The 136,720-nt window shown below is 31.9% G+C and overlaps 9 protein-coding genes and 1 long non-coding RNA gene across 16 annotated transcripts; 6 read left to right on the forward strand and 4 right to left on the reverse strand.

Annotated features, from left to right (window-relative positions):
• Positions 1 to 3,774: 3,774 nt before the first annotated feature.
• On the forward strand, positions 3,775 to 7,447 carry LOC111002853 (pupal cuticle protein 20-like). Its single transcript, XM_022273117.2, has 4 exons — positions 3,775 to 3,845; positions 4,260 to 4,417; positions 4,799 to 5,041; positions 7,327 to 7,447. The coding sequence occupies exons 1-4, from the start codon at positions 3,834 to 3,836 to the stop codon at positions 7,349 to 7,351; spliced, it is 438 nt and encodes a 145-aa protein (XP_022128809.1). The 5' UTR covers positions 3,775 to 3,833; the 3' UTR covers positions 7,352 to 7,447.
• Positions 7,448 to 10,280: 2,833 nt separating this feature from the next.
• Positions 10,281 to 13,975, reverse strand: LOC111002827 (pupal cuticle protein 20-like). 2 transcript variants are annotated; one of them, XM_045629318.1, is made up of 5 exons: positions 13,873 to 13,975; positions 12,261 to 12,459; positions 11,924 to 12,047; positions 10,779 to 11,024; positions 10,281 to 10,646 (listed from the first exon to the last, which is right to left on the reverse strand). In XM_045629318.1, the coding sequence occupies exons 1-5, from the start codon at positions 13,879 to 13,881 to the stop codon at positions 10,376 to 10,378; spliced, it is 849 nt and encodes a 282-aa protein (XP_045485274.1). In that variant the 5' UTR covers positions 13,882 to 13,975; the 3' UTR covers positions 10,281 to 10,375. The 2 variants fall into 2 exon arrangements, with proteins under 2 accessions (XP_045485274.1, XP_045485273.1); XM_045629317.1 differs by lacking the exon at positions 13,873 to 13,975 and having other exon boundaries at positions 12,261 to 12,480.
• Positions 13,976 to 23,065: 9,090 nt separating this feature from the next.
• On the forward strand, positions 23,066 to 24,529 carry LOC111002841. Its single transcript, XM_022273099.2, has 4 exons — positions 23,066 to 23,151; positions 23,280 to 23,403; positions 23,844 to 24,098; positions 24,391 to 24,529. The coding sequence occupies exons 1-3, from the start codon at positions 23,113 to 23,115 to the stop codon at positions 24,095 to 24,097; spliced, it is 417 nt and encodes a 138-aa protein (XP_022128791.1). The 5' UTR covers positions 23,066 to 23,112; the 3' UTR covers position 24,098; positions 24,391 to 24,529.
• Positions 24,530 to 28,118: 3,589 nt separating this feature from the next.
• LOC111002840 lies at positions 28,119 to 35,607 on the forward strand. The gene is made up of 4 exons (XM_022273098.2): positions 28,119 to 28,267; positions 32,737 to 32,857; positions 33,954 to 34,053; positions 34,755 to 35,607. The coding sequence occupies exons 1-4, from the start codon at positions 28,226 to 28,228 to the stop codon at positions 34,870 to 34,872; spliced, it is 381 nt and encodes a 126-aa protein (XP_022128790.1). The 5' UTR covers positions 28,119 to 28,225; the 3' UTR covers positions 34,873 to 35,607.
• A 575-nt stretch (positions 35,608 to 36,182) lies between these two features.
• On the forward strand, positions 36,183 to 40,184 carry LOC111002808. The gene is made up of 2 exons (XM_022273046.2): positions 36,183 to 37,677; positions 39,982 to 40,184. Exons 1-2 carry the CDS (start codon positions 36,183 to 36,185, stop codon positions 40,182 to 40,184), a joined length of 1,698 nt encoding a protein of 565 aa, XP_022128738.2.
• Positions 40,185 to 44,726: 4,542 nt separating this feature from the next.
• On the reverse strand, positions 44,727 to 91,759 carry LOC111002809 (extracellular serine/threonine protein CG31145). Of its 2 annotated transcripts, XM_022273048.2 has the most exons (12): positions 91,633 to 91,759; positions 88,568 to 88,600; positions 68,311 to 68,652; positions 61,163 to 61,405; positions 57,373 to 57,497; positions 55,475 to 55,553; positions 50,226 to 50,318; positions 48,650 to 48,893; positions 47,878 to 47,958; positions 47,121 to 47,233; positions 46,462 to 46,602; positions 44,727 to 46,149 (listed from the first exon to the last, which is right to left on the reverse strand). In XM_022273048.2, the coding sequence occupies exons 1-12, from the start codon at positions 91,686 to 91,688 to the stop codon at positions 45,960 to 45,962; spliced, it is 1,740 nt and encodes a 579-aa protein (XP_022128740.2). In that variant the 5' UTR covers positions 91,689 to 91,759; the 3' UTR covers positions 44,727 to 45,959. The 2 variants fall into 2 exon arrangements, with proteins under 2 accessions (XP_022128740.2, XP_022128741.1); XM_022273049.2 differs by lacking the exon at positions 88,568 to 88,600 and having other exon boundaries at positions 91,633 to 91,756.
• A 13,245-nt stretch (positions 91,760 to 105,004) lies between these two features.
• LOC111002800 (zinc finger protein 569) lies at positions 105,005 to 119,050 on the forward strand. 5 transcript variants are annotated; one of them, XM_022273035.2, is made up of 21 exons: positions 105,005 to 105,394; positions 105,475 to 105,684; positions 105,857 to 106,007; positions 106,315 to 106,430; positions 106,944 to 107,012; positions 107,983 to 108,141; positions 108,477 to 108,683; positions 109,005 to 109,202; positions 109,375 to 109,511; positions 109,899 to 109,996; positions 110,390 to 110,525; positions 112,142 to 112,293; positions 113,209 to 113,376; positions 113,603 to 113,830; positions 113,914 to 114,094; positions 114,634 to 114,801; positions 115,269 to 115,436; positions 115,947 to 116,104; positions 116,529 to 116,667; positions 116,850 to 116,928; positions 117,618 to 119,050. In XM_022273035.2, the coding sequence occupies exons 1-21, from the start codon at positions 105,335 to 105,337 to the stop codon at positions 117,726 to 117,728; spliced, it is 3,093 nt and encodes a 1,030-aa protein (XP_022128727.2). In that variant the 5' UTR covers positions 105,005 to 105,334; the 3' UTR covers positions 117,729 to 119,050. The 5 variants fall into 5 exon arrangements, with proteins under 5 accessions (XP_022128727.2, XP_045485074.1, XP_022128728.2 ...); XM_045629118.1 differs by having other exon boundaries at positions 117,622 to 119,050; XM_022273036.2 differs by having other exon boundaries at positions 109,378 to 109,511.
• A 1,279-nt stretch (positions 119,051 to 120,329) lies between these two features.
• Positions 120,330 to 121,493, reverse strand: LOC111002850 (charged multivesicular body protein 6-A). Its single transcript, XM_022273109.2, has 2 exons — positions 121,027 to 121,493; positions 120,330 to 120,726 (listed from the first exon to the last, which is right to left on the reverse strand). Exons 1-2 carry the CDS (start codon positions 121,327 to 121,329, stop codon positions 120,415 to 120,417), a joined length of 615 nt encoding a protein of 204 aa, XP_022128801.1. The 5' UTR covers positions 121,330 to 121,493; the 3' UTR covers positions 120,330 to 120,414.
• Positions 121,494 to 123,407: 1,914 nt separating this feature from the next.
• On the reverse strand, positions 123,408 to 129,443 carry LOC111002825 (luc7-like protein 3). Its single transcript, XM_022273076.2, has 9 exons — positions 129,119 to 129,443; positions 128,679 to 128,874; positions 128,511 to 128,608; positions 127,897 to 128,048; positions 127,466 to 127,603; positions 125,691 to 125,921; positions 125,196 to 125,413; positions 124,571 to 124,650; positions 123,408 to 123,766 (listed from the first exon to the last, which is right to left on the reverse strand). The coding sequence occupies exons 1-8, from the start codon at positions 129,221 to 129,223 to the stop codon at positions 124,604 to 124,606; spliced, it is 1,185 nt and encodes a 394-aa protein (XP_022128768.2). The 5' UTR covers positions 129,224 to 129,443; the 3' UTR covers positions 123,408 to 123,766; positions 124,571 to 124,603.
• Positions 129,444 to 129,564: 121 nt separating this feature from the next.
• Positions 129,565 to 131,073, forward strand: LOC123689424. Its single transcript, XR_006750398.1, has 2 exons — positions 129,565 to 129,884; positions 129,987 to 131,073. It is a non-coding gene; the product is annotated as an uncharacterized LOC123689424 (long non-coding RNA).
• Positions 131,074 to 136,720: the final 5,647 nt, after the last annotated feature.

Here is a 136,720-nt window from a genome sequence, read left to right on the forward strand (position 1 = left end):
ACATAATTACTGTTATTTATAAACATTTAAAAAGTATTATATAAAAAATATGAATCCGAACGGCCGAATAAAGGTATAAACCGCCAGTAAGTAAATAATTGGGCTACGACTTTGGTATAGTTGGAATCAATCTCAATAGATCAAATGTAAACGTAAGAGAAGGGTTGACGCCATAGACTCACAAATTAAGATGAAAATGTATTCAGTTTATTTCTAATAAAATACTTAACAAAGTATCAAAGAGTACTGCGCCATAATAATAGATAATATTTACTTAATTAATTTTTCTCCGCAGCTTAAACAAAGTTGAATGTTTTGTAAATAACTTGAAAAGTTTTAATTAGACATTCTTAAAAAGATAATAATAACTTAGCCCCTTCACTACGACTTCAATTCTGAGAGCCAGAAATATTGAAATAAATAATACTATTAAAGTCAAGCCTTTCTTGTTTAGTTACCTACACTTGCAGATTCCCGAATATAAAATTTAAACAAAATCTATTCATATTCGTATCACACATGTACTTATAATTACAGCAGGTTTCATGAAAAATATTTTGTTTTCTTTGAAACAAGCATGGCTTGCATATCAAGAGCTTTTTAAGCCCACATGTCCATAGATATTCCTGAGATGAAAACAATTTGGCAGTGGCATGTAACATCCAATTGCATAACAGTAAAATGTAAACAATGCAGAGATTCCGCTCTACAGGTTTAACATTCCTGTGATTCTCTAAATACGTTGTTGGCACGGTTATCACATATTATGAATTACATATTCAAGTCTCGTAACCACGGAAATATTTTACTTAAGTCTAGAAAATATTTTTGAATTACCTTATAATAATGAAATTCTAAATTTAAAAAAATGTACTGAGCATATGCTAATGCATGAATTATAGATCAAAATTTAAATTTGTATTCTATATACTATTCGAAATTTAAAAAGAAATCTGAATTTATAGTCAATTGGCGCGAATATTCGTATTTAATTTGATATTTCATGTAATGGCCGAGTGGCTTGTTCCTGGGATTAGCATTTGCTGAATAATTTTGTAGCATGTTGTTGACAATAAGGATTTATTCTCTAGTTTGGAGAGGACTGAAAAATATATTTTACTAGCAGACTCGGCCAAGCGTTGCTGTGGCTAAAGTTTTTGTTATATTACGTAGTAGTAAACTATTCAAGGGAAACGGTAGGAGAACATATATGAAATGTTGGTACTCTTAACACAGCGCCATCTGTTAGAATTGTATCAAATAATAAACAAATAATTTGCAATAAAATAAAATTGCGACTATAATTAAGAATCTTAGCTATACTATCTCTTAAGTTGGACCAGACTGCTCACGGTGTGCCAATTTAATTTAAAATCGGTTAAATAGTTTAGGAGTCCATCGCGGACAAACATCGTGACAGGAGATTTATATTAAGATTGACGTTACTAGTTCCACACTTAGTACTAAGCGAATTAATAAAAAATGTGTGTACATATTTTATCGACTTGAAAAGTCCTTTGACCATTAAATTATTACAACGCATTCAATGTGGTATCAATACAAAATTAGCATTATGTTCAATGAGTACATCGCGTGTATTGCTATCAAATAAATCTCAGGTCGATCGCATACGTCGGTGGTCCGTTATTACTGGTAACTCGTAAGAATCGTTTTATTTACTGAAATGCCAACCTCTTACAGCGAACTGTCTGTCTGTTAATATATTGTCGGTTCGCTGTATAACTCAAGTGATCTTTAGGACGTTGTAATAAACATGTAAGACACTAATGAAGATGTTTTAGTAAATCAGTTAACAAGATTTGTTTATCACAGTTCAATTTGTTAATCACTTGTGAATGTCAATTATTATTAATATGGTAATGATACAAGATGTAGAAAATATTAACGATCTTGAATCTTTAAGGGTAAGGTGATAACGATAATCAGGAATTTTATGATTTGAAATTTGTTCAATGTGAAGTAGGCACTAATGATATAAAAGATATATGTTTACATATGAAAAGCGTAAAATATTCTAATTAAGCTTACAAACAAATTTAATTGTATGTTTTACGTGAAACGATGACTGCCTTACCATGATAAACGTTACAAACATTTTGTAAAAAAAAACAAAAAACGTGAGATTTAAGAGTGACGGAGAGTTGAGTTCGATTAAAGAATTGGCAATATGTGTTATCTACATAAATAAATGATATTTTGATTTAACATCAAGGAGAAGACAGAGCCAACGTGAAGTAGGCGGGTCTAACCTTATCCTAAACATAATAGTGTTCTAACCTTTAGAATTATTAAATGGAACAATAGTGCACTTTAGTATTGGCTAAAATCAATTTATTTACATCTGTAATTGCATCCAATTTTGTTACAACAAGGTTAAATGTACAAATGCGATAGTTTTACAAGTAATACAAAATGTGGCACTTCTTCTTTTTTATAACCAAGGTGCAAATGTCCAAAAGTTAAAGCAGTAGGATTGTGTGGGTCTTTACAAAAATCCAGGCACTCTGGCTACTCAGAGAATTATTAGAACTACTACTAAAACCACCTTATATCAACTCGACTGGATGAACTATACTCTTAGACGTCACTTTCGAACTCTACCGGGACCTCAACGTATATACTACTATACTATATATACTCAACGTACGAGTCGACAAAGTGTGGATTATATAGGTGATAGGAGACGGGGAGAGAGAGAGATAGAGACGAGAGAACCGAACCGTTCTCTTTCTCTCACATCATGCACTTTATTCTAGAAACACAGAAAATTGAGTGTCTTTAAAAATTCATTTGACCACATTAGTATATATTTGCCAGTAAAATTTAACAACTTAAGTGGTATTTTTTTAGTTTGAGATCATAAACAGTGGCTTGGTGCAGAGTGATAGTTTTTATTCATTGTTACAAACAGATCCTATTTTATACTTTATCTTTAAAAAAAAATTGCACATAATGTTAGTATAGTGACCTTAGTTTGTTGAAAATATTCATAGTATTATAGAGTACATAAACCCGAGGCGATAATTATGAAGTGTGTCCAACCGTCATGTCACCTTGTATAGCTTCGGGCGGTTCTTAGGCGGGGTATGAACTGAATGCATCCCGTGAGAAAATAATGTCCAAGTTATAAGCTGGCGGAGTAATATCATTGTATAAGATTATGATATCACAATGAATATACAGTATACATGCACCTGGTGGACTTCTCCTAGTGGCATATGACTATTATTAGTCTTTTTTCTCTCTTCCTACGGGGCCATTAGGACACCCTCGGCCCTCACGTTATGCGTGGTCCATATTCCAGGCCTGGGTGACAGATTTCTGTACCGGTTTCGCGATGATTTTCTAAAAGGCAAAGACTAATGTATAATTCACATAAAAAGTTTAAAAAAACATATAAAGAGTTAAACTTTCGTTTAAATAATCTTTATGACATTTGGTACAAAATACGTCAAACGTTACATTAATAAATATATTGTACAGGTACACAATCATCAAATTAATCATTGTTCGCAGAACTGAAATTTATAAAAAAAAATGGTCATCAACCAAGATGGTGTTCCTTACAACCACGTCTCTAAAATAATTAGAAAAAGAAATATCGAGACCGGATATCATAGATGATAGCTGTGATGTCCTCCTGTCACTTATACCAGCAGATTCCTAAGCAGATCAACAATGCACGCAAGGTGAGGCAACGCGCGGAAAGGGCAAATTCGACAGATATAAGACCCGAACATCCCTCTTGTCTGTATTCCACGCCGCGACTTACGATAAATCAGTATTAAATTATCGACACGATAAAATACATCATGTCAAAATTGGTGAGAATCGAACATTGAACATTTGTTTTTTTTAATAATTTTGGGTTTTACTTTTTATACTGACTGTTAAAATCGCAGATATGTAAGGAAATAGGAATAATATATTTATCACCTAGTAAAAGGCTTACTATAAAGTTAGCGATTATCTAGTTGATAAAAGGGCCTGGGACTAGTGCTGGGCAGGCTACTTCTAATTAATTTATCATATTTGTTTTAAAATGAGCATTGTTTGATGATTTGCTTTTTAAAAGCGTACCGACAGTTTTTTACGCCGGCTTCTTCTCTCGGCCTACACCCTCTGTCTTCTTTGCCGATGAGTAGGGATGCCAGAGGTTCAAATTTAATGACGTGCAATAAGTGATACCTTGACGATCTTATGTTGCAAAATAAACGTATTTTATTTTTACATTTCAGGTCTGCTTAATAATGTTAGTGGCTTTGGCATCGGCTGCTCGTCTCGACCACTTGTTGCCAGGGTACAGTTACAGTGGTGGCAATTATAACAGTGGCAATAATGCGGCCCCCTTCAACTTTGAAAATATTAATAATGGTGACGGCACCTACAGATTCAGGTAAGAAAACAAGACACTACTGAAAAGAGTTCGAAATATTTTAATAAAATTCTTTTGTTTTTTAAATAGAACAGGGACAAAAGGGGCAGGAGGCTCATCTGATGTTAAGTGATACCGCCGCCCATGGACACTCTCAATGCCTGAGGGCTCGCGAGTGCGTTGCCAGCCTTTTAAAAATTAGTACGCTCTTTTCTTGAAGAACTGATTTGATCAATCTACAACAAAAAAAATAAACTTAGTGTGAGAGATATGTGCAAGGCGCGATTAAATTTCTTGAAATAAATAATGTTTCATGTATATTATTTATTATGCTTGAGGTTTAAGGTCTATCTCTCGCAATACAAATTGCATGCCATTTGGCTAATAGCAGTCACGTTCCAGTTATGATACGCCGACGGGCATCTCGGCGCACGAGAGTGGGGCTCCCCGTGCTCCGGGCCCCGAGGGACCTGCTGTAACCGCCGAAGGAGGGTTCTCCTATCGGGCCCCAGATGGACAGCAGATCTCACTTACATACACCGCCGATGAGAACGGTTTCCACCCAGTGGGGTCACACCTTCCTACGCCACCGCCGATTCCTGCTGCTATTCAGCGCTCCTTGGAATACAATAGGCAAAACCCTTCGTAAGTATTTTTATATTGACGGATTTTTTCGTGGGGAATTATTTTACATAGTGGTGAAAAAAGTATGGCGAAATTGGTTTATGATTTAAAGAAAATTTAAACAGTGATTTTGACCTATCAGCTTTATAATTAAAAGCCATATTTTTTATAAATAAAGATTTCGGTGCCATTATCTAAATTAATAAATACATCGTTCTAAAGTACTAGAACAGAACAGTAGTCTAGTATAAGTAGGTAATAACAATTTCTGAAACTTTTGTATAATTGAAGTTAACTAACAATCGAGCATGATTTTATTTTAAGTACCTGATTTATATTTTATTTTTTTCTATAATTTAGTAAGTTTTTTAAGTATAAAAATCTTTTCACGGAATTCAAAACAACAATAATTGAATGACAACAAAACCCAAACTTTTGGCACAGATTATCAAAAACTAGAATTAGTAATACGTTAAAAGAGTTTTAAAATATGCAACCTCCATTTTAATATATACTAAAACATTGCACATTTTTTTATACAATACTATGAATTACAATAGAAGTTAACAATTCGAATGCAGTGTAGGTATAGATTTGATACATACGCCTGTAGATATGACGTAGCAAATACAACCGCCTTGCTGATTTAAGGTAAATGCTAATAGCGTCAGGCGAGTAAAATCCCTCATTAATTTAAAGAATACCGTTAGTTTAGCAACGTAATAACATAACGGTAATGGTTACAAAAAATAATTATTGAATTCGTGCATCTAAAACAGAAAACTGTGTGAATTATGTATAAATAATACAAAAATGAATTTATGGGTACCCGAATACTGGCATCAATATTTTTAATGTATTTATTTTATACATGAATTAATATTTAGTAACAAAAAAAATGCTTTTTATAATTTGGACATACAATTTAATACTAGTTTTGTATTTTTTTCAATACTACTTTTGAGTATCTTATACCTATAAATCAAGCAGTATTATTTTAATATTTTTAATTCCTATTTAATTTGATACTAATATCGTTAAAATTAGAATGTAGTCGATTTAACTAAATACCTAATTATTACAGAGATTATCAAAAACTAGAACCTTACAAGAGCTATTTTTAGAATAAAAACGGTTAATATTTGTTAAATAAATTATTAACTATGAGCGCTTTCCTACTCTAGGTAATAGAGAAAAATTATTCATCGCGAAAATTATTTTAATTATGTATGCTATTTAATCTTGTTAAGGCTATAAAGAAGGATTAGCTAATGTTTTAACAAGTGAATGCGGCTACGATTAATTCATTCTACTTTTCATGTGACAGATGAACTTTGCTTGAGTTATTTTATAGGAGCTTCTTGTGTCACTGCAATAAAATTAAATAACATTTATATCCCAGTGCTGCATATTTTCTTAGTAAATCAATTTAACCGTCGAAGTTATTTACGCAATTTTATAAGCGTGGCTATTATGTCTTAGTGTAATTAAATATAAAATTGAAAATCCAAGGTCATTTATGTAACACGTTGTACATTTTTGAACGTCATAAAACTAATACATATTAAATGCAAAATGCTTTTAAGTTTACAATTACTGCCAGTTCTCAAAAAAAGGGCGTAGAACGGATACATTAAACATATAACACACAACTCGCTTTATTATATGTTTTTATTTAATCAATGAAAAATAATTCTATTTTCAAGAAAATATTATAGAAAGAAATATCTATTTAAAATTGCGACTCCATACGAGTTTTTATTAATGAATGTTGAAGGAACAAAATTTCCTATTGGATGTATTGTTACTAAATCTATTTTTCGAGGCTTTAAAGGACTTTACAGCTCGATTCGGGCTGTTTTGGCTAGCGTAGCTCGGCCTGAATTGGTGATTTTCCCGCGGCTAGCGCAAGGGCGTCTCCTGTGAGACTCGAACCTCGGCTTTGGCCGTCACGGGGTGGTCAATTGCCTGATGACCTAACCTATGATGGGACCTAACCTAACCCAATGGCTCCTTAGCCTTATATTTAAATAAAAAGGCGTGAGAGTGGTGTTGGTATGTAAGGGTACAATGCACAATCAAAACATGATTAATGACAAAAATAAGTTTTTTGACATACATGAGTCTTAGGACTAAATCTGGACACTTAAAGTTCATCACTTAATAAAAAAAACACTAAAATATTAAAGCACTAAACCGCAAACGATTCACATAAGATTCTCACGACCTTTGTATTAAATGTCAGCCCTTTCTATGAACCTTGGAATTATGCTGTTTAAAATTGTTTCATTCTCTGTTTTTTTCAGAAACGGTGGCCGCAATTATTACTAAGACCGGACGTACCTCAACAAGCAAGGACTGTGATACGCAATGATATTTTAATTATTTTTTAATTTGTATACAAGCAATAAAGTAACTGAGATCTTCTTGCTGTCTTTTATTCAATAAAGTTTGATAAACAGTTATGTGTACGAGCCAAGGCTGTACATTTTGATCACTTTTACTTAAACTGATTTTCTTAGTTTTATAAGCGTGGCTATTATTTAAATCGTCAAAGCTACTACGCACCGAGAGTTCACCAAGACTAGTACAACAAGTACACCTGCGTGTCAATCTCTTAAAGGGCTCTTTGACTGGCCAGTTTTCACGAAAATGTATAGCTGCAAGGGTGTGGCTGGTAGCTTCAGCCCGCATTTGACTGCGCTCTGAGTATGATCGGGATATATTTCCAAATATTTTTGTATGACCGCTTAATGTTTAGTGTCCCAGTGTTTAGGGTCGGAACGATACCTTTGCAATCGAAAATACTGCAATATTTCTCAGATATTTGGCTTAGCTTTAACCTAAGTACGTCCGACATGCTAAAAATCGAGTTATAACTAATCTTGTAAAAGCTGGTATAGCTTTTCTCATGTTAGGATCTTCTCTTTCTATAATGGGTCCAATCTTGTGAATGATGTGATCAAACTCTTTGACATTCGTGTAAACTTTTTAATTAATTCTTCGTGTGTTATTTTAAGACTTCAAATATCTTTAAAAAAACAATATAAGCTGCTGCAACGCGTATGAGTTCGTCCGCCATTGGAGCCATAGGTTCTAGACAAGCCGTGTATGTAGATGGCGTAAAAACAAAATAATAAGCCTTAGCATTTTTCAGCCAAGTGCTGCAATCAAATGTTTCGTATTTTCGGGCTTTAATCGACAATGATGGCGATTACCCCTTTTTGCACGGTAATAATTTCATTACGTAGAATTTATGACGTAATTTGAGCATAGCATCAAATAATCTGTCTATTTTAGTTAAATATTCCCTAATAAAAGTAACCCACTGTAACCGTACATGATTGTAGCATAATATTAAAATTATTGGTCTTAAAATGATTGACATCAGTTCCAATGCATTCCCCTGGATTATTATGAACATACGACGCATAGGTAATGTTTCAGATTAAAGGAACGCGTTTCCAAGGAGTGCCTCCTAATCCTACCTGATTCAACGAGTCTTAGCGCAAACTATGAGTCCTATATGACACGTTTTTGAATCCTGTATTTACGTTCGAAAACGTTTTCTACATACGGAAAACATACTAAGGGCTACGTCTTGACTTTGATTCTCAATCATAATTATCAATACGAAAATAATTAGCGTCTTATTTGCGGTTAATGTGTATTTGTTATGTCGTAGTAATGTCGCCGTAAAAAATACTAAATAAGATACTGTTAGTGCCTTGTGTTTAAATGTATAGATTAAGATTGGAATATAATAGGGATTTTATTGTTCATGAATAATTTCATTTCAAGGTGACAATACAAAGTTTTATTTATAGTAACAATGATAATTAGCCGAACAAGTAAGTTTTACTTGGAAAATTCAATTTAAGGTTATTTACAACAAATAAGCCACAAAGGAATACTTTCTAATAAGATTAGCATTAATTATTTAATTAAATCTATAGTAAATCTTCTGTCTTGTCGGTGACAATTAATTTATGTAAATTAAATTTCATACATCTTTATTGTGGCATAGAAATATCTATGGTCGCTATTTGTAGCTGTTTTAAAATCACAACTAGAAATTGCTGTGTTTTCATGCAAATTACTGGGTTAAAAGAACCTTGGGAGATTTGGAAAATGATTTTTCAAGATTATTAAATTAAGGTTATTAAGCTAAAGCTAGTTACAAAAATGATAAGGTTCTTGAATCAATTCATCGTCAATCAAGAGTCATTGTTTATTTACTTATGGCAGGATCAACAAAATCACACGTAAAAGAAAACATAAGAAAAGAAAAATGTTATACAAATTATAACAAAATGTAGAGATGAAGATGTAAGATGGCGTGCACAACCATAATGCTTATGATTAGTTTGCAATGGTAAATAGTAGAAAATAATTACCAAAGTGGATCTGAAATTACAAAATACAGCTAAGGTACCTAACATAATCATAACATATTTCTCTTCCAGTAACCAGATGGGCGAACAAAAAAAGTATAATTGTTCTTCAAAAAGTAAATGTTACATTAAATTTTTTAAACAATATATTATTTAAATTGTGTAAGCTATTTTCTCCTAGGGTACACAATGCTTAGGACTGACAAGAAGTTAGATAAATTTCGCGATTGGTACAATCACGATCACGAAAAAAAAATACATCGAGGGAAAAAGATGGCGTGGACGTTCGCCAACGGATGGACTGATCAAGTCAGACCTGATCTTATCACATCTGACCACGACACACAGATATAAGCTATCGAGGTAACTTATATCTGAGAGAGAGAGAGAGAGAGAGAGTTATATTTTTAAATGAATTGTAGTAAGAAAATAAAATGCAATATTCTCATACAGCCGTTTATTTATACTTGATATTTACATAACACCATCATTATTATACGTATTAACTTAATGTGTAATGCGTTATCGTGGTATCACAGTCCTAGGTTCAATGACGTCAGAGTCTTAGATCCTAATCTTAGGTCCTAGGCAAGATACATGTCAAGCTGAGCTAAATAAAGAACATAATAAAGAATAAAACTAACATAAATAAGCAATTTCAAATTAAAAACGGTTCAGAGTCCTGCTAAGATAAACTTACTAAATGATAATTATAGCTAACTACTAGCCAGGGGCTAAAATCTAATTGAAATCTTAATAAACACATTCTATTTTCAAAATTGTTGCAAAGTTAGGTTCTTTAACATAATAATAAAAGTAAAAATCTGAAAATAGTATGAAGATAAAAACAAATTGTATTCCTATGGAAAGTTTTAAAATAAAACATTTCAAATAGCACCACAAACAATACGCAAAAATAACTTTGTCATCGTTTCTCTTAGTAGAACTCCTTGGTGAGAGATCAATAGTGGTAGCCACCACCGGCGCCACCTCCACCGGAACCGGAACCTGAACCGCCGAAACCACCGCTTCCAGAGCCAAAACCGCCTCCACCAGATCCCTTGAATCCTCCTGTTCCGGAACCACCGAATCCGCCGGAACCTCCAGAACCACTGCCAGATCCGCCAAATCCTCCAGAACCACTGCCAGATCCGCCAAATCCTCCAGAACCACTGCCAGAGCCTCCGAAGCCGCCGGAGCCGCTTCCAGATCCGCCGTTATACGCGCCTTCCCTGTAAAATGATATTTTAAGTTTCTTTGAGTACCGAACCAAAAGACATTGAATGTTGACATGATTATTTGTTTGTAAACAAAATCACATTTACTTTATTAATTAATTCGTAAAACAAATAACTGAAACTTACGAAGATGGGTTGCGCTTGTTGAATTCAATAGATTGAAGGATGGCTTCAGGGATAGGAGGAGGAGTAGGCAGGTGGTCACCGACTGGATGGAAGCCGTTCTCATCGGCTGTGTAACTAAGAGAGATCTGCTGCCCTTCAGGAGTGCGGAACGAGAATCCCCCTTCGGCTGTCACAGCTGGTCCTTCTGGGCCTTGGGCCCTTGGTGAACCAGTCTCTTGAGCTTGGATGCCGTTACCAGTTTCATAACTGTAAAATTTAAACATACTTATAAAATGAAATAATAATGACGGTGATATAAGGTATATATATAGGATATAAGGTAATAATGGCAATTTCAACACCTAATTTAGAAGTAACTCCGCTCTGTTCTGTGGTAAAGTTCAGAATGTAGCCAATCATTTTATTACTTAGAAACTTACACGAAGCTTCGGTCAAAATTATATATTGATGCGTTACACAAGTTCCATTGAAACTGCAACCTTATTAAATTCACTTCAAATAATATGACAAATAAGCCTAGTCATCTAGCTGGTGCTGACATTTACGTCACAGGCAAGCACTCACTTTCCTAATTACGATAACTGCCAATTGATCCAAATAGACAAATTCAGGTGTTTTCTACGAGTATGTTGCATTATTCATTTGAAGGATATAAACGAAATGTGCACGAAATTTTAATTTCTATCAAATTTTCTTTATATCCCAAATTGTTTGTTTTTAAACTTTCATGAAGTGGGAAAATAGAGCTTTTATTATACTTATGCAACTATGAGTTGCTAATTATTAGTTTAACAACTTATGCAAGAGAAAACCAACAGTTAGGTAACTCAGTCACAATTCATATTACTTTGAATTAGTTTGCTTAGAAATTAGTGCAGTTAATTAGTTTATTAAACATAATAACGCGTATATTAACTTTTGAATAGTATTATGTATATTGTAAATACAATTTTATAATACAATACGTTATAAAATTATAAATATAACATTGTTAATGATCAACATTTGTTGATATTACACTATTTCTTGAATATTAGGTACTGAGAAATTAATGCAAATATTACATTGTGTTTTGAATTAATAAAGTTAAAAAAGAATTACTAAGAGCGTGTATACGTTAAAATGTGTACGTTATCGATGCTTACCTAAAACGATAATTTCCGTCGCCATTGTTCACGTTTTCGTACTTTACTATCGGAATGTTGGCACCGCCGGAACCACCAAAATTTCCGCTTCCGCCCGAACCTCCGCCGAATCCGCCGCCCAAGCCTGCAATTTTTATTCTTTTGTTAAAAAATTAAATCGAACAATGTTTTACAAAAGCTTTTATTAATTCACATAATACTTTGTTTTTCAGCTTTTACTTATCTAGACAGATTCATTTCTATATTATAATTTAAGAGGTTTTAAAGTTAGCTAAATTTTTTATCTGTTTGTTATAGTAAATAACTATACAACTTTTTAAAAGTCCATAATACAAACCTGCATTTCCCCCTCCGGAACCGCCCCCAAAGCCGCCGCCGGATCCACCCCCGAAACCGCCTCCGAGCCCGGCGTTGCCTGCTCCACCAGATCCTGCCCCAGCACCACCACCAAACCCAGAACCAGGCCGGGGTGGAAGGTATTGAGGTTCAAGTCTCCCACATGATACGATCGCTATCACCGCTGATAAGAGTAATGTCTGAAACAAGATAGAAATCATCAGCCTTCTTTTGTGTGTAGGTGAAAAAAGTAAACATTACTTTTGCCTTCTTAAAACTATCAACTAGCAGCATTCGCCTAAAAAGGTACAAGAGAATCTCTGAGGTCGTAAGTTAGAACCCCCCGAAAAATTATTGGACTGTCTGTCTATGCATGTAATGTTCGCTCGTACGGTAAAAGAAAACGTCGTGAGGAAACCAGCATGTTCTGGACCCCAAAAGTTTATGGTCGACCTATTAAAAAAACAAATGAACACGAATTTCTTTAAATATGTAAAAGCTATGTTATTAAAAGACTAATACTACACGTAATAGATATAGAAATTTTCATTGATATGTACTAGACTCATATCATATATTATATAATCTGGGGTAAGCATAGTCTGCCAATGAAAAAATCATGCATTATCAAGTTTCGCATCCTTCATAAAATCAATGTAACATAAGCTTCAATATATGAATGACCTTTTGACTTTTCACTGTTCTGCTCACATCGAGACTGCAATAAATAATTAATAAGTTCACCTTACGCGATCCTTATGACACCGTTAATCGTGAGAAGCTATTCCGATGATTCTACACAAATAATATAAAGTATGGAGCCAATTTGTTTGTACTAAAATTCTAGGTTTTTAGTTGCTACATTCGAATCGAATACATACTGGAGTTTGATAATTTCCAAAATAATTATTAATACTAAATGTAAAAGCTCTTTTACGTAGCTTTTACATTTACATTTAATAAAAAAGCATAATTATCGGAACAAAATTTGTAATTAGGTAACGTTAAATGTCTATAATAGATCAAGTTCTGTGCCAGATTTATTGTTCTAATACGAGCGATTAGTGATTTATATTTACAAATCTCTGAAAAATATTACATGAATATAGTAGATAATTACTTACAACAAATTTTTAAAATAATTAAGTTCTCTTAGCCTGCACTAATTAATAAAAAACATCAATTGCCGCGGTTAGACGATATTGTCGCAGAAGTCGGTAGTAAAATCACATATATTCATGGATAAGCCATAAAGAAACTTCAAGCCTCACAAGTCGTGATATGCCGTAATGAAGTAAATAAATGTTTATAACTTTAAAACCTTATACTTAGCTTCTTCATAAAACCGCGTAAACTTTCTCGTTGAAGAACAAAATTTTGCGAGAAGGTGAAAAGGAAATGGCGGCAAACTCAATTAGGTAAAGTTGACAAAAATGGTGGAGACACCATTTCTAAAAATCACTGTTTATACTTACAAATATTGCAGTTATATTTAGTCGTTGTTAAAGAAAATAATGAATTGAATGAACATGTTTTTAATTTACATATTTATTCACGAAAAAAGTTGTCAAAAAAGAATTCTCTTAGCGAATATTTTCAGAAAACTAACTTACCGTATACATTATCCTATATTGTAGAAGGCAGGCACTCTTAGATCCGTCGTAAGCAGAATACTGTAAGATAGGATGTGCCCCGTTTTATATGACTCGATTTTGCCCTTTCGCGGTTGCTTCACCTTGTGCGTGCTGAAGCTATCGGAGGATCCGTGCTTTGGTCTCCGCCTTAGGACTATCTAGACCGTTTAGTGCTTGACAATGCGGATGACAATTGAAAAATATAAATTGTGTTACACCTTCATCTTTTAGAATATTTAATATAGGAAGAGTAATTCAAAAATTTAGACGCAAGATTAGATTTCGTAAGATTTCGATTTCGTACTTTTGTAAATATAAAAATTGCACACGGAATGTGCCGACGTTTCATACAAATCTATATCCAACCATTTCTAATTTACATGTCTTATTATTTTTTTTATAGAACAAGGAGGCAGGAGGCTCACCTGATGTTAAGTGATACCGCCGCCCGTGGACACTTTCGATGCTACAGGGCTCGCGAGTGCGTTGCCGACTTTTAAGAATAATTACGCTCTTTTCTTGAAGGACCCTAAGTCGAAAAGTAATTTCCACATACCCTAGTTAAATAAACTGATTTCGTGGCCTTCCCACATTAGTGAGATACCATTCTTAAAGTTTAGTTTGTAACCTATTACTGTCGCCGCAAATATCATCTTAATAGCTTTGTCGGGATTTGGATGTCTTTTAGTGATCACCGTTAGCGTTAAATATAACGTTGTATTAGTTTTAAAGTAAGATAAAATGTCCAAAGAGCCCATAAAAAATTCAGCGCTTGGGCGTGCATGATTAAGATAACACTGGGTTTTGGATAAAATACGTGTGTATTTTAAATATGAAATATATTATCTGGAGCAACACAATATATTTTCCTAACGGATTTTGTTAAAAAAATCTGAAATTATATATTAGTAATCGACGTATAACTATGATGTATAACTATGTTTTGTGTAAAGTATTTTATTTATTTGTTCATACTTTATTTCACGTACAAGAATTGCAAAAATAAGTAAATAGGCTACTGTGCGATGTCTTACAGCAAATCCCAAGTTAATTAAATTTTAAATAGACACGTGCCTTTATTTTTCCATGTAATGTTCATTTATAGAACATACGAATTCACTTTTAAAACGTTTTAAAAAATATATGAATATGAATTAGCTATTGTTAACTATTACCTATATATTTAAAGTTACGCACTTTGCCAAAATATGTAAAAAATACCCTGTGATAATGGTGAATTAATTATTATTTTTAAAAGAGAAATTTTGCATTTAATTATGTCCATCACACTTTAACCATAGTTTTGATACGTTTTTTTTCTGTCAGCGTCCAGTCTCTCAATTTGTACCATTCCCTCATATCATACTCCACCAAATTTCAAAATATTTACGCATTTTTTGCTTGCTTGCGTTGGCCATTATTTCATTAAAGAGCGGTTCCCATTATAAGTAAGCGGGGAGTGACATTATAAGTTAGTTAATCGGGTGAGGTGATAGCAATATAATTGGTATAGTAGATTATATCGAAATAGGGTTTACATAATGTATTCAAAAGCGTTTTGTGATGTCACTTTTGCCAGGGTAAAAATAGTACAGTATTAAAGTTTACGCTGGACATTATTAGCTTCGTCTAAGCCCATTAACAAAATATAATGGCGAAAATAAAATCAAGTAAAGTGTGACAACTGGGCCAGCCTTTTCTGGAGGTATAAAAACATTTTATAGGTATATTATGTATATTGTACTTTGCAGATTCAAATTACAATAAAAAATAGTTGTAAATGTTATATTAATATGTTATGTGATCCTAAATTATTTGCATATTACGTATAGACAGCTTTTTATCGGAAAAAAATATTATTAATTCGCCGGGAATTGCATTCTTATGCCGTACCACCTCCTATTAATATGTAGAAGCGATGGACGAATAGTATACCAAAATAAACAATGTAAGTGAAATAACTATGTAATCAGTATTAAGTCATTCGAATCTATTGTATGCAATTCAACCGTTTAGCTTCGGCAAAGGTGTTTATTTCCATCTCACCTTTCATGAACATCGTTTAGGTGTCTACACGATCGTCAATCATTCGGCTACCGATTACGTTTGGTTAAACAATTGCAATATATTTATTCATATAGGTAACATAATGTACACTTATGAACGTCAAATGAAAGAAATATACATTAAATATGCTATCTATGCGAAATATGCTTCTAATTTTTCATTTACTGCCAGCTCTCAAATCAAGTGCGTAGAACGGAAGAGAAGAACTGGCCATAAACTCTCCGCCACTCTTTTTAATCGCTAAGTTTTTTCTTTTACTTTTACGAACAGTTAACCAGATTATTATGTCATTATATTTATTTTTTGAAACGGTTTCGACCTTTTTGTAAGACTATACTCAAACGTATAGGCAGTAGGCTGATAAGTAACCCACCGTTCACACAATGACGGAAGGACTCTCAAAGTTCTTTAAACTCAAGCCTGAAGTTGTCAAATATAGATCGTATCAAGAATCGAGAGGAAAGGGTGTGAATTTAAAACTTCTATAGTAAGATATATATCACGCCTAGTAAGTTTATATTGGTTTTATTCAAAAGGTTTTTGATTCGATACCTTAAAACTTCTATATTTGCCCCATAATCGACCTAAACCCATACAAATCTTTATATACACCGTACCATAAGATATTAAAACACTTCCGTTTAGATATTTTTTTATGAAATCATCATATAATCGTATGCAAAAATATGTTTGTGTACATGTTCATTTATTGAATTTTAATGTGTTCGTGAGATGCTGTAAAGATATTAAAAACATCATTTGTAAGGTTAAATGTTTAATTGTTAATGTATTCATTTTCAATTAAATTTAAGTAACCTAATTAAAAATTGTGCAAAATACTTATACATATTGATCTTAAAAATAACACTTAGTAGAACGAGTAGTAGGAACTCCCGTATGCATAATATTAAAATGGTGTTGAAAATTTGAAGAGTAGTTATGGCTTAGTGGCTTCAGCGTGCGATTCTCATCGCTGAGGTCGTAGGTTCGATCCCCGGCTGTGCACCAATGGACTTTCTTTCTATGCGCGCATTTAAAACTCACGGTATGGTGAGTAAAACATTGTGATGAAACCGGCTTGTCGTAGAACCAAAAAAGGTTGTGGCTCCACTGATTTTTTTTAGTTAATTTTACATTTATACTACCTACTTGAAGTTATGGTTTTAATAATATTTATAAACAATGGTAGAATATATTACAAGGATTAACTCTTAAGTGTAAGCAAAATTTTATAAAACATATGTTAGATTTTTTCTTAGAGCCATGCCATGTTGACTGAGGTTGTTAGTTCGATTCCCAGCTATGCACCAACTGTTAAGCGAATTTAACATTCGCTGGTACTGTGATAAAACCGGCATATCTTCTAAGGCAAACAAATATTTCAATAGTAATATAATTTTTATATTTTCATAGGAATGTGATCGTTACTAAGGAATGTACTCGTTATAAATCGTACATGTATATACGTAATTATTGTAAAGACGAGTGATGTCAATATGCGCGTGCGCATGAAGGTATCAGATCTCCAAAATGTCACATAGCTGAAGATCGCGTCCGTGATCGAGGCGACCCCATGGTATAATAATATAAGGTTTGCATCGTACTGTATTGTAAATACATTTTTATGTCTATTTTTACGACTATATCTGGAGAGCGACCCACACCAGAATCCCTGCTTCAGAGATTGGGCGGGCAAAATCCACCACTTCAAGTTGTTCCTACTAAGCCATCTAGGCTCAAGGGTCGTTTTCGGATGATAGCGAGGGTTACCTAAAGTACCCCAGTAGATATCCACATTGCCCACTAAGCTACCACTAACCACCTAAGGTCGGTTACGCACTTACATACTTTCTGGTATTGCACGTGCCTATAAAAGAAGTTATAAAAAATAATGCATTTAGTGACATGAAGGAGGCTAACACAAACTAAATAAAAACAATTGTAGATATTTTATAGTTTTCATCAAATTAAACTATTGAGACACATGTGTACCTGATCTTATTGAACCATTGGTGACCCCTAAAATACCATAATTGAAAACAGTCTGGTTTCCGACCGCATTAACACGCGAATCGCTTTTATTCGTGAAGGATAATTATCAAAGTGTCAATGAGATTTTAATTTTTCTCATTACATTCACTTATAAATGTAAATATAAGAGGTCTTTTAATTTAATTTAAGTACCTTTATAACGCTTTCAACCAATATATATATTATGGTTGGAATATTAACATTGAATTAATTGTTGCATTCTTTAGATATTTTACATGAAAAATATGAATAGCTTTTCAATAATCGATGGCCTGTCCTAACATATGGATCTCAAAAACGCAGCATACAAAGCTACAGGTGTGTCAAAGATTGATGGAACGATGGGGAAGAAAACAATAGATAAAATAAAGAAAGCATTATTGAGAATTACAACTAAGGTAGCGGATGAATGTTTATGTCAAATATAGGATGAATAAATAAACTTACTTAAATGTCCACTTAGGTTTATTAAAACAATAGGAATAGGAAAGGGGAGCGAGAAAGTACTAAACTAGTGCCCAAGTTACAATATCCGCAAAAGTGAAAGACAATTTAAAATGTGTACTAATGTAAGGATGCAACAACAATACGTAAAAGACTGAAATGGCAAATGGTAAAAGAGTACACCAGGGATGGAAATACTAGCAAGTGAAGGAAGGCGTTTGGGGAATGACTAAGATGTTAAGGGGTATACGGAGTAGCGAAGCAGAAGAAGATCATGGCGTAATTTTGACACCTCCGAATAACCTTCGTTACCTATCAGTGGTAGATTAAGTAAAGTAAAAAAGGCTTATTTTATTTGTATGTAGCTATATAAACGGAAGCAGTTTCTTTAAAAAAAAATATTTTACCTATTCCAAATGAAACAAATATTGCAGGAATCAGTATTTTGCTTTGCTAACTATAATAAATCGCTTATCGTCTAGAGACAGCATTATTTAGGGTTTTCTTGTAGACTATTTCGAATAATAAATTTATACAACTATAATGTCGTTTTAACGTGGTTGTACACAAATTGATGTTTCTTTGTATATACGAATAACATTTGTACAAATAAGCAAACTTTGCAAATAAACCAGCAAGTCTTGACTTAAAAATAGTAAGTAATGAGTCTGAGGCGAAACTCTAAAACTCTTACAGATTACATGTTTAGTACATATATAAATACTAAGTGAAGAATGTTCATTTCACTGCCACTCCCCGTGATGGAACTATATTCAATCGGCCTCGATCCGACGTCGTTTCGTCATGAAACTAATATTTCACGAATATCCTCATCACGAGCGCATTATCACAATAGGGTCTAAATACAGTCCTATATAGCAACAAATTCAAGATAATTAGTAATACTTTGATAAGGTTTTTAATTAGCTAAATCTATGCCATTAGTATGGATCATGTCTACGAAAGGTTTTTGGAACGATATAGTATCGTTTTTCCGTCAAGAGCTGATATTGCCAGCGAATTGTTTTTCAAAAAACATTAACTTATTGGCAGTTTAGTTCGAAGGTAGTTAACTTAGAAGCATTCAAATATTGAAAAGTCATTTAATAAGAATAGGCAAATCTGTACCAAAATACTTAAGTAACGAAGGCTGTTATGGTCGCTGAAGGCGTATTATTATAATTCTATTAATTTAACACTTTTAATAATGGCAATAGTGTAAAATAAATGAAATATGAGGGCACTTGTGATGAATAGTTCGTCAAACTTGTGTTCGCAGAATTATTATTTACGACATATGTTTGTTACATTGTATAAATTCTAATAACTTGAAGGTGTTAATATCATCGTTTAGATAAAAGATATGATTAGTTGTGTTCTTTATAGAGAAACAATCATCCAAATATATTTTTTCGTTTTGTTGCCACTTTGCTTTCAAACTAGATTCCAATATTTTTTACAAAAGATTTCACTTATTTCTACGAGTCAGTAAAGTTCAATTATTTTCCATTCCCACGAGACCACACTGGCCCCTTATGTAAATAAGACCCAAAAAAGGAATATTTTTCAGAAACTAAGCCTTTCGACTTCTACACAAGTGACCTTTCCGACTACCTCTCATATTTTTCTGGATTGGATTTGGTATTACACTCTGAATCATTGGACCGATAAAAAGTTATCAGCCCGAAGTCATTCTTAACTTACTATAAATATTATAAAGGGGATTTAAATTAAAAAAAAATATAATAAAAGACTAAACACAAAAAGTAAGGCATTATGTTACATACATTGGTAAGTCGTTCAATTATATTATTGAATTGTTAGAATTTTAAATATAAATATATATATATATTATTAAATTAAATATATATTTATGTTTATCTCGCTAGAATTCGGGAATGGTCTAAGGTCTTGAAATATTTATGGATTTTCATGGAAGGTAAAAGGTAAAATAAATACCTAATAAGTAAATAAAAATACAGGGCAACAAGCTGGGAAATGTTTTATAAATAAAAAACAATGTTATTTGGTAGTTATACTATATTTAAAAATATATGGCAACATAGAAACCTGCGAAAACTTGTGTTTCATAGTTGTAGTATGAGATCCGGTCTCTTGGGTCTGTTTTAAAAATTATTTTATATTTCGGTAGTAAGTTTATCGGGCCATATAGTATTTTATATATATTTAAAATAGCTAGCTAACGAAGTAACTAATAGATGAGCACACGCCGCTATTAGCGTCAAAGTTTTGCAACTAATACCAACTGGGTTAGGTTTTTTGTTTATTATGGAAAGCTCGACAAAGCCATTATACACAACCGCAATATGAGGTACATTATTGAAATCGTGAGAACCGAAATGATTATAATGCACTTGATACATAGGATTAGTCTGTGGGCTTATGTTTTTCTAAATTCATTAGTGATGCAATCTCGCTACTCGTCAACTGCTTACCTTATAAAACAATTTTTTTTATTAAAATTTATGTTTTTGCAATAAAAATTTATAAAACGTTACAATAATATTATAATAAACAATAAAATCAAAAACTAAATATTGAAAATCCAAACTAGGCATAATAATTGGAAGATTTGTTGAAAATCTGGACCGCCATCATCGTCCCGCGTCATCCTACATACAAATTACTATACCATACCACATGACGCGTTGCGCCGCCGCGCTGCGTCGCACCGCAAGCGCGCCGGACTTGTCACCTGTGAGTTGTGAATTGCGGTGCCGCAACGCACCGTTACCGCACCGTGTGGCCGCGCTCAAATAGTAGGTTACCGTGCGGGCTCTTTGTTATATCCAAAGTGCAGCTGAAGGAATCTTTTATTGACGACCAAGTGACGAGGAGTTAAAATTTTGTGTTACTACTAAAATAAACCATAATTAGATAGACTCTATATCACTTCATAACAGAGTCGATTCTAAAGTCCAGTGAGGATCCCGAAATAATGAAGACATTTCCGTGTCATTGACTTATTTTTGCGCTTTGTATAAAATCTAGAACCTCCGAGCGAAGTGGTTAAGGCACGTGACGTCAATTGGTGTATTTTTAAACAAAATTTTCGTGTTCAATTTGCACATGAGATCTTGTCTAGTAATTAGTATCAAAACATTTATTATATATTATACATGTCTTATGAAACGGTTTATTTATTAATTGTAGTGTAATCACATACATTTTTGGTTTTAATTAGTGTAATCAGTACACAAACCTCAGTGGATTGAAAACGTTCTTTGATGATGGATTTACACCAAACCACATCGCCGCGCAATTAACGTTGTACATCGGAGGCATAGAATAAAATTTAAAACGTTCTAATTAATATTGTCATAGCATGGTTATTGTTTTAAATAAAAGTGTCGTCGCAAATAGCACTATTTGTATTATTTATACTAAAAGGTACATATATACGTAGTATATATATTTAGTATTTAGGCACAAAGCCCATAGGTTTAATAATGCATTTAGGTTGAATAAACAGGTGATTTAGGCACATGTTTGAAGAGCGGGCAACGTGTTTAATATGCAATGAGTATTAAATTAGACGAGTCGCTAATTACATGCATGCGATACCGTGATAGAAAAAGTTAGGCTAGGTTACTAAATAAGGTACGATATTTTACAATATATAATCGGAAGTAACGACAATATAGCTTGTTCAAACATGAAGTTAATTTTCATTGCATTAAAAGTTCGTAAGAGAGATCTTGATTTCGCTAGTGAAAATAGAATTTGGTTGTGGATATGCACGTGCAGACGTAGAGAATGTGCATTCGAGGTAGTTTTGCCATGCAAACACATTATTTTATTTATTCAAATATGGAAATACATTATTAGTATTTCCATATTTGAATTTTTGTTTAAAAAAAAAAAGAAAATTTTTGAATTTGTTTAAAAAAAAATATTCGATGTGCATTTTAGAATTATTACATCACAACTTCTTTCAGCCAGTCACTTACCAGCATCGAACATTTGCTATGATGCACCTATTACTTTTTGAGATCAATGAATGAAGTTTTAATCGGTACATTGAGTATGTATTGATTAAAACTTCATTCATTGAACCACGAGGGTCGAGGGTATGTAGACTCGACTAAAACAAGGCTACTGATACTCGGAGTCGGGTGAAAAATACCCATTAACTATGAGTAATACCGCGGATTCAGAGATTCCAGATCCATGCAGTGAACTTGTTCCCTACCACTAGTATATTGAGTTTCGTGAATTGCGTTCTATAGAGAAATAAAATTAGTGAACCACAGAATGCCTTGAACTTTATGCAGTCACGAAATCGTCTGCTCTTCAAGCATGTATCGTACAAAAGCTGAAGAATTGCTTACTGTCGATACTGACTTTACCTTATATATTCTAGGCTTTAACAGGTCTTACATTCAATGAATACAGTGATGTACATAATTCTAAGTAACTTAAAGGCCTGCACCATTGTTTGTTGTCTTCTTGCATGTTTAAAATTTTCTTCCGTAATTAAAATTATGTTTCCAAAGTTTTACTGTCGTTTTATATGCATATTTTTCTTTAATTATAAATATTCAAAAACAGTGGATATGAATTATGTCTGTGGTCATAACAATGAACGACGCATGTCAAAAGATTTATGTGACAAATCACATCAGTAAATTATTGTTTTAGAGAACTATCTACAAAATGTTAATACCAACATGTTTAATAAAATTCCTAGAATTGGTAAGTTGATTTTTTTAAGTTAATAAATAATTACTTATGACTTTTTGTTATTACAATTTATGTTTCGCGTCTTTTGACTGCACGATGTTAATAATTGTATGCCTTTTTATTTTTGTCTTACATTTCAGAGTCTTACTATAGCCTGTCTAACATTACATCACTACAGTTATGACCTCACGGACATTCCTACACTAATGCTTTGCTCTGGAACCTACGTGGGCTACATTGTAGTACTATCAGGGGAAATTGTAGGTATGTATTAATATTCAGTATCACATCATTTCACGTTGTCACGCCAACATTGAATAGTGGATTTTCGGGACGTTTCGTATGTATGTAATTACTAAAACTAATTTCGTATTTACTAGCCTTCTGGCATCGATATGAAAGATTTTATTTAACGACGGGAAATAATAAATTTTAAAATACGCATTGAACTGTTAACCTCCTCGGGAAGTTTAATAAAACACACAATGGCTAAAAAATTAGAAAAAAATATTTATTTCACATCACACCACGCATACTAGATACTTTTACATGAATTTTCACGAAGAAGATTAAGTAGTAAACGTTATTAAAACATTGCTGATAATATATAAATTATAACATAATGCCTAATAGTATATAATATATTAATTATACGAAGTCGCGAGAAAAGCTCTATGGCGATTGTAACCGATCACATTTTCTAGGAGAAATACTCTTAGCACCTTTGGACTTAGTACAAGATATGTACTTCTGTATGGTTGGCATGGGTCTCTTTGGCGTGAGTGGAGGGCTCGTGTTGTCGGCCAGGACAAAAGGATCCCCCTACCCTAGAACAGGAGATCACAACGCGGCACTCATAGCTGGTTCTTTGGCTGTATTAACGGCACTTGTTATGCTTTTCGATCTCAGTCTGGCATATTTGGATTCGGAGCAATATGACGACGAAGCGAGCGTATAAGGTGATTTTAGATTTCAGTGAATACGTACCCTGTTTTAAGGTCTACTAAAGTCGAATAATTAGTAGCAGACTCTCAAGGATAATGTACTCAGAATAATTGTAAATATTTAAGTAGAGAATGGTCCTAAGAAGCATGGAATCGCGTTATAATAATTAAAAATATTCTATATTCATTGTTCTCGCGACTTCGCATTAATATACATTTCATTTAACACATGGAATTCTACTTAGTAAGAGTTTCTTAGAGAAAGAAATAATAAGTAATACATTTGTTCCATTATTATACTTTACAGCTGAAGCCGTGTCAGCAACTGCAGATGCGTATATCGACGCCTGGTGGTCAGCAATCGGCGGCGTACTATTCGGAGCATGTGGCGCCCTCACACTGCACGGATGGCGCGATGTTCCCTTCTGTCAGAGAAAGAACTATGCTCAAACTTACGCTGTGTGTTCATTGGCCGTCGCTGCTTTGATGACCATAGATGCCCTAATTGCGCTCTGCTCTGCCCATAAAGACGATGTAAGCACTCGTTCGAAGTCTACTCGACGTGCCGCGTGAAATTGTATTGTGTAAATAAATTGTATCAATTTTTATTGTCTTTCAATAGTATAATATACGTTAGTCAACTATATTAATATAAATATTGGGTAAAATTTACAATTCAGTACCTCGATTTTGAGGTCAGAGGGGGAGGGGAGAGGGGGGGGAGGGAGGGTGGAGGGTCTACTTATCACCCCCAACCAATTTCAAGCACCAGAAACAGTTATTTCAATAAAAAAATAAAAAAAACCAAAACATATATACCTAACATTAACCGGACCCATCGTCCTCAAAGTCATCCACATAAGCCGGTCGTTTACCAAGCATAGTTCACCAAGTTTCAAAAAAATGCAAATAAAATAACGCACATTCACAAAAAAACAAAAGAAATGTAAAAAGTAGCGGATTTTTAACGGCTAATCCGTACTGTAACACTAACACACTCTTCTGGCAAAATCCAAATTCGAAATGGCCGATTGCGTTTAAAAAATGAATAGGGATGTAAAAAATATCGATTTTTAAAAAGTCGAATTTAGAGCGCGATTTAAATATTCGATGAAAATCTTCCACTTTCCATTATTATTTAAATTAAATATTAATATACTAACTTAACCTAACTGAACCAGATAATAATTCATTTTTTGAACAGTTATTTAAATTAAATATTAATATACTAACTTAACCTAACTGAACCAGATAATAATTCATTTTTTGAACAGTTATTTAAATTAAATATTAATATACTAACTTAACTTAATTGTACTAGATAATAATTGGTTTTTTGAACAGTTATTTAAATTAAATATTAATATACCAACCTAACCTAGCCGAACTATATAACAATTCGGCTTTTGAACGGCTCCGGCGCGAAGGAAGAGCAGCCCCCACCCGCTGTACCAAAGAACAGGCATTTCATGCCTGTCCTTTGGCACGTAGCGGGTGGGGGCTGCTCTTCCTTCGCGCCGGAGCCGTTCAAAAGCCGACAGACAAGACCGGACCACGTGGATAGTGGGGTGCTCTGATTTTTGAATATAAAATTTAGAAAATAAAGTAAACACTTTATTGTAGTAAAAATTAGCTTTATAAGCTGTAGGAATAAAAAATTAATTCTTTATTATCATCGATTTTTAGTAAGAATTAGCTTTATTGTAGTAGGAATAAAAAAAAACAATTCTTTATTATCATCGATTTTTCATACTAAAAACAATCGATTAATTTTATGCAAAATGTCACATCTCTAGTAAATCTCTAGTAACCAATAGAAAAGTATTAATTGGATAACCAATAGAAAAGTTCGAAAGTTAAAATGGCGGATTGTTTACAAATTTGTACTGTTGCACAAAACATCAAAAAGTGTTTTTAAATATTTAATTAGTGTAAATTACAACTCAGATACCATAAATGACTCCAAATGTCACGGAAGTGTTCAAATCAAGGCCCCCGAGACCCTATCTAGGGGTCTGAATAAGCAAATTCAAGGTAAATAGAAAAGTTTACAATGGCGGATTGTTTACAAATTTCTAATATTGCACAAAATTTCGAAAAAATTTTTAAATATTTAATTTATTTTAAACTACAACTTAAGCAGCAAAAATTACTCCAAATCTCACGGAGGTTTTCGAATCAAGGTCCCCCGAGACTCCTACACACTCAGTTTAATCACAATCAAGGTATTGAATATAAGATCCAACCCTAAATATTACCTAATAATTTATAATAGTAGTTAGTATCTGTAATTTTTATGACTTATAGGTATCCCTGTTACCTTGAATGAAATATTATTCTGATTAAATTTAAAAAACTGCATAAAGCGACATCTAGTGGAACATGGCTAAGCTACGTTAAATGATGGAACAAAAATGTGATATAATATCGCGGTAACAAAATATTTCAGTAACGTTTCATGGAACTAATAGATAGCGTCCAATTAAAAACCTTTACATTAAAAAAATCCTTTTTATTTTTCCCGAGATTTAATTGTTTTTTTTAACATAGTGTGGAAGTATTATGAGTTTTAGTGAGATAATTTAATGGTGTTGAGTAATATTTACTGAGTTTATTTCTTAAGTTTGTTTCGTAAGTAGGCGTGTAAGATTATTTCATCAGAATCATAACGGACGTTGTTTTAGTTAATTATCGCATCAATTAGTTGCTTACTAATTAGTTGACGTCTTCTTTAAGTGGAGATCTAGAACATTTGATAGAGGTCGCGAAGGACGAATCATTTTACATAAAATGATTGTTAATTTTACACGAAAAAAATTGTTTATGTTATTCTGTAGAGGGAGGAACTTTTGCTTTTCTTCCAGCCTCATGGAGGCCTTCGAAAATTCTAACCATTGACTAGCCGACCTGAAGGCCCCACCGCCCCGGTTCCTCATATCGAGAGGTGGAAATTTTTACGTGCCAAACATTTTTAAGGTATGTATTATGTTATCAGCATATGGTTTACTTTACGAAATTTTGGTTAGACTACTTTTCTATAAAAAGGGTGCAGTTGTTTGGGTCCCTTCTAGTGACGTCACCTTAATATGTCCATGATTTAGTCCTATCGTAGATTATATCTTAGCTTTTTTTTATTCAATTTATTTGCATTTGTTTATTAAATATATTAACCGACTATTTGGTGAACTCTTGTATTCTTTAAATATTCTGATGTTATAAGTAAATAATGTTTTAAAAACATAAAGTTAAAATACAGTTTGGGTGAACCAAGCATAAGTGTTTATTATACAACTTAAAATATATTTCTCTACAACGAACACGAAATGTTAAAGAAAAATCATCAAATTTATGTCATCTAGGTGACAAAGTATCTGAAATACGTAAAACATAAAACAATGTAATGCAGTCTTCGGGTTAAACAAAACGTCTTTACAAAATGATATACAAATACAACAAATTTGTGGTTCGCCATTTACAACCGCTGAATAAATTTGTATGATGTTTGTATTCCTGGATTTGTCATTATCTGGAATAGGATATGTATTAATTTATGATCATGATCAATAATCATCAAGCATTTATTTGTTATAAATGGTATATGGCTCAAGTAATGTTGTCGGTGTTTTCCTGTAAAGTTAAATGGTGAATGTGTTTATAATGCTTCCCCGATAAAGAAATTTAAAAAAAGAAAGTGCGTGCGTACATAGTACACATATTATCAGAAGTGAAACTTCTTTGCAAATTCATTAATTAAACCAATAGCGTGTATTTTTATAGATCTCTCTTTCTCACTCCCTCTCAACCGGTCTCAATCGCTCTCTCCCTTTTCTTTGACAAAAACGCTGCACATCTTCGTGACGTTCCGTAAAAAAATTACCCTCATGCGCCTAAAGAAGTTACACCATTAAAAAAATATTTAAAAGATATTATAAAGAATAAATCTGGTCATTCATCGACTGTTCGGGGGAGGTCAGCTAGTATCGAAAAAATATTATCTTTTTTATTATTAAAACTTAGTCATCCAACTATGATCTCACCGTATCGTCATTGAGTCGACCGATCGCGATTCGCGGCGTAGCGTCTGGTCCTTGCTAGTACTCAGTTGTAACCTCGCGTAAATTGTAACCAGACGTATAGTGAAAATGGCTGTCAGCAGATTATCTATCATTAAATTCTTGGAGTTGGTGCGTAATATTTTCTAATAACATTTAAACTAGGCGTGACCAAAAACTGTGTAGTTTATTAGATATGTAAAGCGTCATACTAATATAGGCTTAAAAATACTTAGTTGGCTGCTTCAAAGTAGTCAGATAATATTACAAAATAGATAGCTACTAGGATTATAATTTCTATCGGTATCGTCCCCGTTTAGACGCAAAAGGCCCATCCACTTTCAAAACTGGATTTTGTATGCTCCTTCCGGTGAATGAGTCGTAACTGCGTAAATAGGTACCTGTTTGTGCACTTGTTAGTAAATATTTAAGTAAATGCAGCGTTTTAACGATTTCACTTTCAACATTTTTATATAGTTGAAAGAGGTTTTATGCAATTTTTTAAAATCATAATTTGAGGTTAAGAAAAAAAAATTTTAGCTATGGCCAGATTTAGTCTACATAAGCATGTTTTATATCTACATCTGTACAAATACGATTAAATTATAGGGGTTTTGAAGCGTAGCACGTATTGAATAAAAAAAAATTCGGTTTGTTTTGAAATTAGTAGGTACCTATAACTATTACTTTAAGTTATGAAATAAATAAATTATATCATAAAAATAATGAAACTCAAATCTAGTTAAATGTTTTTTTGTGAAGTTTGACATATTTGGTAGCACTCACGACTTGAAATATTTTTTTTGAAAGGGAAGGTGTTTTTATAGCGTGAACGAATATCTAGATTATAAGTTTGACATAGATTATAAGTTTAAATGCCTAACTTAACTTGCCTATTATTGATTAATGAGAAGACATACATGCCTATTTATATGTGGCGGATTTTTGTAATTTATGTGACAAATTGTACCAGTATTCTAGCAAATAAACGATTTGATTTGCATAAAATACCGACCCAATTCGAATAAGTGGTGATAAAATAAAGAGACTAAAACAAAATATCTTTAGCAATGGGAGGTCAATATACCGGACAGACAGAGTTACTATTTACAACATTGATTTGTTTTTATTCTTACGATAATATTGCTTTATTGTTTTAAATCACGTTTCTTAAGGACGTTGACTTAAAAATTACTCCATTAATTATGTTGTGGACTTGTTTACTACATTTTAATGGGCTTGATAATAATCATTCAACAAATAACAGAAACTTCAACGATTTAGTAATACCAATCGAGTTTTATATACCTACAGCAAATGACAAAATTATATATAAAAATGTATGTTATATTTACTTCCAAATGTTGAACTAAAAGCATAGTATGTAACCCGTTAATCTGTGGATGTGCGATGCCCCAGTCAACTGTCATAATATGATCAATTTACAGATGATGTCATACTTGCCTTTGAAGATGTATTCCTGAAAGCTTAGAATAAGATATCTTCTTTTTCGTTTGCAGTAACATCATTAATCAATGGGTTGGATAAACAATACTAATCTTAATATGTATAAATCTCCTGTCACGATGTTTGTCCGCGATGGACTCCGTGTGTAGTTTGATCTAAAAGATAGGATAGCTTTCATTTCAATTTATACAGCAATATTATTTTATTGCAAATATTTGTTTATTATATTTTGATACAATTCTAACAGGTGGTGCTGTGTTAAAAGTCCCAACGTTTCATATAAGTACCCCTATCGTTTCCTTTGAATTGTTTACTACTATGTAATATAACAAAAACCTTAGCCACAGCAACGCTTGGCCGAGTTTGCTAATTTCTTAATATTTTTTTACATGCGTACATAATGTGATCAAAATTCTGATCCCACTTAAAAAACTTATTTTGTCAGGAATCTAACATAGAGCCTCTACTTAATACACCATGTGCGATGCTATTCTTTAATTAATTTACAGTACATTTCCACTTATCGCTGCAATAAATCTTTATCTGTTTATGGTTCGACTCAATGTCTTTCGAAATATACCTATTTATAGGAAGTACATCGTACTGGATTGAGGCCATGGTCACGTGGATTTTAATTTGTAAGCTAAAATCAGAAGATAACATAAATTGTAGTAATATTTAGGAATAAGATGACAATTTGACATATATTATACTTAACCGTTTCTTTTTTAAATATGATATGAATAAGGAATTTAAACTTGGATTACTAAAATTTTTGAGCCAACCGCATGTTTTTTATTGTATTTTTGTAATATTATCATTTAAAGATAAATAACATTTACATCCTGTCATCCTTTTCATTAGTTTTTGAAATAACTTTTATTAAAAGAAACTTAAAATTAAAAATAACCTTTATTTTGGAGGGTTACAACTACAAAGTTTGTGTTGACAATGACAAACTTATAGATTGTTATGGGAATTTTTATTTTTATTTCAAATAACAATTTACGGCTTTAGTTTTATTTATGGAAAATTTACATATAATCTATGGCAAGTAAAATTACATACTCGATTTATCTTAAATTTCGTTAAGAAGTACATAAATTGACAGTAGAATTTTAACCCGAGAAACTTAAAACGCGTGTTTATCACAAATCCCACGCACGCAATCGATTGTTAAATCTCGGGGTCAACCTTGAGTTTACTTTAGTGGCCGTAATGCTGGATAAAAATACATCATGATGTAGTTTCCTTGTTATCATCAACGTTACTGGATTTACGTGGGTTTTTAGAAGACCTCTACATTAATATCCTTCAATACTTCGGGATAGCAATGAATATATGTATTTATAATTACAATAGTTAGTTATTACGTTGTAACATTGAATTACCAAGAGTAATAGTATGAGTAGACTGATAAAAGAATATCTAAACTTGTCGACACTCTACACTAAAATCTTAAATAATATAAACTTAAATTTTTTGAGAAGTGTAAGCCTTCGCGTGCGACTGTAAGCCATGGAATCTTAATGTGCATGATATAATATGTACATTGACCTACGACTTTAAAGTAATGCTACAAGGTTTAAGTTTCTACGTATAGTCATGATCTATATAGCTTACGTTTAATTACATGATTCACTTTATGCAATCGTGTTCTCTAAATCTGTATACAAATTAAAATAAATATAAAATTATGATTATCATTGTATAATTCAATATAACATCACTAGAATTAACACATTAACAACATATCCTTATAATTGATTCACGTCCTCTATTAGTTTACAATGGACAAACAATTATCTTGTAAACTGACGAAATGAATGAAATCATCGCTACAACTATGAAATATGTAGGTCTTATCTTTTCTAGTTATCTATAAATGCGTTACTCATCTAGTTATTTTTTTAATTTGAAATTTTGAATAGGATAAATAATAGTGTATGTGGAGTAAAATTTATATGACAATAAAGTTTTTATCCGAGATGCCCTGATTGAAGAAATGTTTTCTTTATTTGTGGCAAGCAACCTATCGCATGCGCGCCGCTTATAGAATTCATAGATTTTGGCGCCAAGTTTTCGCTTTAGACTAGATACGTAACATCTTATTAGCTTAATAATGTCTCATGGTGAATGAGAAGAAAAAATAATTTTGTCTAATATTTTTGTGCCGGCCGGCGAGAGGATTTTGTATTGAGACAATTAGGGTTACGAAAAACCTATGGAGTTTGTGTGTGAAATCAGTCATAATCAATTTTTTAATATCAAATAAAGTAGGGCTAACAACTACACATACCTACTAAGCTTGGTATAATATAAGTGGATTCTAATATACAGACAAATCAATTCATAAAATGTTTCCGTTATTTTCAGACATGTATAAACAGATAATGTAAACATTAATAAAAATATCTGTAATGTTCTATTTGTAAAACGTTTATTTTTTATAAAAACGGAAGTCAGTAATAAAAAAAACCTTTAAAATTCGCGTACAAGAATATAAAAGCCGTATCATAAGCAATTAAATCTAGTACCTTGTTCTGGCTATTTATTCGAGGTCTAAACAGCCTCGTGACCCGCATTAAGTAATCACTATATGACATCATCTTTCCTTACCCGATTGGACCTTCGCGGTTGTACTCATTGAGAACATATATAGCACATTACGTAATTGTTTTGAGTCACTAACTCGGGAAGGTTGACGAACTATCAATTACATTATTATTTTTCATCAAAGCATTATAGGCGTGTAAAAAGGTGTGTTTAGTATATACAATATTTTTTATTTTTTTATTTTTGACTTGAACATTTATAACTTAAGGAATCCGCCAAAACGCTAGATGGCATTGCACCTTTGTTGTACCATGCTTGTAAACACGTAAACAAAAGTGTGCAAAAGTTACGTGTTTACATTTAATTGTGATTGACAATTAAATAATTAAAATTACACATACTAGGTATATGTTATTCAAAGTGTCCAATTAAATTAAATACAGTATTCATGCTGCTGTCATGTTCGTATATAATTATTGTCGTCTTGTATCCTGATAAATAAATAAATAATATAATTTCCAAAAAAAATTTTTTTTAGAGGTACATAGTTCTATTTAATTCGTATTCAACAATTTCAGGCGTTGACGTGCGCATGCGTCGCGCTACACTATCACAGCTACAATGGCGATGCCGACATCGGTATGCTGGTCACCGGTACCTTCATCGGATACCTTATCATCTTTGCTGGTGCTGCTGCAGGTAATTAAAAACAACACCTGCATAAATTATTTACCTGGAACTTTGTTCAATATTTATTTATTTATTAACACTACGTTACATTACAATATACAAATTGAACATACTTAAATGAAAAGGGGAGCAATGGGCAAGTAATATATTGTTGAAACAAATCAGTGCGTGCGTTTCAAAAATCCTGAGATTAATAATTTAACATTTTTTGGCACGGTAAAGGAATACGTTTTGAGGAAACTGCCAAGCCACAAATCGACACTGTGTGTCACTGACAAATGGCTGATCAACATAAGAAAAGATTCAAAAGCAGATGCATAAATCTGACGCTAAACTAAAGACGACTCGTTTAAAAACTAATATTGCATTTTATCATTTTTGTGCATCACATGGACGCTGCAAAGGCTTACAGAATCCTGGAATTCAAATTGCAAATAGGTTGTGGCATCGTGAATATCAGTGCAATCAAAACTTTATATACGTTAAATGCGTTAGTCAGAAGTCGCTGGCAATGTAAATGGTGTCAGCTCTATATGAAGCTAAGTCCGTTTTATGCTAGAATGAATGCAAAATAAACTCACCTGTTCCTACTACTCACCTCTACAAGAGACTATCTTTCATATCCGCTTATTTACCAAATCCTGTTTGTTCTGGGTATGGTAGGTTATGACCAGCCACATGTCAGAAGGGAGCGTACTTATTCACGAAAGTTACGGGTCAAAACCATAAATTATATCCATTTTTTATATATCCACATTGGATATAATGGAGGCTGGAGTTCCAAGCGAAAACCTGAGGCGGAAATCATAACTTTTTTATGTAATAGAAGGCAAATGGGCAGGAGCATCACATGATGATACCGCCGCCCATGGACACACACATCACATTGCCAGAAGGCTCGCTAGTGCGATGCCGGCCTTCAAGAATTGGTACGCTCTTTTCTTGAAGGACCCTAAGTCCTAGGTAGCTAGATGCACATAGTCGTGGTGCGCGGCAAAAAATGTCTTAAAAACAGCTTCGTTGTGGAACGACGGACGTCGAGATTCGGATGGTATTTTGTATTTTGCCTTGACGTCCGATAGTAATAAATATAATATAATTTCAGGATACATAATGCAAACACCGAGTCATAAACGCATTGACATCTTTTACTCACTCGTCGGCGTGTGTTTGTTTGTGGCGAGTGGAGCCCTTATCATTGACAGGTAATAATTTAATTTAAATAAATATTTGGCAAAATTATTTACGTCATGAAAAACGTAAATTTCACAATCACTACTTAAGGCATAATTTTACAGTATTTGCATTTAAACAAAGAGTTCCAAAAAATGCATGCGTTTTGCACGTTTTAAATAAAGAATTGTTTTTTACAGCCAGTATTCGTTATCAAACAATGGTAGAACTCTTTGGTGCATGAAACATTATATTTATCCACATTCCAAATTCAAATCTCTTTTCAATGAAATTTCTGTTAAATCTGAGAGATCTCCTCTGAAAATCGTTTTATAACTTCTATAAAAAAATATTTTTGTGTATTTTACACAAATTTTTGATAAAACACTAAATTTAGTGATAGCAAATTTATTGTTAGCATTCTGTACGAACCCCGGCTGTAAAACAATACATTTTTCTATGTGTGCTATTAACACTTGGTCATTTTAATGATTAATATTAATGGTATTCTCCTGTTTGCCGTGTGTTTGTAAAAATAATTGAACCTCATGATTGATGATAATACAAAAAATTATAGGCTATTTTTAAACGTAATTATACAATACGTTTCTGGATGCCTTAAACGACGGACGCATGTATTTTAAATTTATATAATCAGTTTAAATCTTGATATAAAGATCATATAAAATGCCTAAAATTGCTCACACTAAACCTCCATACTTAATACTTTCAGATATCAGCATTATGGGAGAAGTGAACTGAAAGACAAAAATCTTGCGAAGGCTTCGCTAGCAATCATCAACGGCGCGCTTTTGCTAGTAGACGCCGTGTTGACACAGCGAGGTGGATAGATGGCGCTTTAATAAAAAAATATTATTATAACATAATATTTATAAGTTATTGAGCTAACGACTTATAACCCTTTTATATAAGTAGTAGTAGAGTAATAAGGATTAACGTAAATCCTTAAATGTAAAGGTTTAAAATTTAAAAATCAGTATAATTTGTATAGACTTTCCTCACTGTCTACGAGAAACAGTAAGATTTAAAAAAATACAAACGAATATCTATATTTTTTCTATCGTTAAAACATTAAGTATGCATAGAAATTTGAGATCGTTTTGTGGACCTAGTCGTGTCAAAGTACATTCCACATCTAAAATTTAAAAATAAAATATTTATGAATATCAGAATTCGACGCATTTACCAAAGTAAATTCAAAAATTTAAATGTTTTGAAAACAACTCTCAAACTATTGCCATACAAAAAACAATTCTCATCTACAATGTAATTAAAGTTCATAATTCCCTTTATACCTCAGCTGACACTAATACAAGTAGTGAATGCACGCAAAGATAAAAATTATACTCTCTAAAAATTATATGGCAACATCACTTTTGAGACCTAAGAAAATATATTTCTTTCCCTTTACGGGAATTTTTATTACGAAATACATTTTAAAACCCACCTGCACTATTATTTGTGAATAAAACGTTTTATACTAATTGTTCTTGTCATATTTTTATCAATTTACACTATTTAAATGGCTATGTCCATATTTTTAATAAATGTTTTTGCTATTCCAATGTTTATTATTTTAATAACATACATGAAGCCCATTTAGAATATAGATTTAACATAAATAATATTTTTAAGTAACTAATTTTATTTTGTATTTAAACTTAAGTTATATCTTGAATTAGGTGTGATAACTAAAAATTAAATTAGATAACTAAAATAAAAATTAGTAATGCTACCAAAAAGTACAAAGATTGTTTTTAAAATTCAAAATTTGTATAATATACAAAACTCAAAAAAAAAAACAATATGGATATTTCTAGGTATGACCAAAGAGATTGAATGCGTAGTCGATCAATCTCTCAATTCTAATATTATTTTATTTATTCACACATTACTGACCACTATTACTAGTCACATTATATTTCATCAATCAAGTATGCATTAGAATATAACACTATATTTACATGTTGGTCTATGTGAAAGCTTTTTAATCCTATACTAGTTTCAGTTACGCAAACAATACTCAATATACAGTAAAGTCAGTCTATCGTCAACAGAATTATGTGATAGATGTATAACTCGTGTTGGTAAATTGTCTAAGTTCAGATTCGACTAGTTTCAGGGTTGTGATATTTTCATGATGTTACTTTTACTCGCCTTAATAATTGTTATCAAACATTCTACAAGTGCTGACGTTCATAACACAGCAGCTTTCATAGCCAATAAAGAGTTTTCATCTAATTATCCAACAACAGTTGTATGGTGGGAAACTGCTCCAGAAAATATACATCATTTTACCACAGTATATAAAGGTCTTGTAGTTACACTTTCATTTAAGTATAAAAATGTAAATGAAACAGTGTCAACCAGAGAATTCGTCTATGACCAAACAGTCATATATGTCAAACATGTTGAAGAATTCAGCTTAATTTTAAAAATGTTAAAACTTTCTTTGGAACCCATTCAACTTATTTTGGTGTTAATTGAAGTAAATCACAGTAAGATTACTGAACTTATACAGGTTGCTTGGAAAAATGAGGTCGCTCAAATAATAATTGTTACAACCAATAGAAAAAAAGAAATAAATTTGTACACATTTAATCCATATACACCAGGAGATTGTGGTAACATTACACCTGTCGAAGTTCCAGTACATGTTCCAAGATTCTTTATCAGAAAATTTCTCAACTTCAACAAATGCCCTTTCACACTGTCGGCTCATACGTCGTTGCCGTATATAAAGGTAATTAAAGAAAATGACAAAATAATACTCAGTGGTTTTGAATCAGATGTTATAAATCTAATCGTTGAAAGACTTAATGCTACGTTAATAGTGATATCTAATGAAGAGCAAGAACGAGACAACATCGCAAACGACAGTTTAAAAGTTGGTTTCAGTGATTTAATAAGCAAAGTTGCAGACGTCATGTTACCAGCAGTATTTGTCAATGAAAAACGGTATTCAGTTGCTTTAACTACATACACATATAACGATCTTACTATAGTTTGGATTGCTCCAAAACAACGCGTAATTTATGCTTGGGCGAAATTAATACTTCCATTCATATCAAGAATTACGCCATTAATTATTCTTACCTTCATATCCTTTATAGCCGTTGTTAGACTCATTCTAAGATTTGGTAGATATCACGAGTTAAAAGAAAAAACCGTAATATTTCAAAGTTTTACAATAGGATTGCAAACGAAATTTGAAACCAAATGTTGGCTAAGAAATACTGTATACGTTTTGTGGGTATGGTATTGTTTTCTGATACGTATTGCTTATCAGGGTGATCTAATAAATGGTTTGCACAAAGTTATTCTGGAACCTCCTATTCGGACTGTTAACGATGGCTTGCAAAACCTAAATGAAGTGGTCGCTTCTGCAGCAATACAAGAGCTATATAAGAATACATCACTAGAAGAACAATTTAATGTGTTAGCCAAGCCTAGTGATTCAGAGGTATACCTTAAAAAAATAGTTGATGGGGCAAGAATTTTACTAGCTGAAGATTTTGTTACTGTAAAGAGCCATGGTTATTTGGATAAGGTGCAGTTTTTAGAAGAAAGCGTGATTAGATTACCGGCTTGTTTCTTTGTAAGAGCCCGATGGCCTGGTGTCGATGAATTTCGTCGTAAAATAATAGAATTTCACCAACATGGTTTTTTTGGATATTATTATTATCAATATAAAGCCAGGCACTACAGACGATATGAAAGAAATCATGGATCACATATAAAAGAACAGAGCACAGAACCACTCACCATTGCTTCATTGAGTTCATTGTTTTATGGAATTTTGATGGCGTATTTTGTATGTTTTATTGTATTTTGCATGGAAATTATCTGGTTTAAGACAAAAGCACGAGATAACCTAATTGTAAAAAGACAAAACTTACAAGTAACTTTTATAGAGGAGTGAAATGAGTGAAAGGAATGAAATTATTACACAGGTCTACGTTGAAAACGTTTTTTTAACAATTGTGGGTCAAACACCTTTTATTAGTTGACTTAGATTGTTACAAGCTTTTTTTTATTGTAAATCGACACATTTTCAGGTGCATTCATTAAGATATATTATATAGTCTTAGCTTAAATGTTATAATATATGTACATCTAAAATTTTAACCTATGTTTCCTTTTCACAAGAAATTAGATGACCTGATAAGAAAATAAAAAAGCTAATAATTGAAGTATTCCACAATTTAAAATACGCACATAACATTATATAACGTGATAAAGCATTTTAATATCTATTATCAGCTTCTAATTATGCAACAATGTTTTGATGGGCGCAATTTAAGAATAATGATTGTATGTTATATATATTATATCATTCAGTCTTAGTGTATAAGTTTTAAATTTGTGCGACGTTTTGTTAAACAGAAATATTAAATCCAGTTTATATTTAATAATACAAATGTTGTGATTTTATTATGTGGTTTATATTTTTATAATGTACCCCTAACGAGTCTACGGAGAGAGGCTCAAAGAATACAGGCCGTGCATGGGCACCGTGTGCGCTACCGGCCTTTGAGAATAGGCTGTCCATTTTGTAAAGTTTGGGGATCGTATCTCCCAAAAAAGCCCTCGACAGGAAGTCTATTCCATTCTTACATAATAGGTTTACACGGCTTATTTCTCTTTTCATTTGTTTAATAGAATTCTTATAAAAATGAGCGATGATTCACCGGCTTTATTCATACGTTGTAAAAAACATAAAAAAAACATTTCATAAATTTTAATAATTTGTGTCGGAAATACGTAATTGTTTTTTTTTGTACACCTTTCATCTATTGGGTCTTAGACATAATGTAATAAATATATCAAAATATATAAACATCTTGTAGTACATTAACCTAAAAGCTGTTAGATCTGATCCTTATATTTCTCTTAGTGTACAGCCGGGGTTCGAACGTAAGACATCAGGGATGAGGCCACTAGACCAACACTGCTCCTACCATGTGTAAACTCTAATAAAAAAGGGAAGAAAGAAAATCCATCATATCAGTTATGTAGTAGCATACGCAGAAATCTAATAACTCAACCAGGACACATTTCCATTCAAATGAATTTTGTACCGGTGCCTACTATCTCTGTTACATATCTTTAATAACCATAAATCTACAAATGGAATTTGAAAGCCATGAGTTTCTTTTTCAATTGGAAATAGGTATGACATCTATTTCCAAAATGTTCGTGGTACCAGGTTTATACAACTTGGGCTTCACAATATATTTGAAATATTGTACAGATGGCTATTTTATTATAATTTTTTATTTTTTATTTTATAATATTTTTTTTCAATTTGTCATGTAGCATTGGTTAATAGTTCCGTACAGTTTTCTTGTAAACCAAAATTTGGCCATTAAAAAGAGAAGCGAAGGTTTCTTGCCAGTTCCTATCGCCTTTGTTTTGGGAACTGGTACGCGGGTAACACTGAAAATGTTTAGAACAGGCAATGTTTCTAACATTGCTAATGAAAACTTTTTTGAATTTAAATTTGAGAACTCTTTGGTCACCTAATGTAAATAGCATTCATTTGTCATTTGTATTAGTGAATTGGCGGCTAATCTCAAACTCTTGTTACACGTGAAAATGAACCTAACGCAAGAAAATTTTCGGTCAATGATTTATTATAAGTTTTGTTGTGGGCTTACTCAAGAACAATGCTATGTATGGCTGCGATCAACATTTCTTAATGAAGTCCCATCTCGTGCCACTATTTACAATTGGCTTAACGAGTTTATGCGTGAACGTAGCAATCTCGATGATGATCCGCATGAGAGACATCTTTTAACAGACTACTGAAGATAACATCAGTGCTGTGCGACGCATGATAGAGGAAGATAAGAGAGTGACTTATCAGCAGATACGGGCAAGTCTAGGCATTGGTAAGACTCATGTTCAAAAATATTACACTAACATTTTGGCGTCAGGAAGCTTTAGATGGATTCCCCATACTTTAACCGACGACCAGAAACATTTTCGCATGGGCTGGTATCGCCAAATGTTAGATAAGTTCAACGGCGGTGACTTAAGTCAGGGAAAAAAGATGATATCTTCATCCTCATTCTTGATCAGAAAGGTCAAGGGTGTGCTAGAAAATGGACAGTTACAGACTGTTTGCCAGTTGTCTTGAAAAAAATTCGACAGTAGCGCCACGAAGCAGGATCCTCCTTCACCACGACAATGCTTCGGCGCACTCTGCCAACGGACTGTTGAATATTTGACTGTGGCAGGTGTCGAGATAATGAATCATCCGCCATACAATCCTGACCTGGCACCATGCCTGGTGCCCGGTGGCTTTCATTTATTCCCAAGAACTAGAGATGAAATTCAAAAAGAGCCTTCAAAATGCGGTGAAAGCGTACGAAAATGCCATAGAAGAATGCGCCCACTGCTTTTCTCCGTGGTTCCATCGAATGCGACGATATGTAGGAGAAACGGATATTTAGAAAAACAATAAAAGTATTTGCAATTTCATTTTCTAAACATTTTCAGTGTTACCTAGCCAGTGTATGAATTTTAATGCTTATTTTTTTAATTGACAACAAAAGTGTACGTATACAACAATTACCTACATATGTTTTGATTTGATTTATTTTTTAACACTTCGTTACATTACAATATAAAAATTGAACAACAAATGAAAAGGAGGGCAACTGGCGGCCTTATCGCTTTCAAGCGATTTCTTCCAGGCAACCACTATAACTAAACACGGTAAATTAAATAAACAAAACCTATTAAACCATCTAATCTATTATATAAGCCGTCTTCTAAATATTGATTAATATTATTAAATAAAGCACATTATTAAGAGCTCGCTGCAGCACTGCATACATTCTTGCGTAGTTACAATTAACAATCACAATTAGCGTAGATAAATGTAAGCCGATAACCTGATAGGATCAAAGTTCCCACGGGACGCCCCAAGCATTTTAATTGCCGATCCCCTTGGCTTGACACTGAATGGATTCAGCCATTTACACGAATAGGCTGCACTTTAGGATTCGGTGCATCTGATTATGTTACCGTTAGCTTAATTAAAGTTAAATAATTTATTTATTTATAGCCTTATATCAGAATACAAGATATATTACATTACAACTAGTGTTTTTGTTAATCTACGATAACTGATTCTGTGTGCCCATGGGCAAAGGCCTCCCCCATTTTTCTCCATTTTTCCTTATTGTATATCAATGTCGTCCAGGTCGTTCCAGCCATTTCAACCATTTTGTAGGCCTAAATTGCCTACCTCGTTTTCTTTTATGGCCTCTTGGTTGCCATGCCAATTTTGCTCCATGTATCTGCTCCTCTTATGTATGTTATGTGTGTTAAATAATTTACCACTATTTAAATAAAATTATAATAAATATGTGTAAGTGGTATAACTGATTTTCTGGTAATCTAAAGATAATTGAAGAAAAAATATAGATAGACCGCTTAATTTTAACATTAATGATTTGTTAATTATAGAACGCTCAAAAAAAGGGCGATGAATTATTCATATGTTGTATAAAACAAAAGAACATCAAACAAATAAATAATTAAAATCTTTCATATTTATGTGATAAATAATGAAAATACCTCATTTGTTAGCGCTTAGGCTAAACAATACCATCAAAGGCCGAGCATTCAAGTGAATTGCGCGAGACTCCAATATGGTAATAAATTGTACAGAACAATGGTGGCTGTGAGACCAGTCGGTGTAAATCACACATATAGACAACAGGCAATGTAAAGTGTGGATGTGATGTCTAATCGTTCAGAAACATGCGTGTATTATTCAAAGCTTTGATCACATATAAAGAAATATTTTTTAGGTTCATCATTGCTTATTGTTCAACAAGTTGAACATTCTCTAGAGTATGGATACTTAATGTAAAATTTAATAAAACTAGAATAAAACTAGAATTTAACTAATTAAATATCAAAAGCTTTTAGTTATGCCAACCTGAATATTTCCGAACCAATTCGACTTAGAGTCCTTCAAGAAAGAGCGTACCAATTCTTAAAAGGCCGGCAACGCACTCGCGAGCCCTCTGGCATTGAGTGTCCATGGGTGGCGGAATCACTTAAAATCAGGTGAGTCTCCTGCCCGTTTGCCCCCAGTTCTATAAAAAAAACCTCTGCAACCAAATAATGAAGGTTTCACCATTTCTGAAATGACATCAAAAAACCTAAGTAGTGATAATTAAGATATACTTATTTAATTAATTCCTACGGTTAAAGATTTCAAAGAAATAAGTTTATTAAGCGTGTCTAACAGTCATTTCAAGCAATTTACGAACAAATGTCGTCGGATTTCATGATAATTCCCTTTGCGAGTTGGCACCCTTCAATTATTAAAATATTCCATTTAATATAAGCTTTCCGTATAATTCAAAGAACTTAAAACGGTAATGTTTGTTCTTAATGAGAAAATAAAGTGAGGAAGGATTTATTAAAATATAAATAACACAAGTGACTTTGGCAGCTGAATGATAATGAAAAAATAAATCAATATGTTTTAATATTTCCTTTGTTAAGTAAAGCAAGGTGTAAATGTTGCAGTTCCTTACAGTTTCCTGGTATATCAACACCCAAACCCAATAATCTATCACAGTCTATTTTTGACCATCTGAGACAGACTTAATCTAAATATTGATAAAAGTGTGCCAACAAACAAATATACGGATTGAAATAGCCATCTGTCGATACAAGCTATCCATGGTTTGGTTTATATTGATTATCAAATATGAGTTTAAAGAGCGAAGAGATTGCATTTTATCCGTTGCCAAAAGTAGATTGTCTTCGTAGGGTTTGTTCATTGCGAGGCAGATAGGATATCGTCGACTCTCACGGTCTTATCTCCGATTGTTTTCAATCAGAGATTGTGGATTATTTAATTGGGTTCGGGCGTTAACGATTAAAATAGTGACGGAGAGTTTAAGAGAAAAACTAACTTTGTTTCTTAATATAATGTAATATTACAGCGAAAAATAGGACAACAAACAGTAATACATACCTGTGTTTATTAGTACTACTTACCCCGTGTTAAACATAAACAGAAAAATAAGCATAACTCAAAACAATTTGTGTATATACATAGTTTCTTTTGAATTTGAAAAATCTATCTCGTATTGTATCGTGTTCCAATTTCAAATTTATGTAAAGTGAAAATCTTCTTATTTTTCACATGATATTGTATGCTGCGTGATTGGTATTGTTCATACGAAATAGATGTCGGCTTGTACATTACATTCACGTATGCCTACGAATATAAAATGTGGTGAACTAAATTTATGATTGTGAAACTGAAAATAACGCAAAATTTATTATATTTGTGTCCCTTCCGATGTAGTAATACACTTTTTAAAAGCTATCGTATATATATAGAAGGATAACGAATTTTTAATTTAATTATAATTATTACATAAACCTCAACAAAAGTTTATACAACCATTCAATAATAGTTTGTACGAGAGTGATACGGATTAATTTAAGTATATATCTGAAGCACGCAAATAAAAAAAAATATATAAATTAAATATATATAAAGAGATTATAGAAATATAGCGAATTGCATCTATAGCTATAGAAAATAAGTAACCTTAAAACTTTTTCACGCGAACATAAAATATAAAAAGCTGCAATATATAAGCTAAAATATATACAACTAATATATGTATACGTAAATAACCCTATATATTTTATAACAAACAAGATAAATGCCGTAAAACAATAAAATGTTACGATAAATATTCATATTTGCTTTTACTGCCAGCGGTTGTATGTGTGCTTTATGTGGCAACCTTTGTTACAGGACATAGACACTTGATTCTACAACAATTTGTATTCAGTAAACCTGCAGTTTGTCAATAGCCTTTGAGTTTTAGGAATAAAATAAAAATATAAACAATATTGATACTATTAATGAGCGAAATATTTAAATCGTTGTCCATATATTTGTGTTTATAGAACTTCGTATATTAACTGTAATCTCTGGTAATGATGGTTTAAATTTGAGTAAGAGTTCGAGGATTTTGCTACCTACCTTATGTACAAGGACTTTGTAAAAGGGAAATATTGTCGGTGTCCTTAACAAGGCATTAACAATAGCTGAGAGTAACATTGCATAACTTTTAGGTATAGTAAAAAACATAATGGCCATAGTTAAAACATAAAATAAATACATCAGTGGCGCTACAAACTTTTTTGGTCTTAGGCTCAGATTCCTGTATCTGTTTTATGATCATTTGTTAATATAATAGGCAAGTAGCTGATCGCTTATGAGTCTAACGGTTTGCTAACCGGCTGCCGTTTGGTTTGTTTCCCTTCACCATTCGATCCAATGTTAAATGCGCACATAGATAGAAAGTCCGTTATAGCACAGCCGGGGTTCGAACCTACGACCTCAGGGATGAGAGTCGCACGCTGAAGCCACTATGCCAACACTACTCCATATCCAATAAAAGATCGAAAATTGTGGTCTGGGTCAGCTTTCAGTAAGATTTCCGACGACTTCTCGAGTTTAAGCCATGTCAGTTTCCTCACGATATTTTTCTTCAGCGTATGTGCGAGTGTTTTATGCGAACAAATTTAGACAGTAAGTGCATTGGTGCACAGCCTGGGGTCGAACCAGATCGGATCGGATGAGAGTCAAAATAAAAACAAAGGACAGGAAAATAAAAATTATCCATACTTTATCTTAAAATTTATTAACAACCAACATAAACACGCATCTATTCGAGTCATACAACATTAAAAAATCATTCATAGGTATATCTTTGGCAAGTCAACTTTTATAATTAAAAAGCCTCATACGATGAAACATAAATTAAGTAGGAGTCTTATATAGCCTATCCTGACTTTAATTACGGGAAAGGATTTTTTTATATTCCCTGGTAGATCAAAGAGTACTGATATATCACAATAAGTTCAGAAATATATAATATAAACTCATATAATATTGATAACACAACTTACTACTCAAGTAGGTAACAGAATTTTTCCCTCGTGAGATCAAACCGAGACAAATGCATATTAAAATCTGAAAAATTAACAATAAACAATTGAATACGTCCCAAAAATAACCAAAACCAGAAATAAAACTCTTATAAAAAGATATCACATAGTCCTGTATACAATGATATGTCGCTATGAGCTTTGAGCCGTGGTAACAGAAATGAAAGTAGCAAATAAACTAATCTAAAATTGCATTTCACTATTATGTACATTTTTCACTTATATTACGAGTCTTCAGACCTATAAATAGCTGGTGTGCAACATACAATTGGGATTGATAATATTCTTTTCAAAGTTCCCAAGAAGTATCAAAATTGTTTAAGCCGTACAAAACTCACTTATCAATAGATATATTTATTAATTTCATTGTATTATCCGTAAGTCCATGTTATTTTGGAGAAACTTTGGCACTAAAATATTAAACCAAAGAATTGCATTAACAAGGTTTTAGATATGATAAAGATTCCATTGGTACATTTTTACTTAAATAGTAAATGGTTATAAAAAACCCCTTACAGAGACTAGTTAGTAGAATCTACGGCATTTCAGTATAAAAATTAATATTACAGGAACTCATGTTAAACTTACACTCAAACTATTCGCTTTAAATATACCAAATTGTACATTGCAAGTAATAGAGTTGTAAATAGCGATTAATTCTTCTAGCATAAATTGTATTGGAAAATCGTGAGCAATTTTCTTTTATTTTCACAGTTCGTTCGTAAGCTAATGTTTGCTTCCAACACCCTTCAAACTCTTTACAGGCTTGAAGCTAGCGAGTATCGTATGCCAACACAAATTGTCTATAATACTCGACTGATAGTCCTCAACAATGCCAATTACTGGCTAAACACTCAAATTGCACATAGTTCCCGACTCTGAACATCATATCACGGCACATATTTCATCATACAATGTCATTAAGTTCATTTTGTAAAGGATTTTCAGCTTTTTCAACACATTTTCTGATAGCGTCAAGAACGGTGACCAGACGTCGGTCTAAAGCAGCTAAGTGAGGCTCCCACAAGATTGGGGAGACCGGATCGACCCTCATTGACTCCCGGAGTACCGAAGATAGTGGTACACCGTTGTGGTATCTTAAAAAAAAAACATTCTTAATAATCATATTGTGCTGTCAAATAGCTGAAAGATTTAAGGCGTATTCCACCCACGTAGTAAGAGGTAATCCAAACCAAAATTTGTAGACATTCTTAGGATAATAAATAATAAAATTCAAGCCCAAATTGGCCACGAATGAAAATAAAAACAAACGTCGTATCGTCGTTTCATGTACAAACAGAAAGCTTGTAAAGTATGGTATATACAAAAACATAGGTATTTCTAAATTTAAGACAGTTGTCAAAGATAAGTTAAAATCTTAGTAGGAGCTATTACTAAAGAAAACTCACTTTAGTAGTACAGCGAGTGTAGTATGCCGTACGAGGCAGCATTGCAGCAACGGCGCCAAAATGCTGAGTTCATCGTGAAGAGCCTTTCCAAACGCCCTACCCTGATCCAAATGCAGGGTAAATGTTTCGTTGCCAAACATTCTGGAAGAATTCAAATGAAATGTGAAGAATCACCTTACTAACTTCAACAACTTAAATACGAATAGTGAACAGAGTTTCTATTGAGGTGGACCTATTTGTTTGTACGCTGGCTGAGTTCACAAGAGTTGCTTGCTATATTGTTAGTTATGGATAGATAGATTTAGGAATATACGTTTAATTTTTTAATGTTTTTATCTAGAATAATTGGTGTGGGAGTTATTTGGAATTCTATCGTATTAGTAATTACTGTTAAGATAGAAAAATGTAGTGAAATAAATAAAATAAAATAAAAATAAATTATTGAAAGATATAATTTTGATGTTTTAAACGCTTTAAAATGTTTTAGTAAAGAGGTTTTTATGGGATTATTTGTAACTGGAAATTACAAAAACTTTATTCGTTTAAAAAATTCTTACACTTTTAACAATTATGTAGGCTGTATAAAGAAATTCCTCAAAAAATAACGTGTTAGAAAAGATTTTTAATAATTCCTTGAAGTAAAAAAAATCTATACTTACTTAAAAGTTTCGTAATGATGTCTATCCATATTACCCGTGAGGAAATCAAATATGGACATATCCATTAGATCCAGGAGTCTTCTACCTGAATCGTACGGTGGAGTTGTACGGACCTGGATAAATTAGTTATAGGATATTAAATAAACTATAAAAATATATGTAAAAAGAACTAACAATAAAACGCGTGCTACATTTATCGAAAATTTATTTAATAAATATAATCAATATAAAAGAAGACAATATAAAAGAATTATATACACTCGGCGAATTCAATGCCAGAAGGCTCGCGAGTGCGTTGTCGGCCTTTTAAGAATTGGTACGCTCTTTTAACTTTAACTGTTTTAAAATTTCAATTCTGTCAATTATTGTGGCTTTAAAAAATCCAGGCAATTATTATCGACGACAGCATTCTCTGTGAAATACCATTTTCGTTTTTAAGTGTTTTATTAAATAGACGAAATTAAATATAGATGAAAGTATATTTTTTAAAAGCACACTACGTGATGCTGTAGTTTGTTAATCTGTGATCTTTTGGTATCACGTGACTAACGCATTAAATTCAATAGAATTAATTATGAAGTTTTAATAAATTAATATTTATTTTACTCTATATCCTTTGTATAGTGTAAGTATTGTAAGAACATATTATAACAAAATAAAATTTAAATTATATTATATATAGTTACCGTACTCCTTATAAAGTTAATGTATTCCTTATGTCTTTGGAACAATAAGCAAACTAGGCATAATAAATTACCGTATCGCAATAATCCGACTGCAACTCCCATTGAGCTTTTCGTCGTTTGTGATACGATCGTCTCCACGGGTGTCTCCATACCTGGAATTATAAGGACCATACTTGTACCCGTCTATTTTATTACTAATAAGGTCCAATAAGACTAACAAAACCAAACGCTTCGCAAACATAAACATCTCTCTTTTTATATTTACAAACATACAATTTCCACAGATATAAATAATCGTTAAAATAATACTACTAATAGGCAGAATCGATTTTTCATATTGAAAAGTGCATGGTCTATTTTATTGATCAGGTTTCTCTATAGACAATCATTTATTCCATCAACGCAAAACAATTTATTGGTTCGATGGAAATCAAAGCCTGAATCTTTGTTACCAATTTAGACATTTTACAGTTCTCCTATTAAAATGTAAGTAATCAACAATCTAACAAATATTATTGTCTTGTATTAACATAACTTTTACACATTTAAAGAAAACACATTTTAAGGATTATAGTTATATATTATTGTATTTAAACTTATAATTATTTTAATATATACATTTATATAATTATAAGTTTATATTATATAAAATATAAACTTATAATTATTTAATATATAGTTATATTTTTACTTAACGCTGTAAAGGTTTAAATTTATAATGATGTCTAAATAATTATAAGTTTAAATAAAATAATACATAACTATGATCCGTAAAAAAGTGTTAACAAATTTCCATAATTAATTACACACACACATAAGTTTTATGTTCTCGTTACAACGTACCTTTCGTTCAGCCAGATCCGAAGACGGTAGGAACGCAGCGAAGCTACCTTCCAACATATCTGGGTTGCCACAAATCGCGTGACCAGTATCACAGTAGTAGGAGCATTTTCCATGAAAGCAAAAATTGTTTGCTGGCGACACGAAAAATGTCTTGAGGATGTCTCCTTCCGTCACGTCATATATTTCCGTCGTCATGTTTAAAACTCGACCTACGACTGGCATCGCTCTCCGGAAGCCGAGTATTCTGTGCAAAAAATCATACGTACATAAAAGCAATGCCTGCTTGCTGCTTAATATTTAGGCTTCTACTTTTATCCACAACCAAATTATAAGGCGGTCGAAAATGGCTGAGAAAATTTTGGTACAGCCGTGCCGTTTTCTTGACTTGGCTGGGACACTCCAATGCTCCCAGACAGATTATTCAATGTATATAGCAACAAATGTTGTCTGCCTATTTTAATGGTGAGAATAGACAAGTCATTAAACATGGCATCCACAGTTTAAATAACACTTTTCTAACACATACAAACGTCTATTACAGAGGAATAAAAAACAACACCATTCAATAATGCACATATGATATTTCATCTATAACACGCACAGTGCCGCTACTACGCAGATTGTATTTGGAGTTGCACACAAATTAAAAAGCACAGGTCTCATTCAGAATCCTAGTTATTTTTAATTTAAGTATCAATACATTGAGTGGCGCGCTCGCAACTGTTTGTTGTTTTGTTTGAAATATTAATTATTGAACTTTGAAACGAGAAACTGACATGTCGTAATTATGAACAATATTTATTCCTATACTATAGAGGTTTAAAAATCATTCCCATGAAAGATTACAAGGTATTATTTTCCCGAGAGTTAGGTACCTATGACGAGAGATTAAACTAATTCTTGTTAACAGCGTAGAGGCCATCTTTTTTGATAAATTGGCGGCAAAAATTGTTTCAGCGAAAACTGTGCCATTCTAGTATTATGTTCCATCATCAAATTTACAAGGAAGAATTTGAATTTAATTTTAATTCTTATGGTTTAGTTCATCAAGCAATTTTATAGTATAAAACCGAAACTTTACCAAACACCTATTTATGGAATAAATCCTAATATATCCGGTTTCTCTTATAAATAACAATTGCTAAAGTGCATACAGTGCAGTGTATATCTAACTTAAGGATATAAATATAGGTGAGTTTATGTAACATAAGTTTATATTTAGGCAAAAAAGGTACTTTCTTCTATTACCTAGATAGTGACAATTAGATAAATACAATTATATAAAAACAACGTAGCTACTACGTGGGATTTCATATTATTTTTAACTTGTATATTTAGATGTGCAGTTTTTGTGCAGCAAGCATCAGTTTTTGACAGATATTTTGGTTCAAATAACATAAGAATATAGATATTTAATATAAAAAACTGTAATATTTCCACGCTTGTTTCTCAAAGGGGTAACAGCAGATCTTAGACCTCTACGTGTACGTTAAATACCTCACTACCTCCACTCTTATAATATTCACCTTAATAAGAAATAATAATACTTGATATTTGCATTCTATTAAGACTTTACCTGTCCAAATGAAACGCGGCAATTTCAGCATTGTGACGCTCATAGTCCGAGAAGTAGAAGTGATTTGGCAACGTTTGGACGTCTCTTGCAAATCTGTGAACAAATGATAATTAAATTTAAACGTGTCATTGAAATATGTCCCTTTATCTTTATGGCTTTATATAACTTCATAAGTCATTTCACAACATTAGTATGAGTGGAAACTATAAATAACATGGTATGCAAAACCGTAAGATTTTTTACATACTACAATATTTATATTACGTCTATATGTATAATCACTACACAGTCCTTTTAGTTGATCTTTTATTAAATATTTCATTTTGACAGTATGCAATTCTACATAGAAGTTAACGCAATAAGAATCATGGTAACAGGCACTAAATAGTACACTGTGTGTTGCATCAACAAGCCACAGAGTTTTTTAGTACGTACTGACCGAACATAATTTATAAAGCATTATATTAACACAGAGTTACAATGAAAGTAAGTAATATGTATTTACATCTTAAAAATGTATTAAATCTAAATCAACCATAAGATAATACTTCGGTTTTGTGTTTTCCTAATTAGGGTCTCTATAAATTTACATAGGGGGCAGTTCATGTATTACATAAGCACCTTAGGGGAAGGGGGGTTCTCTGATTTTCATATTTGGTGATTAGGTCAGCAGTAACCATTTCCTTGAAAACGAAATCATTTTTGAGGATTCCTAAAAAAAAATAATACGTTTATGTACTATTTTTGGAGAGATTTGCTTACTTTTGCTATATATATTTCAGTAAATCTGTTTACATAATTATTGAACGGCTCCATATCTCTTTTTATACACACTAGTAAATAAAGGTATGGAAACTAGCAGTATGTTGTTTAACGCGTGGTTACACCCACTCATTGTCCACTGTGTTAGTATGTAATGTTTGTAGAGATTCCGGTCATTATATAATAGCTTAAAGGTAATGACAATTTTGTATTCTAGTGTTAAAATATGATGTTGCATACACCTTCAATAGTCATACAGTTATGTGATATTATCGAATGAATGAGAGTAATAGAAGTCTAGTACTCTAAAATTTTCGTATGAAATTTGTAAGTGCGGTGCGGACGCAAAGGTTCAGGTTTCAGGTTTGATTCCCGATCGTAGTGATAATTGAATTTGATTTCTGTCTCTGGTTTTTAGAATTTAACCAAATAGCTAACCCATTCACATTACTTATACTAATTCGAAAACCAAATATCGAGTCTAAGCAATCATGCCTGTTGTATGCGTAAGTCTCTTCGTAAATAATTTTAAGGCGTATTTTTTTTGTCTCCCATTAATCAAAAACCCTATGCAATCAAGCACCATACATTAATAAGAGGATAAAGTGATATTTCATTCACACTATTCCCAGTAACTTATCATAAAAATATAAGCGATACTATGAGTAAATAAGATAGGGCACGAATTGTCACAAGTATTACGATAAAATCGTTATCATCTAACAAACGTGTTTAACAAGTCATCTTCATTGAGGATATTGAACCTATTTCATCGATTATCATATCAATCAGTTGATAACCAATTTTATAATGGACATCAGCAATTACTATGTAGCAGGACAATTTAAGTATAGCTTATAGTATTTGATGCTTAAAAATACAAGATATAATGATGTTACAAAAATTATAGACATACATCATCCTCCTGGAACGTAGAAAAAACATAATTAAAAAAATAGTAATGAAGAACATGTGAAAGTAAAGCAAAATATAGGCAAATGAAACACAATATTACTAACCGTAATTAAATTAAACTAAAACTAAACTTAAATTAAGAGTACGGTGAGTGAAAAGTCTGTTTAGAAAAAAAGACAAGGATTTGTGGACAGCGGATTAATATTATGAGCGTTTGCTCTTATTATTGGAACATTATGGAACATGGTGAACATGGTTGCAGCTCCTTACAAACATTGTGTAAAAAAACTTGGCGATTAAAAAGAGTGGCGGAGAGTTTATTGCCAGTTCTTCTCTTCCGTTCTACACCCTTGATTTGAGAACTGGCAGTTAATGTAAAATTAGAATCATTTAATTAAGTATATTTCAAAGTGTACATTATGTTACCTATATGAATAAATGATTTTTGTTTGTTTGTTTGTTTATTAATTTAATTACATTTATGTTATTTCACTAGATTAGATTAGAGGAAATTTGTACATTTAAACTTGGAAAACAAACTCAACAACATATATAGAGTTATACAATAATCGGTCTAGAATGTTAAATGTTCAAGTAAAGCATACAAAATCTCGGTAATTTCGATACAAATTATGTAGAAATTATCTTCAAAAGTCTACCGTTTGTTGATCGCACTAAAAAAGTATCGATAACAATGCTTATCAGGTACCGATAACGATAAACCAATCAGCCGTACAAGAAAGGGTTATGTCTTCGAATTTATCGTCCCTATGCGTGGACGCGGTCTTGATATGTCGACGGGATAAACCCAAGAGAACATAATTTATTTTGTAAATCACTTGGAAGTTCGACCTCTATGTTAACTAACAAGGTCGCCGCTATGAAAAGTTACATATGTTTTTTGTTTCTTATAAATGTATAACTTAAATTAGAACTATATATTATGGATGGAGGAAATTAATTAATAAAGCCTTGTATAACCGTGACGAATACTTAAATGATCCTAATCCTTGGGATTGATTTGCTCCAGTTCAAACATTTTGTATTAAAAACTTGGCGATTTAAAAAAGTAGCGGAAAGTTTCTTGCCAGTTCTTCTTAACCGCTCTACGCCCTTGACTTGCGAACTGGTTGTAAATGTAAATTTACAATTAATTTAATTTATTTTTTTGACGTTCATAAGTGTACCTATATGAATAAAGATATTTCTGAGTTTGAGTTTTTGAGTTTTGAGCTTAACTGCCAGTATGAAGCATGTAAGATGAAGTATTAAATTAGTTGAATAGTAATAATTCGTTAATCCTATACTATTATTAATATTACAATAAATGTTGGACAGTTACGTTACGGAATATATACTCATTTGTGTATGTAAAATTATAAGCAAAATATTTGCTTTCTTCGTGATGCGTAATTCGTGGAATATCGTACAATTTTAATCGAATACATGCAAAAGTAGAATTTGTAGTAGTATAAATAGTTACATGTTATACAGTACTTCCAACAAGCGATAACAGAAAAAGCATGGCAATAGAATTCACTAACTTAACAATAGGTAACAATAGCACAAAGGGGGACTTAGAAAAACTTGCGTTTTACTTCAATAACACTTGTAGTTGGCGAGACTAAGCCGATCACGGGAACTTCCCAACTCGCCTGAATGGTCACAACTTTAAGAACCTCACAAGTAAGCACTCAAAACTAGTACATCGGTCGTGCATAGAAAAACATGGACAACGTTAGCAAACTGCTTGAGTAGCACTCAATAGAAGTTTCGTATCCAACAATCAAGCTTCAGGAAGAATTCAGGGATATATACGATCGAAGCTCGTTTTTAAAATAAAATTAATCATAGGGGAAGATTTTATTATATGTATATATTATTTAATTACATCTTTCACTTTAAAGAACACGCAATCTATCGTAGATTCTACTCATAGTGACACTGAGTTAATATTTCTTATTACACACTTTGAACTTTATTTTTTTGTAAATTAATGTCATTTTATGTAAATGTCATATTGCAATAGATTTAGGGTCTGTTTCACAATTACGGGATACGTTCCAAATAAGCTCTTTATTACTTATTAGTAGGATTAACTAGTGTTTGTTGCGTTTCACGACTGTCAGATAGCGCTATTTGTCATGAAACGCGAAGTTTCTTATTCGGAACTTTTATCTTTCGAATAATTTATGTGTTGCATAGCTATTTGGTACTTTATCTATACATTGTGAAACAGGCCCTTAATATTTTGTCAGCATTAGGTGTTTTCGTAAATAGTAAGAAAATAAAAAAATATATTCATATGAAATTTATTGATATAAAACAGTACGACACTATAATAGAGATAAACGTTTCTAAAGTAACCTTATTAATTATTAATAAAGTGTGCTTCGAAACAATATAGTATGTGAAAAGTTCCTGCTCAGAATGAATCATTTCTATGTCAACAAACGGCTTACATTCTTAGAAAGACACCTTACTTATAAATTGCTCAGGTAATCAGTAACTGTAGAATCAAATTACTGTTTATCTATGATATATAAAGTGTAGTGGACCATTTTTATATGTACAAATATGGTTAAATAACTTAGTGTCGAACCATAAATATATGTATGTTTTAGCAAATTTTTTTTATAGAACTAAATTAAATTAAAAAAAAAATTTAATTTAAATTAATCATATCGCATATTTACAATATCAAATCAAAAAACCATTAATTATATTTAATTGATTATCTATAAACCTCCTACGGTAATTATTACGACTCAGAAAAGCCATAATTGTTGGTACTTTAGTGACTTTTAAATTGTATATTTTTTAAAGTTCAGATGAAATTAATTCGATGTTGCGCAAAAAGCCCTAATAAATTTTTGTCGACAGCAAATTATCAGTGCTCAAAATTGAAGAACTGTTTCGCAATAGCAATTGTTCCCAATTAACTTTTCCGATACCAGAATCTTCATTTTGTAACCATCCTAGCATATCTATTAGCGACCTTTAGTTTTAATTTGGTTCAATTTGTTATAAAAATTGGTTTTCATTAGTTAAATATTTATTTAATGATTATCTTACATTTACTTGATTACCGTAAATCAAATGTTAGATTTCTGTATTTGTATCTTTTTCTCTTATCTTTTCTTTGGTGATCAGCCTTCAACGACAGACACACGCTACGCATTTATTTATGGTAATACTCTTAAATAAACAATATTTTATTGTTTCAATAAAAACATAAACAAAGTAAGCAAAATTTGCTTTATAATAACCAGCTTTTATCTTCTTTAAAGTATTTATTTATTTATTATTATATAGTATAGAAAATATTATAAATAGAGAAACTTAAGGAGCACGTCTTAATACTGAAGAGTTTGTTCGTTTCATTCAACGCGTTAGTCTCAAAACGTACTGGTGCTAAAAAAATGTTTTGGATTGTATTTTTTATCGAGGAGGATTTTAATAACTTTAATGTACGACCGAATGAACGAACGTGCAACCGTACCACAACCACACCAAGTATAGATAATGATTATTTAATTAGTTAAAAATTAGTTATGAACGCCCAAACTTACCTCATTGGCTTGAACAATGCTTGCACTCCATTTGGGTAGTCAATAATCAGCTTCAGTTGCGTGCCACCTTCTTTTTGCTCTGTAAAGAATTATTTCTACATGAAAACACTTAAATCTTTTGTACTATAAACCTTATTGATGTCATGACGCTTTTTTGTTCCACCCAGCGGAGTGAGTGTGAGTGTGTGTAAACTTCAAATAAATTCTTTGTATTTGTAAAAATTAACACAATTTATCGAACTTCCTGTCCTATATAACTCCAGTGTTTACATCTCAGCGTCGTAAAAAAAATTAAAAAAAATCATTTTCCCTTTCCAATTATATCTGAAAAATGCCGCAAAAGAAAATATTAAAACAAAATACAACCTTCAAAACGATATTTACAATTAAGGCTAAACTTGAAAGTTGTCTAATGAAATTCAATCGATCTGGAACTGGAATAAATTATACAATAATTAATTTAAAAATAAAGGGTAGTCTACATGATAAAGTCGGTCCGACAATGAAATCCATTTAAGGGATTTAAATATTCAAGTCCAATTGGAAGTATAAGGGCAGATTGTTGTGCCACTATTGTCCGTCGACCGCTAACCCCACAACTGATTGCGGGACCCGACTTCATTTAATATACATACCGTGCCCCCAAGCTTTGTACACAGGTGAAGAACTATTTTATATTTCTATCGCAAAGAGAAAAGAAAAGCGGCCGCACGAAATGCATTTAAATTTTGGTCTGCGGTATCAACTTTGGTTCACGCATCCTATTGCCTTGTAAAATATTTGATGCAAAAATCGAAAGTGCAATCGAATCTTCTACGTAATTTAAAGTGACAACAAAATCGTTTTATTTTGTTTTTTTTTATTTATGTATTTTATTGCAAATATTGTTGTATCAATGCATTTTTGGATCATTCACAGTGGAGACTGATAAAAACTACACGCAAGAAACAATGAAATCAAGAAAAAATATTTTCAGATATGCAGCAATTACAAAAATATATAAACATTTTTGTATCAATTTATGATGTTAAATAATATTCTAATTAAACTCGATTTATAGAGATAATATAAATCTCAGACAACTGGGCTAAAATTATTAATGTCATTTTGCTCGAGTAAGGTAGGTGTAGACTAAATAGCAAGAACGATATTAAATGATACAGTTTAAATTCAAATTTACTCATAACCTGTTCTCGGTAAAGTGATTGTAACATTTCGTAAATCGGCTTATAGTTACAACAATTTCTTTCTTATATATTAATTATGTGGTCTAGCATCAACTTAATCAAAATATCCTTTATATTTGAGAAAAGATTTTGAAACTAGCGTTTATTACGAATAATAAATAATCCAAATTTATGGGTCTATGGCATTAGTGACTAGAGTGTATCTGTTTCTGTGATCATTAAAGTACTAAGTATCATGTGTGACAAATGTCGTCGTTAGTTGCAACATGCCGGTTCACAACTTGGATGTTAACCGTACGAAAAATGTTAAATCGCACCACTGGGATTTGCAAGCACAAATTTAGGATTGAAAATCGTACGCCAATAGACGCCATTCTATTGCAAACATTAAATAATCAATATCAATTATTTGCCGAAACTTGTCAAAATTGTTATAAAAAAAGACATATTCTGACCCTCCTTCAGAAAAACAAAATCAGTCCAATTACACCGCTTTAACAATATTTGTCTCTTTTCATTATAGCGGAAATGCGTTTTGAAGGAAAGTGACAAAAAAGTACTTTAATTAGAACAATAATAAAGTAACAAAATAAAAGTATAAAAATCTAAGCACATGTATAAACTGCGTAAAATTTAATATAAATCTATATTTATAAACAAATCGACCACGCAAATTACCTCAATTTAGTTTTATGTTTTTAGTTTACATACCAACGTGTAAGATTGGTGACGTCTCCATATCTTTCAGGACATCTTCAACTAACTTTTCGCCCTCTTCATACAACTCATGTTGTGCGATTTTGAGCTGAAATTTCTCCAAGTTCGATGCGTTGATACTGCAAACAAAATACTCTTATATAGTCATATTATTATTGCCTGAGATTATCAGTAACATCAACGAAAATCGCTATAATTTTTACATGAATTTTACATCTGGAAAAAGTATATAGAATAAGACATAGTTGTCATTTAATTTTTACTTTAAATAGCGAATTGAAATACTGATTATTTATTAGTACAGCCTTGACAATCTAGAATGACCTTGAGTCGTATAGACTTTCAAAAATATTTCTGTCCAGACCTCCTAGGTTTGGTGAATAAATTTTGCTTAGAACCATTGAAATAATTTTTAAATATCGAATATCTTACAGGTTTCCGCTCAAAACGTTCTAAATTTAAATTTTGAATCTGTCAGAGTTAAGTAGTTTATATGATATCGTCCAGTAATCATAATTGAACAAATAACAATCATCTTAAAACCAGATTGCACCACTTAAGACAAGTACATTTTTAAATGTACAAGTTCAATACATTTCCTAATAAGAAATTAGTTAGTTCCGTTGTTTCAAGCCTAATTCATGATCCCTATTTAAGAGCATCCCCAGAAGAAAGATTAAATCGCTATCCCATATTAAAATTATTACCACATCCCTGATCGTTAATGTCGAGATTTACATGGATTTCCAACGGTTTTGGCTGCTTGGAACACATAAGTGAACGTGACGTGCCTACAAGACGGTCCACACTTCGGGCGACAGAAAGCCCTATTGAATACTAAGAAGTCGCTCTCGATTTGTGGCATACTCCGATAACCTGCATTTAGAAATCAAGCGGACCACTGCTGTAAAATTTATTGACTCTCTTTTTGGCGCGAATTGTATTTAAATCGAATGGGAATTCGAATTTCGTGCTTTAGAATTCCGTGTCCGCGATTGTGATTTCTATAGCAGCTAACGCAATCATGTTGGTACTGGCGTAGTTTACCAGCTTAGTAGTCTTTGGGAGCGAAACCGAACGAACTTTAGGAACGAAAGTAAACTCTTGAACTAAATTTTAGCTCTACTTAATAAAAGCTATTCTACAATCTTTAACCTAATATTTTTTATTTAATATACATTTATTTATATACATGAAATAAAGTATCCTTAAGTATAGTTATTAACTTTCCATATTTTTAAATTGGTTTTAAAGGTAAACAAATATGGCGTAATTTTAAACCAGAGACTATTTTCAATTATTAATCGGAGAATAAATGAAATATTGTGAAGGTCTTGTTCAAAGTTTTAACATATAATTTAAGCACATTAAGTCAAGATCATAGAATATTGGAATGTCAAATTGGCATTTTATTTTGAATCTTTATTTTTTTACTGACGATTTTGTGGATTTTTCAATTTTAACGTTGTAATATCTATTAGCATAATATAGTATCTTATATCCTTAATAATGATATTATGTATAGAAAAGAGTGTGGTTAGTAAAAAATCGTGACTTTCCTTCACGTTAAGGTCTGTTTACACTAGAAATCAATTTCGAATAAATGTACTGTAGAGAAATCAATTCTGAGCAAATGGCTATTTCAGATATTATCTCATCTCATTACCTATTCTTATGTGAGTGTTAATATAATTATTCAAAATGACAACCCTTTACAAACGATACGTATAATGAGTTGCCATCATATCTGAAGAGGCGTTTGAGGAAGCCTCATTCATTCCATTTAGTTTTATTGTCAAAGAGCCCGCCTATCTCGGCAGGGCACCGTAACAGGATTTTTAAATAAGATTCCTTGCAAAGCTTGTGAAATTTGCGTTACAAGATAAAAAAGGTCGCTACAACGGCCTCATCCTAGAATATTATGATTCGTTTTTATAGTCGTATCGAAAGGGAATCCATACATAACTAAATTGTGGCCGAATAAGAATAAAACCATGTTACGCTCTCATATTCATACTCTTTCGTTTCTCGCACGAGTTCCTGTGAGATTTGGTCTGGCTATATTTATTTAAGTGAAATTACGTCAACGTGTGGCCGCCAACCTGTTTGGTTTTAATGCATAGTTCAGCAGTTGCCAGGTTATTCGCGGATAAAAGGCCTAGCTTTTAGGACGTGACTGCTTTGCTTTGGTTACTAAATGGCAACTAGGAAGGGTCGCTCTATTATTAAAGACGCATTAAATAGTCCATGAATAGTTAAACGTTATCGAATCAATCAATCAAGTCGTCTATTATTCTTTTGCTTTATATGGACCTTTTTAATCTTCATGGTACGAGTGCTGGCTTCCAAAAGTTAAGTGAGGTGAAAAAAAATAGATCAAATCATTCATTTCCGGTTTGACCTTATTATATACTGAAGGCACTCAACTGATTTCTATCTCATTTCTTCTTAAATATAAAAACATTTGACAACGTACAATTATCGTGACGTAATATTATGCAATTTGGTTGAAGTTTTGATGTTCTCTATTTCTCCAAAATTCAAATTAATCAAAAATTTCGCCGCGATGGGTGATTCATTTTATTTTAGATAAATAAAAATTACAATAAATAAAAAAGCCAAAGCAGCAGAACAAGAAGAATAAAATTGGTATCCTAAATTCAGTTGTGTTAGTTTTTCTACTATTAAACTGTAATTCTTCTGTAAAAACTCCTCTATAGGTGAAGGCCTCCTCTAAAGATAGCCAGTCCTCTCTCGATTGGGTTACTTGGATCCAGTTGGGACCAGCTATTTTTTTTATTTCGTCTTCCCAGCTAGCCACAGGTCTACCTCTCTTTCTTTTTCCCTGTGGACCCATGTGGTTACCGTTTTCCTCCCTCTCTTTTCACGTAGCCGCGCCAGATGTCCGGCCTCTATTTTAGTTTTATTTTTTTAGATAATCTAATCTTAATGAACGATAAAATAATGTAATGCGGTTATTAAAGTGAAATTGCAGTTGTAACACGAAGTAAGAAACAGTTTCGGCAACTCGTAGAGCTCTCAATAAATCGTACTTGTGGATGTCAGAAAGTCGGCAACTTTCGAAAATTTTCCTTGTAATGTCCTTTCCGTGTCGTTTTTCGCGGAACAATTTTAATTAATATTTCTTAACGGTCTTTAAGCGCCTTCGCCAGATGTATATATAGTGCCATATTTCATAATATTGTAATTGTATTGTTTCATATAATGTAATCAAGTTGGTTTTTATGTATGTATTTGTTTTGTGTATATTTATTAAATAAATATTTACATTATTTATATTACATTAAGTGGTTGTCTGGAAGGAATCGCTCGAAAGCGATAGTTGCGTTTCATTAAATTATGTTCATTATTTTTTTTCCTTTTATGTAATGCAACAAATTTTATGTATTTATTAATAAATAAATACATAAAATCTGAATAGTATCTTTGAATAATTAAAAAATTTCTGCGGTGGCCAATTCAATCAATTGATTATATTAAAGCTCATTTTGATGTATTTAGAAATACAAATAAAGATAATATTAAACTATTTACATTAATTGTAACAAACACGATTTTGCTTGCTTAAACATATTTAAATACATTTCGGATTAGTGAAAGTTTATAAAAGATAAAGGTTCAAAAACATCCATCAAACTAGAATCTAGTTTTGAGAGTTGTCAAACTATTCTGAATTTTGGCATATCTGGACGAAATTATGACTTAAGATATGTATTAGAAATTGGACCTAAATCAGTAACAATACGATTGGTTTTAAACAAACCTGGGTTCCAAGTCCTCCATTTCCCCAATCGTAGGATTTTCTGGCCGAAGGACATTCAGGTCCTTATGGGGCGGGATCACAACCATGTTGTCTTCAGATTTCCCCTTAAGCTGCAGTAGGAGTATCCTCTGAAGATCTTCGAAGCGGTCTGCCGGTGGTGTCGGCGTTTTGGGTTCAGCATCCAAACCACTTGTTTCACTAGGTGCTGACTGCTCCAATTCCCTAGAGTTGTTGCTGCCATTACTGGAAAAAAAAGAAAAACAAATAATTGATTAAAAAAAATCAGTGGCGCTACAACCTCTTTATGTCTTGGCCTCACATTTCTGAATCTGTTTCATGATTATTATTGCATCTAATAGGCAAGTAGGTGATCAGCCTGCAGTGCCTGACACACGTGGTCGACTTCTGGGTCTAAGACATGTCGGTTTCCTCACAATGTTTTCCTTCACCGTTCGAACAAATGTTAAATGCGCACATAGAAAGAAAAGCCATTGGTGCACAGCCGGGGATCGAAACTACGACTTTTTTATTTATCTATTATGATACATTATATCCAGAGAAGTGTTAGGCTGGGCTTAAGCGTGCTCCCTCATCTCTGTGATCATACGTTATAATACTATCTATATAATAATAATAATAATATATATACTATCTATGTGCGCAATTAGCACCTGCTCCTACGAAGGCAAACTTAGTGAGGAAATTAGTATGCTACAACCCTAAATATCATTGGCATGTCTTATACACAATAAGTTGATTATTGACTTGTCTATAAAGTACAAATGATTTAGAAACAGATACAAGCTGTGGCCAAGACCAAACCATTGGATTATTATAATATTCTGTACATTAATCAAGATTTCGTTGTATACAAATAATACTTATAATATAAAAACCAATAATGAAGTGAATACTAATTAATTTTATTCTAAAAATTGATTGTTTTCACGATGGTTGATCACCTTTAGACAACAAAATCAATTAAATATTTATAGTATTCAATATGAAAAACCACCGCACTGTTGGGTTTTACAATTCTTAAAATTGTTCGAATATCGGACGTATAAAACTGCTAAATGCAACATGACTCGCCTTTTACTTCTCTCTCTTGACAAAAATTTAGATTTAAAGCATGCTAACTATCTCAGGAATTTCACAGCATAAGCTATTAATTGAACATCTAAAAGTTCTGCATATTGGACTCGAACCCGTGTCTTAAGTAAAATGTAATACATTTAAATGTCTGCCAAGGATAGAGAGACATGGAAACAATTGGAGGAGGCCTATGTCGACAGACAACCTAACCAAAGCGGTTGAGAATAAATTATCATTTTCGCTATATAATTAGATTTAAGAATATTACTGTTTGATAAGAATTGCATGTAAGGTAAAATGGTCAGTGAATAAAGAGCTTTATTATTATTATAAATGTATCACATTATCCAATTCCTAATTTAAAAAAAAACCAATCAAAATTTTTGTTGAATGAATTCGTAATTGATGTTCTTGAAAATTTGAGTAAACAATGGTAAACAATCTTACAGGATTTAACAAAAGACGAATAGCTCTCGACAGGTTGCTACGGAGGAAATAATCGGTATCCAAGTATTAAACATCGAAAAATCTTCAACTTCATTTAGTCCAATATTCTAACAATTATTGCGATAAGCATCTTGTTATTTTAGAATAGACCATTCAAATTTAATTAGGCAATTGCTATTTCATTTATCTTATTTATGAATTCATTAATTGATTTTTAAAATATTGTTACCACTATTATGTCATAATATCATATTTCTGTATTATATGATTTTTCTAACTTAATTCTATGTGACATTATTATATATATCACATAATGGTACTTTTAGGTAAAAAGAATCCGCTGATTTTGCATAAACGACTGAAAAATATTAAAAGTGTTTATTAGATATTAATCTATTTTGTAAGATTCAGCAGTGTAGTTTTTCTATTTGATAATCAAATTGTCCTATGCCTGTATAAGCAATTATATGTCCTACATAAATAATGTTGACGAATCGGTTAAAAATTTATTTACGCTTATAACGCTGATAAATTAAATAACCTAGTTAATAAATCATACAAAAAACGATATAAAAAACCCAACTCTTTTCTCTTCTGCTCCTGTTGCTTTACTGAAAATCATTTTACCTTTACCTTTACCTTAATATAAACATACTGTGGCTGTTTTGGATTTTCTTCTAAGACAAATGACAATAGGCTAGTTAAGTTTCATAGAGCAGTGTTCCAAATTTTTCGTTGTTCTTTGACCTACGGTTTATACATATGTCACATCACAAATCCAAACAAATTGATACGAAACATTGGTATAACCTTTCAGGTCTGGACTTCAGATTGCTGGATCTGTTTCACTATCATTTATTTTCCTTAATCGGTAAGGAGGTGTTCAGCTTATTACTTAATTAACTACCTATCTGACACTCGCCGTCAATTTTTGGATCTAATATGTTGGTTAGTCACGATGTTTTTCTTCGCCGTACGAGCGAGTCTTAAGTGGGCACGAAAAATCTATTAGAGCAAAACACTCTATTCGAACGCAAAACCTAAGGGTTGTAAGGCACGCTCAAATCACTGAGCCTACGCTGCTCAAACGAAAAGATACCTATTGTTAAACTTAAAGGTTGAAAATTAATTACTTGCCCTATTTTTTAATATTGATTGGAACTTTTTTATAATCATTGGGTGAAAACTTTAAACACAATTTTTTGACGTCACTCGTTAAATGTAATTGTAAAAGACCTCAGCTTTGTGGACAGAGATTGACAGCTTTTGTTTGTAGAATAAAAGAGAACAATACATTAATTAATTTGACATCGGCTGTATAAATATTAAAAGTAAACGAAATATGAGCTTGGCACTCAATGCTTGTGAACAATGCTGCAAGGCTAAACAATAGACAATTATCCTATCTTTACAATATATAATTACTAAGAAGTTAATAATTATTTTTTAACGTAAGAATCACAGATTTAAAAGGAAATATTTTTGCAGCCATAATGAGAATTCATGGGAGCAGTGTTGGCCTAGTGGCTTAAGCATGCGACTGTCATCCCTGAGGTCGTAGGTTCGATCCCCGGCTGTGCACCAATGGACTTTCTTTCTATGTGCGCATTTAACATTTGCTCGCAGAAAAACATCATGAGGAAACCGATATGTCTTAGACCCAAAAAGTCGACGACGTGTGTCAGGCACAGGCGTGATCATGAAACAGATTTAGAAATTTGAGGCCAAGCCCTAAATAGGTTGTAGTTCCACTGATTAATTTTATAGTGGGAATTGGGCTACAAGATCAACCGGTCACCATATGGCATAGATAACTATGTATAGCATTTTTCTAATATGAAAGATATACAATTGTATTCCTTAAAATGCACTTATATTGGGAATTTCAATCAAAGTAATTGTAAAATTTAATACGTTAAGTTATTTAAGCAATTACTTGTATTATACTTATACTTGGTTTTTTGAATTTTTCATCTAAATTTTGAGGTTATGTGAAAAAATTGTAAATACAAAAGTTTAAATTTTTTTATGACCTACAACTTTGCCATTTAACTTTTTTCCATAGGACTGGTAGTTTTACCGGAAATCAAGATAAACAATTTTTCACCCTTAAAAACTCACCCCCTCCCACTTCCCGAACTCGGATCGACCGTAATTTATTTTTCCTTTCATTTTGATCCTACTGTAATTTTTTTTGGTTTCAAAAATTATCGACCCTGGTCTACAATCTCAATTTAATAAAATATATAATACAATCCCAAATGCCATAACAAATTGACTGGCTTGTATAGATGTAATGCTGTTCTATTATATATAATTCTAATCATAAATTATAGATTTCATTGATATAAATAATAAAGTAATGTCTCCATAGTAATGCAATTCTAGAAATTGTATCTGACCAATAAAATAATTATAGACTCTTGAGATATGTGAGCAAATAGAAAATCGTCAGATTGCTTTCAACTGCAAACATTGGTGTCGTTGTAGCAAATATTGAGCCAAGACCAATAACGTATTACATTTCATAACTACAACAAGTAGCTTCTTATTAGGTATTTTAAAATGGAATGTATAAAACTTTTTGTATGGAAAAAAGATTTCAACGACTCTGATAAATATTTGAGTGAAAATTAGGATACGTTAGGGATGAGTCTCAGCGTGAACTATTACTATATACTCCCGTATGTTGAAATCTAATACATTTTTGTGTACTTAGCGCTGTCTCGCGCTGCAAGGTTCAATAAAGGCAAATCAACCTACAATACATAACGCTAAATTTCTGTAGATGGATGTACCAATACGTATACTAATGAACGGATTGTAATTAATTTATGTATCCTCTATCCATCGAATCTAATATTGATATAGCACAAGTTGTTATTCTTAGTTAATTTATGTAATATAGGACTTGCTACTGCGGAAACCTACTAAAACCCTACAGGACCACCAGCAATCGCAATATATTTATGAAAATATTATGTATGTATAAAAAATTTGTGATAAGTATACTAGAATAGAACATACGCACAATGTCAATACTCGGAACAAACGCAGGCTGCAATTTCCCCGTACTAGACTATGTAGTAATTCTTACTTAGTAAGTAATTCTTTTTTGGGGATACTCTTCTTTAATAAAATTTCAGAGGCTCTTTCATCTTTGCCTTTTAATAAATTTAAGAAATGTATTAAAGAAAATCTGTGTAAAAAGGTTTACTATAAAGTTAGCGATTATCTAGTTGATAAAAGGGCCTGGAAGGCTACTTTTAATTAATTTGCTATATTTGTTTTAAATATTGTAATATTGTTTGATGATTTGCTTTTTTAAAAGAGTACCGAGAGTTTTTTACGTCGGCTGTTTCTCTCGGCCGATGAGTAAGGATGCCTACAGGTTCAAATTGAATTACGTGGAATAAGTGATACCTTGATGATCTTATGTTCCAAAATAAATGTATATTTTTTTATATTACCCAGGACAGGACACGGTAACAGCGTAGCTTTGTCCGCGTCCCGCCACACGAAAGGAAGATCGCAACCTCTTCGACCGCGTTTATGAATGCTCACTTTTAATATAAAAATCATACGATAGTATGATAATCCTATCAATAGATAAGTCATTAGATAAGTTCTGTAATGTATTTTTAGATAATATTTGACGAATTTCACACTGACCAAAATTTTGGTAGTAATGCCCAAGGGAAAACTTCATCGAGTTTTAAACACAAAAATATGTCTAGAAGGCTCTTCATCTACTTGGATATAATGATAAATTATCAATAGGAGCAGTGGACAGAATTGCAAGTGTGTAGTTTATTAAAAAAACGTATGAGCACTAATGTGCACGTGTTAGATGTACATATTTCATTGGCGTAACAAGATAAAAAAAAATATTTTATCTTTCGCCTTATTCTACGTGTAGAAAAACGACACTAACGTTCAAATTCTTAAAAGGCCGGCACCGCACTCGCGAGCCCTCTAGCATCGAGAGTGTCCATGGGCGGCGGTATCACTTAACAGCAGGTGAGCCTCCTGCCCGTTTGCCCCCTGTTCTTTAAAAAAAAACAATAGAAAAAATTACCTTCGTAATTTCCTAACGCGCCAAAAGATGTATACTTTAAAAAACTAAAATGTTGACTATAGCTAAATTCAGGGTGTCGGATTTTTGTGACACCGCGAAAAATTGACTCTCATCATTTTTCCCTTACGTGGCAAAAGTTGAAAAATATTTTTAAGGAAATAAACGTCTAAACTATGTAGGAATATATAGCCTCTTCTTCTCTCGCACTTTGCTTATGATATTTTAAAAATTTATTCTTGAAAGTATTGATAAAATTCCAACAGTTTACATCGTTTAAATTCTTCTTCTGCACCGTATACTGCTATAGAATAAAGAATGTTCCGATAAATTATGCAGGTTATGTGTCAAAATTTACACGGAAAGTCCTTAAAAGTAAATAAAATATATTCCATATTTGATACATTCATATACCGGATGGAGGAGGCCTATGTCCAACGGTGGACAAACCAAAACTTAACTAAATAAAACATTCCTAAATTTTAAACTATTTTTGCAAATAAAGGCTATTATTATTAGGTATTCATATTATGCTTTCTATTTATATAGGTATATATTTTAATATATACTTTCTATCATAGACATTGAGTGATCAGCAGGAACATTTTATACGATTAAAAAAATTGATGAAGTTGACTTAGATTAGGCGAACACTAAGTTTTATAGTTTTTATTTTAAATAAATTTTTAAGCAAAAAGGTTTTAATTAAATTTAAAACAACAATAAATAATTGTTGCTAATTTTCCTATATTGTTTTATTATGTGCCCTGTGATAAGAGTGACCCTATTAAGTGAGTATATAAGATCGATAAAATAAATGTATGGTATTCGCAAAATACTAACAATTTACTTTGTAGATAAATATGGATTGACTTTAATTATTAATAACGATTTTTTTAAATTATAGTTAATGGTGATCTTGGGTTTTATGCGTTCATATTTTATGTAGAACACCACGTAGATATGTGTTCTGGGATAATAACCATAAACGGATTCTAAAAAATCCACTTAACATTCAGAGATATTATCGATTCGATGTTATGATTATTGCACTTTAGTAATACAGTAGGTACTTACCTACCAATTAGGTAATGTACAATGTGTCAAAGCATCAAGAGATGAATATGTTATCTTCAAAGACGCTGTCAAACTAGTAAACACGTGATAAGAATGATAACAGACGTATACTGTACAGCTGAGAGAATTATTTTCCTTGAACTGTAGTTTACTAATAAATATTTGTTTTGTATAAGGAAATTCACAACATCGTTAACCTAGTTGTAAAATTAGGGTTAAAAAAATAAGTAGTTAATTTAAAGCTAAACTATTTACGGTTAACCTTAAACTACGATTAGTTTATTTAATTTTGTTAAGTACTTAGTTTTCTTGAATTGCTTTAATAAATTAATAATATAGTAATATGCTAATAAAAGTTGATAACTTCTGATAATTCCGTGATACGGTAAGTTCTTAATCTGCTTTTGTTTTTAAGACTTTATATAAATTAAAATGAAACTAATCCAAAACTTACCTTCTATGAAGGAACCGCTTCCGAAACTCAATATATGCCGAATGTCCTTTATCACTATCATCACCAATCTTGACTCTTCCATGCAGCGGCACTCGGTGGCCGGAAATCCCATAGTCCATTTGCAGGTCAACTATGAGCATTAGGGTGAAGAGTATCAGGAATGCGCTAACAGCCAGCGCAAGGCGTTCCTTCAGCTTCATGTTGAGCATTGTGCGCGCGTTCGAACCGCGCGGCGTGATGGCACTGCGGGTTTGCGCATCCTCCGGCGGCGGCGATCGCTTGCAGTCGCGCGCGCACCTAACCCGCCAGCGATGCCAACGCGCGCGCGCCCACCCGCTGACACTGCAACATTATCACTAATTAGCAAACGGACTACTATAAGCAAATCTGATAGTGGAAGTATATCATGCTGTTCGCGTACGGGCTCATATGTGATATGAAAGTGGAGAGCGCGTAAGGATAAGATTCGTGAATAATTCGATACTAGGTATACAACTACACTTTCATGACAAAATGAGATTTTAATGACGCCTTTGCAACCGATAACTTGAATCGAATCGAAGGTAGGCACTTAAATTAGTTTGCACCAAATAAAGTGGGCTCTCTCTCATATAACAAACACTAATACTATTTTTAATCCTTATCAATAGATTTGATTTGAATAAAGCACTTCGTTAACTTTAATTAACATTTTATTCTCCTAATGGCCAATTGAAAATAACTAAGTAGGTTAAAATAGATAACATTTTGTAAACAAAGTCTAGTATATGCTTTATTAAAGATATATTAAAAAGTATTTAAATATCGCGTGTGTGCGTCCAAATACACGCTCATCATATTGAAATAAGCTACTGCAGTTTCTACTGGATCAGTGGTTGCTTATGATGCTAGCTTATTGTTACTTGACAGATGAAGGGCGTTAAATGAATAACGTTAATACATAATTTAAATATCTGACGATAGCAATTTTTATTTCTTTAAAATTAAATGTTCTTACTTTTAAAATTGGAATAAAATTTTGTTATCTATTCCAAAGTAAGTATTATTGCGATATGTACATAATTATTGACTAAATATATATGATCAAAACTATAAATGTCGTAATCATCAATAATCATATAATATGTAATCTCAAAAAATAAAATCAAAATTGGTAAGAAAAAAAATCTATTTTTCTTTACAACAGTACTTTCGTTTACTATGGTATGTGAAGGTCATAAATAAAAAAATAATATCAAGAAGAATGTACCATTGTTTGATTCACACCAAATGTCAGAAATCTGACATTTAAAAAGCAAAATACCAAGAAAACGTGTACAACGCTCTATAAACACTTTACTTCGCAGTTATTCCCATTCTTTTCATAAGTTCATTCGTTTTTAATGAAACTTTGTGTTTGATAGAAGAATTTGTTGTATGAAGCCTTTGTTCCCATAACCACCCTGTATAAATCCGTTGCTATTTACTTCCTTTAAAAATACAGGCTGCGTTCTGGTTTTAACAAACTGATTTAACTTGTGAATAACGCGCTATTTATTAGCAAAATAATTCACTCTTTTTAGAAGCGGACACATTCCTATACCTTGGAAGTTTCGATCTAAGATATTTCGATTAGAACGAGTTATTACTCTATTATTATTAGAGGTGTCTAGGCGTAGTAACACTGCAATTCGGCATCACAGACTTAATCATATCGCTATCATTGTTCAAGAAATTGTAGATAATTTAAATACATTTCGAGGTCTTACCTATGTAAGTAATTGAGGCCATAGGTAAATATCTACATGAATATTTATAATTGTGTAAAATTTATGAAATAGGTTGACCGCACATGCGCCCACGCTAAAGAACGCTATTGTTATAATTGTTTTCGCACTGTGTAATTCGAATTTTAATAATTTTCTGCCAAAATATTTAACTTTTTTTGCTGCTATTAATAATATGCATACATAAAATGGTACTCCGTGTTTATTATAAGAAAGGTCACGCATTGCGCGTGTAGATAATCATAATCGTGATTCATGACAATGTTGTAAAATTTTCCATTAAATATAACTTTATGAAAATACTTTGAATTTTACTAGAACTAGTTTTATCATCAGCAAATATAAACCAAATTTTTATTCTCTGTTTTGCATATCGCTGAGATAAGATAGAGGAGTACACATATTTTATCTTATATTATGTTTTCGGTACTAAACGTAAAATGAGTAACCGAGGTTTATTGACTCTTGATAGAACAAAAGACAAATAGAGTAATTTAATCTAATTAAGAGGCCATTATGAACTAGATGTACCTAAAAAATTTAAAAGAAACATTAACTTCGATTTCGATAAGTTAAATTTTTCGTATTTAACGATCTAAAAATGTCAAGATTTAAAATCCTATTGAAAAGTAAAGTTACAAATAACTCAATATTTTACAAGTTCAAAGGGATAAAAGTTAACAACTTTGACAATTAATACCACAAAATTACAGTAATTAAAATTTAAGGCATATGGCGAGTTTTCTCATGATTTACTTAAGATTGCTTTAAAGCAATATTTAAGTATTCAGGGACAATTACTTTAATAACGCATACTAATTGAGTTTTCATTAATTGCACTGTTTACTGTTCATTCCGATACCGTAACTTAAATTAAATATAATAGGAACTGCATAAAAAAATTGGAATTGTATTTCAAAGCTACTAAGGACTGACAAGGCAGCGATCTTACATAGAATTATAATACATAATTTTCCAGAGGATCTCGGCTATTAGTATCGCATATCCCTGAGGTCGTAGGTTCGATCCCCGGCTGTGCACGAATGGACTTTATTTCTATATGCGCATTAACATTTGCTCGAACGGTGAAGGAAAACATCGTGACGAAACTCGCCTTAGGCGTAGGAGGTTGAACCACACAAAAATCTGAAGCCAAAAAGGGCGCCACTATTTTTTTAGCCATTGTTATGGTGTTTGATTTAAAGGTTTTAATGTGTAAACTATAAAATAAGTAAACTTTCAAGAAAAGAGCGTACCAATTCTTAAAAGGCCGGCAACGCACTCGCGAGCCCTCTGGCATTGAGTGAGTCCATGGGCGGCGGTATCACTTAACATTGGTGAGCCTCCTGCCCGTTTGCCCCGTGTTCTATATAAAAAAAGGATCTCCTATACACTTTCCACTCTTTTTAATATACTGTAGCAGAAGGTTTTAGGCCAATAAAGAATTGGGTTGCGAATGTTTTCATCTTGATGTTATTTAATAGCACAAAGTAAGCTTTCAAATAAGGAATTTTTATTTGTAAAAGAATTTTTTTGATAAAAGGTATTTTTACGAACGGAACAAAACCTGTTTTTGTCTAGCGCGGTTACTTGCGGAATCCACATCCTTTTCAGTAATTAAGCTGTCAATAGTTTCAAGGTTTGATTTCGTAGGTAGGGCCTAGTATACTGACATCGTTTATCATGCCCAGACTAACCCATATAATTATGCAATTGCATGTATCCTCTCACCTTGTGATTTGATATGATAATCTATATATATAAAAGAAAGTCGTGTTGGTTACACCACTTATAACTCAAGAACGGAAGAACAGATTTGTGTGAAAATTGGTATGGAGGTAGCTTAGAGCCAGGAGACGGACATAGGATACTTTTTATCCCGTTCGACAGCGTTCCCGTGGGCCTTGGCATGAAACGTCAGTCACTATAAAACGTGGTATAATAAAAAAGAATAATAAAGTCAATATGTAATTGACGTATAATGACAGCTATGTAATGACGTATATATGACAATTTGATATTTGTAAGAAACCAATGTTCAAAATATTTCTATTAAATAAATAATTAAATGTAATGATAGTGCCATTGCCCATTCGTATAAACAGTGAAGAGAACTTAAAACTCGGTATGGACGTATGTATACAGTTCATCCAAAGAATGATGAATGTTTCTATTTGTTGTTGTTGTCGAATGACGCATTTAATCGAGTATTGGAACGGGAACGTGAATATGATCACCAGGAATTAGATTTAGTAGTTCAAACGAATGTACCCCTGTTGAATTACCAACAAAAGGAAGTTTATGATAAAGTATCATGATAAAGTATAATGAAGGCAAACGATGATGAAAATGGTGGTTTATATTTCCTAGATGCCCTTGGTGGAACTGGCAAGACATTCCTCATGTCATTAGTTTTAGCAACTGTTCGGGCGAGATTCAACATAGCGGTTGCAGTTGCTTCTTCTGAAATAGCAGCCACATTGTTAGAAGGATGCCGTACGGCTCATTCAGAATTAAAATTACCGTTAAATCTTCAAACTATTGAAGAACAATGTAATTTACGCTACGATAATGATAGGAAAATTCACAGATGAGGAAGTTCTTATTCCGAGGATCCCGATGACCCCAACCGATATGCCGTTTGAATTTAAAAGACTTCAATTTCCGATACGTCTTGCATTTGCCATGACCATCAACAAATCACAAGGCCAATCCTTAAAAGTTTGTGGTTTAAATCTAGAACATTCATGTTTTTCCCATGGTCAATTATACGTGGCATGTTCACGGGTCGGAAGACCATCAGCGTTGTATCACAAGGTACTTAAGTGAAGAGCAACCTATGTACTAAAATACAGAAATAATAATGAATGATTAATGTAGATATTTAATTTTTTTGTATTTTTTCCAATATAAAAAACCAAACTGCGTATTGCCATTAAGGCGGAACAAAGTTCGCCGGGTCAGCTTGTTGATTAATATTCTTGTTTTCAATTTGAAATACAATTGCATTGATTTTTTCTACGATTTACATTAACGAGTACATGCGATGTAACCATTATTGTCTCTAATATTTTAATAATTATTTTTTTTTCTAACCTGTTTCTAAACAAATCTACTTCTTTATCAACGAATCATAAACATACATAATTATTATAGTACAAAAATGAAATGTGTAAAATTCCGTAGTTTTTCAGTACGTTTTACTAAGTAACAAGCCAGAGTTTACTTAACAAATATTCCTTTCTGTATCTTTAGACTCAAGACGTATGTCTAAGGTGAAATCTGTTGAAGTGAACCAACATCAAAGGGTCATCATCGTTCCGGTTAAAAAACGTTTTAATTGTATTGATGACACTTATTAAGTACAGCGTTGGAAACTTATATAAATTAACGAAAGCTTCATATCGTGCTACAAATTGGATAATTGGAGTCTTTTTGTTTCCCTTGTATCGTTTGCATGCGAGCCTGAAGTACGTCGAGTATATTCCACAAATTCAGCAAACATTTTGACGTTTCAGTTTTATATTGAACTCGATATTGGGAGATATTTTATTTCATGTTTCCAAATGTGACGATTAAAATGAAATAATGACTGTACCTGTAATTGGCATCGTCAACAGGTTAAAATATATTCGTTGCACAAACAAAAAAAACAAGTACATCGTTACAACTGTGTCATTGCTGGTGTGGTAAGTATTTTGCATTGGCTCCATGGAGTCGATTAACGTAGTAAGGTCGAAAAAGGTAGTAAGATAACAAAAACATACCAAGCACCTTTATTGAACTAATCTAGCATAAAAATAATAAGCAATGTTATTTGAAATTATTTTATAGTATGTACATAACATTGTTTTGTATTTTAAAATAGTCGCGAGGCCGAATATAAATAATATTGCATCTGCCAATTACATCCCACCAGCTCCTAGTAGACCTACTGCTATCGTAGTTCACGCCTATGATTTCATTCCTTTTGATTTTATGTAACAGGAGGCAAACGGTCCTGCCCGCTGTTCAGCTAATGTTAAGTGATACCGCCGCCCATGGACACACATTGACAGTAGGTTCGCAAGTTGCCGGCGGTCAGGAATTGGTACACTCTTTTCTTGAAGCCTAAGTCATATTGGTTCGGAAATACTGCAATGGTACTACTAATTACGCAATATACTAGATAAGAATATTGATAAGAGAATAAGTCTTTTCTTGAAGGAGTAAGGACCCTCATGTATTAAGTCCAATTGGTAACTAACATTGACAGATGCTTAAAATTTGATTTGTTTATGGAACCATCTAGTAGTTAACGCATTCATACAAACAGATTACCGGGGGAGTATGAAAATATCTTTGGGTGTATGAAAAAAGAACGAAACTTTTAAGTAAGTGTATATTAATAAAAAAAATCAGTGGCGCTACAACCTTTTTAGGTCTTGGCCTCAGATTTCTGAATCTGTTTCATGATCATTTTTTTAAATCTAATAGGCAAGCTCCAGTGCCTGACACACGTCCTCGACTTTTTGGGTCTAAGACATGTCGGTTTCCTCACTATGTTTTCCTTCACCGTTCGAGCAAATGTTAAATGCGCACACAGAAAGAAAATCCATTGGTTCACAATCGGGGATAGAACCTACGACCTCAGGTATGAGAGTCGCACGCTGAAGCCACTATGCCAACACTGTTCTATATATTAATATAAAACTTAATATTTTTTTTAATTAATAGTGATTTAAATGCGTCTACATAAGCACTTGCACGCTAGACTAATGGAGTGGCAATAAACACCACAGCATATTATCTGGCTTCACTAGAATTGTACATTAAAAAAACCGACGTACACAAACGCCTTCATAACAATAGTGTCATTACAGTTACATACAGCTTTGTATTAGTGTGTATTTTTTAATGTGTATGTGACATAATTTCATGGTATTTGCGTATTGTCCTATCATTATCTGCCTGTATGCACCTCCAGCCATGCGTAATGTATGCATTCGCTTTCCTCACGACCTGTAAAAATAAGATATGCTATTGTGCAATCTTATTGAATTTTTTTGCACATGAAGTAATTGACGCGATATCTGCGATATAATTGAACGCATGAAAGCATTAAAATCAAAATAAAATGTATATTATATTTATTTACATTTAATTCGTACATTGCTTAATTTCCAAAGACAATTTGTCTATAGTTATACATATATACCTTTAGTTATTAAAAATGATTTGTATACATTTTCGGCCGCTTTCCTAAATATTTTCCTGTTATGTATAAGTAATAATGTGACATAACGCACAAAAATTAGTATATTATATTTGCAAATATTAATTTCATAAAACAATCCTTATTAATAATTTAATATGCGTGTTTGTTAATCCTTCTAGTTTACTATTTGTTATATATCTTTGAATAAATATAATGTTAACAAAACGTAAGTACTAGGGTAACATAAGCGTTAGAAGCACGCAATGATCTACTCATTCAGTGGAGATAAACAATGGAACAACAGGCACAGATAAGATCTTGATCACAGCCTCCATTAGCTTGTGCTTTCTGTTATATATCATATAAAAATACGCTAAACACAACAGTAATCACCCAGCGTGGTTCCGTGATGTTATTTGGACGATGTGTCATTTTCCATTATTTTGTTACCAAGGTTTAACGAGTGTTAAAATAATTTTGATCGAGATAATTCTACTATGTCACAATGTCAAATACATTAAATTAGTATAAACAATATATTTTATTTTAAGTTAATAATGATTATTTATAGGGCTTATTAAAATAAATTATTTAATCCATTGTTTAAAATTAGTATTAAATGAATAAATTAATTAGATAATTTATAATTAGAAAAACAACAATAATATGAATCCTTAATGTTGTCTGCTGTTGAGTGTTGACGCGATAATGCGTTAAAGTATTTGCCGAAACGAATTTATTTAAACCTGCATTCGAATTTCAAATGTACAACTATTCGCAAGCCATAAGCTAGCAAAGATCGAATGAAGAATCAAAAAAAACATATGTGCAATTCACACATGGTAGAAGTGAAACCTTCAAAAACATTTTTTTTATTATTAATCATATATAAATTAATCATTTTCCATTATCTAAATGTGTGTGTTCTTTTAAAACAGTATATTTTAATGATAAATTTTAATTTATAAGTTTAATATAAATTTTTAATTTGGGAAAAACTAAAACATCGAAAGTTAGAAATTCGATCAAATGAAAAAGCGGCAGTAAAGAGAGGCTGTATAATGCCTGCTATCTCATTTTCTCCCACGTTAAATCATATGAATAATGTTTCTGTCTCTTTTTACTGTCGCTTTTTCGTTGCATCCGGTTTGAAATCACAACGATTCTAAAGAAGTTTCACTTCAATAGAAGTAAAAGTTTTGTGTTAAAATAAACAATGTGTTAATGATTATTGAAGAATTTGAGTAGATAAAGACGACAAAACAATTAACCAGCCAAAGTATAGCAAAGAATTTAAAGCTAAGCGTAGACAAACTAATACGTGAGCCGTCTTTTGTTACGTGTACATGTTTCGCATATTTTTTCAACAAGTTTATCGCTCGTTAATTATACTTTTTTACGTTTCTCATACCGTGATATTTACAACTACTTCAGCGTAGTTTACGCAAACTGTCACATAATCAACAGCTAGATAACAGTACGAAACAATAACTTGGAAAATCTCCGAGCCGATACCGGTGGGAAATAGTACAGTTTTTTATTTAACCTGAACTTTTATTCAATACAGATGTATTGCTTATAAAACTGGAAAATATACACGCTCCAATTAAGATAAATACATTATAATGCTGTCTTAGCGCGGTACTCTACCTACTTATAGCGTTATTGCGTGATTATTTTGAAGGGTACTCCCAGGATTACCGTTCCCGATTTGAATTCAATACTCTATAGTTAAATCTAATCCTCAACAAAACAAAAACGTTAGCGTATATTCTGTTATAAAATACCTACGTAACCCTAAAAATGTTTAGAAAATGAAAAACGAGTTAATGAAAAAGTTGCCAATACTTTTATTGTTTTTCGAAGTAAGGACCGTTCCTCTCTACACATCGTCGCCTTCCACGGAACCATTGAGAAAAGCAGTGGGCCCATCCACTCTTACACTAATAGGTCACTCTCTTATATTCCTCTATCATGCGTCGCACTGATAATACAAGAAAACAATTATTGTGTTATTGGAGTATCTGAGTGTTTCTGTAATACTTCGATTTATGTACTGACATTACCGAATGCATTTGATAGTTTAAAAAATCGAAAACATTGAGTTTCTAATCTAAAAAAACATATTGATATAAAATGTCTATAAGATTAAACACCACACAAACATTGGTTCCCTTAATAATTCGCAAGCTTGTTTAGTTAAAAAAATCTTGGAATTGCGTTGCGTAAATACCATCATTCCATAAAATTTAAATTCCACGAGGCTGATTCTAGATGGATAAAAAAAAACTTTATTATGTGGCTTAAGCATCGGCTAGAGAAGCGAATCGTAGTCGAGTACGGCACGAATAACGAATAAATTAGTAACGACACCAATGTACAAATAAATACGCTTCGTTGCACGAGAATAAAGTATAATGTACGTTTATTATATAAATGGACATAATAATATTTACGATCAACCATTTCCTGTTACATGCGTTTACTGTTTACTGACATGTATAGAAGTTGATAAATATTTAGCAAATACCAAATCAAAATGATATGAATATGTTCCACGGACTCAATAGCAAATTTGAGTAAATAGTCTTTTGATGTTTTTATCAAATGATAGATGTCGCTATTTTTTTTTTATAAATCTCCCAACATATTGTCAAAACTTATAACTGCGGGTTTTCATACTCGTGATAACTTTTAAGTTTGGCACATTGATTTTGCAATAATAATTAGATAAACTTTATTGAAGTTATACTTATTTTGGCGTATGGAAAAAAAAATAACTGAAATGCAGTTGTGATTAACGATAAATATTAAATTAATCAAAAAGATTTTATTTAACGCGTATGTACATAACACACTCTTTTTTTAAACATATGTCCTCACTAAGACATCATTACGATCTAGCCTAACTTAAGACTAATAAGTATTTTAAGTCTAAACTAATTTACTAGAATGTATTGTTATCATAAGTAAGTGTCCAATAACACTACTTACAGTCTCTATCAAAGAGAGAACACTCTGTTATTGTGTTCTATTTTATCACTCATTGTTTAGCACTTAATATTAACTTACACTAACACTAATTCACTAGTTCAAATGGTTTTTGTAGTCCTTTTCTGTCTTCTCACTAGGCCCGTGGTGTCAAGGTTGTTGACATTCACGTGATGGTGGAGCCTATGTTCGTGTGCTCCAACAATCTTTTTTATTAATGTGGCGATGTCCTCCACATGGAGGTCGTAATTGCGAATGTACCAGGGGGTTTAGTCAAGACAACGTAACAGTAGTGTATGTAGAAATTCGAAAACTAAATTTGTAAAAAGTAGTTGCTCTGACACTAGCTGTCATTTTCATACAAATTTAGTTTTCGACTTCCTATATACACTATTGTAAAGCCGTTTTGACTAGACCCCCAGGGTGCATTGACTATTCTCCTGATCACTTTGTTTTGGAATCGTTGGATAACTTGGATGTTACTATTACTGGTACAGCCCAACAACTGTTAACCATAAGTCCATACAGGTGTTAGGACTTGTTTGCAGAACAGTAATTTATTTTCTACTGATAAAGTGGAATGCCTTCCGAGCAACCAGTACAATTTAGTACAGAGATCCAATTCTTCATCCATGGTTCTTTTTGACATGGACCTTCCATCGGAGTTTCGTGTCCAGCGTCATACCTAGGTACTTAGCTGACTTTTTTTTTTTTTTTTTTAGAATGGCACTTTGACGTTACCAATATATACTGGCAGGTAGTTTGATGTTTTGTTGGAAAAGTTTATGAGAACTTAATTAGACTGATTTAGTCTTATCCGCCATTTTTTGGTCCACAAGCCAACAATACTTATGGCTTTATATTTAATTAAATATACTGAAGATCATTTATATATATTGTGTCCGTAAATTGATGACATTTTAAACGTTTAAAAACCGAAGCAGGTGTTATTCATTATAAGTATATTTCTGTATTATTTTAATTAAGTTATATTTTTTGATATCATGTAGTTTTTAGGAGCGTTTTAATTTTTCAATTATAATTCAAAATAAAGTATTGTTCCTACTGTACTTTATTACTTAGTGACATAAAATGGTGAGAATAATAATCATGCCGTGAAATTAACTTTACGATTACAAAATTGCTTTCGAGATAATAAAAAAGGATGGAGACAAATTACCTATGAGGAAGTTAATGACTAAATTGTTCGTCGGCTGTTTCAATACGAGGACACACTAGTAGTATCTTCGTTACTACTATAAGTACTTTTGATATGGAGAAGATCGTTTGCTTAAATCTCATGGCAGCCTATATTTTTTTCTTTATAATTCTTAGACGCTTAGAAAGGTTACATTGTGTTGTAGCCGGCATTCCTACTCATTTGAATTTCTGCTCTTCACTGTTAGATTTTCTAAGAGAAACGAATGGCTTAACCCTAGAAAGATAGTCTGCGTAAAATTTACGCATGCGTTTTCGAAAAATTGCTCTCACTTTCTAATTAGCGCGAATCCATAGCTGTGCGTTTAGGACATTTCATTCGTCGTTGGGAGCTGCCACGTGCCGTAAGTGTCAATGAGGTAAGTGCCACCGATTTTGAAATATAACGACCGAGTGAGTCAAAATTACGCATGATTATCTTTATCGTGACTTTTATGATTTTGGCTTATATGACAGTTTTATTGTGTTTCGTAACTTTTAATACTTTATATCATAACTAATATTGTTATTTCATTTTTAAAGATATTGAGGCAAATATATAACACAATGGGGAGTACCAATTTAAACGAACACCAAATCCTGGCCGCTCTTATGCAAAGTGATGATGCTTCCGTGTGAGGACACCGACAGTAAAGTAGCGGACCACGACAGTGAAGATGAAGTGCAGAATGACACAGAAGAAGGGTTTGTAGACGAGATACAAGAAGAACAGCCGACGCCAAGCGGAAGTAATATCTTAGAAGAGCAAAGCGGTACTGAGCAACCATTCTCCACATCGGCCTTTCGTAGGATCGTAGCCTTGCAACAGAAGACAATTGGTTTACCTCAATCCCTTTGGCAACAAGCTTGCTACAAGAACCTTATAAGTTAACCATTGTGGGAACCATACGATCAAACAAACGTGAGATACCGGAAGAGCTACAAAACGGTCCCTCCAGGCTAGTGGGGACATCGATGTTTTGTTTTGACGGACCCCTTACTCTCGTCTCCTACAAACCGAAACCGGCAAAAATGGTTTATTTGTTATTATCTTGTGAGGAGAATGCTACTATCAACAAAGGTACTGGCAAACCAGAAATGATAATATATTATAATCAAACAAAAGGTGGCGTTGACACGCTAGACCAAATGTGTTCTCCGATGTCCTGTAGTAGAAAGACAAATAGATGGCCTATGGCTTTATTCTATGGAATTTGCCTGCCTTAACATTGCCTGCATTAATGCATATGTAAGTTACAGCCATAATGTTAATCGTAAAAGAGAAAAGCCTCTGAGTCGCAAAAGATTTATGAAAAATCTTAGCTTGGGACTGTCTTCTTTGTTTATGCGTAGACGTTTAGAAGTACCTACTTTGAAGAGATATTTGCGAGATAAAATCTCTAATATGTTGCCAATTAAAGTGCCTGTTACATCCGAAGACTATAGCAATGAGCCAGTAGCAAAAAAAAAGGATTTATTGTTCTTTTTGCCCTTCTAAAAAAAGGAGAAAGGCAAATGCGTCCTGCAAAAAATGTAAAAAAGTTATATGTTGTAAGCATAATACTGATATGTGCCAAAGCTGTTTGTAACTTACTTTTATGTAAATGTATGTTCCTAAATTATAAGAAAAGCTTACTGTTGATTTTCTACTTAAAATGAGTCTGATTATTAGAATAAAAAATAAGTTTTCATTAGGAAGAGTCAGTGTTATACTATTTTATTGACTTATAGAAGACGTTTAAAGTTTTGTTTATTTTTTAAATACAAATAAAGAAGTTTAACAAATTATCTGCATTATTAATTAATTTAATATATGAGTATATCTAATAACATAGAATTCATTTAAATAAACTATTAAACCTAAATCTACAACTAATTCAAATTCATGCGTAAATTTTACGCATGATTATCTTTTCCGTATTACAAAATATGATTATCTTTCCAGGGTTAAATAAAATTAAAATAAATCCACCCATTTCCTTAACATACGCATAGTCCTTTATCAAATAAGCCACAGATACGAGATGAGTAGAAGGAGATTTACATAAGTAACCTACATTGCTTTAAAAAGCATTTCTTTGTCAGAGGTGTGATGTGAGAAATTAAAACGTCTTAGACGAAATGTATTGAAAAACTCAGCGGAAATGAGGTTCTTTCTCCGCTCTTTTACATTTTTACTCTTTTAAAAGTCAAAGTACATTTTAGAACAGTTTACTGCAATTTAATTTTGAATCTGAAATGTTTAGTCTTTAGATCGTGAAGATTAAACTTGTGAATTCAAAGAAATAATATTGCTTCTGTAACACAACCTTCTGTACGTAATATTTTACGTTTAAACATATTTTTGGGTAAAGTTTGTTGTCAGTATGAAATGTCATAAACGCGTTGCATTGTCAAATCGTGTCAGTTTTTTGAAAGTGATTTAAAAAGGTGGTCTAAGTCTAAGATTGCATTTAGGGCACCAATGCATTTCTCTTCATGTGCGTTACTCTTACAGTAACGAAAAAGCGCGTCACAAGTTACAAAAAATAATATAAAAGTAAGCTTTCAAAAGTAAATCAAATTAAATGCATACGTGACAACTTGGTCTAATATTCTCTCAAAGTCACATAATTTAACATTCCAGAAGCCTTCAAATAATGATATACAATAAAAAATAATTATATAATTCTGTTAGAATTTGACCTTTACCTAGACATGAGTGACAAAACATCAAGGTCGAAGTCTGAGAACTTGTTATCTTGGCACAATTGAATATAATACAGTAAAACGATTCAACGTTCGTAACAAAAGAACTATTTTTTATTTATTATAGCATACTAACCGCACTAAAAACTTTAGATAAATGTCAAGCCAATGCAAGATTGTTGAATGTGATTTACGAAGAAGCACAACGTAAAGAATAATGATTATTTGAAAGAACGTTTTTAATCGACTTAACACGTTTTACTGTAAAATATTTAAAGTATATAACAGCTATGATGTTTTAGGTAAACAGCCTAATATAATATTTATTTTTATAGAACCAGCAAACGGATAGGATGTTAAGTGATACCGCCATCCATGGACACTCTCAAGGGACATGCTGCCGAGAGATTGAGAAGAACAGACGGCCTTTTAAAAATTGGTACGATCTCTCTTTAAGGACCGTGACACATCTCTATTACAATTGTGATTTTGTTTGTATCACAGGCTATAGTGTCCCAATTAAATACCACTGGTGTAGGCATAAGTAGAAATATGGACATTGTAATTACATTTTTCTATTAATGTCATATGATTATTGTGTAGCAACCAGGCATACCAAAGTAAGCAAAAGGTTTTATTTTTATGAATCTATAGAATCTGTAATATATACAATTAAACAGAAATTCATGTTTATAACCCTTTATACTGACGCTACAAGAGTCATCCTCGTTAAAATTTCTGAGAATATTTTGCAATTAATGATTACAGTTATTCAGATAGTATAAACAATATTTCATCACTATTGCAATGTTGATATTATCTGTATACCTATAAATACTAACAAAACTTTCACTAAAATCTGGCTATTCTTATAGTCTTTATCTATGAATTACCTAATCTACTTTCAATCACTTAGCATCACATAACCACCGACAACTATAGACAATGATGTGATGTGAAGTGATGCTAATTGTATATAAACATTAACTAAAAACATATTTTTAGTACTCTACTTCCACACAAGCAGGAAATCAGTACCAAGAAATTCAATCATTTATAAGGTGAGAAGCGCAGAAGACCATTTACGCGCAACCGAGCCCTCCACAAGAGCTAGGTATTTTTCCTAAAATAAAAATAAACTTTCAAATAAATCGTAATTCACAAAGATTCTTAATTTATTACGGGTATAATATTTAATCCTTTATTGACCTTGTAAGACCATTGTCATTTTGTTTTGTTGATCATTTTGTATTCAGATCACCAAAGGCTTTATATAGTTTGCGTATAATTTAAAATTCGAATAAATTTGCGTAATTAAATGTTGCCTTTTTCTAAATTTAAAATATATATAGTTGTTAGGATAGGATATTTCATTCCAGTGTCATTGACCTTGCTGTGTAAGCAGGATGTTACCTCAATTTAGAAGATACACACATGACCCATGTATTTGATAGTTTCTGACATACAGCGACATTTGATCATGTATGTGAATTCTGTACACGTATAAAAGAAAACGGAATTCAGATACAAACATTTTTTAAAACAATAAAAGTCCCGTACTGAATAATTATATTTATTAAATTTTGGCGTTGCTCAGCGAAGTGTTGCCGTAAATCTATTAAAATGGCATACGGTTTTTTATTTGTTTTTATTATTGCCGTAAGATAAACTACTGCGAATCGCACTTTTGTTTTTTATGCTCATCACCCTATTTATAGGTTTTTTTTTGTAATTTACAGATATCAAATAATAAACTTTCGATACCGCATCTCATTTGTAATACATTATACCAACAAATAATGAAGATTTGAAAACAGTGATAGAAACGCTTTTTAGTTAGATTGTATGATGACCAAACTTTACTTGGACAAAGACACACTTATGGCATATATTAATATTCAAGATATGTTTTTCCTAATTTCGTTGTTTTCTCCAAATTTCCCTGTCGTGACTTTGATTAAGATCGTTTTAGATGTTCACATCCGTGTAAGTAGAACTGATAGAGGTTGTTTGTATGCATCACGGGCGGAAATCAGCATGTCTTTGCATACGACACACTTGTGGAGTCGATGTTTCTGATATTCTTATGTTAAAAGTGGAATAAAACGTTCACCTTTCGACGACTTTTTATTATTGCTTAGACAGAAATAATCTAAGGTTAAAAATCACCAAAAAGCACTACTATCTTGGTGCCAGATAGGCAAATTCCATCCAACTAAAGATTAATAATAACGAACATACGATACAGAAACAAATAAATATAATATCAAACTTTTGACCAAATAGAGTATGTCCATGAGTTCCCTTGCAAATCTCAAGTGCTATTTCGAAATTTAAGTCGAGAGTTTTCGAGTAACAAGAATTAACAAGAAACGCATATTATACTACTATAATTTTTCCGTCCCAATACACACTTTAAATTGATACATCGGCATAGATAACTTAAAATTGAGGCTTTCTGTCGTTGACCGAAACTTAAGCCACAAAATTGTATTGTATTTCAATCATAATCGATGAAAAGAAAGTACGTTTTTTTTCTAATGGTTGGTAGTTTGTATGAAAACAAACATTGTTTGTAAAAATTACACGCAGTACCTTCTCCACTATACGCGATTATATACGCGACGGCGAATGAAATATTTAGTACTAGAAAATCTTTCTTCTTATCGCACCTTGTAAAATCGTTAAAGCGATTAAGATGTAAATGAGTTTCCTTAACGTGACATAATGCATTTTTCTACAAACAAAACGTCTATTCAGACATTATTCCATTCGGATCCTGTACGTGCCTGTAACTAATGCTTTACGCTTATCTTCATAAAATAGCGACGTCACTTCTTGTGTGGCGTGAAATCTGAATGCTAATTCAGAATGTTTTGATAACTACTATTGTTGATTATTACCGATATGAAACGCTCGTTATATTTTGTAAGAGGAAAATAATTTTTATAATGGCGGCGACCACGAAGGATGTAAATAATGAGATTTGTTTTATTATACATATTTTAATCAAGCGTTTCTTTGTATTAAAGAAGTTTATTACTTTTTAAGTTTCCAGCTTCCGCAGTTAACTATATTACCCAATACATAAAATCCACGAGAAAACACTTTTTTTGAATAAAGTTGGAAAAGTGTTGCTAAAGTGATTTATGACCATTTTTTAATGTGTTTGTATTTTTATGACAGATCATTTATTTCTATTTTTCTTGATAATATGTTCAATATTAGAACACTGATTCTAGAAAATCTTTGTTAAAACAATATATACAATTTTGTGAGGCAATGTCTTGCAACTACTTAGATGACACTCTAAAATCTTGCGAAATTTAACACATAGGGAATTGTTTCGACATTTTGACACAAGTTATAAAATCAAATCAAGGCTTCATTAGAACATAGAAGTGAGAAAAACATTTAGCTTTACTTATAAGAATATATTTTATTCGAGAGATCTTATTAATTTAATTTACAAAATTATGTTCATCTCGGTTGTTTGAAAATTAAAAAATAACATACATATTGTTAAATTTATACATTATATAGAGCACTTAAAAATACGGTTATAATATGGTTTTATACGATTTAGTTTGGTTCGTTTTAACACGCTTATCATGAATTATGGTAGAAACTAGAAACTAGCAAATATAGACTCTAAAGTTATTACAAAATATCGTTTTTCTCTAATAATTTAATGTCAAACGAAATTGGTTTCATACTTGCATAATTTTATCGCTATTTAGAATTTTCCTAAATAGCGATAAAATCTTATTCAAAGATCTGTTAATGTAACAAATGTGCAATTTTTGAGTCCTTGGCCTCTGACGTTTTGGAGCTTTCAACAGACGTCACGCGCGAGATGAATTTATATGAATGGTTGGCTCCAATCCAACGCAAAACGTAACCTAGAACTTTTATAAACTGAAGGAATTCATTACTACACAAATTGTTTCACATGTTTACATCTTCATTACAGAAACTTTTATTTTTTTCTCATATAGTAATTAACTTCTTTTAAACCTAGAACTTTAGCTTTAATTTTAAACACAACAATAAAGATAACACCACACTACAATACAGTTTGAGAGGAGAATACACATTGCCCTTTTATTAAATGTTTAAGAAACGTGAAAATAAAAACCTAATATTGTAGTTTTCTATGGCTTCTCTGCGTTTGTGTGTGTTACTGAAAAAAAAATTAACACAAAAACAAAGAAACTACAGATGTAATAGGTTCGAAGTTCAATTTGCTTTTAGAACATATTATTTGCAATTCCAAGAAGTTTTTATCACCAAGGAGTTTACATTAGTAATTTTCGTAAAGACGCGCGTAATAACTATAGTCTATAACTCTTTGGTAAACAAAAATGACACGTTTCGAAGCACAATATTAATTTTAATAAGTAAATTCTATTCTCGATATCACTAAGTCTAAGCTTCTTGTACTTTCGTACAATGTTTTCACCGAATTATATTGTATACATAAAAACTACACAAAATATTTACTCAATTTAAAATTATTATATCATGTTAATTAAGTATTACCACTGATATAGCGTCTATGGTTTCAATTATTATAGTGGGCTAAAACCTTATTAAGTTATAAGAGAACAGGAAGTATTCTAATTTAATACACGTGAGAAATAAACAATGTATGATACATTATTTCGCTAGTCATAATAAATTAGTGTACAATTTGCCGTAACAATATATCAGTACAGTTTGGCACTGTTTAACAGGTGTCATCGCCCTGTAGTCTCGGAGAAAATTACTTGCAATTTATTATTTATTAATATATTTAGTTAAGATATAAGACGTGCCATCTGGTCATTTATAACTGACCGATTGAGACGTTAGTGGTAATGATAATTTATAATAATTCTATTACTTCCCATAGGATCATTATTTGCGCTAAAACAAAAACATTGATTGTTATGTTTAGGTTTTAATAAACAATATTCTAAAATAATATATAAGCAGAGTGGGAACGCGTACAGCTACCAACAGTAAAGTCGTTTGTTTGAAAGTCTTGTATTTGAAACCGGCAATAATTAATCCCAAAAACGACGTTGGTACAGATGGCTCATCACCTACTTGCCTTTTTGATCAATAAATAAAACAAATGTAAAAACCCATATAAGGCTGGCGCGCCAGTCAATTACTGTAATCCAAATATGGATGAAATAAGTAAATCATATTCCTAATACATATTGTTTACTGTTTATTTATTTTTTCCTTAAACGCACATTTATTTTTAATTTATAATTGTCTATTCTCTATTATTTATTATCTTTTGTCGATCCGAAGTGGTGGAGGCCTGATGACCTGTAACACATGTGCTCTAACTTTAGCAGGCATTAGTCTCACATAAACAATAATTATTCCTAAAAAGAAGAATGACAATTATTTACATACATTAATAAATATTTGTAACTTATCATGTATGAAGTTTTGTAAGAAAATAAATAAAGATTATTATTTACGATAAATTGCGTATCAGGCCAATACGGGCTTAAACGATTTTTTTGATTTTAACCCTCAGAGGGTAGTATCTACGGTGTGTTATAGTACATTTCATAAACTATAGATAACTAACGTGCTATAGTAAACATATACAAAACTGAAAGAGCCTCCTGCCCGTTTGCCCCCGTTCTATAAAAAAAAATCTTAATATATATATTTCTTGTGTGCGTGTGTATGTGACTGAACTCCTCCTAAACGACTGGACCGATTTAGACGAAATTTTTTGTGTGTGTTCAAGGGGATCTGGGAATGGTTTAGATTCACAATTTTGTTGTGACAATGTTTTTTTAATTAATTTTCAATTTATTAGTTGTTTTTGATTTTGGAATGTTTTACATTGGATCCGACAGACGGCGCCACCATCGCAGTGTCCAATTTTAAATAATATTCGAATTTTAATTTTAGTCTGTCCCGAAATTTAAAAAAAGTTTTGTTATCATTGTGTTATATCGTGTGTGACCATGTGCTGGATCGTTAGATATTGTCATAACATTTGAATAATAATTTTCATCAAAATGGCTTATTAAAAATTGAAATTTTGAAATTAAAGACGTGTAGACAGGACAACGTCTGTCGGATCCGCTAGTGTACATATAATATGCATGTTACGGAGAGACTCTTTAGCATCGGAAGCGGAAGGCGTGCGCACGCAATGTTGCGTCTTCGGACGTCTTCACGCAGCGATGAGTTCAATAGCGAATACGAACGGGAAAGTCATTACTAATAATGTTAGTATTCAATTGCGGTCTTCGCGATAATCCTGAGATAAAGAATCTTTTATTTTTTTTTATGCAATTCCAGTTTCATCTCAGTTAGATTAGGTTGTAAAGTTTGTAGAGTAAGGAAAATCATTACCTACTAATAATAATATAGGTAGTAGGAGAATTATTAAACTCACCGAAAACAAAAACACACAGCCGAGCCCAGATTTCTGTAACAAAAGAGAAATTTGTTGACCAAAGACAAAAAGACATACATAATGGTTTAATCATAAACTGCTTGAGCTCCTTCGAATTCGCTGTTTGGATAAAAACCTTATCTTCTGCTACAGAACTGAATCCGTTTTTTTTTAGTATTTATTTGTCTATGTGAATGTTATTGCATTGAAAAGGGACCGATCAGTATGATAAGCATAGAAAAAACCAGTGCTGCAACCTTATCTGGGTCCTCAAATTATTAAATCTGTTTCGTGATCATTTGCTTTTTCTAATAGGTATCCTCCACCTCACAATGAACCTTCACCGTGTTAGTGTTAAATAGCCGCATCCACACCGGACGATCCAAAATAAATCTGCGGTCCCATGATCCATGATCCAAGATCTGCGAATTGTGGACATAGAGAGGCCATAGGCGCACGAGGTTCAAACCAAAACAGACTTGCGAACTGGTTGTAAATGTAAATTTACAATTAATTTAATTTGCTTTTCTTGACGTTCATAAGTGTACATGTTTAACTATATGAATAAAGATATTTTGATTTGATTTGATTTGAACACCTCAGGATCACATGATCATCGCCCGCCGGAGCCTACTGACAACACTACACTATCATCCTATAACCCTAATCTTATTTATTTAATATCTACCTACAAAAATATCATAGTTATACTCCGGTAAAATTAAGCAACTACAGAATTACCAAAATGGCTTTTACGAGCTAGTAATAACTTATATACATTTATGATATCCTTCTGACAATGGCACTATTTCATTATATTGAAAGCACGCTTAAAGAGTAATAATACTTTATATGATTAATTTTATTTATTAGTTTTATTATTGTATTGTGTTATTATGTGTATTAATGTGTGTAATTCGGCAGATGTATAAAGTCGGAAGATATGGAATAAATTTGTAAAATATTTAAGAAATGTATTAATTTCAACCTGAAACTACTATAACCGTCGACAATTAAATGCAAGATCCAATGTGGCAGTGTATTAATTACTATATTCATCATTAATAATTCATATTATCATATTTGTAGAAACGTCAGTAGGGTTATAATTACGCTAATCGATTTGAAAGTGGAATGACGTATCAATGGCTTGTCAATTAACAATGTCGCCACATACATATTATATTTCAATTATATGCTATACATTTATTTAGTATATTTTTTATGTTGCTGTTATTTTTATGAACCTACTCTCGTGTCTTTCAATAAATAAATTAATGTAATTTAAACTACGAAATCCCGATCATAGGTATCTTAAAAAAGGTTGTAAGTATACAGATATAAATATTTTGTTTCTGCGCGTTTTAAAGTAAAATGAATTCACTTGTAATTATTGTTTATTTTCTAGCATCTAATTACCACAATTCTTTGTGGTAATTAGGTGCTACTAGAAATTCAAATCAAGACCAACGGTCACCCAATATATTATTATAATCATATATTATATCATAAAAACAAAATTATATTGTAAAATTAATAGGTAAAAATTTAGTTATAATTAAATTTTGGATCATACATTCGATCCCCGGCTGTTTACTACACACACATGGTCTGTGGCGTATTTAATACACGCTCGTACGGTGAAAGAAAGCAAAATTAAGAAACCGGTATGTCTTATACCTAAAAACTCTACTGTGTCGGGCCAGAAGGCTGATCGCCTACTTATCTATTAAAAAACAATAACGCCAAAACAGATACATATGTCTGAGGCCAACGCCTCAAAAGGTTATACAGCCACATTAAATTAAACGTCGATAAATAAAATATCAACATAAATACTCCGTGGGCGGGTGTCATTACAGTATAAACTTCAAATCAAACAGCAACTCGGACCACTAACAGACGTCGACGGTCCTAATTGACTTTAAAATACACCGCGAAATAAAATACGCCACCAATAAAATGAGTATCGTCTGCTTTTCAGCGGTAATTATGGTGATTCGCTCGAACTTGTTAAAATTAATGTTGAATTTAAGTTTCACATTTCACAAAGTTGCTCTGTGTCGCCGTTACACGAAGGCTTGTAATAAATAGTTTGTATAGTCATCGTGATTGTTATGTTTGCAATAAGTCCTACGAAATAAGTGCCAATGGCAAGCTTTTGTAAGTAAAATAAAAGTTTAAGTCACTACACTACATTGCATACACAAGAAATTGGTATTTAGTACACTAGTCTTAATTAAAGAAAGAGAACATTTACGAATTTCCAAAACAATGTAACGCATACATTATTCGGAGCTTATTAAACCTGCAAAAACGAAAGCACAATAACCTCGACATACGGTCAACTAAAGTAAAAGTGACGGCGCAATTATATATTTACATCACAACACAGGTTTACGGCCCAAGGTCGAAGACAGGTTTAAGTGGCCCGCATCCGTCATCAGTACATTGTGCTCATAGTTCACATATTATTACGTTTCTAGCATTGTATTAGAATTAACAAATACTAAAATGTTACTTATTAGTGTATTAGTGATACGTTCCTCTACTTACAATTACCCACACGGATTTGGCAACTTAAATTATAACATAAATTGTATTTCTTCAGCTCTTGTCAGGTCTTGGAACAGGAAATCAGCTAATTTGAAGTTAATTTTCTTGATGAGACTTTAAAATGTAACGAATTGAGCTTAATCTATTTGTAAAAACGGCAAAGTAATCATTTTTTTTTGTTTATTTTTTCACAGTGAAAAAAACGCGGTTTCTGCTAAATGATAAATTGAATAAGTTTATGTTAGTAACATAATGTCACGAATCGCTAATTATGTAGTCACAGACGAAGAATGCTCAAAAATCTTTTAAATAAATATATAAAAATCTACATTACAAACTGATTTGAAAATTCATAATAATTAATCCTAAACGTTCTACTTCAGAATAATATTGAATTATTATATTATATTTTCTCCCAGCCAGATATTATTGTATTTATTATTTTTTTCTAAATCGTTAACTAGGATTTTACTTCTAAATAAATAAAACCTCAAAATTCGAAAACTTACCTGTACATCAACACCAAACAAAACTGTAAATACCGCATCACTTTCACAGGTAACATTCATAACATGAAACGCACTAACATATCAGTACTGGTGTAAATCGAGCTGTTTCTCGCGTTGTTTTGAGCGAATCATGAAAAGCTCTTGCGCCCACGCATCTCTCGCGCTATAAAGAGAACGAATGTCGCCGGCCCTGGCGCAAGGTTGCTGGATTATCGCTGTACTTTCCGAATTCTTTCCTATTTTTATTTTATGAATGAAATTGCATGTGAAGTAGTTTTTTATTTAGTATTGAACATGCCGTAAAGTGCCTCCTCATTTTCTCCTCAATATCCTATAAATATCCTGTTTTAAACATATTTTAATGCAATCTATGTAATTTATGATTTACCAGAAGCAGCCGTGTGGCATATTCTTAACTGATTCCGAAGAACCAACCCCGAGGTACATGTTCATTAGTGTAACTGGGTAGTAGTTACAAGAACCCAGTTACACTAATGAACATTTCTGCGTGCACCTAATTTCAACGTCGTTTAGAAACTGACATCTCATGGAAACGAAAGTCATGTCATCCACCAATCTCCATATGCCAATGCATATAGGCTATGCGTGGAGTATAAAAAATAAATTATTCTTATAGACTCTCTAATTCAGAACATAATAAATAGATTCGGAGGTCGTTAAATCGTCATTGCTCTTTGTTGCTATTTGTAACGTAAAGCAGTTTTTGCTGAATTTTGTCAGTAGTTACTGAATGACTTATCATATGAAATAATATTTAGTAATAAAAAAGACGTACACATTTAAAACTAAATTAAATGATTAATGTTAATGAGTTTATTACTATACGTATAATACATATAGAAAAATACGTAAAGACACCTGGTAACATCTATTATAAAATCGTCTAATGTCATCAGTTATTAATATTATATAGTGTGGGTGTCGACGAATTTAACCTTCTGCAAATTCTATATCAAACAATAATGGAAATATTTATAGTGACATACCTAAATTGAAAGAAGTCTACTAATTAACTGGCCAAACTATTTCCTATTTTATATGTTGTAGTGACATAATTTTTATTGTCAAATTAGATATATATGTGTAAATATGCGATCTATAGATGCCATATATATAACATATTATACAATTATATAACACTTTTGGCGAAATTAAAACTTCAGTATACATTGGATACTTTGTTAAAAAACGATATTTAATGTAATCAATTCAGATTTGATTTTGTTAATGATTATTATTAAATGTTTAGTACTCGCTTAAACCATTACTGTTATTAAAAGATTCAATAACGCGATTTGCTTCTAAATGTTGCCTGCTTTGTTACAAGTGTTTAACTATCTATAATTGCTAATTAATTCATCCTAAAATCTTCATTATAGTTTCTCTATATATCCCTAATTATTCTATTTTATATAATTAGTATAATCCAGTCGCTTTTCTAATAGTGTATCGTTGTGTAAAATAAAATACTTGGCGATTAAAAAGAGTGGCGGAGAGTTTGTTGCCAGTTCTTCTCTACTCCCTTGATTTGAGAACTCGCAGAATTTGAGAAGCATTGAATGTATATTTCTTTTTGACGTTCATAAGTGTACATTATGTTACCTACATGATTAAATGATTTTAGAATTTGAATTTGAATCGATGTCCAACTGCCTCACGATACGCTCGTTGTGTGTCTTATTGGACATTATAACACTAAATATTACTGTAAAAAGACGCATTACTAAAATAAATATAATAATAACTATAAAACTAAGCAATAATTTTATAACAATATAAACGCAACAAAACATTTTATTTCGCAAGATAGCACGTGTATTTTATATGTAAAATCAGATTTTTATCGCAGAAATTGCATTTCGAAAGACGCACATAAAGCCAAATCGTAAACGAACTATTTTTGATTAGGTTTGGACTCAGAATGCTTCATAAAACCGTTTCGCTACATATGTTACAGTATCACGGTCAAAACTGTAAAACATAATTAAAAAAAACTAATTAGCAAATGTTCTATTGTCTATGATTAACTCTAGTCAATGAAATATGAAAGTGTTTCATACTAATCGGTTACTCGATGTTGTAACATTTTGGTATCATAGGAAGTAAATTTGTTTAGTACCTATAATTAATAAAAATGTTTTGGCCACTACGCAGACAAGCCTCCTTTCGAAAAATGTAATCATGGAGTATAATAACTTCTTACATTAACAACTAATTAATAACAATTAATTACAAATTCATATATTGATGAGTTACAGAAACTCGACTTGTGGCTTATAACAAAAGCAAATAAATTTATGACGAACCGGAGGAATGAGAGTTAATTGCTAGTTCTTCAGGCCCGTTCTACGATTTGAGAAATGGCACAGAATGTAAATTTAAGAGTATTATTTTATTACTAATTTTCATTCGTTTTTTTTAAGTTGGAAATAATGACTTTTAGGGTTAACAAAATAATTAATGAGTTAATTCGCACTATTGATATTGTGATGAACATCGAAAGTTGTTAAGTGAGTCTTAGGTCGCGGTGTAATGCACACTTTAGGGACGTAACAAACAAAGAAAAATGTATGTGAATATTTTATTAATATTTATTAAAAACAATAGTTATCTACTAAAGTATTAAGCATCAAAATAATATCAGACAAGTTGAGTCTTAATAGAGATTAGTGTTTTACTCAGCAAAGCTAGCTTTCCTATAAACTTAAACACTTATAACTTAAAAAATCCCAGAAGCGTTTAGCCTACATTTCTTATAGCTTATAATATAGTCTGTCAGAGTGGCTGTGTCGATGAAATGGCAGCTTACAGTCATTGTTCCAAGATAAAAATAAAGTTTAACCAATCTACATTTTAATGTTACTCCAAGAATAAAATCAAAATACTCGCAACCCGCTTAGTTTCTCTTCCAAGACAAAATTTCTTTATATTTGTTTACAGCCCTAGTTATTAAAGGCGTAAAGTGGATTGACCACCGTGTCATCGAAGCAAGGCGTAGAAACCGCACCGCCTGACATTTACGTAAAACTGGTATATTTGGTAAGGGATTATTAGTAAATAATAAAAGTATTTAGACAAGTGGATGTTTGTCACTTACAAAGCTTTGTATGATTATCAATTTCGCTTTAAAATATCCATAGATTCCGATATCAAACTCAAACTCAAAATAAATTTAATCATATAGGTAAACAAGTACACTTATTAACGTCAATATAAAATATTATAAATTGATTCTAGATTTACATTAACAATCAGCTCGCACGATTATAAAGGGCGTAGCAAAGGCATTATCTTAAGGACTTAGATATATTTTATATTTATATTTTAAAAGATTCATTTCTCGGTTCAATCAGATCTCTGCGGGTCCCAATTTTCGAGCCGGTAAAAATAAAATATTGACATATCGTTTTTGGTGATTTCATTTAAGAATGATATAAATTTTTAATCATTCGCTTGGTTATTACGTAAAGTTGCATACTTTTTTGAGGTTTTTGTATTCTATTATCTATGATACCATAAGCTCCAGTAACCTGAAGCTAAAGTAATGTATTTCGTGATTGTTATAATTAGGTTTGTACATTCATTGCTATTATTTATGGACATTGCGATCGCGTTGCCTAACATTAAAATAACGCAATGTTCAGTACGAAAACTATCCGCTTAACTGATTATAATAACACGAAAACATTCCTTATTCTTTTAAAGAACGGATTATGTATTACAGTACATATAGTAATAACATTGACAGTTTGTACAGTTTTAAATTACTTTGTCAGTTAAGTTTGCTTTAGTGTGTTGGTTATTAAATTATATTCTTAGAGTTGGTCAACACCTCTTTTTTATTGATGGGAATGCATTTTGCCTTTTTGCCGCACAGAGTGTGGGACTCGCTGTAAAAGCCCTACCCACTAAACCCCTCCCACCAATCACGTCGCTGTTGGGGTAACTTGGGTTCGCGTAAGCATTCTACCAAGAGACCTCGTGACTGGCTGCTGCAGCAACCATCTTCCATTACATTGACATCGCCTTACAAGTCTTTACAGTAGGGTTGCAATTTCTTGCAGCCAACATGGGATTCACCGCCATGTACTCACTTACACATATAACACAATATTGTGCTTCGTCACATCTGACAGATATGTGTCCCGCTTTTCCGCACCTATAGCACAAATTGCTACGGTCCACAGTGCATGAGCATGATGCCCGTGTCATCCCTAATTCCAAACATTTATAACAGCGCAATGGGGCACTTTTAAAAGAACTACCTCCACTAAACTCCATCCAATTTTGCACTCTCCTTCCAGAATTAGAGTTGGTCAACACCTATAATATGTTACAATATCAATAAAAACAAGTCTACTCAAAGGAGATAATCAAATATGATGACAGGTACTATGAAAGGTTAAGTTCCCCACTGGAATATTTAAATACTAAATAAAACATATTACAATTAATTTTTTATGGTCTAGTACCTATTATGTAACGCAAAAGACATCACAAATTAACTCTCTTTTAACTCTAATTTTTGTGTTAGATTAACATATAACTTATATTAGCTATTCAAAGGGGGAATGTTGCGAGTATCTTCGGAACCTTGCCTAAAGGGACTCCTTATAATAATATATTTTAGTTGTTACATTTTAAGGTTAGTTATTATATTATATTTGACTTATATTCCTAATTGTAAGACGGTAAAATTGTTGTTTTGAAACTACGATTATAGAAACCAAATTTCCACAAGTAAATGGCTAAAATCTCATTATTACGATGTAATATGGTTTCGTTGTCGTCACAACTCGCGGTTAGATTAGAGGCCATGGTTACTTAGTTATGTAATTTGTAATTTCGCTTTTCATTTTTCACCTTTTACGTTTCGAGTCATTGCCCTCATTCACAACTAATCTGTTGAGAAGTGATTAAAAATATTTACTGTAAATTCATAAAAATAAAATGTTGAATGAAATAAAGACAATTAAATAAATTTACGATTCAGGTTCTGTATTTCGTGGCATTTTTTTTGGTGATCCGTCTATATATCGATTTTTAGATCAAATGTTGTCCTCCACTGGCGAATATTAATTGTGCTTATAGGAAGAGAAGTTCATTGGTGCACAGTCGCGATTCGAATACACAACGTCAGGGTTGAGCGGAGCAGGCTCAATACGATAATTGTAATACTAAAAACTGCAAGTCACTCTGAATTGTGCATTAAAGTAAGTGTTATTTTGATTTCGCTTCATTCAAAAATAAATATATTCTATACTAGCTGGTACATGCGACTTCGTCTGCGCGGGATTAGTATTTCATGCATTTTATAGTAGCATGGCGTCCAAAAAAACAATTCACTATTTAAGATATAGTTTAAGTCACTATTTAATTTCATTTCCATCACACATGATATATGTGTATCTCTAGCGGTTTAGGCAGCGCACGCCAGAATAGCTCACAGATGGTAGAATTTTTCCTTACATGATAATTTGGACAATTCACACAATATATACCATTATAAATTGTAGCCTAAGTTTTGTTCTGTATGTATAAGCTATATATGAAGTTCAAATCCATCAGTAGTTTACACGTGTGTGACTAACATCCATTTATACTTACTGACTTTCGAGTTTGTAATATTAGCAGGATAAATTAAAAATAGTTGCAATCATTTAAATTTAAAGCAAATGACCTACTATGAACTTTCTTCCAGCAAAACCCAGCTAAATTACCAGTTGAATTTAAGTACCAGAACTTCTCTTATTTTATATAATAAATGTATAATCATTTTAATAAATATATCATATTATCTTAGTTCTATAAAAGTGTTTATCGTCACACACAGAAGCTAAAGGACATAATATAGAAAATGTCATATCCGCGTCCATTGTACGCGACATTTGATTCAACGGCAGGATTATGCAAAATGTACGCAATACTCCCGGTACAAGATATTGATACTGTCTGTGAGTGAACGCTAACCTTTTCGTATCCTTACGTAACGACATTACGTACACTTGTTCGGCCAAACATATGTACCGTTTATGGAAATTATGTCAAATTTCAAGATCACTTTACAATTACAGTCAAAATTTATTATAACTTGGTCGATGAGGTACACAATACTTTGACCAGCCGGGACCTTTGATTTTGGTCGATATAACCGGTAATATAACTGTCGTCATAAACGGTTTTGACTGTAATTGTTATCAATCAATCTACTATATAGTACCCACGATACGGTTATTCACAACTTGTATATTTTGGTTTAGTCGTTTTTAGTTAAAAACACGATTGTATGCGCGAAAATTGCTGTTAAATGCGGTAATTCGTTTTAAAATATAAAACCATAGCGTAGTTATAAAAGTATTTAGGATAAGATGCATTTCGTTTTACCAAATGAATCCTTTTAACAATACAGTTTGAGACATTCTATCAACCTTTAATTTGCTTATTCAAGCGGTAAATCGCCAATCAACTTCCTTTCGCTACTGCATAGATTAATACTGATACTATATGACAATTACTTGAAATTAATTACGTATAAAACCGACCAAAAATAGCACTCAAAAGTTGGTTGAACCACAGTTCGAGTGTTTTCAATCATTATCCCTATAGTAAATATTGTGCTATTCTGTGCGTCATTGTCAAAAATCTCTATGTATAGATGGTACTCTTTTATATGACTATATAGCAAATGTAATCCTTAAAATTGATATCTGTTTAGGTTGTGTTAAGTAAAAAAAAAATCAAACATCAATTTTAAAACAGACCGAAATTGAGTAATGCAAGAAACTGTTATGTTAAAAGAAAACAAACTTATTTAAGATTTTTTTTTTCTTTTTTTTACGGGGACCCCTACATCCTAGCCTATCAGGCAGATATGTGTCCGAGTGTCCAAAATCCCCGCGGTCTAGGCACCAAAGGCTCCAAGCATGAAACGTTGTTTTCGATCCACAATACAAAATACAATGTAAACTCCTTTATTTTGAAAATAATTGCCATTAATGTTTGATCAAATTCAGTTATGTAGATGCAAAGCAAAAAAATCATAAATCGCTCAACGCAGATCCCGCGATATGTTAACTGAACAGTAGATACATTTACTGTGTCTCGATGTATCAATTGTCTCCAAATGACCCCGTGTTCCGACTGACAAACAGCCGCCAAGCATTGATTTGTAACTACGTAGGAACCTTTTTTCAGAATCCAGTTTAAGTAAATCGTATTGTTTTATTACTTATTTTAGGATAAATTAGATAAACCGGTAATTCGATAATAATAGGTAAATAAAACAATTTTTTTTTATGTTTAGACCATCTGTAGTATTTGAACCTCACCAAATACTCAATTAAATAGTTCTTGTAGGAAATATAAGTTTAGAAACGTTGTATCTAGTAAAATAAACTAAACTTACAATAGTTCACCACAATATGTGCGAGAATTTACTACAGAAAATACTTATTTCGATTGCCTATTTCTAATTGGAAATCATAGATTTTCTATGAATGTTTGTGAATGTCCGTGAATGTTCCATGATGCGACCGGAAAGTATTTATAAAAAAACACTAAGTTGGGAATGAAAACTCTCATATATATATATATATATATATATATATATATGTGATGTGTGTGTGTGTGTGTGTATAGATCATAAACGTATTTTATTCAAGAATGTTTTGTCACTTATAATAAATAGTAAGAACTTTGAATAGATAAAGTTCATATGAATAAGAACTTATTAGACGTGCCTTTTAATAATAAACATATTTTTCATTTAACTTTTACTATATCCTTACCGTCTTAGCTTACGAATGGCGCTGGGAAACTGCATAAGGTTAATGTGAATAATTTTACAGCGTGCATTTTCTTACTTTCATTATCATAACAATACTATTATATTTACACGTGACTATAAATGTCTATGTTACAGTATGGCTTACACCTACCATATTTTTTTTATCATACATTTAGTTTCATTTCTAAAACATGTTCTGTCTAGAATTTTTGCAATACTACAAAATTACAAAACATGAGTCGCTTTCAGTAAATATTTTACTGAAATGCGATAGATTGCGAATAGATTTTTCGGTTTTTGTAAAATGACAGTAAATAGTTAAATTAGTCGGGATATTTATATACTGTTTTTCAGTATACATTATAATGTTTTAATATTATCATAATTAATGGCGTAGAAATAAATGTAACCTGATCAATTCAATTGTGATTTCCATTTACCTCCTTCTCTATATCCATACAAAATATCTAACAAACAAATAAAATTAAAATTTTCTTTTGAAAAATGCAACCATCCCATCAGTATTTTCTTATGACATTGTCACGTTCAACTATCGTCAGTAAACCGAATTTACAGAAAACGATTTTTTTTATAGACCAGGGGCAAACGGACACCTGTTAAACACTCTCAATGCCAGAGGGCTCGTGAGTACATTGCCAGCTTTTAAGTAATTATAAAACGATTATTGTTTATAATACGTATTAGATTTTCTTTTGAATTAAAAATATTTTGATAAATTAAATTTACTTATTTTTTGCGCTATCTAATTTAATTCCAATGAATATCCACGGTAGAACTGATATCGAACGGTAGACAATTCATTCGAAACGCGGTTTTCTTAAAAACCGTAGGAAATTAAAGCTGCATGTATTTCTTAATGAACATTCCTTGATTGGATAATTAGAAACGGTTCAATACTCTGAGAAGAAGTACATCTCATAGATGGGTTATACGTATATCCAGAAAAAAGGTTCTTCTTGTTTATTGTGCAGTATGTTTGACTATAAACTATTTTTAACACGTCTGTATCGTAAATGACTGGGACCACATATAATATAGTACAAATTTAAGAACCAATCAAGATCCGAAAGTAGATAAGCTTTTAAAGACAATTGAACCATAGACATCAAGTTTTTGACGATAAAGTCAAGAAAAACAGTGGGATGATAACACTGAAATGCAGGCCAGTTAATAATAAATAATAACTTTCGGCAACCACTTAAATGTTTTTTAGTGTTAACTGATTTCAACGTAATACGACTTACGCAAATTGATGCAAAATATTGTATCAATTTGCGTAACTTAAGGACTGGTTGGTAAACATATTATGAACAATTCACTTTTAAATTATATATAATTACCTCTTGATCTGTAACGAAAAAACTACTTATTAAACTCTCCAAACCAAAAGCCATACTAAATAGCAAGTATGCCTAATTACACCATAGCATCTATAATTTTCCTTATAGGAAATGGAACGTGAAAAAATATGTTTACAACCTCCATTAACGCACGCGCAGCTATCATTAGAAGATGTCGTTAATGATATCGTTTGCCAATTGTCAACTATGTATTAGATACGACTGTTAATTACCACAGAGTGTATTAAGTATACTGTAGTTTATTTGTACTTTTTCACATACCTCTTTAAGGAAAATTACTTTCCTTGTAAGATGTGTGATGTTTGAGAGGAAATATAAAATTGAATAAAATAAAAATAAAATAACAGTGTATTAAATATTTTTTATTTACTATACCGTTATATATATTTAAATATATTTATTATACCGTTTTCTTGGCCTAACTATTTGCATTAATTTAATAATTAGTGTTCAATTATTGACAATCACACATAATTATTGAGTTACATTAACTTTTTTAAATTACTATTTATTTAATATCGATATCAATTCAATTCAATATAAATTTACCGAACTTTTATGAGCAAAGGAATAAACATACTAAAAACAAAACTTTCCGTAATACAATATTAGTGTAGAGAATGATTCAAATTATGCAAAATTTACCAATTGATAACTTTGAATTCACCAAAGTGTCTAGGCGTAAGTTTAACTTATGAGCCAACGGTAGCGAGCCATGGGGTCTATTATTATAGGAATTTCAATCAGAACATTTCCGTTTAAATTCTATAGAGATCTATTAGCTTGTTCGTCTTATTTATATCAATTACTAACTTCCGTCTGATGCTTTTGGTCTAGATAAAATGTTATAAATTGTGGGGTTGTTAATACATGCAGTATCAGGAATTTAGTAATAAAGAGACACATACATTTTGGACTTCAGTAATTAAATATATAAATATTACTTTTGTATAAAATTAAGAGTCGAATAAAGATAATTATTACAATTTCCAAGTTTTATGTTATTTGCATCTGGATAGTTTGACTATCTCAGAATCCATAGATTGGGAAATTATATTATAAAGGAATGGGCCCCTAAATGCAAAAGAAGCGTTGGCCAAACAGAGTCCTTCGGTTTGGCGTTGGGAATACAAAAGGTTTTTTCTTAGATGTGTCCGAATTTGTTAGTCCATGGACTTTGTGATATCTTAAACATATCGCTAATTTATATGGCTGTCATTATTATAAATATTTATTACTTGAATCATTGAAAGAAAAACACACGCTGCGTTATTATTTCATCAGTGTAAAAGTACATAAGTATTTTTTAATGCGCCTCAACACTATGCCGTCTACAATAAACAGCACATTTTCTTATCGACAAAATAGCAATACATAATTAGAACAATCATATCGTATGAAACAATTGTAATCAAGCAATGCAACAATTTGTAAACAGTATGTTGGCCAGCCTGGAGCTATTGTGTAAGCTTTCAGTTATGCAATGGATACAACAAACCAATAACTTAAACAAACTTGAATTAACCGCGTGTTAATGCGCTTTTACCACGCTGCCGGTTTTTTAGTATTGACATAAAATATAAGGCGAACTAACCAACGACTATAGCTTAGAACAAATTGTAAAGTAATCACAAACTATAGACGACTAAACAAAAGAATGAGAAGTGAACGAATGATTTAATTATGTTCTCATATACATAATTATAAACTACTTTAGTATATACACGAATATTAAAAACTCAGCTAAAATTAGGTTATCCTGTAATAAGAAATCCTAAATTGTATTTTACAAAAAAAATTTTACTTTACGTAAGTACCATAAGCTCTTTTTTATTGTATCGGTAGATTTATTGTAGGAAGGTTTTTTTTAGATCAAAAATTAAAGAGATCACTACTTAACAATAAATTATTATGAATACAAAAATAGTTTATGTTACTAATAACCAACAAGAAAATGTTTAAGAATTTCAGTAAGGAAACTTTTTATTTATTTCCTACGCATATAAATGGTTAAAACTGAGGAGTCAAAATTGAAACCATACAAAAAGTTAATTTTTATATAGCAGGGGGCAAACCCTGTTAAGTTATACAGTGGACAGACTATGCGAGTGCGTCGCCGGTCTTTTAAGAAATGGTATGGTCTTTTCGTGAAGGACTCTGAAATACCACACCGTGGCTGGTTCCCAATAGTGGTGGTACGCAGCAAAAAATGGCTTTGATTTTTTTGTCTGCATTTATTTATAACAGTCAACATAAAATGTTGTATTTTTAAATTAGACATATGCTCAATGCTCTTAAAAATAAGGAAATCGGATATTTAGCCTTATCTAAATATTAATTAGAATATTCATAGTTAGCATATTAATACTTTTCCTCTCGACACTCAATTTTGATGTATAATAAAATAAGTCTCTGTGATAACACTATAGTTTCTTTTACATTAAAACAATAAGAATTTCTAGAAATATAGAAACTTTGCGGCGAGAAAACCGCATCAATTTCTTTATCACAAAGAATTCTCAAGAAAAGTTTTAAGTACGAAAGTATGATACACCCATTATAGATTTGCAATTTAAATGTAAATACAAACCTGCAAAGTGATGACACCCCGTCTAAACGTTAAACTATAACTTATTAAATTTCTAAAAAAGTTTTACAAAACAGGTTTTATTATATCAGCTTTTTTAATTAATATACTGGTTTTAAAAAGTTTTTGTTGTTGACGTAAATCTTTACGCGAATTTCGAACGTGAAGGCGCGCGGTCCGAACAGCCTCTCAGTTATTACTGAATTGAAACTTGCCGGTTGCGGAGTTGTTTCAAATCTATGTTCACGTGTATATAATAGCCTTATAATAATTTATATCCGGATAGGAATATTGGCTTATCCTGTTCTCAAACAATTCAGCCATTTTTTGTTAAGAATTATTTTTAACAAATTTTATTGCAATATGTACATTTAAATTACATATGTTTATGTATTTAACTGTTAACTGTAATAGTGATCATAATATGTCATATGTCCAAAAATACTTATAATGTAGATTCTGAATACCTGACAATGTATTACAGTTAAACTGTTTTTATATAATTTTATGAATACCTCGTTAGTACTTGTTCTTCATCGGGCTAAGTTGGTAACACATGTAGGGCCCCAACGAATTATGTTTCATTATATGGTCCTTCATATATACATACTAATAATTTTAAAAGTAAAGATTTGTAATTTTATGTTTCTTTCCATAATAAAAAAAATATTGTCCACCCGTTCAAAACTGGGTAGGAACACTAGTTATAATATTATTATGTTCACCTATCTAAGGTAACTAAAATAAATATAGATGTATAAGCATATTTCAGAGAGAGTGGGGGGTGGGTTCTGGGCATCTATTGTATTATCAAGCTATTTACACAACTGTATTTCAATTTATATAATATACTAAGAAACAGATCTAGGTAAATATTAGCAAATAATATTTTTTACGATAAATAATTAAGTATTAAATAAAATAATAAATTCATAATTATTACGAGTAATTTAGCCTACAAATAGTCACAAGCTCTTGATTAATTATCTGAGAATAAAATATAACAATAAAATATTACAAAGATTTTCTAGACCGTTATCAAGATTTTGCGTGTGGTGATTTTCATAAACATTTAGAATAAATTGAATGAAATAACCTAAACGACTATCAAAGAAAATTAAATTCAAGAATATTGTAGGTATACCTACTCTAACCGATTTCAACAAATAAAATACCATTATATTGAATTTTTATATTTTGGGCCTATATTAAAACAATGAAATAATCATAAATAAAGGAAATAATACCCTGTGAGTGTACCTTATGTTCATTGTCTTTACAAAAGTATTTAATTTACTGTTTAAATAGATTACAAATTTAATTATTTGTAATCTATTTAAACAGTAAATTACTACTGAAATTTTGAAGTTCATGTCTTTATGTTGGTAAGCTTGGCATAATTAAATCTAGCGCCATCTTTGTTCTAAGATAATAATAAATACATTTTTAAGTTCTCTTTTACAATTAAAAAATGTGTAACCGTTTTTTCCACCCATCATGTAACTTTTAAATATAAGTTTACAAATATCACCTTATAAAATCATGCACATGACTAATTTTTAAAATGTTGGCAGCCTTGTATATGACAAACTTTCGTTCGTCCCATCCGTCGTGAATATGTGTAAAAATTACAAGAATGTAATTAAAATACATTTATATACGATTAACTTATCTCTTTCTATAGTGCGTAGAATCTAACATAGAATTCTGAGTGAACTTTTGAATTTGCATTCATGTGTAGTGTATAAAAACTGTATTTAAATGATATTTGGAAAATGTTTTTGTGTGTTAAGTTTCATAATGGCGGCTCGTCGCGTCCCCCGCGCCTCCATTTCAGTGACAGACAAATTATGTCAATGCTGATACATAAAAATCACAAACTGTATGAAAACTTGTAAACATTAAGTGAAATACAATTTATCAAAGATGAATCCGGATCATCATAGTATTAATACTGGAGGTGGCCAGCCGCCTGGAAATTCCGAGGTTTGATTCGTTTTTAATCTTCAGATCATCATTAATTGTGACGGATTATGTGGTTTTATTATTGTTTATTGCATTCACAGAATCAAAGAGTACAATCAGCTCAACAGCAGAGTATTACTCCTACGACTTCTGCAACAGACCTAAGGGTGAACTCCGCAGCTGTAAATGTTGCTTTGTCTAGCGTCGCGAAATATTGGGTGTTTACTAATTTGTTTCCCGGTCCAATACCTCAAGTTTCCGTATACGGATTGCCAACAAGTACTAGAATTGAAAATGGAAAACCTGTACAGGTAATATTATTACAAAAGCACACATATTTATCAATATGCATTCCTATATCCAGTGTATACTTTTTAATACCAACTCTTATTTTTAGGATATTTGAAAAACAATATTTATTTTTTAAAATGTGGGTATATTTAGTGGCTTGAACTTAAGTTGAATTGCAACAAATAATTTCAGGATCTTGGACAAACTCACACAAGTATTCTTAATGGAGACCCCAATATTATATTGGGTCACCATAGTGGACAACCACAGGTTACTGTCTCTGCTGGAGGACAACAAATACCAATTTCTCAAATCATCACAACCCAATCAGGACAAGGACATGGTAATAATTTTGATCTTTTTCTGTTTTGGTTTATCAACTTGCGAGTGCCTAGTACTTGGCTTGGATTTAAAGTAAAAACTGAACATAATATAGTTTGATTTGTTTCACTTGAGTGAGTTAACAAAATTTGAATAGTGACAAAATCCTTTCTTGTCCTTTCCTCTAAATATGTTTCTTGGATGTTATCATATTATGTTATTATTTTATATATGTTTAAGTTACTTACAAAACCAAACATAGGTGGATTTTACACACTCATTACAACTTATATTTATTTATTACATTTATGTATAATCTTTTATTTTAGAAACCCTAGTGGCTCACACACAGCAACAAGAGATGTCAAACCAGCAGTCTTCCAGTGGAACTTCACAGGTACCCAATAATCGGGTCGAGTTTGTTCAACACCATAACATTGATATGGTAAATTATCCGGTAACACTACCTATTCTAGCAGGAATGTTATACTGAAGTAGTCTAGAGTCTCTGGGTATGTCATAGAGTGCATGTAACAGTTAAACTAGGAAACTCTGAATTTCTGTAACGATTGCATGTCTTTATTGTTGCATGATCAAGTTAAACAATTTTACTAAATTAGCTGAAGAGGTTGGAACAATTAATTTTTAGTGTTAGTAAATTTTATAAGGATTATTATTAGGACTTTCTTGAACTAAAATGTTTTGTTTCTTATGAGTTATGTATGCATAAGTATTCTGAAATTGGTACTTTCTTAGTACTTTTTTGCTAGCACAGGAATCTATATTCTTGCCTGCTTACCCACTTGCGAACTGGTAGTAAATTTACAATATTTTTGTTTGTTTGTTGTTTGTATAAAACTCCTTTTTCATGTAGATTAATAATAAAATAATTTATGAATGTATATATAATGAAACTAAGACAGAATAATGTTCTAATTTAAATAAATATCTTTGATAGGGCCATCATTCACAACATATTTTGCAACAGCAGTTAATGGCGGCCAGACCAGATCATTCCAACCAACAGGTGTGTAAATAATAAGAAATACTTTATTTACTTAAGACATTTTAATTATTTTAACAATTTCTACAGCTTAGTTAGTAATAAATATTGTTTATAATCTTGTTAATTTTTTTTCAAATAATTGCTTCTGGCTAGTAGGCCAACATAGCTTACAGAAGACAGAAAAAAATAAGTTGGAAAATATATGTCTGGTTTTGATTGTTAGATAATCAATACATTTTGTTTCACTAATGATTTTTATGCAAGTAGTTTCTGTACCTAGCAGCTGAAACCCCAACAAGATGTTTACTAATTAGAAGAATTATGACAGCCACAACCTTCTATAAGTAAAGTCGATCTATAGTCGAGTAAAACATATTTAGCCTAATGAAAATCAGAAGTCAGTAAATTAATAATTAAACAGTCTTATTCATCTAGTTGCATAGTTCCTTTTTTATTTAAAAGTGTAATGCTTTCATGCTATCTTGTTATCTTCAAATGCAGGTTAGTGAGGTGAGTTTCTGAAAAGTCTTAATTTAGAGATTTAAATATCTTAATATTATTATTTAAGAAAATTTTATAATATTACAAAAATTATTCATGCCAATTTAAACCTGATAGCGGTGTTAAGTTACAATAACAATGTTATATTGAACTGATTATTACTCACACCATTGATTGTAACATGTTGATATACATTATGTTAAAATGAAGTTCAAGTTCAATTTTCTCACTAAATATATACTTAAGCTGATATTTACCATTAATTTCAAAATTGTTGCCTTTCATTTAATTGCTTACAAGAAACAATTAGACAATTCTGTATTCGTACATAATTCTGTATACTGTATTGTTACATTCTTTACTGACAAATGGACAAAATTAATGTAAACATATTATATAATATATATAATTATATACAGAAATGTATATAATTTATTTTTATTTATTCCATTTTTAAAAACCCATTTCATTTAAAACCATTGTTTCACAGATACAACTGACAGTAAGTGAAGATGGTATAGTAACTGTTGTAGAACCAGGAGGTGGGAAGATGGTTGACAAAGATGAACTCCATGAAACCATCAAAATGCCTACAGATCACACTCATCTAACTGTGCATCAGTTGCAACAAATTGTTGGACATCATCAGGTTTGTCTATTGACTTCAATAGCAGAAGTTAGCTATAAGATAATTATTTGTTAATTTTACTTATGTACATCTTACTCTTACAGTTTTAAACTACAAATTCATAAAAAAACTGTTAAATTTAATGATATAATAGCAAAAAACTTAAGTTAACTGCTTCTCTTTAGTAAAGATGATAAGCTCACATTTTTTACTTAATTGTTGACCAGGTACTTCAGTATAAATTATTATTGTTCAAATATGTTTATTAAATTGTTACAAGTAAATATAAATTAAAAAAATAATAAAATACTTTTAACATAACTTTATGTAGATTTCTTACTGATTATTTTTCATAGGTCATAGACAGTGTTGTCCGCATAGAACAAGCAACGGGTGAACCAGCAAATATTCTTGTGACACAAAACCCTGATGGTACTACTTCTATAGAAACAAGTGCAGTAGATCCCCTTCTGATAAAAGATGAGAAGAATGTTACCAAGATTGAATCAGCACAATTTGCAACACCGGGTGACATTAAAGATATTAAGGGGATTGATTTAAAGGTAAAAAAACAAAATTATAAAACTTTGACTAAAACTTCATCTGTATCTTTATTAATTAGCGGATGCCACTGATTTTTCTTATCTACAAAAAAATCATCTTTATAACAATCAATGATTTAATAATAATAGATTTTACAATTAGATAACCATCCTTATAAATTTAGTAGATATCAGTAAAATGATTACTAATGGTTACAACTAATATACAATATGTACAATACAAACTTAAGCATGACAAAACTTGTGGATTGTTTAAGATTATTGTATGTAAAAAACGAAGTTAATACAATGAATTGAAAGTAAATAAAACCATCCCTACAGAGTGTAAGCAGTATGGGAGTGGAAGGTGCAGTAGTAAAGATCTCGGCTGGTGCTGCTGACCATGACCTGCATGCCATGTACAAAGTGAATGTGGAGGATCTTTCTCAACTACTCGCCTATCACGAGGTCTTCGGGAAACTTAGTAATGAACAGCAAACGCCTCAACAGCAGCAACAACAACAACAGACGCAACCCAAGGTTTGGCTATAGTCTATAGGAATGCTTCTTGTAATAGATTTAATTCAAAGTTTTTTTTAAGCATCGTTTTGCATTGATATAATTTTAGAAAGTAATACAAATATAAGAGAAATTAAGATGTTAGCAATTTGTGTTAATAATGGATCTGAAATTGTTTTTTTCTTTTTCTTAGCAGCCAGTTCTGTATGAAGTTGAACTAGAGGCGAGTACAAGTGCATCCATGTCTGAAGCCGAGGCATCACCTGGTCATCATGCTTGTGATATCTGTGGAAAAATATTTCAATTTCGATATCAACTTATTGTTCACAGGTACTAACTTAAAAAGACAACACACCATAATTTAAATAGACACAATTATTTTAAGTAATATTATGTTATGGTTTTAAGTTTATAGACATTCAATTCGTAAGCATACTGTTTGCTTTAACACAATTTAAACCATTGTATAACTACAAGAAAATTGTATTGGTGCCGGTCAATTACCCCAATTTGTTGGCCTTAAATCACCCAAAAAAATGTTTGCACTAATCACCTACTTGGGTAACAAACCAAAGGTAGTTTTTTCTTTCTTCTCTAATGAGACAAGAAAGGCTTTTGTTATCCATCTATCTGCAACAAAAAAACCAGTGGCGCTGCTATCAGTTTTGTGATCTTTTTCAACTAGATAACTATATATTAATATAACTTTAATTTCAGACGGTATCATGGTGAAGGCAAACAATATCCATGTCAAGTGTGTGGCAACGCTTTTTCAAATCCAACGGAATTGTCTAAACATGGGAAATGTCATTTAGGTAAAGTTAATATGCCTAAATGAACAATTTATGGCTTATATAAAACCAATATGAAATTAGTTTATTTTTATGGAGTCTAATTCTCCCTCAAAGGGCGGTAAAGCACCCTCTAAAATTAGATGTCCATGGGCTGCGATAACCGCCGGACTCATTTACTTTTTTAATGATTTTAAGAATCTGCATTTATTTTTTTATTTTTTTTAAGTCTTCAAAAATAGTATGGTTATATAATCTCATAATTGGGATAGAGTAAATTACTTTGTGACTTGATTTTTTTGACATAAATTCTACTGAATTAAAAGTGCCTGTATAACACTACTAATGAGAATTACAATTTTGATACATATTAGTAGAAAAACATTCAACAAATATGTAATAACAATTTTTCTTTAGCTGGTGACCCAGCAGACAAACTGAAGCGTCTATCTCAAGACAAGCCTTACGCATGCACAACTTGCCAAAAGACCTTCTGGCGGAAGGAACATCTTGACAACCATGTCAGAACACATACAGGGGAAACTCCATACAGGTTTTATATTTTTCATTTCTATGGTTCCTTTAGACACAAACCAATTTTCAAAATTCGAACCCAGGTCTGTCGCTTTTGAATAGGGGACGAAGTAATACATATTTAACAAGACCCTCATAAGACACCCATATTAAAATGTATAAAGGCATTACAAATGTGTGATGGCTAATGTATTTTTTTAGCTGATAAAATACTACAGTCAAAATCTGTTATAACAACATCAAAGGGACAATTCATATTTGGTCGTGAAAACCAATAGTCGTAACAGCCGACGACGTTTTTATTAAGACCCAATAAAATTCAGCCGGGACCTTTAATTTTGGTCAATATAACCGATATTTTTTTTTTTTTTTTTTTATTGATAAAGATTGCCAACGCTCGGCACACTGATACATTCGTAAAAACAAACACAAAATACAATTTTGAATGTGATGAGCAATTAGAGGCAAACATGACATTCATTTTGAGCACATACAAAAATCAATCGAAACAATTTTTAAACAAAACAAACATTACAAAAAAGAAACAATTACATTAAAGTGTGAGGGGAGCAACTCTGGATATCCAGACCTAGCTTGTTTATCAGAATGCTTAATCTGGACACCGGAGAGCTTTGACCAAAACGCGTCCTACGGAAAGGAGGGACAAATGAAATAACGGGATGCCTAGGGGATCGAGAGGGTACATGAATTTTAAATTTAGAAAGAAGGTTCGGACAATCAATCTTATTATTGAATATCTTTGCTGCAAACGATATATCAATAATTTTTCTGCGATTCTCCAATGACATCATATTAAAGTGTGCCAGCCTGGTTTCGTACGTTGGCAACTTTTTTTTCGAGATGCCACTGGAGAAAAGCAGATGCCACAGTAACCTCTTTTGTAATCTCTCGAGTCGTAGCATGTGCGTCGCATAATGCGGCCTCCATACAACTGAACCATATTCTAGAATGCTCCGCACGAGGCTATTATATAATAGTATTTTTGATTTGATGCTACGAAATCCTTTCGTATTTCTTATGACAAAACCAAGCATTCTAGAAGCTTTCTTAACTATAAAGTCTTGGTGTTCTGAGAACGTTAGCTTATTGTCATAAAGTACCCCCAAGTCACGAATCACTCTTTCCTCTCGAAGTACTACGCTACCTATATGATAGTTGTGAATTAAAATATCCCTTTTTCTTGCAAAACGAATAAAGTGACACTTTCGGACATTTAGCTCCATACCATTAGAGACACACCATGAGGTCACTTCATTCAGATCAGATTGGAGCATCGAGCAATCATCGGAGCTACTGATAACACGGCAAAACTTGAGATCATCTGCGTACATGTACTCCTTAGAATGCTTAAAACAAGTTGTTAAATCATTTACAAATATATTAAATAGTATTGGCCCTAAATGAGAGCCCTGTGGTACACCGGAGGATATTTTATGTATTGTGGAGCTAAAGCCGTTAACGACAACGAAAAATTCGCGATATATATATGATATACAAATTATGAATTTATAAAAAAAGTATTTTGTAACCCAGGCCCCATGTTTTTTTTAAAGTCCGTACCAGTTTGTATGTTTTTCCAAACACACTACTAATAAGTATCCTAAAAAATTGCAGATGCCAATACTGCGCAAAGACATTCACCCGCAAGGAGCACATGGTGAACCATGTTCGTAAACACACGGGCGAGACTCCACACCGCTGCGAGATCTGCAAGAAGAGCTTCACGCGCAAGGAACATTTTATGAACCACGTTATGTGGCATACTGGTTGGTTGCATACCATATGTTGTAACATATATATGTTATAAAAAATATTATCAGCTGTCTGTGATTTATAAGGCTACTCAGAGTCGGCTTCGATTTTCGGCGAAATAATTATTCGTTAGTCAGCAAAGATTCTTTAGTTACATGCCTATTAAATACTTCATGACTGACAGAAATATTTGAACTAGGCCTGTATTACTATTACTCTATTAATAGCTAACAGGAGTTGTGCTATGAATAGAGTAGAAGTAGTAGTTAAAGATAGGATTAGGATTGTCATCAAATTCGGCAAATAAAATCTGTATGTACTATTATATACATATATATACTAGCTGCCCCCGTGAACTTTGTTTCTCCGTAATGCCAAGGCTATCTTTTTAGTACATACCAACATGGAACATTTGCTATGGGGTAGAGGGTTGTAGATGAAAATAAAAAGTTTGTACTATCGTATATAATATAGATAGTAGCCGATTCTCAGACTTACGGAATATGCATAATAAAATTCATTAGAAAACTTCGAGCCGTTTCGGAGAAGTATGGGAACGAACATTGTGACACGAGAATTTTATATATATAGAGATTATTGTCTCTAACAAGTGTATATTACTATTGTCATTTAAGACAGATAATTTAATTATTAGATGTTTTATTTATCTGTTGTTGTCTCTTTTTAACTCATGAGTAAATGTGAAACCAAGCCTGCACCGTTAGGTACAAGTGGTGCAGAAAATAGAAAGTAGCTAAATGATTCAACTATTCATATATATAACTATACCAAACTAATTGCACAACATATCGGTGTTTCTCAGCGTTTATCCGAACGTTTGAACATTGATGAATAAACGAATAAAACGATGATAAACACTGAAATTGATAGTTGCATCATTGATGAGACGTTTCTGCCCCGCTCGCTAGGTGAAACGCCGCACCATTGCCAAATTTGCGGCAAGAAGTATACTAGGAAGGAGCATTTAATGAACCATATGCGATCGCATGCGAACGACACGCCGTTCCGATGCGAACAGTGCGGAAAGTCCTTCACCAGAAAGGAACACTTCACCAATCACATTCTGTGGCACTCTGGTTAGTATGATTATTTTATTCACGGGTCAGGCTTGGATTTACATTTGCTTGCATGCAGTGAAAAGTTGAAATTTTTATGATAATTTTTAATTTGAGGTTAGATTTAATATTATTGGCTATAGGTATTAGAAGATGTGTTTTTCAGTTTGTGCATGTCAAAACTTGGAAGTTCAAATTTGAAAGTGTTTAATAATAATAAGTAATAACGTGTCAAAAATGTTTTCAGGCGAGACACCGCATCGGTGCGACTTTTGTTCTAAGACTTTCACTCGAAAAGAACATTTGCTTAACCATGTTCGACAACATACGGGGGAATCCCCGCATCGGTGCAGTTTCTGTTCCAAATCGTTTACGAGACGTGAACATCTTGTAAATCATGTGCGGCAACACACCGGCGAAACACCTTTCCAATGCGGCTACTGTCCTAAGGCGTTTACAAGGAAAGATCATTTAGGTAAAGAAATTTGTATTTCTACCGTCATGTTTCTTTTCAACAGTAGTTTTCTAAGTATCTAAGTAAGTAATCAAATCTTTCAGTAAATCATGTCCGTCAACATACCGGGGAATCACCACACAAGTGCTCATACTGCACCAAATCCTTTACGCGCAAAGAGCACTTGACAAACCATGTGCGGCAACATACCGGCGAATCTCCTCATCGCTGTACGTTTTGCTCCAAGTCATTCACACGGAAGGAACATCTCACCAACCATATAAGGTAATTACTCAATTATATTATTATTTTAACATATGTTTGTTAGCCATGGATTCTTAAACACAATGTTGTAATTTAGATACTTATTCAATTCAAGTACTTACTGTTAAAGCCGTGGAAAATAGATGTTAAAGATATGATCATATTAATTTGTATTAAATATTAGTAAATAAGTGTTCAATTGAAATATTGAATAGATTTACTTATAAGAAAGGAAAATGGGATTATGCCAATTTCAGAATAACCTATTTGCACACTTGGCAATTGCTTGAAGATGCAGAGAGATTTCGGTAAACAGTATTTTTTAATAAATTTATAAGCAAAAAGTTTTGCCCAATCTCGTATCGGTTATTATTAATTACTACCTGTGCGCTAATTTCTATATTATTTTACTTCAATATTGTCAATAATATTAAATAAATATATTTTAATAGAACTATGAGTTCTTATTGTAGATTAGAGTATGTATATATTAAATTCAAATTTACAAAATATAATAAATACACAAGCTTTATATAAGACGAAGTTACGTCTTGTTTCAGACAACACACAGGGGAGACTCCATTCAAATGTACATACTGCAATAAAGCGTTCTCGCGTAAGGAACACCTCACGAATCACATGCACATACACACTGGGGAGACGCCGCACAAGTGTCCTTTTTGCACCAAGACATTTTCGAGGAAAGAACACCTCACTAACCATGTGCGGTAAGTTGTCTATACCAAGATATCCGTTAATTTTAAACCGTTTTCACGAAAGTAAAATTATCAGTTAGATCTCTATCTATCCGTATGATGATCTATTTAGGTTTCTTGGCAGCGTCCTAAATTTCATAATTGTATATGTATTTGTATGCTTGTCCACATAAGTTACATACTTAGTAAAATACGGCCCTGTTTCACAATGTATAGATATGGATAAAGTACCAAATAGCTATGCAATACATAAATTATTCGAAAGATAAAAGTTCCGAATAAGAAACTTCGCGTTTCATGACGAATAGCGCTACTTGACAGTCGTGAAACGCAAAAATACTGTTTATCCCACCAATAAGTAATAAATAGCTTATTTGGAACTTATCCGAACATTGTGAAACAGACCCTTAAACTCATAATTTACTTTAATTATTCATAATAAAGGTACTTTTTTAAGTTAATTTTTATACTGTTTCCAGGATACACACGGGCGACTCGCCGCACCGTTGCGAATGTTGCGGCAAAACGTTTACCCGAAAGGAACATCTCAACAACCACATGCGACAGCACACTGGAGATAGCCCTTTCACATGTAAAGCGTGCTCTAAAACATTCACCCAAAAGGAGCACCTAGTCTCACATATGAAGTAAATTATTTAATCAATACTTTAATTTAAACCCAATTTTCTTACAATATTTACGCAACATGACGTTTCGAATGCAAGCAATTTATAGCGTACTAGCTGACCTGGCAAACGTCGTTTTGCCATGTATATCATTTATAATAAAAATAGGAGTTGATCGTTGAGGGTTGAAAATTTAGGGTTGTATGTATTTTTTTATGCTGCTGATACAGTTTATTAAAAATTCATCTAAACATTTTTTAAAAATATTTAGGGGGATGAAGAATAGATGTTGTTCGATTCTCAGACATACCCAATATGCACACAAAATTTCATGAGAATCGGTCGAGTCGTTTCGGAGGAGTTTAACCACAAACACCGCGACACGAGAATTTTATATATAAGATATATCCCAGGCGTATAAATTGCGATCATCTGTTTGATTCAAATTTGACTTCACGTCTGAGTGTTAAACTTTACACTACGACACTGATATACGTTACGGAACTATAATTTATTTACTTGTTTTGCTAGGTCACACGCCTGTAGCGACAAGCCGTTCGTTTGCGGCGAATGTGGAAAAGCATTCCCGCTCATAGGCAATCTCCTTTTCCACGAGAGGTCCCACTCAAAATCCGCCACGTCAAAAGTATTCAAGTGTACCATATGTTCTAAAGAATTTATGTGCAAAGGTAAGAAAGAATACATAAGTTTTATGCTATTAAAATGTAAACAAATTAAAATCATGATAACGTCTGTTACAAATACTTACCATACTCATAACAAAGCTATGATGTACGCTTTTGTAGGTAGAAGATTTACAATACTTTGTCCATTAACATATGGAAATTTACAACGACTTACGGAAGCGATATTGTTCATATTGATTTAGTATCTAACTTGGGGAATATTATAATTTACTTAAATATTAAGTAAGTATCTGCTTAAGCTTCCAAATATGAAAGCCACGTCAATCATTTGAATTAGGTATATTCCAACATAGAGAAGCATCCGAGTTTCATCAAAACCATTCACCTAGGTAGTTAGCACCATGTTATTGGATATTGATAGGAATTTAGTTGGCTTAATTTGTCGAAATGACATTTTTTTTTGTAGGTCATTTGACAACGCATCGTCGCACGCATACTGAGAACACGAATCAGGAAAATGCTGAAGAAAACGATGTCTGTATGGAGGAATGTGTCAAACCCTTTGAGGCAGATCCCATGGAGGTGGATAGAAAACCAGATATTAGGCAAGTTATTTTCTAATATTCTGCATCTATGTGAAATTGACTTGCCATCTGTTGATGAGTAATTATAACAAAATTTGACGGTCGTAATTCAAATACATATTCCCATTCCCAGGTTAATTGTTTACTTTTTTTTGAATTATATTAAAACAGAATATAAATCCAAATTCTAATGTTATTTTTAGGCCTCCATCAGAAATGCAAGTGACCGAAAATTCAGTTCCTCAAAGTCAAGCTAACACTGTGATGCAAGTGACTACTCAGGTGAATTTTAATTTTATTTTGAAACAAAGAAGGAAAACAACTATGTGTTACTAATATTTATTATTAATATTTTCTTATGGAATATAATTAACATACGTTTTATCTAATAACATGTAATTTGATAATGATATAAGAGAAAGAAAAAAAACAACAGACACTCTTCTATATCACGAAAGCGTATTTTTCTTTGTTTTTTTTTTTTAATCAAATTTTTAACTTCACACGAGACAAAATCTAGCTTTGAAGTAAAATCTTTCTTTTAAAACGCGTCGATTTACTCTTATACGATGTAATGCATAGTATTGGTTATCTTTTAACTTATAAGTTAATCACAAATCATCCCTGCAGAAATATTTTCAGTTCTATTTATCCTGAAAAAATTTGAATACTTAATTCTAGACTTATACATTAAATTTACTAGGTTTTTATAACGTCTAACAAAATTATATGAATTGAACTAGACTCTACTGAACCGATTTTTATTTTTAATTTAAATCATCAAAATATTTTATTTTTTGACAATTTAGTTTATAAACCTACATTACGAAATTTAGCTCAAGTTCTGGATGGCCAAACAGAACTACATTAAATTCCAATATTATCAGGTCTAGTATATTATTATTTGATTAATTTGATATCAGTTAAATATGGCTTATAACCCTATTACTAACAGATTGTGTTTGTCACAGCAAGTGCGTGCAACAGTCCCATCCAGCGCCACCAACGTCCCTACTGGCACGTTTGCTCAGGCGCAGCAACACACCGCCGTAGCGCATCACACCGTCACCGTTAACTACTAGCACAGCTGAGAGGACCTGACGCTCGAGTTTACAACTTGCCCTTGACAATTTATTAATTAAACCTTGCTATAGTCTGTGCGAAAAAAGAATGGTCATTATTGTTCGACAATAATCATCTAAATATATAATCAAAACTGAAACAAATCAGACATTTAATACTTTATTAGTTCTCTTTCCGCACACTATATGTATTTTAGCATTATATTGCATTGACGGTAGTGAAACATTTCATCAAGAACGAAAATAAGTTTACATTATTGACTTTTTTGTTTGTTTATTGTTGGCAATCCTCGGCGAACGCTACTAGCCACTTCTTGCTGGAGAATGCGTCGCCCCAATAGTGTTAAAGACTTGTCAAAAAATACATAGTCTTTTTAATGAATAATAGATGACATTATCTATGGCTATTATGATATAGATGTGTCACAGACTACTTAGTGCCATTAAATTTTAAGATTAATTGGGTTTAAAAAAATGGTTTATTTCATTGGTGTCATAGGTTTTTAAGTAGCTGTTGTATATAAACATGTAAAGCTGAAAAAGCTTAACAATTTTAAGAGTCAATATAGATTGTTGATCGCTGTAACTATCTTGTGATATGTGATTAAAATATATACAAAGCCGTTTTAAACAAGATATTAAATTTAAGTAGTATCATCTAATACATAGGTAAATACAAAAACAATTACCAGGTTTTTACCATTGCCTGTTGCAGTATTAACTATGCTTAAGTCAGTTTTCTTTTTCATGACTTGACTTCAATATACATTCCTTTCGACCAAATCATCAAAAAATCTCCTTGAAAATTAAAATGCAATCATTTTTACAACATCTTGTTAAGTTTCTTGACTACTTTGCTATAATCTTGTCGTATTTGCCATTTTATGTACAGTGTGTGATATTTTATAGTGATTAAAAATTCTATGGAAACTATTTCTACATGGCAAACTAAGAAGTGGTGTTGTAATCACTTCACCATTTGTAGCATGTAGGCAATTTGTATGTATATGTAAATATAAATAAATTATGATATTGTTAGCGTAGTTTAACGCATGTTATTTGGCTAAGTAACACCTTTTAAATATTATGTAAAATAATAGGAATAGCGATTAAGAATCGTATTGTAATCCTAGGGTTTTATCATAAGGTGCGAGATCCATTGAAATAGATGCTATCGGGGAAATAAGTATGATAATTTATCTTCAATGGTACCACGCTATTTATATTTTGCTTAAGATTTTTAAACTGTAGTGTGTATCTACTAAATTTTAAATTATATTCAGTAATTTGATATGAACGAGATTAAAAATATGAAACTAAAACGATTTTTATTGTATGTTTCAGTAGAAGCATACTCTCAAAATACCTACTTCCATGTTTATTTAGGCTGGTTTTAGACTTTTAGTGTCACGCCCACCGTCGGCGCTGATGGTCGAGATATTTGAACTTCTAGGAAGCGTTTTTGAATGACGCGTAGCTGTCAGCGCTGCCTCTGCTTTCAGTGAGCGTTTTAGTGTCGATTGTCGAACGGAGCAGACGTCGTCAGCGTGTACATGTCTTTGTCTGTACAGTAAGGCGGTCAGTCACGATACTAAAACGAGCCACGCTGAGCCTCAGCGCTGATCTATGAGCGCCCGACGGTGCGCGTGCGGTCACTAAAACGGAAAACCAGCCTATATATTATTTATACCTATTCTTATTTAACTTACTCAGTCTTTGGGTTTGGTCCTGGTCAAAAATATCTCGCCGCTTTTTTTGTCGTCGAGTCTCTAGTATAGTTAGCTGTCCTGCTGATTGGGGTGCTTTTGAAGCCTTAGTTTGTAGTTATACCCATGTGTGATTATTTCCTCTTTTACCATGGGCATATTAAGAAATTCACGGACTTCTGTTGTTTTGATAAACCATGGGGTGTTTGATATTTGCTTGAGTATGTAACTTTGAGCTCTTTGTATTATTATTGTATTTGAGGCAATAGCAGATACACAAAGCTTTATTCCGTATTGTAAACAAATAAATAAATAATATTATTTAATGTACAAGGAACATGTAGTAATATCAAGTTCATAATAAAAATCTGCAAGTAATGCATGATTTTAGAACTACTTGATTGCTATAATAATGGTATAGCAAGTTATAAAACATTAATAAATAAAGAAATTTGATTTGATTATAAAAATTGTATATCAAGTTATATAGCATTGTAATGAGATAGACATAATGACAGATCAAACACTTTTTTAGAACAAAAAGGTTTTCGCATTTACTGTGGGGTAGAAATATCTCATTGAAAATAAAATTATTTTTTTGCAACATTTCTCATTGATGCTCCGTTTCTTCTTTGATAAATGTAGCTTTTTGGTTAAAATCTGTATATGCAAAGAAAGCATTTTACCAAACAAACTCTTTAGAATTTAGGCTTAATTTAGAATAAATGATGGTTACACTATTGAAAAGATTGATCTTATAAACCTGTAGCCATTGGCTCTTTATTTACCAGTCAAATTAACTTTACATTCTGAACAGCAACTTCATTTAGATATTTTGTAAATAAGTGATATAATAAACTTGGAATATAGCGGTGAACTATAGAATACAACAGTAAATGCCTTTAATATTTATTAATAATTCTGCAGATAGTAAAATATAATTTTTCTTAAAATTAAAACAATAATTTTCACTATATTTATCATGCTTCCATCGCAATTTTTTTAGAACCAGATTTTAACTTTTCCTTTCTTTCTGTTTGCACCTTTTCTGTTTCTGGCAACTCATCTATAGGGACTTCTGGAAGGTCTTTAATATCAAGCATTTCTTCTAATTCAGCTTCAATAGCTTCATCATCTTCTCCTGTTAGCTGTCCAGAAATAAGTTCATCCAATTCTCTTTGCTTCTGAATACCCTCTTGGGTTTCATCCATGATTCTTTCTATTTCATCAATACTCAACATTTCATGAATGTTTTTTAAAGCTGCATTTCCATTCTTTAATCCATCCAAGACCTGAAATATTATTTAGAATATGAAACAGGGTGGGGGGACATTTGAAACTGTCAAATAAACTAGTTGTAGTTTATTTTAACCTACTTAATTAATAATTTAATCAAATTATACAAATTTTACTACGATTAATAGAATTTAGAATTAAATATAATTTCATCTAAGAATAATATTTCCATCTTACTATATATTTATAATATTTATATGTTTTCAAAGCCTAGCCTTCCTTCAAAGAACCGGCCATTGTTGCAAAGCATATATAGCTGAAGCTTTCATTCTGATATCAGTAACTAAAAAGATTACCTGAACTTCAATCTGAGTGAACTCCAGATCATGTGTTAGTTGTTCTAATTTTTCTAATTGAATGTCTGCGTTCTGTAAAAGATTTTCAAAGTATCTCTTCTTTTTCAATAGTAATTTAGCTTTATCTCGCTTATCTTCAGCTAAAAGTTTTTTTGCTAATTGTCTTTGTCTTTCAAGGTTTAGCTCTGTTTTCTTTTGATACTGTTTTAACTTATCCCTTTGTTGTTTTAGTTGCAGCACAGCCTTATCTTGCTCGGTTACTCTGCTTACTGGCTTTTTACTCTTAGTAAAAAGACCACCCATATTTAAATATAAAGTTTGATTTCATAAATATACTAATCGACTAGAAGAAATAAAAACACATATAAAAGCTGAATTATTTTAGGATTTCAAAAATCGCCACCATTATTATTTTAATATCACCAATACGCAAACAGAAATAATAATCATTTTAAATAATCTGTTATCATATTGACAATTGTGATTTTGTGCTGTCAAACGCAGTGAATAGTGATGCCAGCTCATACAGAATGTTGCCTTTAAAACTAACTTCAAAACCCTTAAACAACTCCAAACCGATTAAGCTTTTGTTGTAGTGGTTTAACAAGTACTTTTAAATACGCATCAAAAATACATTTAAGTATTACACAATGTCGATTTTGGACAATTTTAGCGTTTTAATATTTCAGTTATAGCAACGCTTGGAGGTTATATCTGTTTTGGTTTATTGGTCGGATTCTAGGCTAAAAGCGGGCTATAACCAAAATCACTCTTCGTAGATAGATAGATTAGATTCGTTTATACAAGAATGTGATGTTTGAATTAAAAACACTAAAAATGATTGATCTATCGTTACAATTTCAATGGTTGACTCTACCTTAAAACATAATAAATTCATAAATACAAAAAAAACATAAAATTACTTTTTTCTAATATCGGTTATTGAATGAAACATGGCGTGTATTTGGCGTGTGTACGGCCAATATTTTATTGAATTAATAATTACAGACCATTAGTTGAGAGCTGTTACTAGTGATTATTTTCAATATTGTATAATATGTTAAGACTTATTTAAATAAAAAGCATGTTCGTTCCTCGAAAATATTTTTCTTTATGCATATGTTTGATTCACCTGATCCATAAATCCGACACTAAATTTTACAACATCGAATGTCATTTTACAGTGATTAGATTCTACAGATATAAGAACCTTTGAAAATATTTTTTATTATTCAATTTTTAGTACTCAGACGAGATAATTCAAATTTCAATTTAATCAATAAATAGTAACTTAATTATGCAATATTTCCGCGTTTTATTCACACTGGAAAGATAATTTTCCACTGTATACTCGAGCACTTCGGATTTAAATGTGACGAATGACTGATGACGATGCATTAATAATTTATAGATCGTGCGCTCATACGATCTAAACTAACCTATTTTCGGATCGAATCTATACTTCCAGTCTCCTATCGCAAAAAATACACATTACTTTTTAACTTTGAAGGCAATCCACATTCGCCAGCAAGAGTAACTAAGCTAAGCCTTTAAACTTATCAAAGATTTTATATATTTATGAAAAGACCTCACATCACAACTAACAAAATTTTTCTACAGATTAAGTTTCAATCAAGTATTCACCGGAATATAACAGAATCCGCAAGTACATATAAATTTCGTAGGATTCTAATCAAAAGATATATTGTATTATATTTTGTAAGTTTGGTACTGATTAACGTCCTTGGAAAACCCTAGATCGCGTAACGTAACATCTCCAACAACACTAACTAATGTTAAGCATGATTTATTGTTGTTGCTTACTTTAATGACTGAAAACATTTAAATAAGATTCCTACTATTGCTTAATGACAGCTTCTAAATCAATATTGGGCGACTGGCTGTATCAAAAGCCAGTGTATTATATTACATCAGCCTGGCACCCATTATCTTATAACAGAGAAATGAGATTCGTTTGGGTTGATCACCTCTTACTAAAACCATGCTGTTCATTATACATAAATCAATACTTACGGAGATGATGGACATGGTATTAGAATTTTTTTCTACAAAGAGTCACAGCATGTAAAAACAATCTACTTATCATATATATTATATCTTTAGTATATAACTCTGAAAAGTTGGTTGCTACGAAAGTACCACTACCCCGGAATTATTTAATGTGTTGTCTATATAACAACCCTGTCTCCTACTATATGAAAACATTAAATTATGATCATAGTTGTAATACGGGAATACTTTGGCCTCGAGCGGCAAGTAAACGATGAATAATACCCCTTAAAAATTAAAAAAACACGTGCGCTGTAAGGAGAAAATAGATAGGACAGTTGTGGTATGTAGTAGTAAATAAAAGTCTTTGAAATTATGCATTTATTTAATATTTTTAAAACAACGCTAACCGTTCACACTGCTTAATACGCCAATCACAAATTCGTCTTTATCGTGACAAATAAAAAATGGATAAATACCTGAATAACTCCTCAGTGGAATCGGTATAAACTTGCCTAGGGACATAGATGTTGAGCTAACCTATACATATAACCTAGCATAACCAACACTAATACGATTACATGCATTAGTAATTTATTATTTTAATCGTGACTTATGATGTCACCTCGAAATCATTTGGGGACGAGTCCAATGTTCAGTTTGGTTCTTCTGTAGTTTATTCAAAAGTACCTCTTTGCCGCTGTTGAGCCGTTTGTCTTCACACTTCCAACTGAAAAGTCCATTCACACACTCTAGTAGAGAGAATTAGAGAATAAAGAAGAACCAACTTCAATGAAAGATATTTTTCAATTCAATCATACAAAGTTAATTCTTAGTTGGGTGTAGATTTTTCATATGGCAACAAAAATTTTTGTGACAATTAAAAAAAAAACAAACTTGTTGCCATAATCGGTGTACCTGTAAACACATAGTAGATGTGAAAAACAGCATCCATTTTGTCTCAAAATAACGCATCATGGCATCTCCATTATATTGCCATAAAATGTGTAGCCTAAAATATTTGTAAAAAAACCTATTCACACGGAGAAAAGATATCATTAATTTTTAGATAGAGAATTAATACAAAGCTCAAATCAATTTTTTTTAACAGGAACTCCTCCCACATCACTAACGTGACCCTAACAAATACCTGTCATCGCGTGCATGCGACAGAAGGCTTTCTCGCACTGGTCTCGAGACGACGAATGATAATTTTATGTACCTCAATACAACAACGACGAGCCCACACCGCGGCAAGTGAGCAATAAAAGCCAGCAACCCAGCCGCTATTTGAAAATACCAATCAAATACCTGCTAAATCCGTCGGTGTGACGACAACTATCGAACGATCGGGGTCAATCCCCATATGCCATACCGATGTTATATTTTGGTACATTTTACTAAGCTGTAAAACAAGTGTTCACTTTATTACATTTGTATACGTGAACTGTTTAGTGGCGGCTGTTATTGTTATTGCTGGAAGTTAAGCGTTGGTGGACGTTTAAAGGGTGGACTGTTTTGATGTTATGCTTACCATTTCGAGGTGATTTGTGATACCTCAGTTTTTCTAGCGGCGATCGCGGGAGCGGCGACGTGACCGTTCGTGGGGTGATCCTGAAAATAATTATTATAATTGCATGATAAGAAAGGGTAAAATATCTTAAGTTTAAGCGGAAGAAACCGGCGTAGCGGTTTGAATAGTAAAATTCTTATTTGCTACGAATTATTGAAATATGTATTTTTCCAAAGATAATTTATATCTTATATATAAAATTCTCGTGTCGCGGTGTTTGTCGTTAAACTCCACCGAAACGGCTTGACCGATTTTCATCAAATTTCGTGTGCATATTGGGTATGTCTGAGAATCGGAGAACATCTATTTTTCATCCCCCTATATATATATTTTATTTTTTTAACCAACTGTATCAACAGCATTAAAAAATACATACAACCCTAAATTTTCAACCCTCTACGATCAACCCCCAATTTTCTATTAAAAATTATATACATGGCAAAACGACGTTTGTCAGGTCAGCTAGTCGTACTATAAGAGTGCAGCCCCAGAACGGTTTGTTTGTCTCTCAGACTAGAAGAATTTTTTACACTTTAGAATGAGACAGAAGTATAAAGTGGAGTCTCTATAATCAAAAGTAACTTACGCCTACGATGCTTCCGGTCGCGGTCTCTGTCACGTTCACGGTCACGGTCACCCCGTTCCTTTTCCCGCTCCTTATCGCGGTCACGACGCTGGTCCCTGTCGCGATCACGTTCGCGCTCACGGTCGCGATCCTCATGACGGTTGTTCTTCTCGTCGCGATTGTTCTTCTCGTCACGGGTGTTCTTCTCGTCACGATTGTTCTTTTCGTCACGATTTTCCCTGAAAGAGAATGGCAACGCTCTGTATCTTATTCGGTATTGCATTCAATTTATCAATGTATGCATTCTAAATACACCACAATTTTACATTTGCACACAAAAAAAAATCACTAATCAGAATCAAAATATGATATTGTAAGCGTAGTTACGTATTTTATTATTGTAGAATGTTTTAAGATCGCGCCTCCTACATTATGAAATACATTAACATGTGAATTGTAGGGATAATCTGTCGTAGGACTAAAGCAATTTATTTAGGAAATAATCTAAACACATACCTATGTCTATCTTTATCTCGGACAGTATCTTTGTCCTTGTCCTTATCGCGATCGCGTTCCCGGTCGCGTTCCATTCTCTCCCGATCACGTCTATCGGAACCCAAACCTCCGCCCCTAGTACTCCTTTCTCTTTCCTTCTCCCTATCCTCCCGGCGTCGCTTCTCCTTCTCTTGCTGTTCTTTTTCACGAGATGCTACCATTTCTTCATAGGCCTGACGTAGTTTAAAATATCTAAACCAAAAAGAAAATAAAAGTGACATAATAAAACAAATTCAGTAATAAGTGGAACTCATATATTTCTAAAAGATTGAGTTGCATGAGATACTAAATCATTATGATTTATATTAAAAAAAAAAAACATATGTGCAATTCACACATGGTAGAAGTGAAACCTTCAAAAACAAATATAAATTAATCATTTTCCACTATCTAAATGTGTGTGTTCTTTAAAAACAGTATATTTTAATTATACATTTTAATTTATAAGTTTAATATAAATCTTTAATTTGACAAAAACTAAAACAACGAAAGTTTGAAATTCGATCAAAAAAAAGCGGCAGTAAATAGAGGCTGTATAATGCCTCCTATCTCATTTTCTCCCACGTTAAATCATATGATGAATTGATGTTTCTGTCTCTCTTTACCGCTGCATCCGGTTTGAAATCACGACGATTCGAAAGAAGTTTATCTATCTCATTTTCTCCCACGTTAAATCATATGAATTAATGTTTCTGTCTCTTTTTACTGTCGCTTTTTCGTTGCATCCGGTTTGAAATCACAACGATTCTAAAGAAGTTTCACTTCAAAAACATTTGTGCAATTCACACATGGTAGAAGTGAAACCTTCAAAAACAAATATAAATTAATCATTTTCCACTATCTAAATGTGTGTGTTCTTTAAAAACAGTATATTTTAATTATACATTTTAATTTATAAGTTTAATATAAATCTTTAATTTGACAAAAACTAAAACAACGAAAGTTTGAAATTCGATCAAAAAAAAACATATGTGCAATTCACACATTGTAGAAGTGAAACCTTCAAAAACAAAGTTTTTATAATTAATCAAATATAAATTAATCATTTTCCACTATCTAAATGTGTGTGTTCTTTAAAAACAGTATATTTTAATGATACATTTTAATTTATAAGTTTAATATAAATCTTTAATTTGGCAAAAACTAAAACAGCGAAAGTTTGAAATTCGATCAAATGAAAAAGCGGCAGTAAAGAGAGGCTGTATAATGCCTCCTATCTCATTTTCTCCCACGTTAAATCTTATGAATTGATGTTTCTGTCTCTCTTTACCGCTGCATCCGGTTTGAAATCACGACGATTCTAAAGAAGTTTATCTATCTCATTTTCTCCCACGTTAAATCATATGAATTAATGTTTCTGTCTCTTTTTACTGTCGCTTTTCCGTTGCACCCGGTTTGAAATCACAACGATTCTAAAAGAAGTTTCACTTCAAAAAAAGCGGCAGTAAAGAGAGGCTGTTTAATGCCTCCTATCTCATTTTCTCCCACGTTAAATCTTATGAATTGATGTTTCTGTCTCTCTTTACCGCTGCATCCGGTTTGAAATCACGACGATTCGAAAGAAGTTTATCTATCTCATTTTCTCCCACGTTAAATCATATGAATTAATGTTTCTGTCTCTTTTTACTGTCGCTTTTCCGTTGCATCGGGTTTGAAATCACAACGATTCTAAAGAAGTTTCACTTCAAAAATTCATAATGCATGTATTAATAATAATAATGCTAAACATTTCTTACCCTACATGTTGCTTTCCAGATAAATGATCATCAATTCTTTGCTGAGCGTCCCCAACAATCAAAAATGCCCCACATACAGGACACACCTCCATTTGTTTCTCCTGTGCAGCTGCTAATTCAGCAGTCATAGACCAATGACTAAAACCAAATGGTTTGATTAGAAACTAAGTCAACTTACCACTTAAACGAGAACTCTGATGCTCTACGCCATGAGCAAATTCTATGGCTGAAGCTACAAAGCTAAAGATTTGTACCTATTCGTCATTGGGACAATTACAAAACAGTAATAATACTTGCTTACTTGAAGTATTCGCCTGCGTTTCTTATATCTTGCTTGTTATATTTCGGACTTGTAGTCAGATTTTTTTTGGATTATTTAGAGGGTTACATTTGTAGTTATAGGTTTTGAACAACAACAATAAATATCAAACCTGTTCTCCTGTTGCTTCAAAAGTTGATCCTTTTCTTCTTTAAGTCTGTCACAAAGTTTCATAAGGCCTTGAGCTTGCTCCACATTGCCACATGTTCCCGCCTCCTCTGCCTCTTGGACTAATGCAGTTATTTTCTCAGACAGTAATGATACCTGTTAAAAAAGTATATTGTTTTATGCAGAGTTTATTTAGGAATACATACACTGATTTATGTAGGGTCTCACTTGAAACCGAACAAATATTACCTAAAAAAATATTTAATATTTCACATTTACTCTCACTGTACATATTGCCACAACCTCACAATACAAAATTCCTGACAACCCAATTAAAGTTTAGCCACCAGGCACAAAAATTACATAATAGGAGTGAAAATATACAATGTCAATGGGATGAGATTAAATACAATCAATTCACCACCAATTTTAAAATGTTGAATTTGTATTACATATGCCAATTCAAAAAAGTAATGCATCTTAATAGTTAAATTATTCTTTATAGAAAACTTTCTTCAAGATTAGAAAACTGCATAATCTTTAGATTGAAACCTGGCGATTATACAATTGTAATCTCAACATACTCTGTAAAGTAAAATTATTCTGTTTTATATTTACTTGTTCTTGATTCTTCTCTGTTTGGGCTTGAGTCATTGGAGGACCTTCTGGCCTTGAATTCATAAGTTCCAGTCTTTGCTTTCCCTTCTGTATCTTTCCTGAAAAAGTAAAATGTTTAGTTAAACATTTATGTATTGAAATTGGCTTTACAATGCAACTACTACTTACTCTCAACATCATTAATCATGTGACGACAAAATCGTAGAAATTCTTCAATATACTGAGATTTTTTGTAGGAAAAGTCCGCCTTTTCAAATAAATCTTTAACTTCATCATCATGTACTTTTGGACATGCTCCAAGATCAGCTCTAGTATTAACAAATAAGTCGTGAGGGCAAAACTTTACCATGTAATATTTACAGTACTGTAAAAGAATAAATTTTAAATTAAGATTTTTAACTTTTTTTAGTTTTCATATTATTAAAATAAAAATTACAAAAAATTAGGAATAATTTATTCTTTTTAAATATAAACTGCGATTTCTGCAATATTTTCAATTATAATGAATAAGATGGTGATTTAGCAACATGGTATCTATAACACCGGACTATAATAAGCTTACATTTTTAAAACAAAATTTATTAGCTTAATACATTATTACAGCTCACCTCAGGATCTTCCCAATTGGGTTTTTTAATTTTTTCATTTGGATTCGTATTTCGATGCCGACCCATCAATTCGTCAAGCAACTGAGCTGCCGCTAGGACCGCCATGGCTATTCACAAAACTAACCTAAGGTTGCTCTAAACACTGTTATTACGTAGAATAGAAGACGTGCTGAAGTGATTTACTTGCAAACTAATGGTAATTTAAAAACTACAAAACATTTTTTTTATTTTACTACACATTAGATTATAAACCCAGTCATAGCGATTCACTTTCAAGCTGAATTAGTTTTTAGGTAGGAATATTCAATATTGAATAATGACTTCCTTTTTAATATACAGATTATTATGGAAGCATAAATTTAAAAATGTAGATTAAACTTAGATAGATATTTTGATGATAATCTGTGACAAGGGAAGTAGTTTACAGTTGAGAGTGGTCACGTGAACAAGCGTGAACTATCAACTAATGTCAATTGTCAATCTTCGTTATTTAATAATATATCCTTTGCCTTTCCCATTAGGGATAAATTGAAAAAAAAAATTTAATAATATAAGTTATTTCGGAAGTTTACATTTTTTTATTATTATACCTATGATTATTGTTTTGTGACTATTACCTAAGTAATAATTAAGCCAGGTCCTATATCAATGAAATAACTAGATTTAACTATTAAAAAAATGTTACCTGAAACAGAACTGTGTAAAAAACAACTGGCAAGAGCAAAATTACGAGAGTCATTTCTTAGATCTGTTATGGAATTAAAAGGTAAAATTAATATTGTAATTCAATAAAAAGTCTTGACATTATAAACTTGACTTAGATTAAAAAAAAAAGGTGTTTACTATTAAAAGTTAAATAATATTTCAGGGAAAGATTGTAAAATTCTAACATATGAAAAATCAATGTTGGAAGCTACATTTTGTGGTTGGAATCCAGATGGCTCAGAGATACTTGTTCAAAATATGAAAACACCTGCACATTTACAAATGGATTCTGCTATTTTAAGAGCACCGGATATTCTCTCAATTACCTTTGTAAATGGTACGGAAGAAAGTTAAAACATACCACTTATTCTGTATCTATCATGCTCTAGTCCAGTCTAAGTAAAACTGGTTACTGTTTATATAAAAGTAATAAATTGAAAAGAAAATAACATCATTAGATTAAGACTATGGATCAGCATTATAATTGTTTCAAATTGTCATACAATTTGTCTATTAGATCAGATTGTAATTGATACAAGGGAATTATGATCTAGAAATTTTATAAACTGTTTCAATTAATTGTATTTGTGATTTGTGCAAACATATAGTTAGTTATTTCTAAGCTGAAATAAAATTTAGTAAGGTAGTATTTGTATGTTTCCTTAAAAGATTAAGACTTAAATTTTGAATAAGACAGACTGAACATAAGATCTCTACTTTCTTTTACTATACACTAGCATATTAGTGTGAGAAGCATTTTTTATTATATTATGTTTGTTTATCTGCACAGGAGTAGAAAAAAAATTCTACAATCCTTCTTAAAAATATTTTAAATATGGGAAATGCTGTTAAACTGAAAATTTGAATATTATATTAGTTATTGTTAACCTTTTTGATGACATACCAAACATTTAAAGGAAAAGGAATGAAGGATAGGAAGAGCTTAGGAAGCCCTAAGTCTTAAGGACGTCATTAAGGCTTAATATGCTATAAATATTAAAATGTTTCAAAAATGACTATAATAATATAATAGTATGTATAATTATTTTGATGTTTTTGTATAAGATTAGATTGTTTTTAGGTTCTCTGAAAAGTAAATGGTTATGTGTTAATAAAAATAATAAATGAAACAGAAACCGAATTGTGCATATAACCCTTGGTTGTACGCACAATTTGGTTAACATAACTGAAAGTTTATAACACTGTTGTATTCGGTAAAGTTAAGGAAAATAAAGTAAAGCAACAATCAATCTCCATTCTGTTATGGTTTTATGGTAATGGCCCATCCATTACATCTAATTTTACTTGGCAACAGCTGCATACTATGGATTAAATATTCTTTTTTTATTTATTACTAAGAAAATATGTTTTTTTTTAACAAAGCAGTTAACCTATACAAGATTTGTTATTTTCCGAGATAAAGAAGTATGTATAGGCAAATGCTGAAGTCGTTCGATCGTAATTTTATACTTAGCGTTCTCTTATGGGTCTCATAGATTGAAAAACGAATTGGATTTGACATACTTACGAAAATCAAGACATTGTTCGAAATTTATAATTTTCCCTGAATTACAAAATAAAACAAGATTACTATCCATGCATACACGTGGTAATAGAAAAGGTTGGTGATCTGCTTAATTAGTGACGAAGGAGTAAGGACCCATCTTGATTATTTCTTTCATTAATTAGTAAACAAAATAGTAATAAAGCAGGCATATTATGTAAATTTCAGACTATTTAATGTAAGTAATTCAGTTTTATAATGCATTTCTTTTCATTTATATATTTTACTTCATTATATTTTTATACTTTATATAATTAATATAAAAAGTTTTACTAGTTGTAGACTCTTCAAATATTTTAAAATATCATAGTTTAATGAATAAAACTACGCTCTTAATAATCTTGTCTGAAATCTGCAATGCCAGTCATGCTATTAATATGGAATAAAGCAGTGTGGAGTATGCGCCATACAAAGCCGACTGAATCGATCTAGCAACAGGTACCGTCGCTCTTGGCAGTATTTGAACGGTTTGCTTAGAATAAAAAATAGACTTTTTCTAGCAGTGTAATAATCGGATCCAAATCCTTAAGCTCAAATTTCTTACTATTAAAAGTTATTAAAGCTGAGAATCTAAAACGTCGTTTTTTAATTGTTAGTATTTAGAATTTTAAAACGCTAAAATTATATAAGATTTTTATTAATTGAAGACACCTACTGGGTTTCTTATACAGTTTAAAATGTATAGATGAAATGTTAACAAAAGTAACAGTGAGAAGTTTTCTAACTATGACTTCTGTTTGTCCAATTAAGTCTTCACTTATTAAGTCAAAATCTATGGTACATTTTGACTTAATAAGTCAAAATTATACCTAAATCTCGAAACTGAAAATTACTCTTAGTTTAGGTGAAATCTTACTCTTAGTTTACCATTTACAGCTATCATTTTATATTTCCATCTTCACCTTTTAATGGGCTCATATCGAACTCCTTATTTGAAGTTTATGCGTTGTATGAACTTTTTAATACAATAGTAATTAAAATTGTAAACAGTGACGCAACAATAATTTATGGATCTTGCTATCTTGCTAGCGGTTTGTTACATGTCGATTTGTGGCGTCTGAGACATCGCAGTTTCCTCACGATGTTTATGTATATGTATCCAACTACATATAAGTGTTTTTGCGGTAATGAAACCCGAAATTTATTGGTGCAAAAATGGGGTTTAACGCACTGCTTCTGCAACACTTCAGCTATGAGGAAACGCTTACTTGCATCGAACAAATATGATTGCCAAAAACATAGTTTAATTTTTATTTCCGTGACCGTGGACCGATTTGAAGTGAATACGTCGCATATACTATTAAATAACCAGCGTGTTACGAGCTAGAATACAAGCAATAAATGTCGTATGAAAAATCAAAACACTTTTTCAAGGGACATTGTCTCATGATAAATAAAACAGTATCTTAATACCTACCAATTTTCATCAAGATGAAAAGAGGGGTGCACTAGCATACCTTTTATAAGCATACATATATATATTATACATATCAGGCGATGTACAGTTATCTCACAAAAACGTTTAAACATTCTAAATATGAGCTTTGTGTATCCAAATGGTCATTAAACTATAACTCCTATCTGTCAAAGTAGTTTCTTTGTATGTTGCTAACACAAGACCCGTGAAATACTTAATATTTTAATATCATCAACTATACAAATATTTTGTACAAACAGCGTGCAGGTAATTATTGATTTCGAACACAATCTGCCAGTCAGCATATTAGATTCAGATGAATTTTCCCTTTCATTTGGCCAAAATGTGTTTTATTTGACCTCGGCTACAGCTGCTTTAAATAATCTCGTCCAAGAGATGAATTTGTGCAATATTGGTAAAAAATCTAGCATCAGTTTATGTATTAATTGTATATAGGTATTATGAATATTGAGCAATGAACTTTAGATATTTTACATGTTTCCTTTCTAACTGTACCTTTTACATGTTAATAATATAATTTATTTGATGTATAATAGACTGTTTCTATTTCTTTACTTTCTAGACTTGTTATATGTAGTTAACAATTCCATAATTTAATTAGGTAAATTAACGTTAGATGGCGACACATACACTTGAATGTACCTAGTCCGGGGTTTATCTTGAGACATCATATATATTGTTTATTTGTTACAAATTTATTATTATTAATATAATGATTAAATGATAAATTTTAATTGTATTGGAAAAACAAAGTAGTAACTAATTAGCAGATCTATATTTATAATATTTACATTAATCTCGATATATCATGTCATATTATTCTCTCATTAATTTAGCTCGTTAAAAAAATCCCGTTCAAAATAAGTTTCATTCAAAATAAAAAGCCCATAGGCTGCGTGCAATATGTTTCGTTAGCTCGTTAGCAAGTTTTCTAAGTACACAGTAAAAAATAGTACAAGTAAAAAATAAAAATAGGCGTGTACTAAATAACAAGCAGGTAATGAGAGAGAGTGAGAAGAGGCCTGAATTATCGCTTACAATATTTTGTAAGTTGTAATTGTTGCACATACAAAAATTGTGCTAATTCATGCTGTAAATATGAAATATATTCACATATAAGTAAAAGTCACACGGTCAGTGTTGTTACATCTTAGATTAAAGTGGGTACCTACACAATTTGAATAAAATCTTATTCATACATAAACTTTCTTTTGCAATTGTTTTTTATAAAACAGGAGGCAAACGATTTTTTAATGTTCTTTGTTACTCGTTGTGGTAACTGCAAAATTGGTGTTTGTATATTATATATAAATACAATAAAATAAATCAGTGGCGCTACAAACTTTTTTAAGTCTTGGCTTCAGATTACTGAATCTGTTTCATGATCATATTTACATCTAATAGGCAAGTAGGTGATCAGTCTCCAGTGCTTGACACACGTCGTCGACTTTTTGGGTCTATGATAAGTCAGTTTCCTCACGATGTTTTCCTTTACATCGAACATCAAATGTTAAATGCGCACATAGACAGTCCATTGGTGCACAGCCGGGGATCGAACCAACAACCTCAGGTATGAGAGTCGCACGCTGAAGCCACTAGGCCAACACTGCTCTATATTATATATACAATCGAAAATAATATTTGTATCATTACTTTAGAACAGCAAGCTTTTTTTCCAAATAAACAGTATTAATTCAAATGACAAAATTAACAAACCTTTACTTTATAACTTTTAACTTATATGTAAAATGGAATGACTAACACGAAAAAAGATGTGTTTGTTGTTAATTTCTAAGGCCGTGTCGATCGAGCTCCGACCTGAAAACTTTAAATGAGTAGGTATTGTATACCGCCCTAATGAATACCCAACATTTAATCTTGCTCTAGATTCAAAGTTTTATAAAATTAGAACGGATATGAAATCTACAAATCATGTCATATCGAAATATAAGATTATTTTTTCTTTTTTATTAAACGTTGGAATCAAAGTCAATTGTCAAATTATGTATTCTAATAAAAGACTAAGCACTTGTACACAATATGAATATGAATGTCATAAAATATTAGGAAATTACTCTAAATTTACCTCCATTGCCAGTATTAAAACACGTGCAAAATAATATCAGCCAGCAGAAGCAGCCGTCGTAGAATCAAAGAAAATAATTTAAGGATAGATTCGTCAATTGATTGATTGCAATTACGATCTTTAGATACAATTATATAAGATAGTTAAAAAATATATTTATTATTATTTAGTTTAATTTTCTATACAAATACTATTTGAAAGTGAGCGAATGGGTCCTATTATTTTTAGTTCTATGAATTGCTGCTCCATCCTCCATTTTTGAAAACAATTTTTTTTGAACAAAGTAGAATGACTCGTAGTAGGGCTAGGTCTATGGCGTTTTACTGCGTTCATTGTCTTATCTGTTCAGATAGTAAGCACTGCGTCAAGGCTGTCTGTGATTGACGTTCAGTTATGATTTTGAAATATTGATATGTACTTTAAATAATATAATTGTAATAAATTAAATTCAAAGATGGAAATTATACGCCCTGCTAGTCATACAAAAAGCGTGATTGATCATTTATATTATAACTTGATATATATTTTATGAGAAACGAACAAAGAGACGGATAAAACTTGTTTGTAATTAAATTATTTATGGAGTCCTGTGAAGTCGCTTTTACTGCTTTTATAATGAGTTTTATGAGTGCAATTGCTGGGAAAATATGTATAAACTAATTAATTATTTTATGTATAACTCATATCGAAATACTATAAAATTAAAATGAATGTTTATGTTATATCAAATTTTTATGATGATCTTTGATTCATATATTAAAATATGGTTTACAAAAGCAACTAAGGACATCCACGATTCGTCATCAAAAACAGGAAATTTTCCCGTTGACAAAATCGAATATGATGTAATATCATTTCTGATTTTATAATAAACTCATCAAACTTTGAAATTGGTGTTTAAATGCTATATAACTACGACCCACTATTAATACACGAATTTACAGATTGGTAAGTTATTTTGCATGGTAATCATAACTGTTGACTGCTTAAATAATTTTACTATAAATACTTCTTTTTCCACATTAGACTATTACATTACTTTGTAAACATGTTTTGAGCTCCATTTAATTGGACCCGTCTAAGTTTCCTTTTGTGCCTTTTGTAGGTCTATTTGTGAAGGGTGGAGTTACGAATGCGAATCAATATTTGTTTGCGTCCTCTTCGCCTTTTTAATCCGACCCTTGGGTGACTTTGTACTGAAAGATGGATTAGCCTTTAATCATAATTGTCAAATAATTATAAAACTTTTCCTTGTTTAATTAAAAATTTAAATAAGAAACTGCTAAGATAGATATTGTTTGCATTTATTCTAAAATATTCACATCTTAGATTTCTATTTCTATAACTACAAGTAGTGTGAAGGAATCCCGGATATACATTAAATTAGATCTTTATGGGTTAATAATACTTCCTCTTTGGTTAACGAGAGCATCGTAACGTTATCAACATCTTAGAAAAAAAAATCACTTGCCTGTAGTACAAAATATGAATTACAACTTAAATGTTATAATTCATATTTTTTTAATAGATCCGTACCTTTTAATAAATAAGTCAAGGACATATTTTAGTCTTAATTTTGCTAAATTAACTAAAAGAGATGTTAGGCAAAAACGGACACATTTTGTCTATGTAAGTAAAAACTTTACTAATGTACAAAAAGTCGGGAACGCGGGTGTCTCTCGCTACACAAGGTTTTGTAAGTAGATACCTGTTGAACGAGTGATTTGTTACATTGTGAACATTTCAAGTTGTTCTAACAAAACTTAGGATTTAGAAAGTTTCAGATTGAGCTGGGCAAATATAAGAAAT

The sequence above is a fragment of the Pieris rapae genome, chromosome 8 (genome assembly GCF_905147795.1).
Source record: "Pieris rapae chromosome 8, ilPieRapa1.1, whole genome shotgun sequence".
Lineage (NCBI taxonomy): Eukaryota > Metazoa > Arthropoda > Insecta > Lepidoptera > Pieridae > Pieris > Pieris rapae.

Bases quoted from the DNA above. Each gene is read 5' to 3' on its own strand.
- LOC111002809 (XM_022273048.2), bottom strand. From the start codon at position 91,688: ATGTTACCTGTGAAAGTGATGCGGTATTTACAGTTTTGTTTGGTGTTG. The intron at 68,653-88,567 runs GTGAGTTTAATA...ATAATGTTGCAG, and splicing joins GCTGTGTGTTTTTGTTTTCG to TGTCAGCGGGTGGGCGCGCG. The intron at 47,959-48,649 runs GTACGTTGTAAC...TTATAATTCCAG, and splicing joins CGGATCTGGCTGAACGAAAG to GTATGGAGACACCCGTGGAG.
- LOC111002853 (XM_022273117.2), top strand. The intron at 4,418-4,798 runs GTAAGAAAACAA...GTCACGTTCCAG, and splicing joins GACGGCACCTACAGATTCAG to TTATGATACGCCGACGGGCA. The intron at 5,042-7,326 runs GTAAGTATTTTT...TGTTTTTTTCAG, and splicing joins TACAATAGGCAAAACCCTTC to AAACGGTGGCCGCAATTATT.
- LOC111002840 (XM_022273098.2), top strand. From the start codon at position 28,226: ATGGCTGTCAGCAGATTATCTATCATTAAATTCTTGGAGTTG. The intron at 28,268-32,736 runs GTGCGTAATATT...CAACAATTTCAG, and splicing joins TCATTAAATTCTTGGAGTTG to GCGTTGACGTGCGCATGCGT. The intron at 32,858-33,953 runs GTAATTAAAAAC...ATATAATTTCAG, and splicing joins CTTTGCTGGTGCTGCTGCAG to GATACATAATGCAAACACCG.
- LOC111002808 (XM_022273046.2), top strand. From the start codon at position 36,183: ATGTTACTTTTACTCGCCTTAATAATTGTTATCAAACATTCTACAAGT. The intron at 37,678-39,981 runs GTAAAATAATAG...TTTTGGCGTCAG, and splicing joins TGGTGTCGATGAATTTCGTC to GAAGCTTTAGATGGATTCCC.
- LOC111002841 (XM_022273099.2), top strand. From the start codon at position 23,113: ATGTTAATACCAACATGTTTAATAAAATTCCTAGAATTG. The intron at 23,152-23,279 runs GTAAGTTGATTT...CTTACATTTCAG, and splicing joins TAATAAAATTCCTAGAATTG to AGTCTTACTATAGCCTGTCT. The intron at 23,404-23,843 runs GTATGTATTAAT...CACATTTTCTAG, and splicing joins ACTATCAGGGGAAATTGTAG to GAGAAATACTCTTAGCACCT.
- LOC111002825 (XM_022273076.2), bottom strand. From the start codon at position 129,223: ATGGCGGTCCTAGCGGCAGCTCAGTTGCTTGACGAATTGATGGGTCGG. The intron at 128,049-128,510 runs GTAAATATAAAA...CTTTTTTAACAG, and splicing joins CAGAGAAGAATCAAGAACAA to GTATCATTACTGTCTGAGAA. The intron at 125,922-127,465 runs GTAAGAAATGTT...TTTTTGGTTTAG, and splicing joins TCTGGAAAGCAACATGTAGG to ATATTTTAAACTACGTCAGG.
- LOC111002827 (XM_045629317.1), bottom strand. From the start codon at position 12,480: ATGATTTCTATCTTGTTTCAGACATTACTCTTATCAGCGGTGATAGCG. The intron at 12,048-12,260 runs GTTTGTATTATG...TAAAAATTGCAG, and splicing joins TTCCGGAGGGGGAAATGCAG to GCTTGGGCGGCGGATTCGGC. The intron at 11,025-11,923 runs GTAAGCATCGAT...TAAATTTTACAG, and splicing joins GACGGAAATTATCGTTTTAG to TTATGAAACTGGTAACGGCA.
- LOC111002850 (XM_022273109.2), bottom strand. From the start codon at position 121,329: ATGGGTGGTCTTTTTACTAAGAGTAAAAAGCCAGTAAGCAGAGTAACC. The intron at 120,727-121,026 runs GTAATCTTTTTA...ATAATATTTCAG, and splicing joins TCACTCAGATTGAAGTTCAG to GTCTTGGATGGATTAAAGAA.
- LOC111002800 (XM_022273035.2), top strand. From the start codon at position 105,335: ATGAATCCGGATCATCATAGTATTAATACTGGAGGTGGCCAGCCGCCT. The intron at 109,997-110,389 runs GTAAAGTTAATA...ATTTTTCTTTAG, and splicing joins ACATGGGAAATGTCATTTAG to CTGGTGACCCAGCAGACAAA. The intron at 112,294-113,208 runs GTTGGTTGCATA...CCCGCTCGCTAG, and splicing joins CCACGTTATGTGGCATACTG to GTGAAACGCCGCACCATTGC.